At 44.2% G+C, this 124,119-nt stretch overlaps 1 protein-coding gene across 4 annotated transcripts; it reads left to right on the forward strand.

Moving 5' to 3' along the window:
• Positions 1-1,347: 1,347 nt before the first annotated feature.
• Positions 1,348-115,435, forward strand: NIM1K (NIM1 serine/threonine protein kinase). Of its 4 annotated transcripts, XM_068251173.1 has the most exons (6): positions 74,363-74,417; positions 87,651-87,800; positions 91,598-92,530; positions 101,240-101,508; positions 103,798-104,516; positions 115,030-115,435. In XM_068251173.1, the coding sequence occupies exons 3-6, from the start codon at positions 92,230-92,232 to the stop codon at positions 115,043-115,045; spliced, it is 1,305 nt and encodes a 434-aa protein (XP_068107274.1). In that variant the 5' UTR covers positions 74,363-74,417; positions 87,651-87,800; positions 91,598-92,229; the 3' UTR covers positions 115,046-115,435. The 4 variants fall into 4 exon arrangements, with proteins under 4 accessions (XP_068107255.1, XP_068107265.1, XP_068107247.1 ...); XM_068251146.1 differs by lacking the exon at positions 115,030-115,435 and having other exon boundaries at positions 74,360-74,417; positions 103,798-110,461; XM_068251154.1 differs by lacking the exons at positions 74,363-74,417; positions 87,651-87,800; positions 115,030-115,435 and adding an exon at positions 1,348-1,510 and having other exon boundaries at positions 103,798-110,461.
• The last annotated feature ends 8,684 nt before the right edge of the window (positions 115,436-124,119 follow it).

A 124,119-nucleotide genomic window follows, 5' to 3' on the forward strand; every position in this document is an offset into this window, starting at 1 on the left:
GTGGACTTACCTGTACAGAAGAGACTGCTGCACACTGAATATGGACTGTCTACAAATCTTTTCTGCAAAACGTTGTATGATTCCTTATCAGTGGCTGAGCAGATGCAGTCATTAGAATAATTGTGCAGAGAGCAGAAAGTTTTTTTTATCTCTGTGCCCTTAGCTGTCAGTCTCTCAGGAGAGGGAAAAGAGAATTCTGCCCCTGCGGGGCCCCCTGCAGCTTCTGGGTCCCCATGCAGCTGAATGCCCTGCAGGGGCTATTGCTACGCCCTTGTCCTCACAAATGCACAAGAAATGTACATGAAAGTGCGTAAAAAAATGCAAGCACTTTTCCTGACTATAAAATTATGATCTGTTTTCTGGATTGCATGCGTTTTGCAAGTCGCACAGACACTGGTAAACTAAGTTAACTCGCTGTGCTCCAGTTCCACTACTGCGTTTTAGTTTCTGTGCGTTTTTAAAAAAGGCAGCTTGCTGCATTGAGGTGCAATTTGCCTTTGCGCTTCCATTTATCGAAGTGACCATGGAATCTGAAAACGCACTATATAAATGCACGAAATGGCACAGCAAGAAAAAAATTGCGTTTTCTCTTAGTGGCTTGTAGTGGAAAACTACTACTTCTGTCCTCTACTACTCTCTGTCTATCTAGCCCAATAAAGTCTGGTACACAGTCTGTGGACCATAGTCCTGGCTGTTTCCTGTCTGTGAACCTTGTTGCAGTGTGGGAAATAGCTGTTTACAGCTTTTTCCAACTGCCAAAAAAGTAAGCAGCAGCTACTTCCAGTGACATCACCTGCTAGCAGTAAAAAAATGTCACCATGTGATAAATGTCAGAATGTAAATCAGGGAGAGGAAAGATTTTACATTGGGCAAACACTGACTAAATCATTTATACATAATTATTGTAAAAATGGAAGAACTTTTTTTTATTTCATTATTTGCACTGGAGTTCCTCTTTAACACACACACACACACTCCCACACCATACGTAGAAATCAAAGACATAATCTGTACTTTCTGTACTATTCCTTTAGCTGGTTACATAACATAAAACCTCACTGAAGATATATATACATTTAATAGGATTTCAGGAGATCAAACATCAGCAGAACTTAAGGGCTGTATTACTTTTCACCTGAAATAGCAAGCATTACATCTTCTAATTCCCTCTGGTTGCCATAGTAACCAAGCCACACTCTCAGCTCTTCCACCTCCCACCAACACGGCCTCAGGGGGGATGAGGGTCTGCGGTCGGCCACCCTCCTCCTGGCTAACGGCTCCAGTCCCATTCACAGAGCGCCTCCCCCTTTTTTTTCCAGAATGGATGGCTTTGCAAATGGGAAAACAGCTGCCTTGATGCAGAGAATTAGAAGCATCAGCATCAGCAACAATAACATCACACATGAAGGCAATGCTGCGCCTGTAATGATCGTAGAGCGGTGCCTGTTCCAGGCCAGCAAGCAGCGTCACAGCGGAGCAAGGCAAGCCTGAGAGGTGACAACAGCATCAGGTAATCATGGACTACATAAATGCGTTATCATTAGATCACTGGAGAGTGCAGAACCTAGAAGCTCTGGAATTAATTGTCATGCGTAATTAAGGTCTCCTTTTTATCAATTTTGCAAACTGCCTCCAGTTCTGATTTACTCATCTTGAAGTCTGGGAATTGTTTCTATCCTGCACAAGAAAATACAACTGAGCTAGACTCCAATTCACATCTGCAAGCATTATGACCAATGATGGATGGTTGGTTGGTCGGTTTACTGCAATTTGCATGTTGCACCTTGCTTCGTTAATTAAGCTTGAAGCAGGTTAAACTATTACTACTTATGGGTTCTTATGAAGGCGAAGAGCGGTGAGCAAAGTGAGGTAACCTACAGCAGTTATCGATGGTCTTTTTATTGTTCTCGATCCTTAAACTAATGAGAGGTGCAATCTAATTTGTTCCTCCTGAGTTGCTGCATCTTTGCTCTTCGTAATTGAAGGAGCCTGAAGATTTTTAGCCAGATTAGGTTAAGTGATGTCTTTACGGGGACTGTCGGGAGCTGCAGTGAAAGGTTTATTGATTAATCAATGGCAGGGTATCGATCTTTCACAGTAAAGTAGGTGATGACTGAGGGCTGTGCAAACGGGGAGGCTTGTTGCCAGTTTGTCAAACATTCATTGTGATTGACTGACTTTCTACAGAGACTATATGGTAAGGGGTCTTGCTTGTTAAGAATAAGGGCATCTAACAAGATATTGGGTTGTCCACTGACGGTATTTATAAAGGGCACCCCTAAATGTTGCTCAGCATGAAGGCTAGCATAATGAATGAATGTCAAAAGCAGGACCTCTAGGTCCAGACCCTTCACTGCTTCTGTAGAATGAATGCTGCACTGATTGCTCTAACTGAGATCTACCAATGCTGAGGTGAACAACTCTGAGGCCACACAATTTTCTAGCATAGTCCTAGCTCAGAAGATCTGGATGTAATTCACATTGGTGCTCAACTTCCAGAACTTCAAACTTGAGTATTGTTACTTTGGGTTCTGCAGGTTAGTGAGGGTTAGTGTCAGGGCATAGTTTAGGATTAAGGTTAGCATGAGGCACCAGTTTCAAGTTTGGCCTGTGTTACTAACTGAGGGGTTAATGGTTAGTGGTAAGGTTGTGTTTAGGCTCAGGAGAAGGGTGAGGCTTCCTGTCAGACTGAGGATATAGTTAGGAATCAGGTTTGGGTGATGGTAACGTTAGGCTCATGGAGGTGGTCAGGATTTAGGAGTAATTGATTGTTGTTGGGCATAGCTTGGAGAAAAGTTGGTGTTAGGTTTACCATGAGAGGTCAACATTTAGAAGGAAGTAATATTATTGTTGGTCGTAGGTTGGGGAAAGAGTAAACCCTGGTACACACCTCCAACTTTGATTGGTAAATGATTGGCCAATTTTACCACTGCTTCCATGTAGTGTGAGATTTTACCGACACCATCTTTTCTTAGTTTTCAGAATATGTTGGCCGTCATACTACATGGAGGTAGTAAAATTAGCCAGTGATTTGCCAATCAAAATTGAATGTTTGTACCAGGCTTTAGTGTTAAGCATAACATAGGAGATCAGGATGTAGAATAAATTAAGGTTTGGCATAGGTTTAGGGAAGAATTAGTGTTGCACACACTATGTCAGGATCACAAGTGAGGGATTAAAAATGTTGTTGCACAGAGGTAGGGCTAGGCATTAGTGTTGTTGCTTGAATTCGATTTATTGAAATTTGGAAACCTATACTTCCCCATGGCCACACCTCAGCACCAAGAAATGTGGACAGGGCCCGGGGGAGTTTGCTTATTAGTGCTTCACATTGCGCCTAACATCATTTGAAGGGCAAATAAATGAACTCCCTCTGACCCTGTCCACATTTCTGGGCACTGAAGTATGGTGACGGGGTGGATTCGGGTTTCAGAAATTCAATAACCCGAATTGGAACACCAGCACTACGAAGCATACCATAGAAGGTCAGGATTTAGAAGGAAATAAGGTGAGTAGTGGGAAGGTTAATGTTAGGCATGCTGTAGGAGATAAGGGTGATGCTGGGCATGGTGATGAAGGTAATAAAGTGTTATTATTCAATTTCTGAACAATAAGCACACTATGCTCCTAAGCCTGGTGCCCAAATGAATGGATCATTACCTGGGCCGGATTTACCATAAGGCACTGTAGGCATGTGATGTTGGAAAGGCGGCTGAATCCTCTCCCCTAGTGCCTCCCTCCTTCTTTCCCTAAACACAGTACTGAGCAGAGTGTAAATGAGAGGTTACTCACCCAGCTCTCTGCATTTCACTGGCCAGATCTCCCTACCTCTGGCTACCTACCTAATGCTAAGGGTCACCTGTAGCTACCTATGATGGGCAAGGGAAGTAACCACACACAAAGGGAAATACTCACTCCCAAACAGTCCTTTGCTGCTTTATAAAGCCTGCAGGCTGCTTATAAGCCAAGAAGAAGTGCACACACACGTTACACCTAGTCTGCAGTGATTAATCAAGCAGAAGCTGAGCAGGTCAGCCAATCAGTGGAGAGGGCTTCAGTTGCATATAGACAATGGCTATATGACCAGCAGGGGGCACCAGCGTGCAGGATATTCCCTCTCATCTGGCCCCCTTGGGGGGCAAGGGAAGTAAGGGAGAAGTGACAGCTGGGCCAGCCAGCACACTTGTGGTGCGGCGGGGTTTACAGGCTCATGGAGGGGGAAGTTAGGGTGCCAGGACATCTGTGCCTATAGGCTCCTGTGATGTAAATCCAGGCCTGATCATTACATGTCAGTGCTCAGAAGCTGTATAATGATTCAGGCTAGGTTCACAGTGGGACGTTGCATTTAGGGGGCGTTATAGGGCACATAACGTGCCCCTAACGCAACGCCTGGTGCTCTCTGATGTGGACGTCGGAGTGAGCCGCGTTGTGCAGCTCACTCTGGCGTCCGTGATGCCGTGATGCGTACTCTTGTGCGCATGCGGCATCACGTGGTCCCGCCGGCCAATCGCCGCACAGAGCGGCGCTCCAGGAAGTAAACACTGCACGTCACACCGTGCAGTGAATATTAATTAGCCATGTGCCCGGCCGCTCTACCCTCCTCCCCAACATGACTGAGCATGTGCAAACAGTCTAACGCGGCTTAGCCGCCTATAACGCACTGCATGCAGTACTTTCTGTTGACGTGGAGCGTTACAATGTAACGCAACGTGGGCACTGTGAACAGCCCATTGATTTTTCATTACTGTGCGGTGGGGCTGCGTTACAGGCTGCACTAACGTGCGCCTGTAACGTCCCACTGTGAACCTAGCCTCAGCAGTTAATGTGAACTTTCTCAAAATAAACAATTCTCAGAAAAGGGTACCACTGTAGACATAGAGCTTTTCAAGTTATCATTGTTATTTGATATTATTGTTGAATTATAAACAATGAATAGTTCTATGGATGTTCTTCTGGGATGGTTGGTGGCATTCTAGATTAGTATGGACGTTCTTCAGGGATATTTTTGGCTTTCTAGAAGATCATGGGTGTTCTCATGGGATGACTTGTGTTTTGGAGGAATATGGATATTCTTCTGGTATATTTTGTTGCTTTTTTGGAACAGTATGGGTGTTCTGGGATGGTTTTGGCATGACTGACATTCCAGGAAGGTTCCTACTTGTTCCAGAGATGGAGGTTTGACGTACTATTTTTGTAGCGCTGTTACATTTTAGTGCAGGTATCAGTTGAAAGGATCCGCACCGTCTAAAATGTAGGTATTTATTGAAGCTCTTTAAAATGACATGAAAAAAGTCAAAGTGCGCTCTGGATCACCATTGACGCACAGCACCTCCCATTGTTTGATCTGCCTGATGTAAGTTTTGCTGGTTGAGCTGTTCTCCTATGTGTGATATCTCCTTTGTTGACATTTAGGTGTATTTTCATTGGCTCCTGCGGACATGAATATGTATATATGCAAATTGTTGAGACAGGTTGCAGTTTCCCATCAGGTCCTCCACTTGTGTATTTAAGTAACATAGCATGTGTGATTATGACAGTGTATACTGGAACCATTCTGAGGAAGGATTATATCCGAAACGCTGTGCGTCAATGGTGATCCAGAGCGCACTTTGACTTTTTTCATGTCATTTTAAAGAGCTTCAATAAATACCTACATTTTAGACGGTGCGGATCCTTTCAACTGATACATGTGATCCCTGTGACTCCAGGGGTGATCCCGGCACGTCGCTCAAACCATCGGTGCAGATGTAACTATACCACTTGACATTTTAGTGCAGGAACATAAAACATGTTAGGACCACTGTTCTAACATGTTTTATGTTCCTGTACAGTTATTTTACTTTGGTTTTATGGTTAAGGCAAGCTGTAGACCAGCTTTACACCACGTTGCTCTTGGCTAAGATTGCATCAACTGATTGCGTTTAACACCCTAACTCTTAGTATATAATAAACCGATTGTTCCTCCTCCATTTTGAAGTCCTAGCTCTCACTGTGATTCCGAGGGCTCAGTTTTAAAAATGGCTTTGTAACCCTTCCCAGACAGACTTCAACAAGTTTTTTTTCTCATTTCTTCTGATTATAGCCTATCGTTACATAGTTACATAGTTGCTTGGGTTGAAAAAAAAAACATATGTCCATCGAGTTCAACCAGGGAACAAAGTACAACACCAGCCTGCTCCCTCACATATCCCTGTTGATCCAGAGGAAGGCGAAAAACCCCTTACAAGGCATGGTCCAATTAGCCCCAAAAGTGAAAAAATTCCTTCCCGACTCTAGATGGCAATCAGATAAAATCCCTGGATCAACATCACTGGGCATTACCTAGTAATTGTAGCCATGGATGTCTTTCAACGCAAGGAAAGCATCTAAGCCCCCTTTAAATGCAGGTATAGCATTTGCCATAACTACTTCCTGTGGCAATGCATTCCACATCTTAATCGTTCTTGTACAAAGTTTGCTAGACTACATCAGTCTGGTGGTAAGGTTAATTATACTGTATAATGTGATTCAGATTCAATATAGCTGGTTGATATCAAGCATGAGTCAGCACAGGACCAATAAAGAGCTAATACTGTGTTTGTGGCGTGGGCCCCTCTAGCCCAATGGCCTTGATGCGGTCGCTACCTCTGCCAGGGTCGGTTTAAGCAACAATGGGGCCCCAGGGCAAAATAAACCTGGGGGCTCCACAACAGATACCCCGGAACAAAAATTGGTATTAAGGGACCTCTTTTGCAGCTGGTATAGTCAGGGTGTGAAGCCCCAATCGGTCGGAGCTCCACATTCTGGCTATCCCAGCCTGCATGGGGGACAAGGGGTTAAAAAGTTTCAGGAGGGGGGACCCCACATAATTAAAAAAATAAAATTCCCACACCCTAAACATACAAAATTTTTTGGGGGCAAATAGGAAAAAATGCCAGGGATCTTCATGCAGCCATATTGCGGCTGTATAGTGATCCCTGGCCAAAGCGCTGCGGCTGCGTATAGACCCCCTGGAAACCCCGTCAGGAAATTTATTGCGCTTTCGTTTGATGCATGTAAAATTACACTACCGTTAGGTTTGCTACTAAAAGTTACATTTACCGCATTTAAAAGTATACTTTTTTCCTTCAAAACTTTAAAATAAATTTTCTCGAAAACTATAAGGTCTTTTTGAAAAATTGTTTTTTCCTCTTATTCCCAATGATCTCCTTAATATATCCAGCAAATTTAGGGTTTCCAGCATTTAAGGTGGATTTGCTATTAACCGTTAAAGCTGGCAGGTTTTGAAATGTATATTTTTTTTCCTTTGAAACTTTAAAATCGATTTTCTCAAAAACTATAAGGTCTTTTTTTTAAAATGTTTTTTTCCTCTTGTAGCCACTGGTGCCCCCTACAGGCTCTGAGGCCCTGGGGCAATGGCCTCCTTTGCCTCTATGGTAGCGCCGGCCCTGACCTCTGCCACCCCTATTGCTACGCCACTGGGCATGACTATTTTTGAATCATATCAATTCAATGGGTACTTAATTTATTCTATAATGGAACACTATAGTGAAAGGTAAATGGAGGCTGCCGTATTTATGTACTTTTAAACAATCTAAAATGCCTGGCAGTCCTGCTGAACTCTATGGCTAAGGTAATGTCTGGAGCACACACCTGAAACAAGCATGAGGCTATTATCAGGGGGGTCTGTATGGCTGATATTGTGGTGAAACCCCTCCCACAGTGTGATGTCATGACCATGATCCTGAGTTGACAGTTTACTGTGTAACCTCATTGTATTGTGGGAAATAATAATCAACAATCAACTGCCAAGCAAGCAACGTCTCCCTGTGTGCATAGGACTCTCAGTAAACAAACCTTCCGTACTGATCACCTGGCAGAGCTAAAGATCTCACCACCAGTGATACATTTCACAATGTCAATCGGGAAGAGGAAAGATCTTACAATGGGCCAACACTGACTAAATCTATAAATTAATATTTTACCGTAAAAATAAGCAATTGCATCCATTATATTATTTACGCTACAGGTCCTCTTTAATTTATCCGATTGGCAGCAGCCTTTTCTGTCGCTCCATCCTCCCTGTTTGTTACAGCGAGCAGTAAATTCATTCATAACTCCAGCCGGCTGCATCCGTGTTGGAGAATGACTCATAGTATGTGTTAGCTGCACATCCTTTGCTGTCTTAATTTAATATGGCCATATGTTAGTGTAGGAAATGCTGGAGACATCTGTCAGATCGGGTTTCTGCCATAGCTGAATTATCGTTCGGAGGCTGATAGCAATAAATATCCCAGGAGATACGGCACAGGAAGTACAGATGGCTCATGTGTATCATGTGCGGAATTTGATAGTCGCACTCAATGGCATCTTATCCATAGTGGGTAGTCAGCATAGGATGAACAATGTCTCTGCGACAAGGTTACGTTATATAGTCATCTCTCCTGTAGTGCTTACTATCCCTCTCTCTGGGCTGGGGCACACCTAGAGCGCTTCTGAGCGCTTTTCAAAAGGCTAGCGCTTTGAACAGTGCTTGGCTAATGTATTTGAATGGGATGGATCACACCAGAGCGATGCGATTTTTTCTTAAATACAAATGCGGGTCCTGCAGCATTTTAAAGAGAATCTGAAGCCACATTAAAAATGGCTTTTTAGCTTATATTCAGCAGGGGCATGTTTGCCCCTGCTAAAACGCTGCTATCCTGCGGCATAACGAGGGGTCTTTACCCCCCAAATCCCCCCTGCAAAATCCATGACTTTCTTGGTCGTGGATTTTGCTGCCCCTGTGCGCTTCCGTGTGAGGCAGGGCTATGAGCTGCAGCTCTGCCTCACACGCGTCTGTTAGCGGCGGATCTCCGCCTCTCCCCCGCCCCTCTCAGCGAAGGAAGACTTAGAGGGGCGGGGGAGAGGCGGAGATCCGCCGCTGACAGACGCGTGTGAGGCAGGGCTGCGGCTCATAGCCCTGCCTCACACGGAAGAGCTCCCCGGGCAACACGGAGGGGATTTGGGGGGTAAAGACCCCTCGTTATGCCGTAGGATAGCGGCGATTTAGCAGGGAAAAAAAAACATGCCCCTTCTGAATATAAGCTAAACGGCCATTTTTAATCTTGCTTCAGATTCTCTTAAAAGGGTGATTCAGCCTCAATGTTAAGTATAGGGAAGTGAAAAAATCGCTCTAAAAAGCGCTAGAACAGAACGAATTTCCAAGCGTTTTTTTGTTTTTGTTTTTTTTTTACAAAAGCTGTACACTTCCAGCTTTACTGTACAAAAAATAAAAAATTGCTACTCCAAAACGGCAAAAATCGCTAGGTATAGCTAGAAAATCGCTAGGCACATGCCTAGAATCACTTAGAAAAATCACTTCTAAAAATGTTGAGCGTTTGGTTTGCGATTACGCTAACACTTTTAGGTGTGCACCAGCCCATAGTCTGTCTATTTATGTAGATATGAGGAGGAAGTGTCTGCCTTCTGTCTAATTTATACTGTTATGACTTATTGGGTCACCCCCTACCACCTGCCACCCCTATCGTTGGATCACCCCTACCACCCCTGGACCTCCTCCACACAACGAGAATGAGGTCCAGGGCAAACAGGATTACACACAACCCCTCCCACCCTGGCAGTCGCTTCTTCAACCTCCTCCTCCTCACAGACCGCCGCTATAGGTCCATCCCCTCCAGAACCACCAGACGTAGTCACACCTTCTTCCCCAAGGCAGTCGCCCTTCTCAACTCAAGCTGAGCTCTTGCCCATATGTCTACTCTCATTGGTCATACTGTACCATATGTTGCTGTTCCGTGCATGTTCTGCATAGGGAGGGTTGCGTTCTGAAACTTTTGTACTGCTAATGTCAAATTGTTGTTGCTGCTGCTATGTATGTTGTTAAAATTATGCTATGTCATTGTATTTGCACTATGTCAACTGCCATGTGTCCACAAATAATTCTGGGCACCTGTCGCACTTGGCGAATAAATGATTCTGATTCTGATTAACAATTAAAGAGGAACTCCAGTGAAAATAATGTAATAAAAAGTGCTTCATTTTTACAATAATTATGTATAAATGATTTAGTCAGTAGTTTATTGTAAAATCTTTCCACTTCCTGATTTACATTTTGACATTTATCACATGGCGACATTTTTACTGCTGGCAGGTGTTGTCAGTGGAAGGAGATGTTGCTTGCCTTTTTACCAGTTGGAAACAGCTGTTATTTCCCACTATGCAACAAGGCTTCCACAGTGTGATGTCAGAACCATGGTCCTGACATCACACTGTGGGAGGGGTTTCACCACAATATCAGCCATACAGAGGCCCCTGATGATCCGTTTGAGAAAAGGAATAGATTTATCATGGGAAAGGGGGTATTAGCTACTGATTGGGATGAAGTTCAATTCTTGGTCACGGTTTCTCTTTAAGTGAGCAGGGGGAAAAATTAATCAATACTTTGCAAAATGTGAAGATAAAAAATAGAGAGACCAAGAAATGATTGATATTCGCCATGTTATTTGTTCACATTGTTTGATCCACAATCATCCTGCAGGTCATCATCTTAACTACTGGCAGACATGAAAAACTAGACAGCACCAACTGCCATTATCTATAAGCCCACCCCCTAACAAGGAGATAGGCTAAAAGGTTGTTTTATTATAGATATACATATGCACAGAGCAATCTTATGAAGAAAAGGTGCACAGGACCAACCACATCAGGCTTCCCTGGAGTGCTCCAAACTCCAAAATAGTTGCACCAGACCAGTAGATTGAAGAGATGAGAGCGGCTGGGCACATCCAGTAAAAAATGCCTTTTATTTGAACATGTTAAAATCACTAACACAAGCACAGCATCAGTCCACCAGGTTAGAGAGGGACAAACATGTGAAGATGTCAACAGCCGTTTCGCACTCAACTATTGAGCGCTTCCTCAGGACAACAGAGCCCCCCCACAATCACCCCTTAAATAGTGTACTCACTCAAAAATCAAACCATGTGGGAGGACGCCAAGAGCCAGCACACCATGCGAACGCCGCACCAACACTTCCTGTACGCCATCTGCGCTCCAAGAGGCGGAAGCGGCGTCCCCCGGAAGTGGTCACCAAAAGCCTAGGACCAATCAGGACTAAGATACTCAGTATACCCAAAATCGGCCCCCATTAGAGGTGGAGCCCGCCCTACGTTCCACCCGCCCACCCACTACAGATCCCGAGTACCATATGTACTCTATACAGAGATCTGCGCCTATCAACTCCCGGAGTGCACGGGAGGCGTTACAACATGGTTCCGCCCCCTGCACATCACGGAAGTAAAAGGCGTCCACAGTTACTGTTGCTACCAACAGGCTGCCACAGCATACACTGTCTACATACTAACTTTTAAGCAAAACACCGATCATCACCACAATTGGGATACAATAGGTGTCAGGCGAGGGGGGCAGGGTCAGGGAATGTAGGGGATATACAAAAACTATACTTGTAGTAAAGAGACCCAAAACAGCGGTACCTGACCGATCACGTCTTCTGGTGCGCTGACGCTGGCCTCCCCCCATACACAAACGATGATTCCTAAAAATAAAATAAAACACAAAGGGTGAAAAACAGGAATGTAATTAAAGATACAATATCCCAATATTAAAAATATTGATATTAAAAAGCAGCTTATCAAATTACAAAAACACTGAAAGGTCATTCCTCTCATTCAGTCCCAAAGGGCCTACAGCTTCAAAATAAGAAATCCAAAAGCTCTCCCTACGTTGCAATTTTTTAACCCAATCACCTCCCCTGCTATCTCTGGATACTACCTCCAGCCCAAAAAACCTTAGCTTTGAGGAGTCCCCCCCATGCACCAGATTCATGTGGTCCATCACCCTTGGGCAGCCCTTGGCACGGGGGTTTCCCAGAGATCTACAATGTTCCTGGTATCTATCCTGCATCATGCGGGTAGACATACCTACATATATAAACTCACAGGGGCAGATAAGGGCATATATAATTCCCTTAGTCTTACAATTGATAAACTGTCGAAATTTTACTGTTTTTCCAAATCTACTAAATTGTCTACCAGTAACTAAGAAATTACAGCAGGAACAGGAATTACATCTGTAATTTCCTGGAGTCCTACTTCTACCCAGCCAATTGGAAGTATCACTACTCAAGAATTCACTGTGGGACAGCTGGTCCTTGAGATTCGGGACCTTTTTGTAAGAGATGCAATGGGTCTGTCTACATTTTTCCGCAAGGAGTTTGTCCTCCTGTAAAATCCACCAATTATTGTTAATCGATTTTTTAATTTTTTCAAAAAGAGGGGAATAAGTAAAATGCATGAAAAATCTATTCTGATGGCTCCTAACTTTAGGGGTCAACAGTGATCGTTTATCCTTATTGGCAGCTTTTTTGAAGGCATCCTGAATAACCTTCTCCTCATAACCCCTAGCCAGAAGTCTATCCCTCAACTGTTCCGCCTGTTCCAAAAAGTCCTCCATTGTGGTCGCGTTCCTCCTAAGTCGGAGGAACTGGCCAAAAGGGAGAGACCGGATGGCAGAAGGGGGGTGGTAGCTGGAAGAATGTAAAATTGAATTGACCGCTGTACATTTTCTGTACGTCTTGGTAACTAATGCCCCCCTGCTGACATCAATATTCAAATCTAAAAACTCAATGGATTTTTCCCCCCAGGTGTGGGTGAAGGCCAAATTTACCTCGTTGTTATTAATGAAAGTCATAAATTCTTCAAAGGACCCTGCATCTCCATCCCATATTAATAGAATGTCATCTATAAAACGGATCCAGAGTTTGATCCTCCCCAGGAACGCGTTCCCCATCGCATACATATGCACAGAGGGAGATACTGGTTACTTGGCAGTTGGAAACAGCCGTTATTTCCCACAATGCAACAAGGCTCACAGACAGGAAACTCTCAGGACCCAGGTGCTGACATCACACTGTGGGAGAGGTTTCACCACAAAATCACCCATACAGAAACCCCCTGAGGATCTGTTGGAGAAAAGGAATAGATTTCTCATGGGAATGGGAGTTATAAGCTACTGATTGAGGTGAACTTCAATTCTTGGTTACAGTTCCTCTTTCAGGTGGAACTTTTTTTTTTCCATAGCTGTCCAGCCGATTCAATCATTTGATTTAATCTGTTAGAAATTGATGCTGCAAATGATTCCCTATAAATCAATTTTCTGCCGAAATTGATTGATATGTAAATAGTGCCAGATGGAAGATTTCCCTTGATCGGCAGGCGGCAGCAGGTTGGGAGCATGTGGCAAGTGGTGTCTGATTTTGCAATGAGCGACATGCGGTGTAGAGAAACCGTAACCAAGAATTGAACTTCATCCCAATCAGTAGCTGATACCTCCTTTCCCATGAGAAATCTTTTCCTTTTCACAAACGGATCACCAGGGGGCTCTGTATGGCTGATATTGTGGTGGAACCTCTCCCACAGTGTGATGTCAGGACCATGGTTGTGACATCACACTGTGAGAACCTTGTTGCATTGTGGGAAATAGCAGCTGTTTACAGCTGTTTCCAACACTAAAAAAGCAAGCAGCATCTCCTTCCACTGACATCACCTTCCAGCAGTAAAAATGTCACCATGTGATAAATGTCAGAATGTAAATCAGGGAGAGGAAAGATTTTACAATGGGCAAACACTGACGTAAATCATTTATACATAATTATTGTAAAAAAGGAAGAAGTATGTTTTATGACATTATTTCCATTGGAGTTCCTCATTATACTTACACTTGCCTGTCCACCAGCGCGCCTCCTCCCATGGCTTCTCTCCACCCTGCCAGGTGCTCCTATACGTCTGTTCTCTCCTGGAGCACCTGTGTCACATGACAAACGCTAGAGTCCAAACACTAGCGCCCTCTAGTGATCACATAAGGTACATAGCACAGAGGTCTGGCTTCCAGCATTTATCACAAGACACAGGAGAGAAGATAGGTGACGACAGACAGGTGAGTGTAAGCTCAGCTGCCTACCAGCGCTCACTATCCTGTTGGCCAATCAATGACGTGCGCGAAAGCATATTGCTAAAATGCGCTTCTGCCCAGGTGCGACGCGAAAAACCGCGGCAGGTCATTTTAAAACTTGCGTGTCCCCGTAGACTTACGTCTTCCGGTCCACCGCACGTTGCCGCAGGAGCTGCACGGCAACGTAGGCATGCGCTTGCATTAGATATGGCACTTCCAGGGCAGCGCATTGCACCGTGGGTAGTATGAACTACTCCGTAGTCTTTTATTGCCCTGCGGTGTGGTGCCGTAAAAATACCGTGCTGCACTACCCCAGTATGAAAGGGCCCTGAATTGTAAGGGACCTGCAAGAAGAATCCTTGCAGCCAGGGCCAGATTTACCATAAGGCACTGTAGGCTTGTGCCTACAGGCGCCTGATGATGGAAAGATGGCTCACTTCCCTCCCCCTCTAGTGCCTCCCTCCCTCCTTCCTTATGCAGAGTCCTGAGCAGAGCCTAAATGAAAGGTTACTCATGAAAGGTTTGGTGGGAGTTTGTAAAATGAAAGGTTTGGTGGAAGTTTGTAAAATGAAAGGATTGGTAGGAGTTTGTAAAATGAAAGGTGCAGTTTGGGGTTTGTAGGGTCATGGAGGGCGGAGTCTAGGGTGCCAGGACATCTGTGCCTATAGGCTCCTGTGAGGTAAATCCAGGCTTGCTTGCAGCACAGAGTTGATTGATCTGTGTTCCGTGTATGTTTGATGGGAGAATACTGTATCCTTCTGTCACATCTATAAAGGTCGGGATCTGTAATCTAGCATCTCGTACAACAACCGCACATCTTTCTTCACCTCACTTCCTTGAAGGCTCTATAGAAAGCCATTCATAGGTGAGAAGCAGGAAGGAACAAAGAATGCCACTGATTTCATGGAAAGTTTCCCTTCAGTTCAGACTATATATGACTGCAAAGGATTGTGAAACCAGCCTGTCCATGAATAGTTTTTGTTCTCTGCTTCCTAGCAGCAAGTAACAGGTTGTACCTTTACTGCACAGCTGACGCTTCTTCTAGACAAGCCAGCTAATTGTCCATTGTGCTCTCCTTCACATGCAACCTGCTTGTACAGAGAGGAACCCTGACCCAAGGACAGACCTTCTTCTCCCGGTCTCTAATGGGACAGCAGTGTCTCCAATTAACAGTGATCTTCAGTAAACAGTGAAGGGGAACATTACTCTCCAAAAAAAACCAAAAAAACTTCACCACACATTCCTGAACTTACATTACATTTTTCATCAGTGTGTCATGATCTCCCCTCTTGTGTGTCCTGTTTGTTGCTGCCGGAGCACACACATCATCGCATGGAGCGGGCAGGTGATTTATTTACAAAACACAGCACTGCACTAACCCTGTAGGGGAGCACAGGAGGGGGGCTCATGGAGAGGGAGGGAGAAATAATGTTGGCACCCCTCCTAACCTCTGTTATGCGGTCAGGGGCGAACCTACCATGTGGGTGGCACTGTCACCCTTTCCAAGCCTGCACTTCTGGGTCCCTGGCGCCACCCCCAGATAAATGCCGCCTGAAGCAGATGCTTCAGGCCGCGTCATGGTAAAGGGGGCCATACACTAGGCGACCAACCAACCAATCGACCATCCAATTCGATTATTATAATCGAATTGGATGAAAATTGGTGCTGCCAAGTGCATGCCCGACCGATAAAGCGACCAATTTCGGGACAGAAATTGGCCGCACAGTCGATTGCGCATGTTGGAAAATGTCGGGCCAAGATTGGTTGGTCGGGTGAGCGTTGGTACGGCGGCCGAATTGCGAACGAGCGACGAGACGACGAAAGCCCGGCCGCTGCCACCGCAATGTATAAATGTATGTAGCGTGTGCATTTATACATGACCTGTCCGGCGTCAGCCTCCACGCGGTTTCCGTCCATCTCGCCGGGTTCCACATACACGCCGGCGGCACTATGTCTGACGTCACGAAGGCGCATAGCGGCTGACGTCAGAAGCTATGGGCCGCTAGCGTGTATGCGGCTTACCCGGCGAGCTGCTACAGGGCAGGTAATGTATAAATGCACTACATTACATAAATTTATACAGTTAGGGGGCAGCGGCGAGGTGGACGCGGTGGCTCAGCCGATTCCCTGATGATTTCATGCTGAAATGGACGGGAATCGGCCTGTACTGTATGGGCAGATTCGATACAAATTAATCTCTAATCAGATTCGATTAGAGATAACTTTGTCTCTTGGTCGAATCTGCCCATATTCGTTCTAATGTATGGACACATTTAGTCCGCCTATGATTATATCAGTGCTTTATAAACAAAGCGTAATAAGGATAATAATATTTCAATTTTGCTTTCACGCTGCCCATACAGTGCATAGATTGAAATGTATGTGAACATTTCCAGGTCATGGAGGGCTTTAGGGCTGCTGCAGTAAGAGAATTGTTTATCTCCTGTAATAGAATGTGAAGATTCTCTCTGAGTTGAGCTGATGGCTGTGGCACTGTGTCCCCCCTCGTGCTGGTTATGTAACAGCGTCTGCAGTGTACATGTGCTGGCTCCAGGGATAGCTCTCTTGTTACTGCACAGAAAGAGAGGATTAGCAAGTTACATTCCTGATTTGTCATCCTCAGAGCTGTGACTTTGTGATTCCACAGAGCAGCATGTTAATCCGCCCCACTAAATTACGCTTTCAAGCAATTAGTTCATCATCCCCACTAAGACCAATTCAGCTGGCACTCGCTGTGCCTTGAGAATTACACGTAGTAACCCTGGCCATGCTGTGTTCTGTATGAAGGACTTTGATGGGTAAGCTACGAATAGACTTGAATTTGGTAGAACCAAGACCCCTTTAAAACAAAAGGTTTGTTTAAGGAAAGTCTCTGGGTAACAAGGGAAACTGATGCCTGAATGTCAAATGCGAGTCAAAAACATTTCTCCGTGCTTAAAGATCACCTCTAGACACAGAGCAGGATCCTCCACAAGGCAACCTAGGCAGGTGTGTGGGGCCTGCCCACTGTCTAGGGGCCCAGCTGCCAGAAGCAGGAAATGTGGGTGCCCACAGCTAATTTATGATTTGGGCCCATCGGCGTTAATGCAAATATCCGCTATTCTGTGCCGAAAGCAAACATTTCGATGCCTGATAAACATCGTTTTGAAAATTAGAAAGTTATAGTTATTGAAATTTGTATTTAACAAATTTTCTTTTTTGAAAATTAGTGTTTTCAAATTTAATTAGAAAGTTACAGATATTGACATTTTTTTTTTTTTTTTTTTTGTATTTAACAATTTTTTTCTTTTTTTGAGGGTTAGGCATTAGCAAGGGGAGTTAAAGGGTTAGGCATCAGGAAGGGGGGTATTAGGGTTAGGCATCAGAAAGGGGGGTATTAGGGTTAGGCATCAGGAAGGGGGGTATTAGGGTTAGGCATCAGGAAGGGGGGTATTAGGGTTAGGCATCAGAAAGGGGGGTACTAGGGTTAGGCATCAGAAAGGGGGGTATTAGGATTAGGTGTCAGGAAGGGGGGTATTAGGGTTAGGCATCAGAAAGGGGGGGGGGTTAGGCGTCAGGAAGGGGGGTATTAGGGTTAGGCATCAGGAAGGGGGTATTAGGGTTAGGTGTCAGGAAGAGGGGTATTAGGGTTAGGTGTCAGGAAGGGGGTATTAGGGTTAGGTGTCAGGAAGGGGGGTATTAGGGTTAGGCATCAGGAAGGGGGTATTAGGGTTAGGTGTCAGGAAGAGGGGTATTAGGGTTAGGAGTCAGGAAGGGGCGTTTAGGGTTTGGCGTCAGGAAGGCGGGTTTTAGGATTAGGCGTCAGGAAGGGGGGTATTAGGGTTATGCGTCAGGAAGGGGGGTATTAGGGTTAGGCGTCAGGGGGGATTCTGTGTGAGAAAAGAGTTAGGTTTAGTTATAGTAAAATATTGGTAAAATGCACTAATGTTTTTCTATCGTCATTGCCACTGCAAAGATTTTTTCACTTTCATCTGGCGCCCAATTCACAATAGTATTTTTTGTTTAGACTCATATTGGCTTCACCTGGTGCCCATTTTTCCTCACGCCACACGCCAGCTGTCACCTTCTTTAAAAAAAATTGCTGAATTGATGTGGTTTTGCATGATAGAGAGCTGAGTGTAGCGCTGGGCACCTCTGTCATCAGTGGTCTTGTATGCTGGGAATCTGCTATGTTTTTCAGGGCTATAAAATATATTAAGCATTACAAGACTGGTATCAAAAATGCCCTATTAAGTTAGAGCAGCTGAGCAGAGCAGCTTGTCACTACATCTACCCCCAAGTCCTGTTGGAAAATTACTGTTCTGGGACAAGGTCCTCCAGCACCCAAGGCTGAAACACCAGAGTGCGCCCCACCATCCCTCCCACCCCAGCCGTCACACACTGATCGCTATTAGAGTCTGCCAAGGACCCCCCCCCCCAACACCTTAATCTCTAGTTATCCGGCTTGCAGTCACTGCCATGTATCCCCTTTTCTTATTTCTCTCTGCTTCAAATACAGCAGAGGAATGATAGCTGAGTGAGCTGTGCGCCCCCTCCTACACTGCGCCCTGAGGCTGGAGCCTCTCTTGCCTCTGCCTAGGCCTGGCCCTGGTTCTGCTGCACACATAGTATATCATGAAAAACTCATATTGAGGACCAACAGACTTGGAGATGCTGGGGATAGGATAAATGCCCGTTGTGGCCGAGTGGTAAGTACTTTACACTTGCAGCTCTGAAGTGATTGGTTTCATCTTTGGCAAGAACACACCCACCATACTGTTTGCATTTCCTGTCCATGTTTACCTGGGCTTTCTTTGTTTTTTTCATGAATCCTTAAAACATAGCAGTAGTTCATTTTCACCCCAAATTGGCCCTAGGATCCGATCCGAGTCCTTAAAACGAGAGAGAGAGAAATGAGGGATTTGGTGCCAAAAGTGGGACGATCCCTCTGAAAAAGGGACAATATGGAGCTATGTGAGTAGGAGAAGTTAACAGAATCTACATGCTGAAACATGCACTGTGTTGGGAGAGGGTGAGGGGGCGTCAGCAAGGAAGGGGTGTATGTTTCTAGGGTTGGAGGGTAGGATTTAGTGCTCAGTTTCTGTGCATAGGAGCGGTCTGGAACTGGCTGTGAGAAAGCAGTGTGGCCACCACTGCCTTTGACAACTTTCATTTTAGTATATAGAGAACCTGAAAAAGCGTGATTGTGCTGCTTCTAGGCAACAGGTGCCCTTTGAATAAGTGCTAATCCTTATTGTGCAGTAAATTGATTATTACAGTACAGAGTTATTTTCTACAGCATTATGTAAGAAGCACTCTCCAGTGTGAACGCTTTCGCTAGTTCAGACTGTTCATTGTAGAATCATAGATTTGCTGCCAACTTAAACAGCACACAGGTGGTAAGTAACAATAAGCTACACAATACAACTGGATAAATACCATATACGCTGCACAAAGGCCCATAGCTTTGGCATTTGCTGCATGAAGTTTTGTATTTTATTTATTTTTTATTAACTCCTTTGTCTGCAAGAGCTTAAAGTGCTAGCATAGTTGTACTTAAAGAGAAACTCAGACCAAGAATTGAACTTTATCCCAATCAGTAGCTGATACCCCCTTTTGCATGAGAAATCTATTCCTTTTCACAAACAGACCATCAGGGGGCTCTGTATAGCTGATATTGTGGTGAAACCCCTCCCACAAGAAGCTCTGAGGACCATGGTACTCCTGGCAGTTTCCTGTCTGTGAACTTTGCTGCATTGTGGGAAATAGCTGTTTACAGCTGTTTCCAACTGCCAAAAAAGCAAGCAGAAGCTACATCACCTGCCAGCAGTAAAAATGTCACCATGTAATAAATGTCAGAATGTATATAGGGGATTTAAAAGATTTTACAATGGGCAAACACTGACTAAATCATTTATACATAATTATTGTAAAAATAAAGCACTTTTTTTTTCTTTACAGTATTTTCACTGGAGTTCCTCTTTAAAGAGGAACTTTACCTAAAGATAGTAGTAGGGAAAAAAAATCAAAACATTACCAATCGAGAAGTTACAAAATAGAAGGTAAATCAAGAAATGATTGATACTAGCCGTGTAATTTGTTCATTTTTTTTATACAGTGAGCCTGCAGGTCATTATCTTTACTGCTGGCACACTTTAAAAAAAAAAAAAAACAGAACGGCACAAACTGCCATTATGTATAAACACACCCACTAACAATGTGATAGGCTAAAAGGTTGTATATGAAGAGAGGGAGATACAGCTTGCTTGGCAGTTCAATAAAAGGTTGATTTTATATACTAGATATATATATATATAGAGAGAGAGAGACATACTGCTTGCTTGGCAGCTGTAAACAGTCGTTTCGAAGACAGGAAACTGTCAGGACCATGGCCCTTACATCACACCATGGGAGGGGCTTCACTACAATATCAGCTATACAACCCCCCTGATGTGATGATCTATTCAAGAAAAGGCAAAGATTTCTTGTCTAACGGGGATATTGGCTACTGACTAGGATGAATTTCAGTTCTGGGTTAATGGCCCCTACTGCCATGCAGTTAGTATTTTGGGCTATATTTGAACCTGGGACTCTAGAGCTGAAAGGCTAAAACGCCTGCAGGTTGGCTCCAGTGCCCAGGTTACAGGGGAAAACCCAGGATTTTCAGGGGGGATTTCTGAAAGATCTCCCTCAGCCACGCACTATACAGTATAATAATATGGTAGGACATCGTGCTGGGTACACATAACGCAATTTCCTGTCCGACTGACAGGATCTGACAATTATTTCCTAAATGTCCGATCTGCACCTGATTGAAAACGGGATAGATCAGGAGCAGTTTGGATACAGATAATAATGAGGACAGCCGACATAGGTAATGAAGGGGAAAGTGAAGCATGCACACAGCAGGGCACAGGGCTGTGATCATACATGACTCTGTTACGTTCCCCAGAGCTGCTCCATGCTCTGTACACACACTGCTGCTACATCCAAGGTCAACTGAAAAGAAAGGGGGCAGTGCTGTGAGCTGCAGGATGCCTGCAGATTTTCTGGTGTCTCACCTTGTGCCTGTCCCCAGACACTGCACGGGCCCTGGTCTGAGGGGGGATTCTGGGCAGCTGTAATCACCCCCTGCGTTTGCCTATGCAGGATTCTAGGATAGGAAATAACAGAGAGGCGAGAGCTGCAAAAAAAAAAAAAAAAGAAAAGAAAAGAAAAAGAAAATACATGTGAGAAGACGTGAAACTTTGAATGCATTTTATACATTTTTCTAAAAATAAATGTATAGTGTGAATGGTCCTAAATGAACGATATGAGCAGGTGTCTGCAAAGAAGCACAGCACTGGCCTAGCCGATAAAGTTTATTTGCTAAACAGAATGCTGTGTATACAGCAACACGAGGTAGATATCACATAGTGGTGTCGTTCTGAACAACCTGATAATGGTGCCTATAAAAAGGCATGACATTTCACTGTTGAGTCAACAAGGCGAGCACTTGTCTGCCTTACTGGAAGTATTTTCCTGTCCAAACTCCAATCACATGGGCTTCTTGTCCTATCGCAAATGTTGTGGTCTCACAACTCTGTTTTCTAAATGTTCTCTGTTGGCATCATGGAAAGTTCCAGTTTTGTTGGAGAAAAACTCAGTGGTTTCTGTTTGGCTCTATTTATCACAAGGCTTAAAAGCAGGGCCGGTTCTAGACTTCTTGCTGCCTGAGGCAAACTTGTGAGGATGCGCCCCCTCCTCAGTCAGGACAGCAGTGCCACCCCTCCCTTCTGCTGTGCAAGTCCAATGAAACACTGCTGTTCCCCTGCCTCCCCCCTCCTCACTCACTGGCAGACTCCTCACACAGCACAACAAGCTGCATTTCCCCAATGATGACCTCTTCACCTCGCTTTCTCTTGCTTCTACTCCTACTCTGACTACATGCGGTTACAAAAATGCTGCCCCTGTAACCTCTGCGCCTGATGCAAATGTTTCACCTTGCTTCATGAGAGAACTGACCCTGGCTTAAAGGATACCCGAAGTGACGTGTGACATGATGAGATGGACATGTGTATGTACAGTGCCTAGCACACAAATAACTATGCTGTGTTCCTTTTTTTCTTTCTCTGCCTGAAAGAGTTAAATATCAGGTATGTAAGGGTCACTCTGTAGTCACTTCCTGTCTGAGTCAGGACTGAGTCAGCCACTTACATACCTGATATTTAACTCTTTCAGGCAGAGAAAAAAAAAGCAACACAGCATAGTTATTTGTGTGCTAGGCACTGTACATACACATGTCTATCTCATCATGTCACACGTCACTTCGGGTATCTTTTTAAGAGAATCCAAGGTGAAGTAAAATGTTTTAAAAATGTGATACTTGCCTAAGAAGAGGGAAGCCTCTGGACTCTCCAGACTTAGAGGCCTCCCTGGAGCAGTGGCGTACCTACCATAAGGCTGCAGGTGCTCACAGTACCGGGTGTAGCCATGGCTAGGGGTGCTGCTGTGGTGCTCAGTCACTGTGTTCTTCCACCTGGGACCTGTTTTCATAGTTTGGGCAGCATTTGGCAAAATAGCAGCAGGCAGTGCAGGGAGCTGTACTACTTCCTGCACTAGATGTAATACCCCTGCCCCTTCCTGTCCTGTGGGCAATGTGTTTCCTTGCTCGCTACACACAGCCTGCAGTGAGTGAATGTGCAGAGCAGCAGGGTGAGTAGAGAGAATGATTGCTGTGCTGCAGCTGGGGCATTAGCAGGGAGAGGTGGCGGGATGCAGTTAGTGCTTAAGAAGTTGCCTGTCATTAGTAGTCATGTGTACTGGCTTCTTTAATACCAGAGTGTCCTGGACTATTGATTATTTATCCTGATCAGAGTAATTAATCAATAATTTAGGGCGGTCTGCTGTTGCAGAAGGCAGTGATGCAAGTGCTGACAGCTAACTTCTGTAGTGAGCAGAGAAGCAAGCTACAGGCAATTGAGATTAGTTTAATTGCAGGTAATCTTATTTCTTTTCCCAGATCCCCCTCCCACGCTGTTGTCTTCCCCATGACCCTTTCCTCTTTTTAGATTTCAGTGGCTCCTTTTAACAGCATGTCCCTGTCGAACAGCACTGGTGATGTCTGCAGTCCTGATGAGAGTCCTTCCTGCCATTTCTCCTCTCCTACCAGGCTCTCTGTCCTCAGAGGGGCTCACAATCTAATTGTACCACAGTCATGGTCTAATGTCCTACCATATTATTATTGTGTATTTATATAGCACTGACATCTTCTGCAGCACTGTAAAGAGTACAGACTTTCGTAAAAGTTAGCTCAATCCACATCCTGATGACTCCTTTTCCACAAAAATCCGCCCAAATTTGCAGCAACACGCTCAGCGCCCCAATCCGCCAATCCTCCAATTTAAAAAAAATTGGTTGTTTTGGGCAGGGGTTGTCTGTAAATAATCAGCACCGGGTGTCAAATTCCCTAGGTATGGCACTGATTAATACTGTATATCAGTTTAGGCATGTTGTGGCTCTGGGACATAACTGGAGCCACCTAAATGGCAGCAGGCATGTTGCAGCGAATATCCTGTTAACAAGTCAGCAGAGAGGTCTCATTGTATTAAGTGGTGTCCATAGGGAGTAGTGCAACACATGGAACAGAGAAAGAGTCTGCTTCATGGGTAAAGAGGAAATGTACGGCCGAACTGTAATGCTTAGGAGACATCCCTGAAACTGGAGTCAGGGGACACAATGGGATAAAAGTCTATTGCCTGCGCACTGCCTGCACTGCGTCCCCCGGGTGTTTGTCACGTGATACACAGTTCCCAGGGGGTAAAGAGACAGGGAGAAGCCCCAGCTAGGCTCATTTGGATTCCGTGGAATAGAAATTTCCGTATTCCGATCGGAAAACGGATTTCCCGCAACTGTGATTTTAGCCCAATCCCAGAACTCAGAAGCATTGGACCAATCAGAGAATGCAGAATTTTTAGACCAATCACAACTTGTAAACTCCTGAGTATTCCTGAGCCTTGTTTTGGACTAAAATGTCCATGGTATTTTGATATGCTGGGTTGCCCTTTTTTGCTTCTCTACTTTCTCCTCAGACTTAAAGAGGAACTCCAGTAAAAATAATGTAATAAAAAAAGTGCTTCGTTTTTACAATAATGATGTGTATACATGATTTAGTCAGTATTTGCCCATTGTAAAATCTTTCCTCTCTTTTTCCTCTCTCTTTCCTCTCCCTGATTTGACATTTATCACATGGTGATATTTTTACTGCTGGCAGGTGATGTCACTGGAAGTAGCTGCCGCTTGCTTTTTTGGCAGTTGGAAATAGCTGTAAACCGTTATTTCCCACAATGCAATGAGGTTCACAGACAGAAAACTGCCAGGACCATGGTCCTCACAGTTTCCTGTGGGAGGGGATTCACCACAATATCAGCCCTCTGATGATCTGTTTGTGAAAAGAATCATGTAAAAGGGGGCATCAGCTACTGATTGTGATGAAGTTCAATTCTTGGTCACTGTTTCTCTTCAACTAATGCAGCCTGATTGGCTGAAGCCTCTTTCCCTTCTGTTTTCCCCTCCCACACCTCTGTTTTTCTCTGATTGGCCAATATTTCTCATGCTGAAACAATGCATTTTCTATAGCGAAGGGAGGGCAAAACATACACAATCAGGCAGAGAAGAGTAAGGGAGGAAATGACATCAGGATTGGCTTCAAAATAGCCACAGTTAAAATGGAAAATGCTAAGAAGGCTTTTCTCTTTATTTATTTTTTTACTGTAGAAAAATCACTAAAATCAAAACGTGGACAGTGCAATACATATCTATGTTATGTAAGTAGAGCAAGTATTTATCTACTTATATATGTGTTTTTGTTCCCTGAGATAGTATGGCTGACAGCTTCTCTTTAATGAGTGAATATAACCGTTCCAAAATAACTTTTTTCCCTTTTGGCAGACGTGTCTAATCGCCCCACCTGCATGCTGGCCTGCTATGCAGCTTTCAATTGTAAATCCTATTCTGTATTAATTATGTATGCTTAATCCCCAGTCCCAGAGCATAAAGTCTTGTTATTACCCTCAGCTGTCTCATTAGGGATGTGCGAGTACCATGTCTGGATCAGCTCCTCTCCTTAGAGAATCATTGTTTCTCTGCAGTTGGCATGTAAACGAATAAATACCTGCCACAGTCAGAAAAGGATTAAGATGGAATGGGCGAAGCAGGTGATTTCAGCACAGCTGCGAAACTAGGCACCACTATAGCAGTAATGCCGGTCCCCGAATTGCATCTCCCTCCGAGCCGCTACGACTCAGAGGGGGAATGGTATTTGAGTAATGGCAATAGGGATTTGAGTGGCAGCAGGGTGAGCCATCAGCCGTCTCACTGTTACATAGTGGCAATTAGTGATGAGTAGAAATTACGCCTATGCATTACACATCGTAATTTGCAATTACGCATGATAATCATAATGCGAAATTTCGGGCAGAATCGCTATTAAAATTGCATGTAATTGTAATCATTTGCAATTTTGCACAATTTTTTGTGCCAACTTTAGGACTTAATAGCAAAGTCCCATACATTCTATTGCTACATATGTTAAGGAGAATAGTGGGTACAAAGAATTTTTCAAAAAGACCTTATCATTTTTGAGAAAATCGATCTGAGGCCTCTATTTTATTCTAACTGCATTTTAATGGTAATAATAAGAAAAAAATTGATAGAAAATCTTTATTTCTCAGTTTTCGGCGTCCATCACTAATTACATGCCCATAATTAAAAAAATAACAGCAATATACCCTCTTGACATACATATTAACAAAAAGTTCAGTTCTTAACCCTCTGGGCGATAATCCCGAGCTGAGCTCGGGGTAAACCGCCGTAGAGGATTTCTCAGGCCCTGGTGGGCCGATTTGCATAATTTTTTGTTGCACGCAGCTAGCACTTTGCTAGCTGCGTGTATATACCACTGAACAGGATTTCCTGTTTGCTCTGATCGCCGGAGGCGAACGGAGGGGGTTGGGGGATGCCGCTGCACAGCGGCTATCATGTAGCTAGCGCTAGGCTAGCTACATGATTGAAAAAACATTTTTTTTAAAGTGCTGCGCCACCCCCTGGTGATATTATTGTATTGCCCAGGAGGTTAAGGTGACAATTTTTTTTCCATTATCAGTTTGTTTGTTTTTTTAAATGCAAAAAAATTACTTGGATACTATGGGAGAGTGTGGGAGGAAAGGAGTTAATTTTAAAGGTAAGTGTGGTTATTTTTATTAAAATAAATGCATTCAGGGTAATTTTACTATTTGGCCACAAGATGTCCTCCCGCATTATTTCCTGTTAGCATACTATAAGTACGTGAATAGGAAGTAATGCGGGGACGTGTTACTCCGGAAGATACAATAACGCAGGCATCTCATTGATGCTGGCGATCATTGACACGGGGACTTAGATTAATGAATGGTAACTGCATTCCCATTTATTCATCAGCGGCGAGAACAAGCGTGGGAGTGTGCGGTGGCAAGGGACGAGTTAAAGTGGTGTTTTGCAGGGACGTAGACACTTAGCCAGGGGAGGTAAAGTGGTTAAAAATGCAAAGAAAAATGATTTTTAAACTGTTATGGTAAAATGTTTTTTTTTTGTAAAGAACTCTGAAGAATGGCAGTTCAAAAGCCATTTTTCTTTTGCATTTTTCAATTTTCTCAAAAACTACAGTCTTTTTGAAAAATGTGGTTTTTTTTACTTGTACCTACTATTCTTCTTGACATTTGTAGCAATTTTGGTGACAATAGCATGTATGGGGTCTTTGCTATTCACCACCAAAGTCAGCATGAAATTATGCGTAAATTAATGCAAAATTACGAATATTTATACAAAATCAATTGAATTAACAGTTTTTTATTAGGCGTAATTGTAATTTGCTAATTACGATCATCACCAGCGGCAATAAACAGTAACAGCAGGCACCCAGCGTCAGGTTAGGCACGGGGGGGGGGGGGGGGGGGGGGAGTGGTTGGCTAAGGTAAGGCAGTGGGGTGGAGTGATTTGGGTTTAAGCACCAGGTGGGGTCTTAGGGTTAGGCATAGGTAGAAGGGAGAGTATGAGTTCAGTGTGAGAGTAGGCAGGGGCGTAACTACACAATACCTGCTCTAGGCGATTGCGCCTCCTTCTACCATCCCCCTGCAGACGCTCTGTGGCTGCGCCGTCCTGGAATGATCCTCCGTTCCCCCAGAGTGACTTGATTTCGATTCCGACGACAGAGTCAGTCGCCAGCCACTGCGCCTGCACAGCCCTGGCTGCACGTGTCCTCGATCACGTTCCAGCCACCAGGAGCGTCCTGTGCATGCGCAATAGAAGAAAATCTTACAGGGCAGCACAGCACAGTGCGGCTGCAGGTGGCTGGTAGAAGCCCCAGGTAAGCCAAATTCTTTTTTTTTCCCATTTACTTTAGGTTCCAAAAAAACGTATGATATAATGAATTGTATGTGTAGTACGGATAATAAATAGAACATTAGTAGCAAAGAAAAGAGTCCCATATTTTTATTTTTGCATCATTCTGTCTTATCTGCAGTTTTACAAGCGCACTCTGTTATTTTCTTTTAAACTTTAAAACAAAGCAGAAATAATAACCCATTGAACTCTCCAACGGTAAAACCTTATCTCAAGCTGTCTCTCGCTGTTTCTTGGTTGTTTAAGTTCTTCAGAAAACAGTACTTTATTTGACCCATAGGGTCGAAAAGCTCAGAGACGCTATTTTGCATCGATAACTGAAGTTTAACTCTTCCTGTACCGTAAAACAATATGATACTTTTCTTTGCTACTAATTCTATTTCTTAAATACACATACAATTCATTATCTCATAAGTTTATATTCGCTACAGGTTTTTTTTTATTTGTTAGATGTTAAGCCATTATTTTTCTTATCCTTTAATCCCCTTCCTAGATGTTGTCATCTTCATGCGTTCCATTTTATGTTTTTTGCCCAGTACAGATGATAATCTTTTTTTTTGTTGTACTTTCATATCACATCTGTGGTGTAGAGTGTGTTCTGGGTTTATAATAGAATATACAGGAACATGTTATCTTCGTGGTTGTTTGACTAGCTGTTCCTCTCCTACTCCTAGCATAGCTTAGCTGTGATTTTCCATACCCAAATTAGACGAAATAATAAACTCCCACGGAGTGCTATTGACGTTGGTTACATTCATTATTTTTCTCTTGTTTTACATTCTTGAGAATGAAAAAAGTAAACTCAGAACTTCAGGCTGAAGTAAAGGGAGACTGGTTACTCTCAATGCCTGGGAATATATGTTATGGAGCAGGAATGCGTGCAAGAGATAGAGGAGCAAGGAAAAATGGGCGTGGGGTGAAGCCGATATAAGTCTAAATAATAAATACCAATGTGAATTGGGTGCCAAATGCAAAAAAAAAATTCACAGTGGTAATGACGATAGTCAAACATAGGTAAAAAATGTTACCAATATTTTACTACAGCTAAACCTAACCCTACTCTCCCACAGAACCCTCCCCCCTCTGACGCCTAACCTTAACCCCCGCCCCCCTTCCTGATCCTGACGATGCCTAAAACCCCCCTAAAACCCCCTAAAACCCAACTTCCTGACGCCTAACTTTAACCCCCCTCCCCCAGTCCCTACCTTTGCTGTAAATAACGTAAATATTTTTGGTGTCCAGTAGCCGATATTTGCATCAACACTTATGGTTATCCGGAAAGTCGTGCGCTTTTGCGCAACCCCCGCTGCGCTCCTGTGCCCACTCCCAGCTGCAAGGTCCTGCGAGCCACGCATGCCCAGAAAAGTGCGGCCGGATTACCAGGGGGATTTACTAGAGAACGGAATGGCCGGAGAGGACAGCAAAGGACTCCAAACACCTCATGGGGTTGGAGGAAGCCCCAGGTAAGTATAAATAACTCCACAACGCCCATCTCAGGCTTACTTTAAAGGAATACTGTAGGGGGTCGGGGGAAAATGAGTTGAACTTACCCGGGGCTTCTAATGGTCCCCCGCAGACACCCTGTGCCGGTGCAGCCACTCACCGATGCTCCAGCCCTGCCTCCGGTTCACTTCTGGAATTTCAGACTTTAAAGTCTGAAAACCACTGCGCCTGCGTAGCCAAGCCATTGCTCTCGCTGATGTCACCAGGAGCATACTGCGCAGGCCCAGTATGGTCTTTACCTGCGCAGTACGCTCCAGGTGACATCAGCGAGAGCAATGGCTTGGCTACGCAGGCGCAGTGGTTTTCAGACTTTAAAGTCTGAAATTCCAGAAGTAACCTGGAGGCGGGGCCGGAGCATCGGTGAGTGGCTGCGTGGACACAGGATGTCTGCGGGGAACCATTAGAAGCCCCGGGTAAGTACAACTCATTTTCCACTGACCCCCCTTTAACCACTTGCCGACCGCCCACAGCCCATGGGCGGCGGCAAAGTGGACGCCTAAAGGACCGCAATACGCCTTCAGGCGGCGCGTCCTTTAGGCATGCCGGGGGAGCGATCGCGTCATTGATGACGCGCGCTTCCCCCGGCAACTGGCTCCGCCCACCCGCCGTAACATCCCGCCGGCCATACGGAAGCGCCGGCGGGATGTTAACCCTGCGATCGCCGCTACAAAGTGTATAATACACTTTGTAATGTATACAAAGTGTATTATACAGGCTGCCTCCTGCCCTGGTGGTCCCAGTGTCCGAGGGACCACCAGGGCAGGCTGCAGCCACCCTAGTCTGCACCCAAACACACTGATCTGCCCCCCCCCGCCCACTGATCGCCCACAGCACCCCTCAGACCCCCCCTGCCCACCCCCCAGACCCCTGTTTGCACCCAATCACCCCCCTAATAACCCATCAATCACTCCCTGTCACTATCTGTCAACGCTATTTTTTTTTTTATCCCCCCCCCTGCCCCCTGCCCCCTCCTGATCACCCCCCCACCCCTCAGATTCTCCCCAGACCCCCCCCAGACCCCCCCCCCCCTGTGTACTGTATGCATCTATCTTCCCTGATAACCTGTCAATCACCCGTCAATCACCCATCAATCACCCATCAATCACCCATCAATCACCCCCTGTCACTGCCACCCAACAATCAGCCCCTAACCTGCCCCTTGCGGGCAATCTGATCACCCACCCACACCAATAGATCGCCCGCAGATCCGACATCAGATCACCTCCCAAATCCATTGTTTACATCTATTCTCTCCTCTAAACACCCACTAATTACCCATCAATCACCCATCAATCACCCCCTATCACCACCTGTCACTTTTACCTATCAGATCAGACCCTAATCTGCCCCTTGCGGGCACCCAATCACCCGCCAACACGCTCAGATTGCCCTCTGACCCCCCCTTATCAATTCGCCAGTGCATTAATTTCATCTGTTCTTCCCTGTAATAACCCACTGATCACCTGTCAATCACCTGCCAATCACCTATCACCCATCAATCACCCCCTGTCACTGCCACCCATCAATCAGCCCCTAACCTGCCCCTTGCGGGCAATCTGATCACCCACCCACACCATTAGATCGCCCGCAAACCCGCCGTCAGATTACCTCCCAAATGTATTGTTTACATCTGTTATCTTCTCTAAACACCCACTAATTACCCATCAATCACCCATCAATCACCCCCTATCACCACCTGTCACTGTTACCTATCAGATCAGACCCTAAGCTGCCCCTTGCGGGCACCCAATCACCCGCCAACACGCTCAGATTGCCCTCTGACCCCCCCTTATCAATTCGCCAGTGCATTAATTACATCTGTTCTTCCCTGTAATAACCCACTGATCACCTGTCAATCACCTGCCAATCACCTATCACCCATCAATCACCCCCTGTCACTGCCACCCATCAATCAGCCCCTAACCTGCCCCTTGCGGGCAATCTGATCACCCACCCACACCATTAGATCGCCCGCAGATCCGACATCAGATCACCACCCAAGCGCAGTGTTTCCATCTATTCTCTCCTCTAAACACTCACTAATTACCCATCAATCACCCCCTATCACCACCTGTCACTGTTACCCATCAGATCAGACCCTAATCTGCCCCTTGCGGGCACCCAATCACCCGCCTACACGCTCAGATTGCCCTCAGACCCCCCCTTATCAATTCGCCAGGGCATTATTTACATCTGTCCTTCCCTGTAATAACCCACTGATCACCTGTCAATCACCTGTCAATCACCCATCAATCACCCCCTGTCACTGCCACCCATCAATCACCCCTGTCACTGCCACCCATCAATCAGCCCCTAACCTGCCCCTTGCGGGCAAACTGATCACCCACCCACACCAATAGATCGCCCGCAGATCCGACATCAGATCACCACCCAAGCGCAGTGTTTCCATCTATTCTCTCCTCTAAACACCCACTAATTACCCATCAATCACCCCCTATCACCACCTGTCACTGTTACCCATCAGATCAGACCCTAATCTGCCCCTTGCAGGCACCCAATCACCCGCCTACACGCTCAGATTGCCCTCAGACCCCCCCTTATCAATTCGCCAGGGCATTATTTACATCTGTCCTTCCCTGTAATAACCCACTGATCACCTGTCAATCACCTATCAATCACCCATCAATCACCCCCTGTCACTGCCACCCATCAATCACCCGCTGTCACTGCCACCCATCAATCAGCCCCTAACCTGCCCCTTGCGGGCAATCTGATCACCCACCCACACCAATAGATCGCCCGCAGATCCGACGTCCGATCACCTCCCAAGTGCAGTGTTCACATCTGTTCTCTACCCTAAACACCCACTAATTACCCATCAATCACCCCCTGTCACTGCTACCTATCAGATTAGACCCCTATCTGCCCCTAGGGCACTCAATCACCCGCCCACACCCTCAGAATGCCCTCAGACCCCAGCCCTGATCACCTCGCCAGTGCATTGCTTGCATCTATTCCCCCCTCTAATCACACCTTGAGACACCCATCAATCACCTCCTGTCACCCCCTAGCACACCTACCCATCAGATCAGGCCCTAATTTGCCCCGTGTGGGCTCCTGATCACTCGGCCAAACCCTCAGATCCCCCTCAGACCCCCTTCCGATCACCTCCCCAGTGCATTGATTGCATCTATTTTCCCCTCTAACCACCCCCTGAGACACCCATCAATCACCTCCTGTCACCCCCCTAGCACTCCTATCCATCAGATCAGGCCCAATACAACCTGTCATCTAAAAGGCCACCCTGCTTATGACCGGTTCCACAAAATTTGCCCCCTCATAGACCACCTGTCATCAAAATTTGCAGATGCTTATACCCCTGAACAGTCATTTTGAGACATTTGGTTTCCAGACTACTCACGGTTTTGGGCCCGTAAAATGCCAGGGCGGTATAGGAACCCCACAAGTGACCCCATTTTAGAAAAAAAGACACCCCAAGGTATTCTGTTAGGTGTATGACGAGTTCATAGAAGATTTTATTTTTTGTCAAAAGTTAGCGGAAATTGATTTTTATTGGGTTTTTTTCACAAAGTGTCATTTTTCACTAACTTGTGACAAAAAATAAAATCTTCTATGAACTCGCCATACACCTAACGGAATACCTTGGGGTGTCTTCTTTCTAAAATGGGGTCACTTGTGGGGTTCCTATACTGCCCTGGCATTTTAGGGGCCCTAAACCGCGAGGAGTAGTCTAGAAAACAAATGCCTCAAAATGACCCGTGAATAGGACGTTGGGCCCCTTAGCGCACCTAGGCTGCAAAAAAGTGTCACACATGTGGTACCGCCGTACTCAGGAAAAGTAGTATAATGTGTTTTGGGGTGTATTTTTACACATACCCATGCTGGGTGGGAGAAATTTCTATGTAAATGGTCAATTGTGTGTAAAACAAATCAAACAATTGTCATTTACAGAGATATTTCTCCCACTTAGCATGGGTATGTGTAAAAATACACCCCAAAACACATTATACTACTTCTCCTGAGTACGGCGGTACCACATGTGTGGCACTTTTTTACACCCTAAGTACACTAAGGGGCCCAAAGTCCAATGAGTACCTTTAGGATTTCACAGGTCATTTTGCGACATTTGGTTTCAAGACTACTCCTCACGGTTTAGGGCCCCTAAAATGCCAGGGCAGTATAGTAACCTCACAAATGACCCCATTCTAGAAAGAAGACACCCAAAGGTATTCCGTTAGGAGTATGGTGAGTTCATAGAAGATTTTATTTTTTGTCAAAAGTTAGCGGAAAATTGATTTTTATTGTTTTTTTCACAAAGTGTCATTTTCCACTAACTTGTGACAAAAAATAAAATCTTCTATGAACTCACCATACTCCTAACGGAATACCTTGGGGTGTCTTCTTTCTAAAATGGGGTCATTTGTGGGGTTCCTATACTGAACTGGCATTTTAGGGGCCCTAAACCGTGAGGATTAGTCTGGAAATAAAATTTCGCAAAATGACCTGTGAAATCCTAAAGGTACTTATTGGACTTTGGGCCCTTTAGCGCATTTAGGGTGCAAAAAAGTGCCACACATGTGGTATTGCCATACTCGGGAGAAGTAGTACAATGTGTTTTGGGGTGTATTTTTACACATACCCATGCTGGGTGGGAGAAATACCTCTGTAAATGACAATCTTTTGATTTTTTTACACACAATTGTCCATTTACAGAGTTATTTCTCCCACCCAGCATGGGTATGTGTAAAAATACACCCCAAAACACATTGTACTACTTCTCCCGAGTACGGCGATACCACATGTGTGGCACTTTTTTGCACCCTAACTGCGCTAAAGGGCCCAAAGTCCAATGAGTACCTTTAGGATTTCACAGGTCATTTTGCGGAATTTGATTTCCAGACTACTCCTCACGGTTTAGGGCCCCTAAAATGCCAAGGCAGTATAGGAACCCCACAAATGACCCCATTTTAGAAAGAAGACACCTCAAGGTATTCCGTTAGGAGTATGGTGAGTTCATAGAAGATTTTATTTTTTGTCACAAGTTAGTGGAAAATAACACTTTGTGAAAAAAACAATAAAAATCAATTTTCCGCTAACTTTTGACAAAAAATAAAATCTTCTATGAACTCACCATACTCCTAACGGAATACCTTGGGGTGTCTTCTTTCTAAAATGGGGTCATTTGTGGGGTTCCTATACTGCCCTGGCATTTTAGGGGCCCTAAACCGTGAGGAGTAGTCTGGAAATCAAATTCCGCAAAATGACTTGTGAAATCCTAAAGGTACTCATTGGACTTTGGGCCCTTTAGCGCAGTTAGGGTGCAAAAAAGTGCCACACATGTGGTATCGCCGTACTCGGGAGAAGTAGTACAATGTGTTTTGGGGTGTATTTTTACACATACCCATGCTGGGTGGGAGAAATAACTCTGTAAATGGACAATTGTGTGTAAAAAAAATGAAAAAATTGTCATTTACAGAGATATTTCTCCCACCCAGCATGGGTATGTGTAAAAATACACCCCAAAACACATTCTACTACTTCTCTTGAGTACGGCAATACCACATGTGTGGCACTTTTTTGCAGCCTAACTGCGCTAAGGGGCCCAAAGTCCAATGAGCACCTTTAGGCTTTACAGGGGTGCTTACAAATTAGCACCCCCCAAAATGCGAGGACAGTAAACACACCCCACAAATGACCCCATTTTGGAAAGTAGACACTTCAAGGTATTCAGAGAGGGGCATGGTGAGTCCGTGGCAGATTTCATTTTTTTTTGTCGCAAGTTAGAAGAAATGGATTCTTTTTGTTTTTCTTTTTTTTTGTCACAAAGTGTCATTTTCCGCTTACTTGTGACAAAAAATAATATTTTCTATGAACTCACTATGCCTCTCAGTGAATACTTTGGGATGTCTTCTTTCCAAAATGGGGTCATTTGGGGGGTATTTATACTATCCTGGAATTCTAGCCCCTCATGAAACATGACAGGGGGTCAGAAAAGTCATAGATGCTCGAAAATGGCAAAATTCACTTTTTGCACCATAGTTTGTAAACGCTATAACTTTTACCCAAACCAATAAATATACACTGAATGGTTTTTTTTTTATCAAAAACATGTTTGTCCACATTTTTCGTGCTGCATGTATACAGAAATTTTACTTTATTTGAAAATTGTCAGCACAGAAAGTTAAAAAAATCATTTTTTTGCCAAAATTCATGTCTTTTTTGATGAATATAATAAAAAGTAAAAATCGCAGGAGCAATCAAATAGCACCAAAAGAAAGCTTTATTAGTGACAAGAAAAGGAGCCAAAATTCATTTAGGTGGTAGGTTGTATGAGCGAGCAATAAACCGTGAAAGCTGCAGTGGTCTGAATGGAAAAAAAGTGGCCGGTCCTTAAGGGGTAGAAAGACTGTGGTCCTCAAGTGGTTAAGAAATATGAAAATAGCTTATGCAGATTCTGATTGCATTTTTTTCTGCAGAGTCAAATACTTTGGTATTTCCGCAGACAACAGATGCACAGCCATGCCCAGCACACATCACCTCGGTTTGCCAGAGCCTATTATGTTTAAATAAAAAGACCATTGCTGGAAATGACTTAAATTTAGGAAATAAAATAATTTATATTTTATGACTCATGTCCACATAAAGTTGTAGAAATGTAAGGTTTTAAAATTAAAAATCTCCGTTATCTGGAACTTAGGCAACCAGAAGTCTAAACTAATCGGCATGCCTGAGGGGATAATGGGGACTATAGTTTTGAAGCTTTTGGAGGCATTTTAAATACTTACCGAGCCTCCAGCGATGTCTGGCAGCCTCCCCGGACCTCCTCACGGCTTTCTGGCGCACTGCACGGAAGGCAAAGTGTCCCCTAACCCAATGCGGGTCATGTGACAGGAAGCAATAGCTGGCGGCATCTATCCCCTTAATCAATGGTGGCTTGGAGGGGTAATAGTCAGGGCTGGATTTATACTCTTTACCGCCCAAGACCACTGTCATCAGCCGCCCCCCTTCAGTATAAATAGCCAGATGACCCCTCCCCCAGTATAGATAGTCAATGACTCCTCCCCCCTTTCCCTTCAGTATAGGTAGCCAGATGACTCCCTTAATCCCTCCTTTTCCCACTCCCCCTCTCAGTACAGGTAGCCAGCTCGCCTTCACATCGCAGCAACCAGTGTCACTCATTTCTCTGCTCGTCTCCAGTGCAGAAGCTTCCTCATTCTTTCCGTCTCCAATGCTTCCCAAGTCCATAGCCGCCCTCCACTTAGCAAACGTGCATGGAGAGCAAGGTGGTCGCTGTACAGGCCGCTGGCAGCAGAGTACCGCGGTTAGGCGCTCGCCTGATCTCCCTGCATTGCAGCATTTGCAAGCTTGCAAATGCTGCACCAGTTTAGCCTGCTGCTTTGGTGCCCTTGCTCCCGTGGTGCCCTAGGCCATGGCCTAGGTTGCCTTGGACTAAACGGTAATAGTCAGGGGCGTAACTAGAAATCACTGGGCCCCCTTGCAAAAATTTGGATGGGGCCCCCCTTTGCTTTCTGCACAGGTAAACTGAGACCCAATGTTATTCAATTGGTGGCTAGTGCACATTTAAATGTGTTTTCCCCATGGGGATAAAAACAGACAGCAGTGAAGCACTGCAGGCATTTCCTCAGAAAACGCATACAGAAAACAGACAGACGAGTGTTCTCCAAGCCTCAGCTTATTACACTCACTCTGTCCATCTCTGATAGTCTAGAGCAGAACTGGCTCTGCAGAGTCCTCCAGCATCACTACAACGCACAGCACTTGGGAAGGGGGTTAAGAAGTTGGGGGCAGGGCATTGTACACAACATCCTGCTGCACACTGAATAGGGACTGTTTACAAATCTCTGTCTACAAAACTTTGTATGATTCCTTATCAGTGGCTGAGCAGATGCAGTCATTAGAACAATTGTGCAGAGAGCAGAAAGTTTTTTTCTCTCTGAGCCCTTTGTTGTCAGTCTCTCAGGACAGGGAATGTGGAAAACTGTATACTTACCTACGGTAGTTTTCCTTTCCTGGTGTTTCTCCATGTCAGCATACTATTGGGCAAAAGCCCCGCCTCCTTTTGCCCGGTAGGACGTCTTAAGATGTTAAATAGTCTAGATTCACCCCATGCTAGTATTCTATGTAATTTAGTACGAGCCGACAGCATAGGGTGGGCCTGTATGCTGACATGGAGAAACACCAGGAAAGGAAAACTACCGTAGGTAAGTATACAGTTTTCCACATTCCCTGGTGTTTTCCATGTCAGCATACTATTGGGCAATAACTAGACAACAAGGGATGGGTATGCTGAACAAATTTAATAAAAGAAAAAAATATTAAACAGAAATATGGTCACAAGGCAGTAGAAACTGTAGAAGAAATAACTTTTTTGCCAAATTCTACAGCAGACAATGAGGCCGGATCTACACAGTAATGCCTTAAAAACGTATGACCTGAGGCCCAGTTGGCCGCTCTACATACAGTTGAGAGAGAGACTTTTCCTAAAGCTGCCCAAGAAGAAGCTAGACTTCTCGTGGAATGGGCATTTATGTCCTGCGGAGGCTGTAGATCATTTGATTTATAAGCCTCTTGGATAAGGGACACTATCCAGTTGGCCAAGGTTCTTGTAGAGGCCATTTTGCCTTTTCTATAACCCTTAGGCAAGACAAATAAACGTTCAGAGTCTCTGATATGTTTTGTTGCCTCAATGTACGTTTTAACTGTGGAAGGAACATCTAAAGGGTGCAACTTAGAAGGGTCTTCCTTGAATTTGAAACTTGGCAAGGTCCATTCTTGGTTGAGATGGAAGGAAGTAGTGACTTTTGGAAGGAAAGAATGAATTGGATGTAATACCAGTCTGTCTTCAAAGAAAACTAAGAACGGTTCTTTGTAAGAAAGTGCTTGCAATTCCGATATTCTTCTTCCTGAAGTTATAGCAATGAGAAATGCTGTCTTTTTTGATAAATTTTGTAGGGAAGCTGAATCATTCTGCCAAAGACTGGATTCTGTATAGAAATTCAGAACTAAGGGTAAGTCCCATTTTGGAAATTTAGGTTTTATTGGAGGTTTTAGCTTTATCGCTGCCTTGAAGAATTGCTTGATCAAAGGATCTGATGACCAAGAAACTCCTGAAATTGATGAGATTGCAGAAACGTGCCGTCTTAGGCCCCGTTCACACTTGCGGTTGTCTGCCAAACGGACCGGATGACCTGACCGGATCCGGACCGGATCCGGATCGGAACCGTACGGTTCTGATCCGGATCCGATCCGGATCCGGTCAGGTTGCATCAGGTGTTCATCAGGATGCGATCCGGATCCGTTTGGCAAAAGTTACGTAAAAAACAAAAAAAATGTTGGGGTCTGGGAGGTCAGCAGAAGGGGGACCTGTGGAATCAGGCCCTCCGCTGTTTAGCACTCACCTTCACCTCCAACATGCTGCCAACATCTCCAGCTCGTGCTGCTCCACTCCAAAATGCTTGCCCATGTGTCCCCGATCCAATATCGCCGCAACAATCCTCATAGGAAGTGGGGTAGAACATCCGGATTTTTAGCCAGTGTGTTGTGCGCTATCCGGTTCTCATTGATTTGTATTGGCCGGATGGTGCAGTCCGGCTCCGCCCCGGATACGGCTGCCGGAGGAGCCGGACCAAAAAATAGCGCATGTTGGAACGGACGCCGGAGTCCGGATCCGGTCCGGCTCCGGTGCGGACGAAACGGACGCATGTGAACGGTGGCATAGACTTACATTGCTATGCCGTGCGTCCGTTTCGTCCGTTCCGCATGCGGTGCGGCTCCGGCACGGCGATTCCGGATAGCCACCGCTAATGTGAACCGGGCCTAAGTAGAGTATGATAACTTCATCTCTAAACCTCTCTGTAGGAACGTTAACAAATTCCCAACATTCATGGTTGTCACTTGAAACCCGGAAACAGAAGCAAACTCACTGAAAGTTTTCCAAACTCTATTATAGGAGGATGAAGTAGAAGGTTTTTTTGACTTTAATAATGTATTCACAACATTGGAAGGGCAACCTGAAGCTAATAGCCTAGCCCTTTCAAATGCCAACCCATCAGGTTGAGTCTCTGAGGATTTTGATGGATGAATGATCCCTGTGACAACAGATCTGGTATGGTCGGTAACGGAATTGGATCCTCCACCTTCAGTTGCCAAAGAAGGGGAAACCAGGGTCTCCCCGGCCAAAAAGGAAGTACTGCAAGGACTGTGATTCTGTGGACTCTCAATTTCAGAAGAAATCTGTGAATGAGTGGCACTGGTGGAAATGCGTTTGCCCTCTTGAACCACCAAACCTGTGTTAGAGCGTCCGCCGCTACTGATTTCTGGTCTGTGAATCTCGAGTAGTAGAGAGGGAGTTTGTGATTTTTTGATGATGCGAAGAGATCCACTTGAGGCGTACCCCATTTCTGTATTATTAGAAGAAATGCAGATGGATGAAGAGACCACTCCGTGTTGTCCAGTCTGTGCCTCGAGAGATAATCTGCTTGAGTGTTCTGTGCTCCGGGTAAGTAGACTGCTGTTAGATCCATTAGATTGGATTGGGCTAGAGACATGATTGGTCTCAGTTCGTGCATGAGATCTGGACAGTGTGTACCTCCCTGCTTTCTGATGTATGACACAGCAGGTATATTGTCGATTCTGAACAGGACTGCCGAACCCCTCAGAAGATGGATGAAGTGCAGAAGAGCTTGATATACGGCTCTCATCTCCAGAATATTGGAAATCAAATTTCTCTCTTGGCTCCTCCACGACCCCTGGGCTACATGAGTATCGTATATTGCTCCCAAGCCCAGACCACTGGCATCTGTGGTCACTATCTTCCATGCAGGCTGGAATAGATAACGTGATCTGGTCAAATTTTTGCTGTTCATCCACCAAACAAGAGAACTCTTCACAAGAGGAGTTATTAGAACTCCTTGATCTAAAGTCTGTTTGTCCCATTGGGAAAGGAAATTCAGTTGGAATGGTTTTAGATGCCAATGCGCCCAAGGTACCATTTGAATCGTAGAAGACATGAGGCCTACAACCCTCAGACATATCCTGGCTGGAATATAGTCTGTGCTGATCAGTGGTTGTAGCGATTCCCAAATGACTTCCATTTTGGCCTGTGGTAGTGAGATTGAATCTTGAACTGTATCCAGTATTGCTCCTAAAAAGATCATTCTCTGTTGCGGGATTAGTTGACTTTTTTTGAAATTTATGATCCATCCAAAGTTCTGTAAGGTTTGGATCAGAATTCCCTGATGTTGAAGAAGAAGCTGCTCTGATGAAGCCAGAATGATGTCGTCCAGATAATGTAGGACGCGTATTCCCTGAACCCTCACGAACGAAATAACGGCAAGCAGAACTTTTGAAAACGTTCGAGGAGAGGTAGCGAGGCCGAAAGGAAGACACCAAAATTGCAGGTGAAGATGGCCTACTGCGAAACGCAAAAAACGTTGAAAATTGTGGTGAATTGGAACATGGAAATACGCGTCCTTGAGATCTATGGACGACATCCAATCTCCTGGCTGCATCGACATCATAATTGAACTGAGGGTTTCCATTTTGAATTTTGGAATGAGTATGAACTTGTTTAGACTCTTCAAATCTAAGACAGGCCTGAGGTCTCCAGACTTTTTCTTTACTAGAAAGATCTTTGAATAGAAGCCTGTATTTCTCTCTAAATGAGGTACTACAGTAACAGCGTTTTGTAGTATTAGATTTGAAACATACTCTTCGAGAAGTTTCCACTTTCGCTCTGACTTTGGAATCTCTGTGGAGGCAAAACTGGCTTTTGGGATTCTGTTTTTGAATGTCCACATATGGCCTTGTGAAATGGTCTTTTGAACCCAAGTATTTTTTATCTTTCCCGCCCAGACATCGCCAAAGTGAAGAAGTCTTGCTCCTACAGGCATGTCCTGGACGGGCCCCATCTCAAAAAGACTTTTTGGCTTCACCTGTCTGTTGAGAGACCCTAGACTTTATGGACCTTTGGAAAGGCTGAGATTTCCAATTCCTCTTGAACTCCCTTCCTGGTCTATAGGATTTGGCTTCAGTAAATCTATTATATTGCTGTTTCTTAAACTGAGGATACCTTGTCTTTCTAAACTTCCTGTCTTGTGGGATTAAACCGGATTTACCTCCAGTAACTCTTGATATTGTAGTGTCCATTTTGGATTCAAAAAGATTTTTACCATCAAATGGTATTTTAGCCCATGACTGCTTGGATGTGGGGTCAGCCAACCATGGCTTAAGCCAGAGAGCCCTTCTCGACATAACATTGTAAAGCATTGTTCTACTAGCGCTTCTGACTGTATCAACGGCAGCCGTACCGATAAAGTCCGAGACCAGACTAAGCTCCTCCAGAGCAAAAGTAATATCCTCAACTGATGAATTGGACATCACCGCCTTCTGAACATCCTCAATCCACACTTTTAATGCTCTTGCCACTGAAGTTAATGATATCCCAATTCTAGTAACTTCACCAGAGGATAAGAAGGCTCTCTTTAAATCCTGGTCTATCTGACGATCCATAAGGTCACTGAAAGAAACCGAATCTTCCAGAGGCAAAGTTACATTTTTAACGATTTTCATTAATGAAGCATCAACCAGGGGATTAGTGGATATAAGTGCCTCATCATCTTCTGCTAAAGGATACAACTTTTGCAGTTTATTCTTTAATGAAGGTTTTTTAACAGTCTTTTCCCACTCTTCTGTAATTAATTCTTTAATTTCTTCTAATAACGGAAAGGACACTTTTACTTTATCTAGCTGCTTATAATATCTTTTCTTTCTGGGAGAAGAAACTTCATCTTCCCACTGGATTGCTTCTTTGACTCTTGAAATAAAAGGAGGAATTAGAGAAAAATCGAAACCGACAGTTTCATGCTCAGAATCATCATCTGAAGAATATCTGTCTGCAGAGAATGAATGTGATGGCCCAGGTCTAGGAGGGGATTGTCTCGTATTTAATTCTGAAACGGTATCTTTCACCACTTGCTTGATTAATGTGGATACCTCTCTATCCTCCCTTGCGATATCCAAGTGGCATAAGTCACAGACTTTTTTATTGGGTAACGCCAATCTACCACAAATCCAGCACGATTCTTTAACTGGAAAAGCAGGTTTTGACGTAATTGGGTTAAAGTATGGCTCATAATCTTCTATGGAGCTAGCAGAAGAGGATAATTTTTTATGTGTTCGCTCTCTATCCTCCCTTGCATAGGGCTGAGATTTTGAATCCACCACAGTCACCACTGACTTTGTGGTGTGCGATTTTTCTTTAACAGGATTCTTTGTGCTGTATTCCTCCCGGGCATCTTGCTTGTAATTTAATTCCGACTGTTGTCTGCAAATAAATATGCAGCAATTAGTACTAATCTTCTGGCTCATTTAAAAAAAAATTTTTTACCCATCACTTACCAACCTTACCTATTTGATTTAGATTTCGACTTCGATTTAGAATTCGAACCCGAAATTTGGTGTTCTCCTTTTCTCTTCCCCATATTTAAGCAGCTAAAATCAAGAAAGATATTGGATTTACCAATCTTTCTAATATACATATAAACAAAAGCAAAAAAGCATCTAAGGACAATTCAGATACCACCATTATAATATATGTGCATTGAACCTAAATGCAAACAAACCTGTATAACACAACCTGCAAACCCCCTATAGGGGATATACAATCATATGCAGGAACAAAAACATACATATTTAAATAACACACATATTTAAACCTAATTCAGGAGCAGAAGCGGACTAAAGATAGTTTGGCATCCAGATGAACACAATACCTAAGGAGTAAAAGAATAATAGACACTTACAGCGCAGAGCAGGAGCGAGGGATCAGACTGCACTCGTGGGAGCCAGAGACGCTACTGACAGCCGCGCTTAAAAGCCCCGGCGGAAGTGCGACATAAGAAAGGGCACCATGCCCAAAACAAAGATGGCCGCCGTCCTACTTCCTGTTTTCGGAAGTAAAGCCAGCCTCTGCCCGCGCGCGCACGCCTATACACAGCAGAGAGCTGCGGAAGCGTACTGAGACAGGCTGCAGAGGCATGGCCGGGAACAGAATATAGGGAAACATAGTGAAGGCGGCATAACATGACAAACAGGTAATGTACATGTACACCATGATGGCTGCAAGCTTAAAACATTACAGTGACATGTAGCAAAAAAAATGCTGCAGGGGAGCCCAATGTCAGTTTAGACATTCAGTGAGCACGCAGGATTTTAAAATATGCCCCAGAGAACACCAGAGGGGACTCCATACCTTATAAGAGCGTTTAGCTGCAGAAGATATGGACCACAACAGCTGAGCCAAACTGTTGGTACCCGCCAGCGGCGGAGGTAAGGTTTCAAAGAGATCCTGCTGGAGGCGAGGACATCAAAAAGAATACTAGCATGGGGTGAATCTAGACTATTTAACATCTTAAGACGTCCTACCGGGCAAAAGGAGGCGGGGCTTTTGCCCAATAGTATGCTGACATGGAAAACACCAGGGAAAATAAATTTCTCCCCCCATGGGCTGAGGCTTTTGGGCCCCCTTGAAGCTGTATCCCTTGCAGGGTCTATTGTTACATCCCTGGTAATAGTAATTAACGCCACTGGGACTTTTGCAGAAGCAGGATGAGCCATTTTTTTGGCTTCACTCTGCGCCAAAATTTCCCAGTGCTGTTTTTGGATGTCAGGCTTATTGTGTAGGCGCGGCCGTGCTAGTGCAGGTACAGTATAGCCGCTTGTGTGCTTAAAGAGGAACACCTGTTATTCCCCTCTGCACTGTATGGTTGAATCTATCCCATGTATGATTCTGTAGGCTGGTGCATTACCATGAGCAGGCCTAGCACAGTGGAAATAATGACAGTATTACTCAGAGTAGAATGTGAAAAGTGTTGTATTATCAGCCTTAACGCCCTATATAAGCAGGATGTGGCAAGTGAGATAAACAGTGCATAACATAACTAATGGAAGACTGCTTTTATTGGATCATACGTGACATTATGGGGGCTTTGTGGGACTGATTACTGAGCCTTACAGCTACATTCCCTAGCATTAAGAATATTGCATGTGTGACAGCAGAACTGTGTTCTGATGGGTGGAATGTCTCCCAGCACCAGAAGTTTTATATTTGGAGAGAGATGAAAATGTTCTTTAGTCTCTTAAAGTGTAGCTATGGTTAGTGGTGTAGCTATAGACTGGTGGTAACAGTAACACCCTCACCTAACGCTAACCCTCCCTACTAATGCCTATTACCTAACACTAACTCTACTCATAATGCCTAACCCTAGAGCTGGAGTCAGGAACCTTTTTGGCTGAGAAAGCCATAAACTCCACATATTTTAAAATGTAATTCAATGAGAGCCTTACAATATGTTTCAAACTGGGACAGTGCGCATGCACAGCAGAGAGCTCACGTCCCTGTTACCATGGTGATGTGTAATACAGTTGATCCGCCAGGCAGCGGAAATGTCAGACACGTCTTCAGCTTCTCTTGGGTTTTAGCAACATCAGCAATTACCCCGAGAGCCAGACAGGAGAAATACCGACTAACAGCTTGTACAATTAACTAGCTGATTGGGTGTTAATTCACTTTGTATTACGAGATCTCCGCACTTTGACTGGCCGAATATCACTTGACAGGCATTATTGACCTTTTTTTAATCTCGTTCCTGCTCTCAGAAGCCATTTACTGACAGGAAAGTGTTTTATGGCTGTAATTACTTATCAGTGAGAGTTATGTTATAGTCTGACCCAGTCCGATCCGGTCCCTACCCAGACAGAAACTGTCATTTGCATACCTGATAACTGTTTAACTGTTTCAGGCAGAGAAAGAAAAAAACAAACACAGCATAGTTATTTGTGTGCTTGGCACTGTACATAAACATATCTATCTCATCATGTCACATGTCACCTCCTTTGTCCTTTAAGGGGGCATAGGGGGCAAAGGCGGAAAAACTGTGAGAATGTGTTTGTTCACTTTAATGCTGGCATATTAGGCAGTGCCCAGTATACACAGCTATTCACATCCCTCCTAGTCTCAGAGGAACTCGCTATCTAATCTTCCTACTACAGTCATGCACAGACATAATCTACAGCCAGTTGCTCTACAGTAAAAACAATTGTTTTGCTGGGAAATGTTGAAACCGAGTTGGTTCTAGCTTACATCATACATGGTGAAGAATAGCCCATACTAGGAAAATAACGCTCACTGGTTGATAGAATGCTTCCCATTTATGGATAGTAATCCACAGACAGAGTATACAACTAACTGTCTTGTATAAGTTGCTCTGCGGAGATAAACTACATGTGCTAGCATGCAATCTTACATGGAGATACCTGAACTCAGAACTTCCTCTCTGCTCTAAAAAATAAGCAACAGAATAATAATCTTTACAGAAAAACTTTCTTTGTTACAGCTGATACAAATCCTGCAATAAATCTGCAGTGTGTCTACTTCCTGCTTTCATGGAAGCAGACATATGGTTAAATCCCGTGTTTACAAATCAGCTGTTTCTGCTGAGGCAGCCAGCTGACACAGCTGAGAGTTCAAATTGCACTTGTGATTAGTCACAGATGAGGGGGACTTAGACAGGTTAACCACTTAAGTACCAGCGGTCTCTGCCCCTTAAGGACCAGAGACCGCTGGTACAATAACAACGGAATACCGACGAATCGGTGCACATACCCGCCGCAATCGCAATCACCGCCGCACACCGGGATCCTCAGGACATCCACTGTGCCGTCTCTATGATGGCAGGGTCATGTGAGCCGGTCAGGAGCTACTTTAATTGGCTCCTGGCCGTGTCTATCAATGTAAGCCTATGGGAGTTGCTTACATTGATAGGCACGGCCAGGAGCCAATGAGATCGACTCCTGACCCGCTCACAGGGCTCTGCCGTCATAAAGACAGACAGAGCAAGTGAGCTGCGACGGTACCTGGCGGAGGCGAGATCGGCGAATGCGCGCTGCAGCAGTGATTGAATTTTATGCCCTGCCAGCCAGGTAACCACCAAAACAGGGCGTAGATTTCAATCACCTTGGTTCTTAACCTTCTTGGCGGTAACCCCGAACGTAGTTCGGGGTAAGCCGCCGGAGGGTGCCGCTCAGGCCCTGCTGGGCCGATTTGTTTAATTTTTTTTTTGCTGGACGCAGCTAGCACTTTGCTAGCTGCGCCAGCACCCTGATCGCCGCCGCCGCGCGCCCGATCGCCGCTATACGGTGCGGCGCGCGGCCCCCCCCCCCCCAGACCCCGTGCGCTGCCTGGCCAATCAGTGCCAGGCAGCGCCGAGGGTGGCCCGGGACTCCCAATGACGACCCGACGTCAGTGACGTCGGTGACGTCATTCCGCCCCGTCGCCATGGCGACGGGGGAAGCCCTCCAGGAAATCCCGTTCTTTGAACGGGATTTCCTGATCGGAGAACGCCGAAGGCGATCGAAGAGGGCGGGGGGATGCCGCTGAGCAGCGGCTATCATGTAGCGAGCCCTGGGCTCGCTACATGATATAGAAAAAAAAAATTAAAAAAAAACTGCCGCGCTGCCTCCTGGCGTATTTTTTTATACCGCCAGGAGGGTTAAAGAGGAACTGTCGCGAAAATCTTAAAATTTAAAACATATACTAATAAGAAGTACATTTCTCCCAGAGTAAAATGAGCCATAAATTACTTTTCTCCTATGTTACTGTCACTTACAGTAGGTATTAGAAATCTGACATCACCGACAGGTTTTGGGCTAGTAAAAAAACGGTGCTTAAATCCCTTTAAAGGAGTTATCAGCCAAATTATAAGAAACTAGCCGACCCGCGGCGTAGCATACGCCGCATAAGAGGGTAGAGGGCAGGAAGGGGGTATTGGGCACAGCGGTGGGGAGGGGGGTTGGACCCCCCCCTCGGCTGGGTCCCCCATGTGTGCTCTACCTCCAGCTTAAGCTCAGCAGTAAACACCCCCCCCCCCCCCTCACCTTGGTCCCCCATGTGCACTCCCCCTCTTGCTTAAGCACAGTAGAAGCCGCCACTATTAGTAAGAGGCAGCGGGCAGGGATGACTCACCTCTACCGTATTCCATCGTGCGTTCCACTGTCGTCACTTCCTGCAATGTCGCACAATGTATTGGTGTAATTTGCCTTTTTAAAACAGAAGGAAATCTGCAATAATTCAGCTATAACTGATCATTTGTGGTTACCCACAATGCACTGCTACTAAATATGCAAATGACCTCTTTTCCCCCTTGGTAAGCTAAGCAAGCATCCAGAACTGCTGGTGTATAGCAAGCATAGAGCTTTAAATTTTACACAGTCATATCAAACCCACATGTAGACAGCCTGTTTCAGACTTTTGGTCCTCGTCAGTACAGGGCAGGGATTGATACGGATGTATGAGATAGGGCTTGGACCAGTACAACAGAGTAACCAAGCAGCTCAGGGTGACCCAAACCACTCGGAATGTATAGGGGGATAAAAGGGACCAAAAAGACCTCCTACTAAAAAAAGCAAAGCTTGGTGTAATTTGCCTTCCTAAAACAGAAGGAAATATGCAATAATTCAGCTATAAGTGAACATTTGTGGTTACCCACAATGCACTGCTACTAAATATGCAAATAATTCCTTTTTCCCCTTAGTAAGCCAAGCAAGCTTCCAGAACCACTGGTGTATAGCAAGCTTATAGCTTTAAATTTTACACAGCCATATCAAACCCACATGTGACAGCCTGTTTCAGACTTTTGTTCCTCATCAGTACATGGCAGAGATTGATACAGCTGTATGAGATAGGGCTTGAACCAGTACAACAGAGTAACCAAGCAGCTCAGGGTGACCCAAACCACTCGGAATGTATAGGTGGATAAAAGGGATCAAAAAGACCTCCTACTAAAAAAATCAAAGCTTTGTGTAATTTGCCTTCTTAAAGGACTTCCGAGGCCAAAATCTGCCCCCAAAACGTAAAAAAGTTAACTACCTGCATGACTTTGTAAGGCAAGGAGGATGCCGTCCGCGCCCTCCATGCCGTTCTGCCTGGTCTCCTCTGCTCAATAGCCCCCCGGAAGGCTGTGACCCCACGGTCCGGGTCGGTATCTGCAGCCTGCATAAAGATGGCTTCCGGAGCTGGCCACGGCTGCGCAGTCCGCATAGCCGCTACTGCGGCTGCGCAGCTCTAGGGCCAACCCCCGATCCACGTAACAGGCAGCGTGGATCGGAGGGTTGACCCTACAGCTGCGCAGCCGCAGTAGTGGCTATGCGGACTGCGCCGCCGTGGCCAGCTCCGGCGGCCATCTTTATGCAGGCTGCAGATACCGACCCGGACCGTGGGGTCGCAGTCTTTCAGGGGGCTATTGAGCAGAGGAGACCAGGCAGAGCGTCCTCCGTGCCTTACAAAGTCATGCAGGTAGTTAACTTTTTTTTACGTTTTGGGGGCAGATTTTGGCCTTGGAAGTCCTTTAAAACAGAAGAAAATCTGCAATAATTCAGTTATAAATGAACATTTGTGATTACCCACAATGCACCATTACTAAATATGCAAATTATTCCTTTTCACCCTCAGTAAGCCAAGCAAGTTTATAGCTTTAAGTTTTACACAGTCATATCAAACCCTCATGTGACAGCCTATTTCAGACATTTGGTCCTCATCTGTACATGGCAGGGATTGATAAGGCTGTATGAGATAGGGCTTGGACCAGTACAACAGAGTAACCAAGCAGCTCAGGGTGACCCAAACTACTAAGAATGTATAGGAGGATAAAAGAGACCAAAAATCCCTCCTACTAAAAAAAGCAAAGCTTGGTGTAATTTTCCTTCTTAAAACAGAAGCAAATCTGCAATAATTCCGCTATAAGTGAACATTTGTGGTTACCCACAATGCACTGCTTCTGAATATGCAAATGATCCCTCTTTGCCATTGGTTTGATATGACACTGCGTCTTCTTCTTGCTTGGACCAGCCCCTTCTTCTTGCTTGGACCGGCCCTGGGGGCAGGGCGCTACTTCTTCTTCTTGCTTGAAGGTTGAGGCACTTACTCTATTATATATATAGATTAGCTTTACTCACCTGGTGCTTTCTCCAGCCCCTTGCAGCCGACTGTCCCACGCTGACCGATCCGCTCTTCGCCGCCGTCCCGGTCTCCGTGCACGGTGCGGAGGCTGACCTTGAGGTCGTCCACACTGTGCCTGCACGAACCACCGCTGTCAATCAAGCCCACGTTGTATGCAGCTTAGTGCACAGGCGCAGTAGTTCTGCGCCTGCACAGTAATTTGATTGACATCGGTGGTTCGCGCAGGCGCAGTGACCTCGGGGTCGGCCTCCGCATCGTGAATGGAGACCGGGACGGCGGTGCAGAGCGGAGCGGTCGGCTGCAAGGGCCTGGAGAAAGCCCCAGGTGAGTAAAGCCATGTTCCTCCTTCCACTTCTAGCTGCCCTTATTTATAAAGAGGGAAGGTGTGAAGATAGCATCTGTCACTTCTGTAAACTCTTTGAAGCAGTTGTCCTAATTACCCACCACCCCTGTGTTGATGAAAAGTAGTGTTTACTCTTGCTAATGTGGGCAATAAAACAATTACAATAGTCCTTAGCTGCCTGATATGTCTGCATTTCTGCGGTTGGTCACGCAGGCCATGGAAGTAGGCTAATAAAACCTCTGCTAAACTTTTAAATGTAAAAAAATAAAGGTGAAATTAAGGTTTCTTTTTTTTTAAATAATGAGACACATTGTTGACATGCAAATTTATGTGCTATTGAGATGCCCAAGCTGCTAAAAATGGTGTTCACTTTAAATTCTTCTTCCACATGGAGTGAGCCAAGCTTTTTTACTCCCTTGCTCTGCCTACTCCCAACATTCATCCGCCGTCCCTCTTGCCTGGCAACCGGTATTGTTTAACCTCTTGAGGACTGCAGTATTGAACCCCCTAAAGACCAGGCCATTTTTTGAGAAAATGGCCACTGCAGCTTTAAGGCCAAGGTGTAGGGCCACAGGACACAGCACACAAGTGGTCCCCCCCCCCTTTCTCCCCACCAACAGAGCTCTCTGTTGGTGGGGTCTGATTGCCCCCCCCCAGATGTTTATTTATTTGTTTGTTTGTTTGTTTGTTTATTTGTGGGTATTTTTTAATAAGAAAGTGTGTGTTTTTTTTAACCAATGTATTCCCCCCTCCCCCCCTCCCCCCGCCAGCCAGCCAGCCAGCCAGCCAATCCCCGTGATCAGCTGTCATACGTTTCAGCCTATGACAGCCGATCACCCCTGTGCCTCTGGAGGGGACAGCCGTGTCCAGAACAGCGCTGCTGCTGATCGCAACGCTGTACCACCAAGCTCCGCTCCGCCCACCAAGCAGGAGATGCGCGCGATCTCCTGCAAAGCAGAGCCCCAGGACTTTACGCGTTAGGCGGTCCTGGGGCTGCCGCTGTGGCCACGCCCATCGGCGTGACACGGTCGGCTACAGGTTAAAAGGAAATAAATATGGCAGCCTCCATATCCCTCTCACATCAGGTGTCCTTTAAGGGTCATGTGTACGGGGATCAAAAATCTTTGTAAACAAATGATAATAGGGATGATGTGGTTTTGAAAAATATGGACACAAACGTCCTCTAAAATGAACGATCCACAATGATGTCAGTAGCAGCAAGTACAGAGTTATTAACAATTATTAAAGGATGTGTCCGTGAAGTCTATGGCATCTCACCATTGTATCACGATCCAATTGTTTCCCACATCGTCCGTCAGGCTTTTAAAAACACATGGCATTGTTTGCATCATGTCGTGCGAATATCTTGAACTATGTATCATGGAACGACCGTTCTTACGATCTATCTTTCAGTGTGTATGTAGCTTAAAGTGGACCTGAACTCTTGCACAGGACAGAAGGAAAACATTGAGAAATGCACCCTGTATGTATTTAGAAAGTTAAACCTGTCTAATTCCCCCTCATCTGTGACTAATAACCATCATAATTTAATCTCTCAGCTGTGTCAGCTCAGGAGTCTCCTCTATTAAGGCAGGGCAGCTAATTTGTCAACACAGGATGTTCACAATATGTCTGCTTCCTTGAAAGCAGGAAGTAGACACACTGCAGATTTATTGCAGGATTTGTATTAGCTGTAACAAAGAAATGCTTTTCTTTAAGACCTCGTTCACATCTAAAATCGTAATCGCAAGCATTTTGTGATTTTCTGCAGCGTTTTTTCCCCCTACCAGGGCTCCGCTGCGCGCTGCGTTTTTGGTAGAAGCGCTCCCTGACGCAAGTCAGGAAGTGAACTCTTTGACCCGGAAAAGAATACATACAATGTATTTATTCTAAAAGACGCGAACGCATTTGCTGCATAACACGGTTTTGTGAGCGTTTAGCGCTCTTCCTATACCTTCCATTATAGCAAAAACGCCCCAAAAATGGTACAAGCACCACTTTGCGGACCGCAAAGCGGACACAACATGCTGGTAAGCACCTTCTCATAGAGATTCATTGCACAAGCGTTTTGCGGCCGATTTTGAAAATCACCTCCGCTGGAAAAAAAAGGGCAAAAACGCCCTTAGTGTGAACAAGCCCTAAAGGTTATTATGCTGTTGCGTATGATTTAGAGCAGACAGGAAGTTCTGAGTTCAGGTCCCTTTTAAGATTGTCAGCTCTTCTGTACACAGGAAAAGATGTGAATGACTCATGTATACTGTAAACACTGCATACTATGCCAGGCCTCTATAAATACTGGGAATAAATAATGCAGGCCTGAACCACATTCTTATTTGTGTGTTGTGTGACCGCACTGGCTGTCAGCTGTGCTATTCCAGGCGAGGTTGCGCTGTAGGAAGGGAGCATGCCAATTATCCAGCACAGCAGTGCATTGTGTAAAGCGGGCAGCAGGAACAGCACAGGAAGATAGAGAGAGTCAGACTGGCTGGCTTATCCAAGGAAACTGCACAAACACTCAGCCAGGCACACATGTCCTGCGATCACAACACTCGTGGCGTTCCAGGCAGGAGGAGGCGGATTACCAGCAATGGTCCACTTTCCTGATTGTCTGCTGTGTACAGAACCTTCTAACAGGCTTTCAGAGCTGGGCTGAGCATTGACAGACCACAGCATCAGCTCTCTGCATCTGTTTATCCAGTAAGGTAAGCTGGTTTCATATTCTCTCTGCATAGTGATGTAGCTAAGGAGCTGTGGTCCCCAGTGCAAGTTTTACACTGGGCCCCCCCCAAGCAATCTATACATAACCACTGATGCGGCACACCAAAATCTGCCAATGGCAACCGCAGTGTCAGAGGTGTAAGAAGGGAATGGGGAGCAGTTTGTTAATTATTACACTATTCAAAGCATCTACAGAAGTGATTATTACAACAAGCACAGGACCAAATAAAGAGCTAATACTGCAGTTCAGCGATGCAGTCGCAACCTCTGCACCCCCCCTCCCCCATTGCATACACCACAGGGGGAGCAGGCTGTGAGGGTCACCAGGGGGTGTGAACATTCCCCCAATGTTCAAATCAAAGGGGCCCCCCATGATTTGCTGGGGCCCCCATGATTTATAGTTATGTAACTGCTCCCTATTCTATATTAAATTGGGGGGAGGGGTTGATAGGAAGTGAAGAGAAGTCGAAGCTCATCTATTTTTAGGGGACGTTTCAATGTTTTGAGAATGTAAGTATGTTGGAGAGCTTCGTCCATCATATGTGTCCCTTTAAGGCAGGGAACACACTTGCTGGAAAAACGCACACGGCTGCACTGGCCATTAGATAAAGACAAGACAAATAACATTTATATTGCGCTTTTCTCCTGGCCGACTCAAAGCGCCAGAGCTGCAGCCAGTAGAACGCGCTCTATAGGCAGTAGCAGTGTTAGGGAGACTTGCCTAAGGTCTCCTACTGAATAGGTGCTGGCTTACTGAACAGGCAGAGCCTGTTTATGAAACGCACGTGGAAGCGTTCGCTCACATTTTGCGCTCGTGTTTTTCCTCTCATTTTTAAACCGCACAGCTTTTTGATATTTTTTAGCATAAAGCATGTGCTTGCAATACAATGCATTTTGCCGCTACGAGAATATCGCAGAACGATCACAAAAAATGATGCATGGAAAAAGCGATTGCAAAAGTGAACGCACTACAGCGGAGACCCGGTGATTGCGGGGAAAAACTCCCCTGTAAGTGTGTTCCTTGCCTAAGAGCATGTATTTTATATCTCCGTAGCAACAAGACATGCGACTATACAGGAAAAAGGAGGATGCATATTTGATCTGAGACTTTATAAAACACATGTGTCTTTTTCACATTGAAAATGGGAACATTCAGATTAGCCATGCGGACCATTGATGTCAGTCCTGATTCCTGTGCAATTCACATGTGGTTAAATCCGTATGTGAATATCTGCAGCAAGCTATCCACTTTTTCGTGCATCGGAGCAGACTTCAAAAAACGTATTCAGTGGAAACGACTCCATTGACATTGCATTACTGTCAGTACTGATGTGAATTCCCAGCTCAGTGCAAATGAGCCCTTAGAGTACGTTCACAAGGGTATATTCACAAGGGTATGTTCACACTAAGGGATTGATTCACTAAGCCGTGATAACTCAAATATCACACCTTACCAACGATATCACACCTTATCAAAGTTAACAAGCCTTATCAGAGTAGCATAGCGAGCGTTACGAACCCGCAGGGGCTCAGGGCAGGACGAGTGCCATTGCCAATTAGCAGGCATAAGTTCGTAGCGCTCGCTATGCTACTCTGATAAGGCGTGTTAACTTTGCTAAGGTGTGATATCTTTGATAATAAGGTGTGATATTTGAGTTATCACGGTTTAGTGAATCAAGCCCTATGTGAGTTGCGGTGAGTTATAACGCAAGTTAGAATGGCAATGCAATTCAATGGTCCTGCAGTGGACGCATTCTCATGTGTGCCTTGCCGGATTCTATTGCAAGAACACGAGCTGAGCTGTGTGCGCAACTGAACATTGTGTATGTGTTACAAACGAATTCCGACCAGGTGTCATGCGCATACCGGAAGGAACTATTTTTGAATTTCAGTGTGAACTTAGCCTTAGGGCTCTTTTCCACTACCATCAGTTTGCGATTCTGATGCTAGGTACAGCTAAACTAAACTACAGCTAAAACTGTAGCAACCGTTTCCATTAGTGCAATGTGTTTGCGGCGCTATTTCTTCACTAGCATCGTCCTGCTGCGTTTCTGTGCAATTCATCTCCTATTTTTTGTATTGGAGTGTAGGAAAATCGCATAGCAATTGTACCGCTCGCTTTTTTAGTCCCATCGCAAACGCAGAACGCACCAAAATCACGTCTTACACCAGATGGATCGCACCCGAATTGTGCCGGAATCGCGGTAGTGTAAATCAGGAAAGAAACGCGATCCCATCACAGTGTGATTGCAATTGCGATCGTGTTTCTAAATGGAAAAGAGCCCTCGGGGTCCCATTTTTAAAACAGTGGAAACCAATCAAGATCACCGTTTTTTGTTCACCGTGTTTTAAAATCTGATAACCACTTTTATAAAAACTAAATTTATAAAAGTACAATCAGATTTGTTACAGTGGTGATCAGTGCTTTGATTGAAGTATTGTTAATACCTGAATTGGCAATGTAAAGCTGAATTTACTTGAATAGAGTAACTGATTTCCAGCTGTGACAGTTACTTCTGGCCAGACAAAGCAGCAGTGCGCAGCCTGTGACTTGCATTGAGATCAGGTACTGCTACAAGTGATTTGTGGGAAGCACTGTTGTTGTTTTGTTATTATCTTCTAAAGTGAAGAATGGTATTCAACAATCTACGACGTGACAATCATGCTGAGCGTCACTTTAAAAATATGGCAGATTTTGATGTGTCTATCCAATTTGGGTGCCCAGTAGTGTCGATAGTAAAATATTAAATATCGATATGTTACTATGGCCAAACCTAACCCTACTCTTACACAGAACCCTCCTTTCTGACACCTAACCCTTAAACCTCCCCCCGAACACACACTACCTGCCTATAATACCTAAACCTAACCCCTCCTCACAAACTACCTGCCTAATACCTAAACCTAACCCCTCCTCACAAACTACCTGCCTAATACCTAAATCTAACCCCCGCACACACTACCTGCCTAATACGTAAACCTAACCCCCGCACACACTACCTGCCTAATACCTAAACATAACCCCCACACAAACTACCTGCCTAATACGCAAACCTAACTCCCCGCACACACTACCTGCCTAATACCTAAACCTAACTCCCCGCACACACTACATGCCTAATACCTAATCCTAACCCCCGCACACACTACCTGCCTAATACGTAAACCAACCCCCCCCCCCCCACACACACACACACACAATACCTGCCTGATGCTTAACCCTTAACTCCCCCACACAAACTACCTGCCTGACGCCTAACACAAAACACCCCCCCACACACACAAACTACCTACCTAACCCCTAAATCCCCCCCTGCACAAACTACCTACCTAACGCCTAACCGTAAACCCCCCCCCCCCCCGTACACACTACATACCTAACTCCTACCCCTTAACACCCCCTCCCCCCGCAACAAACTACCTACCTAACGCCTAACCCTTAACCCCCCGCACAAACTACCTACCTAACGCCTAACCCTTAACCCCCCCCCCACACACACACACACAGTACCTGCCTAACGTATAAACCCTTAACACCCCCCCCCCACAAACTGCCCACCTGACCCCTAACCCCCCCCCCCCCACTAACTACCTAAGGGCCCAGCTCTACTAGCCACGTTGTGATACGATGATCGCATCGCATCTGCAGTAAAAAAACAAACAAAAAGCGCTATGGGCGCCTCAAAATAATGGCATTTGAGCGCCCGTGGTGCCCAATATATACCTATTTACCGGGGCGCCCAAATTTACGCTACGGAGCCCAATTACTAATATTTTGCATTGGTGCCTATGATGTGCCCAATTCGTCCACTTTCCGCATGCGCACTTTTTTACTGCTTCGAATTTTGATTGTAGGTTTCTGCTGAACTCGATGATCAAAAAAAAAACAAAAAACGTGTTGATCTGTTTACATTTTTATATGTGAAAGAGCAATTATTCTGCAGAAATAAATGCATTTCTTTGGCAATCTCGCTGATCGCCATGTTTATAAATTATTATTATTATTGATTTATATAGCGCCAGCATCTTCCGTGGCTCTGTACAACAGCATACAGGGTATAACAATACAAAGTATACAGTACAACAGTTTATCCAAGACAAGAGGGTATAACAGCTAATGCAGTGAACAAATTAACTACATACTTTACACGGGGTGAGGTATGTACACCCATTACACAGCATTGTGAGACAAAAGGGGAAGAGAGCCCTGACTAAAAGGCCTTACAGTCTAAATGTAAGGTATAGGACAGGGGGTCGGCAACCCGCGGCTCCGGAGCCGCATGCGGCTCTTTTTCTCCTTCGCCGCGGCTCCTAGGCGGCTCCGGTGTCAGTGGCTGACTGGCTGCGGGGCGCATGTGACGTGTGCTGTAGTTGCTGGCCGGCAGCCTATCAGAGAGGCCGCCGGACCAGTGCCGTGCAGGGCTTCGGGCGGCCATTTTCCCGTAGCCCTGCAGGCAGGACGTGACGTAGGTAGAGCATCGTGGGAGTTGCGCGCCACTAGGTCGGGACCGGAGGTCGGGACAGGAGGAGATCATGACAGGAGGTTTTCTGACGAGGTGAGTAAATGGGTTTTTTTTTTCAGATCTGCTTGGATTGTGCATATGGGGGTCATATCTGCGAACTATCTGTGCATATGGGGGTCATATCTGCGAACTATCTGTGCATATGGGGGTCATATCTGCTAACTATCTGTGCATATGGGGGTCATATCTGCTAACGATCAGTGCATATGGGGGTCATATCTGCTAACTATCTGTGCATATGGGGGTCATATCTGCTAACTATCTGTGCATATGGGGGTCATATCTGCTAACGATCAGTGCATATGGGGGTCATATCTGCTAACTATCTGTGCATATGGGGGTCATATCTGCTAACGATTTGTGCATATGGGGGTCATATCTGCGAACTATCTGTGCATATGGGGGTCATATCTGCGAACTATCTGTGCATATGGGGGTCATATCTGCGAACTATCTGTGCATATGGGGGTCATATCTGCTAACGATCAGTGCATATGGGGGTCATATCTGCTAACTATCTGTGCATATGGGGGTCATATCTGCTAACGATCAGTGCATATGGGGGTCATATCTGCTAACGATCAGTGCATATGGGGGTCATATCTGCTAACTATCTGTGCATATGGGGGTCATATCTGCTAACTATCTGTGCATATGGGGGTCATATCTGCTAACGATCAGTGCATATGGGGGTCATATCTGCTAACTATCTGTGCATATGGGGGTCATATCTGCTAACGATTTGTGCATATGGGGGTCATATCTGCTAACGATTTGTGCATATGGGGGTCATATCTGCTGAAGGATTGTGCATATGGGGGTCATATCTGCTGAAGGACTGTGCATATGGGGGTCATATCTGCTAACGATTTGTGCATATGGGGGTCATATCTGCTAACGATCAGTGCATATGGGGGTCATATCTGCTAACTATCTGTGCATATGGGGGTCATATCAGCTAACGATTTGTGCATATGGGGGTCATATCTGCTAATGATTTGTGCATATGGGGGTCATATCTGCTAACGATTTGTGCATATGGGGGTCATATCTGCTGAAGGACTGTGCATATGGGGGTCATATCTGCTAACGATTTGTGCATATGGGGGTCATATCTGCTAACGATTTGTGCATATGGGGGTCATATCTGCTAACGATTTGTGCATATGGGGGTCATAGCTGCTAACGATTTGTGCATATGGGGGTCATATCTGCTAAAGATTTGTGCATATGGGGGTCATATCTGCTAACGATTTGTGCATATGGGGGTCATATCAGCTAACGATTTGTGTATATGAGGGTCATATCTGCTAATGATTTGTGCATATGGGGGTCATATCTGCTAACGATTTGTGCATTTGGGGGTCATATCTGCTAACGATTTGTGCATATGGGGGTCATATCTGCTAACGATTTGTTTTATAATGGTTTTGCGGCTCCCAGTTTTTTTCTCTTTTCGGAAATGGGTCCAAGTGGCTCTTTATGTCTTAAAGGTTGCAGACCCCTGGTATAGGAGGACAGTAGGTAAAGGAAAGCTGTGTAGGGAGTGGTAGAAATGGTGGTTAGCGGGCAGGGTCCTAGGCAAGAGAATATGCTTGCCTGAAGAGGTGAGTTTTCAGATTATGCCTAAAAATAGTAAGTATAAATAAGACCCTACACAAACGCTGCTTATTCAGACAATAAGTTCTCCATGCGCATCGTATTCCGGTGCCTCTGGACTCCTAAGGGCTATTCATGTATATAGCAGCTTTGTGTTGACATTACACATTCTGTTCAGAATAAAGCAGCTTTTTCCATTCACACTCCTTTCCAGTGGTTGACCAGGCTACACAGAGCTGAGGAGGACAGTCAGGATTTGTACTGGATGTGAGGGGACTCCATGTTTAAAGAGGAACTGCAGTGAAAGTAACGTAATGAAAAAAGTGCTTAATTTTTACAATAATTATGTATAAATGATTTAGTCAGTGTTTGCACATTGTAAAATCTTTCCTCTCCCTGATTTACATTCTGACATTTACCACATGGGGACATTTTAACTGCTAGCAGGTGATGTCAGTGGAAGGAGATGCTGCATTTTTGGCAGTTGGAAACAACTGTTATTTCCCACAATGCAACAAAGCTCCAACAGTGTGATGTTAGTAGCTAGGTGCTGACATCACACTGTGGGAGGGGTTTCACCACAATATCAGCCATAGAGAGCCCCCTGGTGATCAGTTTGAGAAAAGGTTGGTGGGAAAGGGGGTATTAGCTACTGATTGGGATGAAGTTCAATCCTTGGTTACGGTTTCTCTTTAAATGCTGCACCAGATCTCCTGGGAGCTTCAGCTCTGATTTTCTTCACACATTACTGTCCTCTGGGCTTTGTAATTTTCAAGTAATCCTGTGAGGCTTGCAAACAGAAAAAGCAGATGCATACCTCGGGAGAGGGAAGCCTCCGGATCCTCCAGGGCTTCCCCTGTACTCCTCTGCCAGCCCGTTCCAGCGAGGGATCGAGGTCCAGTTCCTACAGGCGACAGCAAATTGTGCCATTCTATTGTGTTAGCGCCGCGTGTGTCAAAAAAGGGCGCCTGGAAATTTGGGCATCAGTAATCCCGATAGTAGACTATCTGTAACTTTCCCAATATTTGACTATTAGGCCTGAAACACACCAGAGGAGTTTTTCTGAGCGTTTTGAGTTTTTAAATCTGCTGCTAATGTTATCCTATGTGTCTGTGCACACTGGAGCAACGAGGTTTTGTAAAAAACCCCATAGCATTACATTGGGAAGAGGTTTTGAAACCTCTAAAAGCTCTTCCCAATGTAATGCTATGGGGTTTTTTACAAAACCTCATTGCTCCAGTGTGCACAGACACATAGGATAACATTAGCAGCAGATTTAAAAACTCAAAACGCTCAGAAAAACTCCTCTGGTGTGTTTCAGGCCTTAAAGTGTAAAAAATGATAGTGAAATATCTGTATTAAATACCGATGTTTTACTACAGCTAGACCTAAGTCTATTCTCACACTGAACCCTCCCATTACTGATGCCCAAGCCTAACCACACCCCCATCCCCGTTACCGCAAAAAACAAACCCATGTCTAACCTTAACCCTTTCTACCCCCACACCTAACCTTATCCACCCCCCCCCCCCCCCCCCACCCATGCCTAACCTTAACCCTTCCACCCCCACGCCTTCTTTTCCCACTACTGGTATAAAAATAAAATAAAAAGGCAAAAATGTAAAGGAGGAGAAATTTGGGTGCCCGCTGCGCCCAATTAATATCCAGAGTTGGGGATGTGGGCACAACAGGCATCCAAATTTCCCTTCCTTGACGATAATTACAATGGGCCCCTATAGCAACGCCCAGTGGCGTAGCTAAGGAGCTATGGGCCCAGCTGCAAGTTTTACATTGGGCCCCCCAAGCACTCTATACACTGGGCGCAGCAAAACCTGCCAAAGACAGAGTGGTGTCAGAGGGGCAAGAAGAGGATGGGGAGCAGTTTATTAATGATTACTTCTATTTAAAATATCTATTGAGGTTATCATTACCAGCACAGGACCAATAGAGAGATAATACTGCGGATGAGGGAGGGCCCCTCTGACCCAAAGGCCCCGGTGTGGTCGCAACCTCTGCACCCCCTATTGCTACGCCACTACTGGTGCCCAAACTTCCCCTGCTAGCAGGCACCCAAATTTCCTGCTTCTGTTAGTCGTCCAACAAGGATAACAAACCAGGTGGGTGGTTGAAATCCCTGTAAGATAACATTATGGAACTGTTTTAGCCTTCCATTAATAAATATTATTTTCATTTCTTTCTACATATAACATTAGCATCCCCAGTCGCTGGAGACTTTTTAGCTGCTACACTTCTCTCTGTGGGACAGTGGTAGAGGAAAGTCTTATCTTATATTTCAGTTTCCATGTACCCCTTTATAAAAGAGAATGTCTACCTAGTACCCCCAATTTTGGGCAAAATAATCTGCAGTACCCCTTCAGGCTTTGGGGCCCTGGGCAATTGCCCAGTTTGCCCTTCTGGAAGCGCTTGCACTGCCCATACTCACTGTTACTACATGTAAGCTTGAATTATTATTATTACTTAATTATTATTATTATGTCTACAAATTAAAAAATAAATTGCATTACTGGCTGGGTTTGGAAGGAACAGCACATGCTATTAAATCGCAACGTTGTTAAATCTCGACTGAAACAGCTTATCCAACCTCCAAATAAGGAAATGTACGTTAGGAGAATTAAAACATAACATCTAATATACATCATAAAATAGACACTAAGGGGCTAGATACAAAATATATATTGACGTTGAGTGAAAAGCACGTAATAAAGTAGCGGTATGAGATAAATTATATAAAATCTCATTACGGGGGTTCTTTTAGCTGGTTGCTACTTCCTTCTCTGCATTGCTCCCTCCAAGTCATCAATGGTGCACATAGAAGCCTAAAAACCCATCATGTTTCGCCTCCCCCCTTCTCTTCCTTTGGTAGCTTTGTCAGGGGTGCTCAAGAAAGCGCCCACGCAAGTCCTTTAACAACACTAAAAACAGCAATCTCAGTGTAAGTCACATCAAGCAAGTATCATAGCCTCAAGGGACGCAAAACATGTTTTTACTATCTATTTTATGACGTATAATAAAAGTTCAGTTTTAACTTTCCACATTTCCTTATTTGGAGATTGGCTCTTTCAGTCGGGATTTAGCAATGTGGGTTTACAAAAACACATTTTCAGAGTTAAAAGCAATATTTTTTTTTGCGCAAAAGCAATATTTTATGTAAAGATTTTATATCTACACATTGTACATTTGCTGTTTATCATGTTTAGTACTAAAAGATAAGTTTCTATTTTTTTATTTTTTATTTTTTTTTACATTTTAGAGAGGTATGTGAACTATTTGAAATACTGTACATTTTTTTCACAGCTCCACCTGCTGGCTGGCCTGGATTTTGTTTTACCTTACAGTTTTAATCCTCTAAGGCTGGGTTCACACATAAAAAGGTGACCAGTCCTGTCCTGTCAGTTTTTGACAGTTATTAGCATCAGCTTTGGATGTGTTTATATGGCTTGGTGCACACATAAATCTGTACATTTCCAGATCAGTCCAGTCTTGTCAGTTTGGATCAGTTTTGCATGTGTTTCTGTGGCTGTATTCACACATAAAATGTGTACATTTCCGGTCCGGTAAGGTAAAACTGATAGAAAACTGATATAAACCTGACAGGACAGTACTGGACTGGGCCGGAAATGTGCAGATTTATGTGTGATTCAAGCCTAAGTAAATAGGGTTCTAACCTGTAGAGTTTGTTAAAGCTTTGTGCATTGCATAACTTGCATTATAATGCTCTGCATGCAAAAAGATGCATGCTATAGCATGTGTGGGATTTTGCAAAGATTGTATGCTGGGATAGCAATATCCATTACAATGCAGCGATGAGAACATGACCAGACAGTTGTATGGGTGGTGCATTCACAGGCAGCGATGCAGCACAATGCGCGTAGTGTAAAAGCAACCAAAAGCTGCCAAATCCTCCTAAATTTGAATTAAATCCAATTCTTACCTATAGAATTATTATTTAGTATTTATATAGCGCCAACATCTTCCGCAGCGGTGTACAGAGTATAGTGTCTTGCCACTTAACTGTCCTTCAGAGGGGCTCACAATGTAATCCCTACAATAGTCACACGTCTATGTATGTATTGTGTAGTGTATTGTATGTCCAAATTCAGAGTCCAAAAGTAAATAATTTATCCACATTCCCCTATGTAGAACTCAACTTACAAACAAATTCGACTTACAAACATCTTTCCGAAACGGAACCTGTTAGTAAGTAGGGGACCTCCTGTGTGTATTTACAGTGCTGGATTTAGCTACAGAGCCTTTTACTCCTCCAAATTTCAGAGCTCTGTATAGTAGACCTTTTTTATTGCAGCCAAAAATAGCGAAGTTCCAGTCACTTTGTCTGCCGTGGCGTATGAAGCCGGCACAAGCGGTGATCTCACAATTTGGCTTGGAAAGGCAGCAAGCTCCAAACTTTGGCTCCAGGGAATTCCTGAACGTGCAACTTAAAACTGGAAGAAGTGAAGGGAAGTTAAGGGGTTCAGGTGGCCATACATCTGTCAACTTGGTGGCCGATCGACCATCTGCTTCGATCATTCTTATTGAATCAGATGAAAATCGGTGCAACAAATTTTGGGCCGAAATTGGTTGCATGTGCCGATCGGATGTCAGCCGCCGTGGTCGATCAGGTGCACAGTGGTAATGGCAAATGTTATCGGCACAAACATGACGAAAACCCCCAGTGCTGCCCCCCCAGATGTGCCCCCCCACCAGTGCCCGGGGCAGTATACTTTACCTGTCCGTGTCTGCCGATGGCTCTGGGCTCTGTCTTCAATCTGCATGCATGTGCCCCACATGCTGGAGTAACGTGGGTGCATGTGTGTCATCACACACACGTGTTCACGTATCACCAGCAACCACGTGGGGCGCATGCATGTAGATTGAAGACAGAGCCCGGAGCCATCGGCAGACACGGACAGGTAAAGTATACTGCCCCGGGCAGTGGGGGCAGGGCACATTTTACATTGTGGGGTACATCGCAAGGGGCGGCGAGGCGGCAGGTGTGGCATCATAAGGCGAATTCCCGAGAGATTTCATGCTGAAACCGACCAGGAATAGGCCTGCGGTGTATGGGCAGGTGACGGGTCTCTCTCTAATCAGATTTCATCAGAGACAGATTTGTCTCTAGGTCGATCTGCCCGTGCATCGTCTGATGTATGGGAACCTTTAAGGGTCCGTTTCCACTAGAGCGGATCTGTTTGCGTTTTCTGCTTGCAGATTCGTATAGCCAATAATAGTCAATGGGCCTGTTACCAACCACTTGTCAGGAAAACTGAGCGTTTTACTTTGCAGGAAAAATCTGCATAGCAGAACCATCAGAATTCGCACACCGTAAGGCTAGTGTGCGATTCACCTGTAATGTAATTAATATCATGCAAATTCGCATACGTTTCCGTGTAAAATCAATGTAATAGCACACCGGCACTGATATGGTTAAAATCACATACCTACAAAGATACACGAAAACGCATGGAAATTTGCATACAAGCGCATGTGAATTCGTTTATGCGTTTTCCGCAAGGAAATCGCACCGCAGTAGTGGAAACGGGCCCTTAGGGCCCTTTTCCACCAGCGCGTTTGCGCTGGCTGAATCGCAAAAGTGCAAACCGCTAGCGATTTTACAATTGCTACGGTTTGCTTTTTAACATAGGAATCACGGTAGGTCATTTCCACTACCGCGATTCGTTTTTGCCGGGAACGCGAACGCGCGGCGGAGCGATATTTGCCGCGATTTTGCTATGCAGCGCATAGCATAGCAAAATCGCGGCCCGCGAACGGCGGGGAATCGCCGGTGATTGCGATTCAGCAATGCTGAACGCTAGCGATTGCTAGTGGAAAAGGGCCCTTAATGTAATAACAGAATATAATTGGATGACTGATTATGCCCTGATTGTAAGAAAATGGTATACCTGATGCCCGCGTAGGTAGGACTGATGACCAATCAACTCCACTCCACTACTCCCGGCTCCATCCCAACTCTCGCTCTATTCTCCCAGGCTGCCAGTGTAGGTAAAAATCGCTTCACTTTAAAGGGCAACTGATGCGAGAGGAATATGGAGGCTGCCATATTTATTTCCTTTTAAGCAATACCTTTTAAGAAATGCATTTTTACAGGTGTGCTAGAGGGATCTCTTCTGAGGGAGCTGTTTGGCGCTATCCACCCCTTGGCTACAGCCAACCAATATGCCTGTACAGCCCTTATGCTGCACAGTGTCAACCTAACAATTAAGCCAGATCCATGTGGTTGACATGGATTGTTCTTGTGTGCAGACTCCATAAAGCGTAAGAAGAAATGTGAGTGCCTGTGGCAAATGTACTATTTGGGGGCCCCATAGATGCTAATGCAAAATATCAGCTATTGGGTGCCAAAAACAGAAATTTGGGTGCCCGATATATAGAGAGCACTGGGCTCGTCCAAACAAAATTCTTTTCATTTTGAGAATTATCAGTTTGAAAATTATCATTTTAAAATTTGTTTTGAGAATTATAAGTTTGTAAATTATCATTTCGAAATGTATTGTTTTAGAAATCCATCATTTTTGAAGGTATTTGTGGCAGAGGAAGGGAGTTTTAAAGGTTAGGCATCAGGGCGTACGTTAAAAAAGGGCGTCGGGAAAAAAGGGCGCAGGGTTTTAAACGATAAGCATGAATAACCTTTAAAAAAAATTGTGCTATATTTCGTTTAAAAATAATGTTTTATAAAGTTATAAATCATTAAATAATGTGTATGAAATCGGCAATTGTAAAAACGTTAATCTTTCCTGTTTAAAAAGTGAAATGTATAATAACGTTTAATAAAAGATTAATAAGAATTTTACTAAAGCTATACCTAAGCCTACTCTCATACAGAACCTTCCCTGTACCTACCCCTAACCCCTAGACCCCCCCTGGTGGTGCCTAAACCTAAGACCCCCCTGGTGGTGCCTAAACCTAAGACCCCCCTGGTGGTGCCTAAACCTAAGACCCCCCTGGTGGTGCCTAAACCTAAGACCCCCCCTGGTGGTGCCTAACCTTAAGACCCCCCTGGTGGTGCCTAAACCTAAGACCCCCCCTGGTGGTGCCTAAACCTAAGACCCCCCCTGGTGGTGCCTAACCTTAAGACCCCCCTGGTGGGGACTAAACCTAAGACCCCCTGGTGGTGCCTAAACATAAGACCCCCCTGTGATAAGCATTAACCATCTTAGCGGTATGGACGAGCTCAGCTCGTCCATCACCGCCGATGGCTGCCGCTCAGGCCCTGCTGGGCCGATTTTGTTCAAATAAAGAGCAGCACACGCAGCCGGCACTTTGCCAGCCGCGTGTGCTGCCTGATCGCCGCCGCTCTGCGGCGATCCGCCGCGAGCAGCGGCGAAAGAGGGTCCCCCCAGCCGCCTGAGCCCAGCGTAGCCGGAACAAAAAGTTCCGGCCAGCGCTAAGGGCTGGATCGGAGGCGGCTGACGTCAGGACGTCGGCTGACGTCCATGACGTCACTCCGCTCGTCGCTATGGCGACGATCTAAACAAAACAAGGAAGGCCGCTCATTGCGGCCTTCCTTGTTTATTCTGGGCGCCGGAGGCGATCGGAAGAACACCTCCGGAGCGCCCTCTAGTGGGCTTTCATGCAGCCAACTTTCAGTTGGCTGCATGAAATAGTTTTTTTTTAATTTAAAAAAAACCCTCCCGCAGCCGCCCTGGCGATCTTAATAGAACGCCAGGGTGGTTAATAACGTTTGGAAAAAATATTGTGCTGTTTTTCGTTTAAAAATAATGTTTAAAAAATATTGTACTGTTTTTCAACAGTTTCCATGCTATACCACCTATGGGCGTTAGGCGGTCGTTAAGTGGCTAAAAAATATTGTACTGTTTTTCGTTTAAAACGAATGTTTAAAAAATTATAAATCATTAAATAATGTGTAATCATGAGAAGCATTAAAAGTCTCCGGGCGCCGCTTGTAAAACGTTATTTTTCTCCGGCGCCCTTTTTTCCTGTTGGGCGCCCATTAAACGATATTTATTATGGGAGTGAATGGCGGCGCCCTTTTTGTCCACCTGCCTCAGGTGCGGTGCCCGAATTTACTGTTTCCGGCATCAGAAAGGTAGGTCTTAGGGTTAAGCATCAGGAAGGGGGTTTTAGGGTTAGGCATCAGAGGGGGAGGGTTCTGTGTGAGAGTAGGGTTAGGTTTAGTTGTAGTATAATATTGGTATAATACTGGTACTATATACCAGTGTTTTACTATCATAATTTTACTACTGTAATTATTTTTCTGTGTTCATTTGGCGCACAATATACAACCGTATTTATCATTTACACTTATTTCAGCGTCACCCTTCGCCCTTTCAATACCTTTATTTTAACATATTTATTAGTCTAACAGAGATATTCATGAGAAAACATTGTTATTGACGATATGTTTTTCCTTGCTTCCTTATTTAATGTATGTGATTTTGAGGGCCATGACAGATAATCGGCTCTGCAGCAATCAATAATAACGAGCCACTACTGTTTCCCTGTCATTGGTTCTCTCTTTATTTTAATTCTTGGCACTTTGTGTATTATTTTTTTCAAAGGAAGCACCGCCTCTGCCGTTGTGACAGTCGCCATTCTCACTCCTACATTGTCACGCTTAATCCATTATACTGCAGTTCTCTCTGACTGAGGCAATGTTTACACTGTACTATGTGAGCATTTTACGTGGGCTTATTCAAGGAAGGAATAGCTTTTACTGGAATACATAGAGAGGTTTCAGGAGCTCAAGTCTAAAAATAGCTGCTACAAAGCTGTGCTGGTGACAGCAAAATAACAAAGTCACAGAGCAACAACGCAAGTCTTCACACTATAAAAACAACATAAACATCACTGCACTGCATTCCCCATCCTCCAGGGGGCGATGCAGGAAAGCTTGGAGATATTTTGGGTGGCCATTGCTGAAGATGCTTTTATGGTATTTCTTTTTGTTACTAACACAGAATACAGTAGATAAGAACAGCACCAGTATTATTATTAGAGTATTATTGATTTACGGTATAAAGCGCCAGCATATCCCATGGTGTTGTAAGAGTAAGAAACAAACATGGGGGATATAATAATACAGGCAATGGTATGCACAGAATATCGACATTGCTACATAATACAGAATTGGTAACATAGTAATTACAGTGACAAATGTAACATGATGAATAAAATGTATAATAAAGTGGAACAAGTGGTGGGGTAGTGTACAATATGTATTAGCCTAGAGGCAGTGTATTTTTTGTTTATATTTAATAGGGAGTAAAACGTGGCTAGAGGTTGGAAGGGAAAGGCCCAGGTTAGAGCATCATCTTTCCTCGCCCTGATTTACATTCTGAAATTTATCACAGGTGGAGGTGGTGACATCTATAGTTTTACTAGGTGATCTGTACAGAATGTCTCTTTATTGAGAGTTCTATGCACAGAGTGAGGTGTTACTTACTTGGCATTTGGAAAAGCCGTTATTTCCCACAGTGCAGCTAGGTTCACAGACAGGAAACTGTCAGGACCATGGTCATGACATCACACTGTGGGAGGGGTTTTTACCACAATATCAGCCATACAGACCCCCCTGATGATCCATTTGAGAAAAGGTAAAGATTTCTCATGGGAAAGGGGGTATTGGCTACTGTTTGGAATGATGTTCAAAGCTTGGTTAAACTTTTGGGGACGGACGTAGGTTGAATCTACGTCCAGCAGGTGGTGCTGCTGACCTGACTGGACGTTGATTCAACATCCGCGCTAACGAACCGTCCCGACGCGATTGCGCGCAACGGAGAGGAGAGATTAAGCTGTCATATGACAGCTAACATCTCCCCTCAGTGATCAGCAGCCATCGCGTATGGCTGCTGATCACGTGATCACTACGATCGCTGGCGGATCGTAGTGATCACCAGTAACAGCTGCGGCGGTAGGGGGGAAAGAAGAGGATCCACTCATCCCCTGCTGTTCCCGCGACGATCAGTGATCCCCACCGCTCTGGCCGGCATCTCTGCTCCTTCTGACGCCAGCGCCAGGTCTCGGCTTGATGACGTCATCAAGCCGCGACCCGGAACTCAGCGGCATTAAGAGCAGAGATGCCGGCTGGAGCAGAGGGGTTCGCTGCGGCTCGTCGCTGGAGCCTGGAAGGTGAGTGATGGCTGCTGCTGAACGGGGGACACCTGGCCACACAGGGGAACACAGCCCAGCGAGATCCTGCAGGGATCCAGCTGCCCTAACCCCCCAAACGCACTCCCCCCTCCTTTCAGCAAAAACACCTGGTCTTTAAGGGGGGTTAGGCGGCCGGTCCCAAAAGGGTTAAAGTGCCTCTTTATTGGGCATCTTTAGATGTGACCCCCCCATGAGGGGATGGACTTTTCCATGCCTGTGCTGTCCAGCCAGAGAGATGGATCTTATGTTGTTGCTGCTGATGCTACTCTCATTTTTGCATATTAGTGTGGATAATAGTCTTTGATGAAAAAAAAAAATCAGGTTCAAAGCCTCTTATCCAGTCTTGGTCGGTTCTAGCATAATAAGAAAGATCTGGAACACTTTAGCACAGTTCATGAATATGCTATCTGAATACATGCATCCAATAGCTGCGACACAGTCACTGTTATGAACTACAGCTGGTCTTTGATGTGTTGATATCATTGCTTGTTACCGACCACAAATAACTTTATATCTGCATAAGGCAGCTGTAGAAGGGTAGTAAATCATCAAGGCTATTGGCTTTAAACGCAGCATTTCTCCTTTGCTCCATTACATTCTTTATAGCATTAAAGGTACTACCAGAAAAAAACCCCCGCTGGTAGCAGAACAGCATTCAAACAGTTAAACACAGTACTTTCTTTTTCAGTGGGATGCTTAGCGCTAATGCCGAAGTTGAGGAAGTGATTACATTATCTTGCTTGTTTCCTTAGCAGCTACTATTTTAAACATTGCTAGCAATGTTTCAGCTGAATACAAGCAGAAAGTATACACAGAAGAAGACACATTCTCACTGGATACATTGCAATATATAAATACAGCAGCTATGCAATAAATAAAATGGCAGCTTTTAGAGCGGATAAACCGTACTTTGTAAACAGACAATATTACTTGTGCACAAAAGCAAATACGATAGCTGTATGGGTAATAAAAAGTACAGGCTGGCATAGCAATGTCACTCAAAAGGGATCAGGTGCTGACCCCCAACGGCCGACATCAGTTGTTAGGTATGTATGCACCTTAACCACTTATGGACCGTAGGCTTACACCCCCCTAGTGACCAGGCTATTTTTTATACTTCAGGCCACTGCAGTGGTAGTACAACTCAGCACACAAGTGATTCCCCCCCCCCCTTTTTTTCTGCCCACTAATAGAGCTTTCTGTTGGTGGGCTCAGATCGCTGCCGCAGGTTTTTTTTTAATACATGTATTTCTTGTTTCTTTTTTTCAATAAATAATACCATTTTTTTTGTACTTATACTCTTCCCTCCCCCGGCAGCCAATCCTAGCGATCGGCTCTTATAGACATCAGCCTATAAGCCTCCCAGGGGGACAGCTGAGTGACACAGCTGTCCCCAATACAGCACTGCAGTAGATCGCTGCTCTGTTCAATGTAAATAGATGTCAGTTTCGCTATTGACGTTAGGAGACTGGTGAGACTGCAAAACACGCCCCCAAGACTTCACACCAATTGGCGTTGAGTGGTCCTGGGGCTGCCGCCGCGTTCACGCACATTGGTGTGGATCGGTCGGCAAGTGGTTAAAGGTAACCTGAAGTGAGAGGGATATGGAGGCGGCCATATTTATTTAGTTTTAAACAATACCAGTTGCCTGGCAGCCCTGCTGATCTATTTGGCTACAGTGGTGTCTGAATCACACCAGAAACAAGCATGCAATGGATCCAGCCAGATCTGACAATTATGTCAGAAACATCTGATCTGCTCCATGCTTGTTCAGCGGCTATAGCTAGAAGTATGAGAGGCAGAGGATCAGCTGGTCTGCCAGGCAACTGGTATTGCGTAAAATGTAATGAATATGGCAGCCTCCATATCCCTCTGAAGTTGGGAGAGTTCTGTTCGCCCCGCAGCTGTATTAGATAAATGGTGATATCCAGTGCTGAGCACAGCTCCTCCTGCGGCTGATGCAGCACGCCTGGCCTGGCCTAGTCAGCATTAAGCTTTGCCCTGTGCTCTGGAACAGTGTGTGCTGGCACCTGTCCCTGGCATGCTTCCAAATGCCAGACTAGTTTATGGATTTGCATAAGATGTAGGTTTCTCACCTGTGCGCCGTTAAGAGCTTTACGCGTAATCCTGTCTAGCCCGTGAGACTTGATGGTCAGCATTATATGGTATAATAGGATTCATAATGAGACAGGGCTGATATAAGACATAAGTGATACCACAGCAAAGATGGCCACTGAGCACTTTGTAAGCTGTGATAATGCTATACATTATTAGTCTGTACGTTTCCTTCAGATTGGCCGTTTTCTTGTTGTAGTTTAGAATAATACTGAGCTGTCACTAATGTAGGATCATGACTGGGAATGATTTGATAAGTGTCTCAAGAGGCACTGTAGTGACACCTAGTATAGGGTGGTGCATGAAAGACCGGCCCTGCTGCCTGCCACGAGCGTGAGTATACAGGCAGGCCTATGGGTAACACTCTCGTATGACAGCAAATGCCGGCAGCACAGACTTTATTGAAGCCAGGAAGGACACACACGCCTACCACTAAAACCCCCCTTCCTGACGCCTGACCCTAAAACCCCCCTTCCTGACACTAAAACCCCCCTTCCTGACACCTAACCCTAAAGCCCCCCTTCCTGACAAATAACCCTAAAGCCCTCCTTCCTGACACCTAACCCTAAAGCCCCCCTTCCTGACAAATAACCCTAAAGCCCCCCTTCCTGACAAATAACCCTAAAACCCCCCTTCCTGATTCCTCACCCTAAAACCCCCCTTCCTGGCACCTCACCCTAAAACCCTTCTTTCTAATGCCTACCACTAAATCCCCCCTTCCTTGCGCCTAACCCTAAAACCACCCTTACTGTTGCCTAATCCTAAAACCCTCCTTCCTGACGCCTGACCCTAAACCCCTCCCTTCCTGACGCCTAACCCTTAAGCCCTCCTTCCTGACACCTAACTAGTGTTGCTCGGATACCCCCCAATCACGGATCCGCATGCGGCCGTGATTATTGGAGCCGCATCCGTATCAACCCGTGATTGTGTCCCGTATTTTTTTCCGCAACCGGCTCGGCCCGTCTTTACCCGTGATCAGTATTGTAAAATCCGCAAAGTCGTGTCGTGGTCAGTCGGAACCCATAATGTTTAATGCGTATCGCCATGCCGCCATGCGTAGAAATGTACGGGTTAAAAAACTGAGATTGCGCATGCGCATGCAAAGCAATAGGCCATGCGACTCACTAACTGCGCATGCGCATCTGTATCAGTAAGCCATGCGGATATAAAATCCGCATGTATGTATGTGTCGTATTGATCAATGCGTAACAGTGGGTACCCGTTCTCACTAACTGCGCATGCGTATCAGTAGGCCATGCGGACATAAAAATCCGCATGTAGCCTCCCTTCTATCACGGCCGCATCAAGGCCGTGATTACGGGTCGTGACCCGTCTTTTTGTACGCATGCCGTGATCCGGATTTGACGCGATGTCGTGATCCATGCCGATCACGGCATCCGGGTCACGGCCTTCGTGATGCGGAAAAATGGCCGTGAATCACGCGTACCCGTGATCACGACCATTCGTGAGAGCACCACTGCACCTAACCCTAAAGCCCCCCCTTCTTGACGCCTAACCCTAAAACCCTCCTTCCTTGCACCTCACCCTAAAACCCCCATCCTGACACCTAACCCTAAAGCCCCCCTTCCTGATGCCTTACTCTAAACCCCCCTTTCCTGATGCCTAACCGTAAAACCCCCCTTTATGACACCTCACCCTAAAATCCCCCTTCCTGACGTCTAACCCTGAAACTCCCCTTACTGATGCCTCACCCTTAAAACCCCCTTCCTAGTGCCTAACCCTAAAACCTCCTTTCCTGACGCCTAACCCTAAAACCTCTTTTTCTGATGCCTAACCCTAAAACCCTCTCTCCTAACGCCTCACTCTAAAACCCCCCTTTCTGACACCTCACTCTAAAACCCCCCTTCCTGATGCCTAACCCTAAAACCCCGCTCCTGATACCTAACCCTAAAACTCCCCTACCTGTTGCCTAATCCTAACCCCCCCCCCCCCCTTCCTGATCCCTAACCACACATGGTTTAAACCATAGCGATAATCTGTCACTTTTACCAAGGAGAGCGACCACACCCAGGTCCGGCTGGACCACCCCGAGTGGAGTCGGGTTTGCTGTCTCCACCTGCTTCTTGTGGTCAGTTGCCCCTCTGCAACCCGCATTTGTGAGTAGTACAATTACCTTACTTGTTGATATCCCGTATATGAAAACATATTGCGCTATTGGGCTCCCGTTTTTTTTTTTTGTGTCCTTTGTCTTTTTCTCTAGGGTGCTGAGACACCCCTACTACTCTAAATGCTTGGAGTTGTCAGAATTTGTGGGTTTTTTTGCCCCACCCACCACTTGAGGACTTACCACTCTTTCTCAATTGGATTACGGCCAGGGGAGTTTCTTGGCCATGGATCCAAAATGCCAATATTTTCTTCCCTTAGCCACTTAGTTATCACTTTGGCCTTATGGTACGGTGCTCAATAATGCTGGAAAAGGCATTGTTCACCTGTTACGTAGTTACATCGTTATTTGGGTTGAAAAAAGACATACTGTACTTCCATCGAGTTCAACCAGAGAACAAAGTACAACACCAGCCTGCTCCCTCACATATCCTTGTTGATCCAGAGGAAGGCGAAAAACCCTTACAAGGCATGGTCCAATTAGCCTTAAAAGGGAAAAAAATTCCTTCCAGACTCTAGATGGCAATCAGATAAGATCTCTGGATCAACATCATTAGGCATTACCTAATAATTGTAGCCATGGATGTCTTTCAACGCAACGAAAGCATCTAAGCCCCCTTTAAATGCAGGTATAGAATTTGCCATAGCTACTTCCTGTGACAATGCATTCCACATCTTAATCACTCTTACTGTAAAGAACCCTTTCCTAAATAAATGGCTAAAATGTTTTTCCTCCATGCGCAGATGATGTCCTCTAGTCCTTTGAGAAGGCCTAGGGACAAAAAGCTCATCCGCCAAGCTTTTATACTGCCCTCTGATGTATTTATACATGTCAATTAGATCCCCTCTAAGGCGTCTTTTCTCTAGACTAAATAAACCCAGTTTATCTAACCTTTCTTGGTAAGTGAGACCTTCCATCCCACGTATCAATTTTGATTCTCATCTCTGCACCTGCTCTAAAACTTCAATATCTTTCCTGTAATGTGGTGCCCAGAACTGAATTCCATATTCCAGATGTGGCCTTACTAGAGAGTTAAACAGGGGCAATATTATGCTAGCATCTCGAGTTTTTATTTCCCTTTTAATGCATCCCAAAATGTTATTAGCTTTAGCTGCAGCGGCTTGGCATTGAGTACGATTATTTAACTTGTTGTCGATGAGTACTCCTAAGTCCTTCTCCAAGTTTTATGTCCCCAACTGTATCCCATTTATTTTGTATGGTGCTAGACCATTAGTACGACCAAAATGCATGACTTTACATTTTTCAACATTGAATTTCATCTGCCATGTATGTGCCCATATAGCCATCCTATCCAGATCCTGTTGCAATATGATACTATCTTCCTGAGAGTTGATGATTCTGCACAATTTTGTATCATCTGCAAAAATAGCAACATTGCTATCTACTGCATCTACTAGGTCAATAATAAATACATTGAAGTACACTGGACCCAGTACAGACCCCTGTGGGACACCACTGCTAACAGTCACCCATTTTGAGTATGATCCATTGACCATAACTCTTTGTTTTCTGTCCATTAGCCATGTTCTTGGATGGTTGGAATAAGTTGTATTTGGAAGATTTTTTGGTAACGTTCTTTACTCATGGCTGTGTTCAAACATATACAAATAAGAAGTACGTTTTTTCCAGAGTAAAATGAGCCATATATTACTTTTCTCCTATATTGCTGTCACTTACAGTAGGTAGTAGCAATCTGACAGAAGCGACAGGTTTTGGGCTAGTCCATCTCTTCATAGGGGATTCTAAGCAAGGCTTTTATTCTTTATATAGTTATTTCCTAAAAAGGATTTAAACCATGATGCTGACCAGCTTCCCTACTCGCTACAGTTTTTTGGCAGTTGGACAGAGCAACTGCTATTCACTAAGTGCTTTTGAAAATAAATAAATCCCTGAGAATCCCTTATGAAGAGATGAACTAGTCCAAAACCTGTTGCTTCTGTCAGATTTCTACTACCTACTGTAAGTTATTTAAATTTGGCTCCACCCATGACTACGCACACATTTTTGTGCATGGCCACACCCACTTTCTGGCGGAATGCCCGAAAGTGCCCCGGATCTTGTCAGATCCTTGCAACGCCCCTTGAGGTGTTCATTACCAGCATAGCACCAATGAAAAGCTAATAAGATGGATGAAGGAGTGCCCCCTAATGGGCCCCTCTGGTTCAGGGTCCCCGGTGCAGTCACTACCTCTGCACCCTCTATTGCTATGCCACTGATAACTTCCCGCATTGCATTATCCAGTGGGGATGCGTATGCAAGACTGCTAATGCAGCTTCTCAGCTCTAAGGTCAGGTTCTCTTTAAGAAGCTGACGACATACTGGGGAGATGAGAGGAGGAGGAGGATTACTGATGTCCTCTGTTTTGCCTCTAGGAGAGAAGAAACAGGCTGGCGTTGGGAAATCGCATCTCTTTGTAATTCTGCTGTTACATAACCTTCCTCCAGCAGAAGCAGCAGCTGCAGCCTGTGGACATTACGCTGTGTCCTCGCAGTCTGATGGCACGTTGTCTGTCAGCTCCTGCTAAGCAGCGATGCTTTATCCCCACACAGTCCAACCTTCACTAGTGCGCACATTTTGCATTTGTTTTAGACCTGTGAGCATTTAACCTCTTCACAGCCAGCCTTCATAAGATTCTACAAAGTGTTTGGCTACAATGTTGCAGTGGCATAGTAATAAAGGATGCAGGGGCTGTGATCGCATGAGGGCCCCTGGAACTGAGGGGCGCACAAAGGGTGCCCTCCTCCAAGGAGCGTAAATACAAAAGCAAAACTTTTTGGGTGGGTGCAGTGTTAAATTTACGCAGGGGCCCGTGTATCCAGTGCCTCTCCTGTGCATTAGTGTTGTCTGGATCATGAACGATTCGGATCTTTGATCCGAATCTCTTTTGTGAATCGAATCATCCGGATCATCAAAATGAACGATTCGGTACACAAAGGGGGTGGAGCCAGGAGCAGCACGCCCCCCTCTCAGCGGGCAGCGGGGTCCTGGTCTGGAAGCAGAGCGGAGATGGATCGCTCTGTTGGAGGGGAGCCAGCCTTGCAGGGACAGGTAGATCAGAGAGAGGGGACATCGGTGCCACTGCCAGATGTGTAGAGCACACATACTGGCTATAATGTGCTGCTTATTTTAGGCTGTCTGTTCCGTAGTTGTGCACAGTGAACAAATGGGAAAGTTTTGGCTCAGAAGCACAGCTCAGTAACTTTGCAGACAAGCGTGCTGGGCTAGAATGACAGGGCAGGCACTGGGATTGCAGTGCAATATGATCCTCCTGCACTCTGCTCTAAACAGCTGCACTTCTCCCTACATTTATGATGAGTGTTCGAGGTGAGAAAAAGACACATTGGGGAATGCTTTCTTTCACTGTGAGGTTTGCATTCAAAGTATACAGATGAACATATAGGTGAAGTATATTTAAAGCATATGATTGCAACATGTGGGTAGTGTGTGCAAAAAAAACAAAACATTTCTGCTCTCTGCTCACCCCTCTTTGTCCACCTCCTCCCTTCTCTGTCCACTCCCTGCCCTTCTCTGTCCATCTTCTCCCCTTCTCTGTCTGTCCACCCACCTCCCCTTCTCTGTCCACTGCAGGGAAAGTCCTGTCCTGCTCGTCATTTCACCCCGGAATGATTGCTTCCCTAGTAAAATGATTCGAGATTCGGATCAAAGATCTGGATCTTTTCAATGATCCGAATCAAATCATCCGAATCATTGAAAAGATCCGGACTTCCCATCTCTACTGTGCATTGTTGGGTATAATTTCTGCTTGCTCTATTGACTTGTGGTTGGGTGAGGGAAGGGGAAAGGGAAAGTGGGTGGACTCTTGCGCAGCACAGGGAGGAGATGGGAGGAGTCAGATCTTTACCTTCTAGCTCCTCCCTGACTACATCTGATTTTTGAAAGGCCCACAGACTTGTTTGCAATTGACATTGACACAGTAGTAAGACAGCTCTAGCATCCGTGCATCTGTCAGCAGCCGTTTTCATTGGCTCCTGACCTCCTGATCACTGTGAGCCAATCACAGTGACCAGGAAGTGAAAACAAGCCTTCGGTCCTTAAAGGGACCGGAGGCATTGGTCTGAAATGAGTTAAAAAAACAAAACAAAGAAAACAAAAGCCTATAGGCACACTAATATTGCTTTGAAGGGAAAGGGATTAGCACAACAGCCAAGATGCTAGAATTTAAAAACATGGAACAACACCTGAAGCATGCTGAATCTTAAAAAAAAACTTGGTGGTCCAGAGCACTTGCTTGCGTTACTTTTCCTGCTGCTCGATATCTTCGGGGTCCCTCTCATTTCTCGTTCCCCCTAACTTTTTATTCACAATGTCCCAAAAGTTCATTGGTCAGTGAAAAAGTGATTCTGAACGGGGAATGTGCGAGTTCTGAAGCGCGCAGGCCCAGTGACAGGAATCGCTCATGCACATCTCCTTTCTTTTCTGCACGTGTACTTCCTTTTACTGGTCATACATGATTTGGAACTCGCGCATGATCAGTTCAAAAGGGTTCATGCACAGGCACTTCCTGGAAAATATTGGAATGATGGGCCAATCATATACTAAAAGAGGGAGTGGGGCAGCAGAAACAATGTCAGGTGTAAGTCATAAGCCACCATGGGCTTTATTGAAAACTAGTAAAAAGGCACGCCCATTGAAAAAATGGGCGCTAGGCCATGACTGCTACCCTCTCCCCGCAACACACGCACAGAAGTGTCCTGCTCGCCCGTCCCCCACCACTGTCTGAAGTATATGCACACAGGGAGATACTGGTTGCTTGGCAGTTCGAAAAAGCTGTTATTTCCCACAATGCAATGTTCACAGACAGCAAACTGTCAGGTCTTGAAGCTCGGACACGGACACAGGAGGACACAGGGACACAGGAGGACGCAGGGACACAGGAGGACACTGGGACACAGGAGGACATATTTTCTGGCTTCAGGGACACATCCATTTTACAGACAGGGCTCTGATTCTCCAGCACTGCTTTTGTCAGCTGATCAGTCACATGACTGTACAGGATGTGTCAGCTAATCAAAGTCACGAGCCCTGCTCGGCTTCGCTCCATGCCTGTCCAGCAAGGACAGAATTATAGTTTCTCCGTCTCCAAGGCCAACTTTCTTGTGGCTCCGCTTCTGTTTGTAACAGCCGCCTGACCATAACATGCAGAGCCCCCTCTTCCATTTGTAGCAATCAGTGCTGCTCATCCAGATTCCGGATATCCAGGTAACCCAGGTATCCGACCTTTTTTCAGCTATCCGATTCGGATTCAGATACTGGTTTTCTCTGGAAATCCGGATAGCTATCTGCGGATAGTTGGCTGGCAATGCGGATATCCGCGGATATCCGCAGAAATCCGGCTATTGAGATACTGTAACTAAGTAGATGATGTCCAGGACGTCATTGAGCCAATCAGAGGGCTCCCAGCAGAAGCCCTAGCAACCAATCATAGAGGGGAACCCTGGCCAGCCCCACCTGACCTCACTGAGCCAATCAGAGGGCTCCCAGCCTAAGCCCTGACACCCAATCACAGAAAGGAACTCTGGCCAGCCCCCCTCCCCCCACCCCCCGTATAATAAGGAGGGCTGCCATGATGAGAGATATCGTCCTTGCTTGTTTGAATGCTCACTGAGAGACATTCTCCAGTGCTGCTGGCCTAGCAAGTGCTGTACACAGTGATAAACCTAAAGCTGTTCAGTGATTAACCCCTTCACTATCACTACACTATTGTTGTATTGTTAATTAGCTTGATTTCATTGTGTGACGGTCAAAGTGTGTGCTGCAGGCTGCTGCTATGTGTCTGTGTGTGCTGTGTACAGACCAGGCCAGCTGCTGCCTGCTGGCCAGCTATTAGCCTTAGCTAGCTACAGTATAGGTTAGGTTAGGGAATAGGATTACTGTGTTATTGTGTAGTTAGTACTGTAGTACTGCAGTCAGTGCTAGTAGTTGTTAGAGTAGTAGTACTATTGTGTTAGCTTACTACAGAACTGCTGTGCTGCTGAGCAGTGCCAGTGTGACAGTTAGTGTCTTCTCCTCTGCTGTCTGTCACTCAGCATGTGGCACGTGGCACTTGCAGGTGGCACAAGGCACGTGCAAAGTGGCAAGTGCAAAGTGCCACGTGCCAAGTGCAAAGTGCCACGTGCCAAGTGCCATGTGCCAAGGGCCAAGTGCCACATGCCAAGTGCCACATCCGGCATGCTCCTGGCAGACGTTACACCTGCTGCTGCTGCATTGCCCTGCTCCTGCTGCCTTTGCTGCTCCCACCACCAGGGTGCCACAGGCCACTGCTGCTGTGCTGATACCACGTATATTTAACCCAATACACAATTGCTGCATAATTTTTTGGAGGTGTCTGGGCTGAAAACTGCCATGTCCCAGTTGTGCGGTTCGACTTTGGACACAATGTGGGCTGCACTACCACTGTCTGGAACCTAGTCCTGATGTTAATTGACAGCCATTTTTTTTGGGGGGGGGGGGATTTTAAGTCCCCACATCATCAATTAGTGTTTCCCTTTAAAAAAAATAATGATGCTACATGCCTCATTTACCCTAAAAAACATTTTTAAAGCAATTTAAAGGCCACTTCCGGTTTTTCTATCCAGATATCCGAATCCGCCGGGTACTGAGGTTGGATATCCGGTTCGGATTCGGATCAGAAAATTTTGAACTCGGATATCCGACCCGGATCGGATATCTGGGTATCCGGATCCAAATCCAATCCGGAGTTTGAAAAGGGGTATCCGAGCAGCACTGGTAGCATTAATGTAATGCATCCTTTCTCTTTTATGTACAGCTCCGTTGGGCAGAAACTCCCTTCTTCCATGTGCTGTTCCCCATTGCAGCCTCCCTTTTCCATTTATAGTCTCCTATTTCATATGAAGCCACCCCACTTCCATGCCCTGCCGCCCCTTGGCCAGCAGCCACCCAAGGCCTCGGCCTTTGAGGCCTTACCAGCAATCTGACCCTGCTGTCCAGGTGGTGGTTGATGTGTCCCAGTGTGTCTCATACTATACAGAATTGTGTACAGTCTATTGTGGTGCATTGTGGTTCGGTTGCCATGGATGTAATATTCAATGCAGCAATTATGAATGTCTGTGATGTCGGCTTTTTCATGTTGCCTTAATTAGGATCAGAAGTAAGTTAATTAATGGATTTCACAACAAAAGAACATGGAACAGCAGTTGTTTTGTGTTTTAAAATTACCATTTTCTGTCGCCCTTTATTCTAGTGAATATTCTGGATGTTATGTTAATACCCTGCTGTGCTTTTGTTCCCTAGGCATAGGATGCATATTTTATTTTATTTTAAAGAAGAACTCTGGGCAGGAAATGCTTATATATTATTGTAGAAGTGATACCTAACTTCTCTAAAATGATCAAGAATATGAAAGAAAAGTTATAAGTAACATAACAACCAAGATAGTGTTTATCACTACTGTTAGGAATGGTCCAAAGCTAACATTTACTATCCTGTTCTTAAAGAGGAACTGTCACGAAAATGTAAAACGCATACAAATGAGAAGTACATTTCTCCCAGAGTAAAATGAGCTATAAATTACTTTTCTCCTATGTTACTGTCACTTACAGTAAGTATTAGAAATCTGACATTACCGACAGATTTTGGACTAGCCCATCTTCTTATAGGGGGGTTCTCAGGGTTTTCTTTATTTTTAAAAGCACTTAGTGAATGGCAGTTGCTCCGTCCAACTGTCAAAATAGTGTGCAGCGAGCAGGGTGGCTGGCCAGTATCTTTGTATTAATCATTTTCAGGGAATGTCTTTATAAAGAATAAAGGCCATGCTGAGAATCCCACATGAAGAGATGGACTAGCCCAAAACCTGTCGGTAATGTCCGATTTCTACTACCTACTACTGTAGTAGCAGCAATATAGGAGAAAAGTAATTTATGGCCCATTTTACTGTGGGAGAAATGTACTTCTCATTTGTATGTGTTTTAAATTTTAAGATTTTCGCGACAGTTCTGCTTTAAGAAGGATTTCTACTTTCTTTATTAAATTGCCATGAGCACAGTAAGGTTTTCTTTTGCAGTTTGTTATGACTGGCCAATCACTGACTAATTTTACCACTTCCATGTAGTATGAAGGTTTACCTACACCATCTGCTCCTAGTATTTCATATCTGTTAACCCTCATGCTACATGGGAGCTAAAATTGGTCAGTGATTGGCCAATCATAATTGAAAATGTGTACTAGGATTTAAGGATGCGACATATGCTCCCACACATCATATACACAGTACAAAAAGCCATGTTGATGCTTACCAATGTTACAGCTGTCGGGGGGAGGGGGAAGGGTGACTCTGGATTTAAAGCAGCAGGGACAGCCATACTATCCCAGGAAAAAAAAAACACATATATAAGTAGATAACTACTTGTTCTTCTTACATGAGATATGTATTGTACTGTCCATGTTGTGATTTCAGTGAATTTTATATAGTAAATAAAGATCATTCTTTTCCTGGGATTTTCCATCTTGCTTCCCTCTGACTGAAGCCAATCCTTATGTCATTTCCTCCTTTATTTTATTTTTTTTCCCTCCTAGAAACTGCACTGTCATAGCTAGCGTGTTTTGTAAACAAGTGAGCTCAGCAGCTCACTGAACTGCCCTCAGCCAATCAATGAGGAGCAGGAATGTGGGAAGGTGATGACAAGATTCCTTTTAACGTAGAGTAGAGGAATCGCTGCAACCACCGACACACAACCCAAAGGAGCAGGGATCAAGGGTCTCAAATGTTCAGGCAAAAGAAAAAATCCCGCTGCACCATGGGTGGGTAAAAAGCTTTCTTCAATTTTATTAGCACATCAGTAGAAAAGGCTGACGCGTATCGGAGCTCAAGGCTCCTTAATCATAGCCAGCATTAACATAATCATCACAAGTATAAGTAGTCAAGTGCTGGCCCACAATGGGCATGGCCTTGGCTCTTAAAGAAACACATACAATATGTATATAAAATGGCATAGCCAATATACAAACATGAATTTTTTTTAAAAAAACCAAGGATGACATGGTTAAACATCAGGATGGGTATATATTTGAAGGACAAAAACGATATATAAATAAACCTCTACCTCAAGGGGGAGGCACAAAGACAAGGTTAAGAGAGAGCAAATGAAAATCAGAGAAGCATAAAGTTAGGCCCTTATGTCATAAGTAAGACTGACATCCATTCTAGAGTTCAAGCCTGTTGGTATACGTGTACCCAAACGCCATATCCATAGGGCCTCACGTTTCAGTAAGGTTCTATGCAGATCTCCTCCTCTAGGGGGGCAAGCCACCCTGTCAACACCCTGGAAGGTGAAACTGCCCATATTACCCTGATGTACCCTCAGGAAATGCTTGGATACACTAGATACCTGAGAGATATATGCTTCATTTTTCATACATCTAGCCGGACCATTGAAATGCTCTGAGATACGTTGCCTTAAAGGGCGGGTAGTACACCCCACATACTGCAGTCCACAAGTAACACAGGTGATGAGATAAACTACATTGCTAGAATTGCAATTTATGTATTGTTTCAACTCAAATCTCTCACCTTTAGAGATGGAAATAATCTCACGTGTTTGGTTGTGGACGCAGCAGTACCTGCAGGTGCTATACCCGCACCTGAAGGAACCTTTGTGGGCCAACCATGTTGGAACAGGTCTGGGGGAGGTGGAGAAGAGTCTCGGGGAGAGACGGGTCCCCAAAGTAGGGGCACGGCGTGCGGAGAAAGTGCAACCTTCCTCCAAGATCTTACGGAGTTTGGGATCCGAGTGCAGGACCGGCAAGTATTTCTTTATTATATTAATCACCTTATTGTACTCCACTGGAGTACAATAAGGTGATTAATATAATAAAGAAATACTTGCACACCTGAAGGAACGCCTGAAGGAACCTTTGTGGGCCAACCATGTTGGAACAGGTCTGGGGGAGGTGGAGAAGAGACTCGGGGAGAGACGGGTCCCCAAAGTAGGGGCACGGCGTGCGGAGAAAGTGCAACCTTCCTCCAAGATCTTACGGAGTTTGGGATCCGAGTGCAGGACCGGCAAGTATTTCTTTATTATATTAATCACCTTATTGTACTCCACTGGAGTACAATAAGGTGATTAATATAATAAAGAAATACTTGCACACCTGAAGGAACGCCTGAAGGAACCTTTGTGGGCCAACCATGTTGGAACAGGTCTGGGGGAGGTGGAGAAGAGACTCGGGGAGAGACGGGTCCCCAAAGTAGGGGCACGGCGTGCGGAGAAAGTGCAACCTTCCTCCAAGATCTTACGGAGTTTGGGATCCGAGTGCAGGACCGGCAAGTATTTCTTTATTATATTAATCACCTTATTGTACTCCACTGGAGTACAATAAGGTGATTAATATAATAAAGAAATACTTGCACACCTGAAGGAACGCCTGAAGGAACCTTTGTGGGCCAACCATGTTGGAACAGGTCTGGGGGAGGTGGAGAAGAGACTCGGGGAGAGACGGGTCCCCAAAGTAGGGGCACGGCGTGCGGAGAAAGTGCAACCTTCCTCCAAGATCTTACGGAGTTTGGGATCCGAGTGCAGGACCGGCAAGTATTTCTTTATTATATTAATCACCTTATTGTACTCCACTGGAGTACAATAAGGTGATTAATATAATAAAGAAATACTTGCACACCTGAAGGAACGCCTGAAGGAACCTTTGTGGGCCAACCATGTTGGAACAGGTCTGGGGGAGGTGGAGAAGAGACTCGGGGAGAGACGGGTCCCCAAAGTAGGGGCACGGCGTGCGGAGAAAGTGCAACCTTCCTCCAAGATCTTACGGAGTTTGGGATCCGAGTGCAGGACCGGCAAGTATTTCTTTATTATATTAATCACCTTATTGTACTCCACTGGAGTACAATAAGGTGATTAATATAATAAAGAAATACTTGCACACCTGAAGGAACGCCTGAAGGAACCTTTGTGGGCCAACCATGTTGGAACAGGTCTGGGGGAGGTGGAGAAGAGACTCGGGGAGAGACGGGTCCCCAAAGTAGGGGCACGGCGTGCGGAGAAAGTGCAACCTTCCTCCAAGATCTTACGGAGTTTGGGATCCGAGTGCAGGACCGGCAAGTATTTCTTTATTATATTAATCACCTTATTGTACTCCACTGGAGTACAATAAGGTGATTAATATAATAAAGAAATACTTGCACACCTGAAGGAACGCCTGAAGGAACCTTTGTGGGCCAACCATGTTGGAACAGGTCTGGGGGAGGTGGAGAAGAGACTCGGGGAGAGACGGGTCCCCAAAGTAGGGGCACGGCGTGCGGAGAAAGTGCAACCTTCCTCCAAGATCTTACGGAGTTTGGGATCCGAGTGCAGGACCGGCAAGTATTTCTTTATTATATTAATCACCTTATTGTACTCCACTGGAGTACAATAAGGTGATTAATATAATAAAGAAATACTTGCACACCTGAAGGAACGCCTGAAGGAACCTTTGTGGGCCAACCATGTTGGAACAGGTCTGGGGGAGGTGGAGAAGAGACTCGGGGAGAGACGGGTCCCCAAAGTAGGGGCACGGCGTGCGGAGAAAGTGCAACCTTCCTCCAAGATCTTACGGAGTTTGGGATCCGAGTGCAGGACCGGCAAGTATTTCTTTATTATATTAATCACCTTATTGTACTCCACTGGAGTACAATAAGGTGATTAATATAATAAAGAAATACTTGCACACCTGAAGGAACGCCTGAAGGAACCTTTGTGGGCCAACCATGTTGGAACAGGTCTGGGGGAGGTGGAGAAGAGACTCGGGGAGAGACGGGTCCCCAAAGTAGGGGCACGGCGTGCGGAGAAAGTGCAACCTTCCTCCAAGATCTTACGGAGTTTGGGATCCGAGTGCAGGACCGGCAAGTATTTCTTTATTATATTAATCACCTTATTGTACTCCACTGGAGTACAATAAGGTGATTAATATAATAAAGAAATACTTGCACACCTGAAGGAACGCCTGAAGGAACCTTTGTGGGCCAACCATGTTGGAACAGGTCTGGGGGAGGTGGAGAAGAGACTCGGGGAGAGACGGGTCCCCAAAGTAGGGGCACGGCGTGCGGAGAAAGTGCAACCTTCCTCCAAGATCTTACGGAGTTTGGGATCCGAGTGCAGGACCGGCAAGTATTTCTTTATTATATTAATCACCTTATTGTACTCCACTGGAGTACAATAAGGTGATTAATATAATAAAGAAATACTTGCCGGTCCTGCACTCGGATCCCAAACTCCGTAAGATCTTGGAGGAAGGTTGCACTTTCTCCGCACGCCGTGCCCCTACTTTGGGGACCCGTCTCTCCCCGAGACTCTTCTCCACCTCCCCCAGACCTGTTCCAACATGGTTGGCCCACAAAGGTTCCTTCAGGTGCGGGTATAGCACCTGCAGGTACTGCTGCGTCCACAACCAAACACGTGAGATTATTTCCATCTCTAAAGGTGAGAGATTTGAGTTGAAACAATACATAAATTGCAATTCTAGCAATGTAGTTTATCTCATCACCTGTGTTACTTGTGGACTGCAGTATGTGGGGTGTACTACCCGCCCTTTAAGGCAACGTATCTCAGAGCATTTCAATGGTCCGGCTAGTTGTATGAAAAATGAAGCATATATCTCTCAGGTATCTAGTGTATCCAAGCATTTCCTGAGGGTACATCAGGGTAATATGGGCAGTTTCACCTTCCAGGGTGTTGACAGGGTGGCTTGCCCACCTAGAGGAGGAGATCTGCATAGAACCTTACTGAAACGTGAGGCCCTATGGATATGGCGTTTGGGTACACGTATACCAACAGGCTTGAACTCTAGAATGGATGTCAGTCTTACTTATGATATAAGGGCCTAACTTTATGCTTCTCTGATTTTCATTTGCTCTCTCTTAACCTTGTCTTTGTGCCTCCCCCTTGAGGTAGAGGTTTATTTATATATCGTTTTTGTCCTTCAAATATATACCCATCCTGATGTTTAACCATGTCATCCTTGGTTTTTTTTAAAAAATTTCATGTTTGTATATTGGCTATGCCATTTTATATACATATTGTATGTATATCAGATATCCAGGAGCACCACTGTAGGCTTCAAAAAAGTAATAGGTGTGCCAAGGTCCTCACCCCGGTACCCAGGGGGTCACAATATGCACTTCTCCAAAAGGACCGGCACCACGCTGTGTATTTATAGCTCTTAAGGTTTATTAATCATGAAAGCAACAACAGACCGCTGTTTCGGCCCTTCCTTAGGCCTTTGTCAAGTTGCAAGGATCCTTGCAACTTGACAAAGGCCTAAGGAAGGGCCCAAACAGCGGTCTGTTGTTGCTTTCATGATTAATAAACCTTAAGAGCTATAAATACACAGCGTGGTGCCGGTCCTTTTGGAGAAGTGCATATACATATTGTATGTGTTTCTTTAAGAGCCAAGGCCATGCCCATTGTGGGCCGGCACTTGACTACTTATACTTGTGATGATTATGTTAATGCTGGCTATGATTAAGGAGCCTTGAGCTCCGATACGCGTCAGCCTTTTCTACTGATGTGCTAATAAAATTGAAGAAAGCTTTTTACCCACCCATGGTGCAGCGGGATTTTTTCTTTTGCCTGAAGATTCCTTTTAATTGACAATGGCAAAAATATAGCCAGGCTGACTGAGATAAGATTTATTACAGCAGAAACATTTCTGAATAGATTGGAGTGCTTGCAACGCAGGGTAAAGTCTCAGTTATAACTGAAAGGACAACTGATTTTCAAAGTAACGTCCATGTTTTCCTTAAGCTCAGTTCACACTCACAATGCACTGCTATGGAAAAAACATCAGTTTTTCAGACTGTAACAGAGGCCTTACCCTTTAACATTCATAACACTGACAAAACACTGCGCTAAAAGCTATTTGTGACTAAATAACAAAATATTTGTTATGTGGTTGTCTTCCATCATTATGAAATGTAATATTCAAGGAGTTCTGGTGTAAAAAAAAACCAAAACATTACTATTTGTATTGCCTCTGTTTTTGTAGAGGTGTTGGACTCTGTTTAGGCCTTCTCTATGGCAACGTTGGTGGGATGCTGGGAATGGCAGCTGCCTGCACTGACATCTCCATACTAATGAATGGCTCACAGATTCTGAGGCTCCCAGCAGCCTCGGCTCTTTAGTTCTTGCGTTGTACTTGTCATCAGTGAAGCATCTGTCACTGGTAACACTGCTCTGAATAGTTCACCTTCTCGCTTTGATGTCCGCAAGCAGCCAGGCCCAGGAATAACCTTTCCTCTGTATGCCATCTAGAAATTCTCACATGGATATGTAGATTCTCTGTGTCAATAGTCTGGTCTCACCATGCTGTGTGGAACTTCAAAGGGGGTACATTTAGCTGCTGCTAGTGGCGTGCAATAGGGGATACAGAGGTTGTGACTGTAGCTGGGCCCTTGGGCCAGAGGTGCCCCCTCCCTCAACTGCAATATTATAACGTCAGTGGTGATATGCCAGTAATAATGATCTCTTCCCTGTGTGAGGAATGTGGTGACTGGGATCCCGCGAAAGTGTTGTTGCATGGAACGCCAGTCTCCATTAATAGATATAGGAGATCGCTTGCTCCTCAACTAATGATAGCTGTTAAAAGTTTGATTCCTGTTAAATGGAGATGCCAGGGTTCTCCTACTCTCAAAGAATGGATTGGTAGAGTGAATACGGTAAAGCATATGGAGAATCAGATTGCTCTACAGCAAGATAGGTTGAAGGTCTTATTAAATATTAAATGGGAAAAATGGACTGTGCTTCAGGATACTGTGAAATATGGGAGCATGGTGGAGATGTAGGGGAGGAGTCTCTTGTTGAAGAAGTAGAAAGTATTTGATGTAATTAGTGGGATGAGAGTTCTTTTGTATGTTATGTTATGGGTTGGATATGGTGAGGATTCAAATTTGTGGATTGGGAGGAGGAGGAGGGAGGGGATTGTTTTGGGGGTTGATTTTATTTTCTATTGTGTTTAGTGGGTACATTATAAAGAAATGGGGAAGAGAGTATTGTTCTTGTTGGAGTTGGCTTTTGTTTATGGAAGTGTTCTCTTTTCTTCAACAAATTATATATATATTTATATAAAAAAAAATAATGATCTCTTCCAAATATGCTTTGAGTAGTGGTAATCATTAACAAACCAATGAACCTGTCAAAATTGTTTGTTTACACAAAGATTTCTATTATGTAGGTGGCTGGCTGCCTTTGGAAAGGAAACCAGAAGGATTATGTTTATGGAGTTGACCAGCCTAACTCAAACAAAAAAGAGAGAAAAAGACATTAAAAAGAGGATCTGATTGGAGAACCAAAGGAGCAGTTGTAGAATCCAGTGAACTCCAGAGTAAGACTTTAAAGAACCATTATGGCAAAAATTTTAAAATGTAAAATACATGTAAACACATACAAATAAGAAGTACAGTACAGTACATTTCTATCAAAGTCAAATGAGCCATAAATTACTTTTTCCTATCTTTCTGTCACGTTGAGCATTTAGTAGAATTCTGACAGAACTGACATGTTTTGGACTAGCCCATCTCCTCATGGGGGCATTCTCAGAGTTTTCTTTATTTTCAAAAGCACTTAGCGAATGGCAGTTGCTCCGTCCAACTGCTAAAAAAGTGTGCGGTGAGCAGGGAGGCTGGCTAGCATCTTTGTATAAATCTTTTTTTCAGGGAGTATCTTTATAAAGAATGAAGGCCATGTTAAGAATCCCCCATGAAGAGATGGACTAGACCTACTACCTACCGTAAGCGACAGTAACATGAGAAAAAAAGCAATTTCTGGCTCATTTTAATCTGGAAGAAACATACTTATTCTTATTTAGGGCTCGTTCACACTAGAGGCGTTTTCGGCCTTCTTTCAAGCGCAGGTGATTTTTAAAATCTCTATGAGAAGGTTCATATGAGGACAGTTGGTGCGCTGTGCGTGCAGCAAAGCGGTGCCTGTACCATTTTTGGGGTGATTTCGCCTCAATGAAAGGTATAGGAAAAACGCAAAACATTAAAAAAATTGCTTTGTGCAGCGATTGCGTTCGCGGTTTTAGGAATAAATACATTGTATTTATCCTTTTCCGGGTCAAAGAGTTCACTTCCTGACTTGCGTCAGGGAGTGAATTACAAAAAAAACGCTCTGGAAAAGCGCTTAGAAAAAAAAACGCAGAGTGCAGTGGAGCGCCGGAAGGTGGGAAAAAGCGCACAAAAAAGCAAAACGCTTGCGTTTTTGTTTTTAGGTGTGAATGGGGCCTTACAGTATATGTGTTTACATGTATTTTAAATTTTACATTTTTCGCAATAAGGGTAGATTCACACTAGCGTTACAGCTGTGCGGGACGTAGTATCTAGTGATCAGAAAGAACAGTTTTGTTAGATGTAAAACTGTCTCAGCATGTATGGGAGGGCACAGGCTGCAGTACAGAGGACATACTTACACATGTTGCCATCTCTCACCCCTGCAATGTACGCCATCTTCCATCATTCCATCCATCCTTCTAGAACTTAGAAAGATGGAGCGCAGCATGCTATGCAGTGGCGAGAGGCAGCTCTATGGGTAAGAAAACCCTCTCTGCCACGATCTGCGTCCCCTGAACACTCCAGAAACTGGCGTACGAGAGAGAACGGCGCCGGAGACTTGGGCGCAGGACACAGCCAGTATATGGCTGATCCTGCTGCCGCACAAGTCCGGGCCGTGTTAATTACTATTCCCCCTCCAGGCCGACATGGATAGTGGGGGAATGAAATAATTTGGCTTCCAGCAATTGCTGGAAGCCGAATTATTGTTTTAAAAGCAACTTCAGATCCGTCTTCTGACGGCGCTGAAGTTACTCCCTGTGCCTGCGATAGCCGTAGTTCCTATTACGGCCTATGGTGGCGCCGGCTGCGCCCAAGTCTCCTGCGCTGCTGCGCCCAAGTGTCCAGTGCTGGATTTACCGTGTTCGAGAAACTGTCCTTGCTCATTCCTGGTTGTATTGTAGTGCAGTGCAGTGGTGGTGCAGTGTCTGTTTACCATGGTAAACGTTCTGATTATATCAGCACACCATTTTTCAAATAATCACGCTCTTTATTGAGCCATGTAGTCCACAAAGAAAATCTGACAATTGTTTCAGGGGTCTCGCAGGGTCCCCCATTATCAAGGCGTGTGGTTACCACACGCCTTGATAAAGGGGGACCCTGAGAGGCCCCCAAAACAATTGTCAGATTTTCTTTGTGGACTACATGGCTCAATAAAGCGTGATTATTTGAAAAACGGTGTGCTGATATATTCAGAACTTTGACTTTGCTGGTGGCCCTGCCTATGCCACGATATCAAGCACCCGACACTGACACCATATACTTGTATTTACCATGGTAACCTTCTAGAAGAAAACTACCATGTGATGCCTGTGAGATGGCCAAAACATGCTGCCTGCGGATCTACTAACAGGCCATAGGGAAATGTAGTGCATAATGCTCCTAGTGGCACCTGTATACACCCCGCTTTGCAGCCTGAAAGTGAACCCGAGGTAAAAATAAACTGATTTGATAGACAATTGTATCTATCCTACTCCTAAAAATGACTTTTTTTTTAGATATCCCATGGTTTTATTTTATATTTCAACATTTACAAAGTAGATTGAATGTTTTGTTGTCTCTGCTCAGTGGCAGCCTATTAATTGTCCCTAAATGAAAATACATACACAATTGACCTTTTTCTATCTCTCCCCTGCCCTCAGAAGTTGTATTCTGCCAGGAATACGTTTATGGCTGTACTTTTCTTATCAGTGTTGTTTAATATATATTCCCGACAAGGTACTGACAAGGCAGAAGCTGTCACTTCCATGCCTAGAAATTAACTCTTTCAGGCAGCAAAATAAAACAAGTCAAACAGTCTTTTTATTAATATGTTTTGCACTGTGCATACACGTTTATCTCATCATGTCAGATATCGCCTCGGGTATCTTTGAAGCCATGGCCTCTATTTCTAAGGAGAGTTACAGCGCCAGGTTCTTGCATAGGCCAAGGGCGAGTAAAATCTATATGATGTTACAATACCTCAACTTGGACCCTTTGAGGTGTTCTTGCTGGAACTCTCCTTTGATACTTTTAGGACAGGTTTTCAGGGCCACTCAGGTTCTCCAGTCCTGCCTTTGTGAAGACTCTTCGCAACCACAAATCAGGCTCAGTCTATTGCTATGAGTAGGGGTGTCTGAATGCAGGACCATCATTGTGGCACGCTGGCTGATGAGCAATTAAAGTCTGCAATCCATCATATTTCTTGCAGGGCTTAAGAGGGTGTGACACCAGTTTTCCTGTAGGTGCTGGAGGCCACGTAGGCTTGGACTTCCTCGGGGATACAAACAACTTAAACTGGAACTAAACTCAGAACTTCCTCTCTGCTCTAAAAAGATTAGCCACAGCTAATTTTTTGGAAACAAAATCCTAAAAAAAAACCTGAAGTCCACCTTGGTTTCATTTTTGCAGGGAGCACTGAAAGGATTAAAGCTCTGTGTTTACTGGATGAGAGCTCTCCTGCAGTCTATTCACAACTGCAGATAAGAATTAATAAGACAGTTGATCCATCTAAACCATACATGTCAAACTGCGGTCTGTGGGCCAAATTTGGCCCTCAGAGCCATTTGACCCTCAGGTGGTTTCCCCACTTTGCATAATGTATGGCCCACTTTAGACCACCAGGGAAGCTATATTGGAGGTGAAGCCCTAGAACACCAGGGAAGCCATGTGGGGGAGGTAGGAGGAAAGCACTAACCACTAGGGAACTGTATAGAGGAGGGAGGGCGCCACTAGATACCATGGAACTGTATAGGGGAGGGAGGACCACTAGACACCAGAGAACTTTATAAGGGAGGATGGTGGCCAGTAGACACCTGCGACTAGGTCCTAGTGTACAATTTCGGCCCACTTTGTATTTGAGTTTGACACCCCTGATCTAAACAATCACAGAACACAGAGTAGTGAATTTCTTCAGCAACTATATGTGGAATAAATACTTTTTATTGTGTGCTATGCAAGCATTCGGGTCTGCTTTAATGCCTTTTGGTGAGGTGTAACGAGTAATAAATAACCAACATTGTGTAAACTAAAAAAAAACTTGTATGATCTCCATCATTTTTTATTTATGTTATTTATTGTTCTTTTTCTGCAGGTACAAGATCAGAGAAAGTTACCACACGATAAGCCCAATTCCCATGTTCTGCTTAGAAAGAAAGTGGGTTACATAAGTCTTAATTACAATCAGTTTTGTGTGTTCTTCTCAGTGGAACGAGACGTCTAGCTAACTTTTGAGAAGGCTCAGGCGGCTAATGCAGGCTTGTCTGTGCTAAGGAGGCTAATGTGACATTGCAGCTGATTAATCCTGCTCTGTCATGTCATGTGACCCACAAAGCAACTTTATTTCCTTGGAGATCCAGCCCGCTGCTGCAGATCTGCGAATCTTCAAGAAGTCTTGAGCAGAAGTAGACACCACACAGGAGGTGGTGGAAAAGAAAAGAGATCACTGCCTCAGGAGAGAATGAAACTGGGCGAGGACACAGGAACTCCTGTAGTGGTACATACAACAAGGGGACCTGCGCTGTCTCCTACGTAAGGAAGCTTTGAGAAGAAACTGGTCACATCTATCAACTGTACCTTCAAGGTTTTTCTACAAAGAGTTTGACGGTATTCTCTTCCGTTGACGTACCTGAACACAACAGCTTTGGAATATTTTAGAACGTTATGCTGCGGTGACTGTTACATCTTAATTCTGCTTAAGTAGGACAGTTTACCCCAGACGCCCAAATGTTGACCATGACAGCAATGTACATGAATGGAGGGGGTCCAGGCAACCAGAGGTACTCCCGGTGGAACCGGCAGGACAGTCTGGAGGACTACACCCGTTCAGAGGGCTCTGAGCAGGATGGTGAGGGAAAGCAACGCAAGATGACACCCTTTGAGAAATTAACTCATGACATGTCTCACGATGAGAAGACGGTCAAGGAAATGACTCTGGGGAAAAGGATTGGTTTTTATCGACTACGTGGGGAGATTGGAAGTGGAAATTTCTCACAAGTTAAACTTGGCATTCATGTGCTTACCAAAGGTAATTTGTTTGGCTAATTTTTGACATTAGGTAAAAAATGTTCTTTATCTCTCTCTTTCTGTTTCTGTCTGTCTATCGATCTACAGTAGAGTCTTGGTTATCCAGAACTCAACTAACCAGAAGTCTCAACCAGCCAGCACAAATCGCCAGCAGTACTCACACTGGTGAAGGCCAACTTCTTAGGCTGTTTGTTGGCTCTGCTGTTCTTAAAGACTGGGTTACACGGCTCCCCCAAGGTTAATATACTTCCACTTACTGTACTTTAACATTTAATACAGAGTTCATGGTATGTATCCAGAGTGGGGTATAGCATTGTATTAGCTAGGCCTATTTTTAACATCGAGTCTCAAGCAACCAGAAAGTACACTTACCCAAAATCAGCCAATGCCCATCAATGCCGGATAACCAAGACTCTACTCTATCTATCTATATATCTCCTGCAGAATGTGATGGTCTTTTTGGCCAAAAATCATCGATTGTGCTCATTTCCGTTACCTTATACAGCTGCCCCATACCTCTGCATCCTGGTTGATGGTGATCAGACATGCTAAAAAAAACATGTCTGGCTACTGTATAATTTTCTGCTGTTGCTTTCTGTTGTTCAGCAATATTATAGATATTCACAGCTTCCTTCTCCATAGGGCAGAACAGACTGCATTGAAGTCTGCATGGCAGACAATGGAGCACCATGTTTATACTCAAATCTGTCACCTAAAAAGATCACAAGAAATTATTTAGGATGACCAAAGTAGTGGTAAAAAAACCCTCAAAATTACATTTTGGCATGAACACATTAAACACAGCAAAACATTTACCGTATGTAATGTTGATATAATGTCAATTGGAGGCATATTTAAACTTCACCAAAGCTAATTGATAACATAGCTGGTTTTCAGGACAATTTATCAGATTGTCTTGTAATTAACTGATTGCTGAGCAAAGAAAGCAGAGCAACTTCTCCTCCCAGGAGAAGCTTTTCTTCATTGTTTACACAGCTCAGTACACTTCAATGCAATCTGATCAATTATTCTAATCTTCTCAATTAGCTTCAACGTGAAGTGAAAGTTTGAATTATTAACCCTTCAAGAAACCTTAGAACTAGTAATATGCCTTTTCTCATTAGCTTTATGAAGTGTTTAATGCTTTTAGACCATAGATGGAATCTGAATTTCATTTCACCTTGTTGTTTTAAGCTGTGCACTGCTCCTTATCTTAGACCTTTTGTTTTTTTCTCTACCTCATACTAGCAGTCAGGGCCAGCCTTAGGTTTCACAGCGCCCTGAGCGAAAACTGATTTTTGTGCCCCCCCCCCCCCCCCCTTTCATTCTCTTCCCACGTGCATATACACACACGCACGCACGTATACACACACACACAGGCCCATATGCAATTCCTTTTTTTTCCTGAGATATCTCTTAGAACAGTGGTTCCCAACCTTTTTGACGTTGTGACACATCACAACACCAAATGCTCAGATCTCTGTGACACGTCACGTATGTATAATAGGAAAAATACTATTAAAAAAAATATACTATTAATACTATTAATAACCATGAATGCATGGAAAGAGTGCACTATCCTGAATACACTTAAAAATTAATAAAAACAATCAGTGGGACAGTTAGCCGCCTCCCCCCCCCCCCCATTTAGAATGATAGCACAGCACTGACAATTTGCACCACACGTTATAGCCGCAGTGCGCCCCCCCCCCCCCCACCCAAAACGCCCTCAGACTCAGTATAGGTAGGTAGCCAGGTATAGGTGCCCCCAGTATAGGATCTCATGTGTAGGTGCCCTCAATATAGGTTGCCAAGCATAGGTGCCCCCAGTATAGGAAGTCAGTTGAAGGTCTCCATCCCCCCCATAGGTAGCCAGGCGTAGGTGCCTCCAGTATATGTAGCCAGGTGTTGGAGCACTCAGTAAAGGTAGCCAGCTATAGGTGCCCTCAGTATAGGAAATCAGGTGTAGGTGCCCTCAGTATAGGCAACCAGCTATAGGCGCCCCCTTGGAAGCTGGCGCCCTGAGCAACCGCTCCAGTCGCTCATATCAAAGGCCGGCTATGCTAGCAGTCCTGCCCCTCCAGCCAGGGTCTACATCAGCCGACACAAGTTTACCCTGTAGCAGACATGGTGGTGCACCAAGTGTTTTCTCTCCTTCAGTTTCTACTATTTCTGTGTTTTTAAAGGACACCTGAGGGATAAGGAGGCTGCCATATTTATTTCCTTTTAAACAAAACCATATTGCCTGGCTGTCCTGCTGATCCTCTGCCTCTGATACTTTTAGTTTTAGAACCTGAACAAGCATGCAGATCAGATATTTGATTGCATTTTGCCGTATGCTTATTTCAGGTGTGTGATTCAGACATGATTGATGCATGACAGGTGTGCAGGATTTCAGGTAACTGGTATTGTTTAAAAGGAAATAAATATAGCAGCCTGCATACCCCTATCAAGTCAGCTGTCCTTTACACATAAAGAATGAATACAGTCATTGCTATTTCAGCATAAATGCTTTGATACTCTGAACAAGAATATACCTGGTGTGCTATGCCTATCATACCATTGAAATGTGCAGAGCTTTATAACAATATTTAGTACAACAGTTAAAGGACACCTCAAGTAAAAGGGATATGAAGGCTGCCATATTTATTTCCTTTTAAACCATGCACATTGCCTGGTTGCCCCTGCTGAACCTCTGATTCTAATACTCGTTAGCACAGACCCTGAACAAGCATGCAGCAGATCAGTTGTTTGGCTGAAGTTTGACAAGATTAGCTGCATGCTTGTTTCAAGTATGTGATTCAGACACTACTGATGCATGAAAGATCAGCAGGATGCCAGGCAACTGTTTTTTGTTTAAAAATAAATAAATATGGCTGCCCCCATATCCCTCTCACTTCAGGTGTCAAAGGACTACTATAACAAAAAAAAATTTAAACTTCATACATATAAGATGTACATTTGTCCCATTGTAAAATGTAATATATTTTTTTCCTATGTCCTTGTCACTTACAATAGGTAGTAAAGATCTGACAGGTTTTGGACTAGTCCATCTCCTCATGGGAGATTATCAGTGTTTTCTTTCCTTTCAAAAGCAGCTACTGAACAGCAGTTGCTCAGTTCAACTCCCAAAATAGTGTGCAAACGATTATGGAGCTCACTTGTATTTATAGACCCTTGTACTGTGGTACTATGATTCATGTATATGCGGTTGCTGGTGACTTTTTTGCAGCTGGGCAATCTATACTGGTTTGTTCTTCCTTTTTGTTTTCTGAGTAAGGAGGTCAACTAGGTTCTTTGCAAAGATCATTTCCGTGGAGTGCTGTTGTAAAAATTAAAGAGAATTCTCCATATACAGCAATATACAGTCCACTGTCTTCAACAGTGATGGTGAACCTTTTAGCAGAGATGGCTTAAAGGATACCCGAACTGACATGGGACATGATGAGATAGACATGTGTATGTACAGTGCCTAGCACACACATAACTATGCTGTGTTCCTTTTTTTCTTCTCTGCCTGAAAGTTAAATATCAGGTATGTAAGTGACTGACTCAGTCCTGACTCAGACAGGAAGTGACTACAGTGTGACCCTCACTGATAAGAAATTCCAACTATAAAACACTTTCCTAGCAGAAAATGGCTTCTGAGAGCAAGAAAGAAGTAAATAGGGGAATTTCTTATCAGCGAGGGTCACACTGTAGTCACTTCCTGTCTGAGTCAGGACTGAGTCAGCCACTTACATACCTGATATTTAACTCTTTCAGGCAGAGAAAGAAAAAAAAGGAACACAGCCTAGTTATTTGTGTGCTAGGCACTGTACAAACACATTTCTATCTCATCATGTCACATGTCACTTCGGGTATCCTTTAAGAGTTAATGGGGCCCTAGGCAAGGTAGTAGATTTGGGACCCACTTGTGGTCTTTTTGGTAAGCTGAAGTGGAGAGAGGTTAGTGAAGGTGGCAGGGGGGGCCCTTGACAACCACTAGGCCCCAAGCACCTGCCTAGGTTGCCTGGTGGATGACTCTGCTCTGCCTTTTAGAGACAGAGTGCCCAAATTACAACGCAAAATCCACTTATTCATTGCACAGTGCCAACACAGCAATTTAAGTTGGATACTGATGTATGGGTAGCTGTGGTTACTGCCAGTATTAGATAGACCCAATATATGTAGCCAGAAGTACCCCCAGTATATGTAGCCAAAGGTACCCCCAGTATAAGGAAACACTAGTATTGGATAGCTCCCAGTATAGGTAGCTAAATGTCCCCCCCAGTGTAGGTAGCATGAAGTAGACCCAGTAGAGGTAGCAAGAGGGTCTCTCTTTACAGGTAGCCGCCAGTAAAGGTAGCCCGGTCAGCCTTCCAGTATAGGTAAAAAGAAATGTCCCTGTTATAGGTAGCTCGAAGTAGCCATGGATGCCCTTATTGCCAGATCCCTACGCCATCAACTGGAGCGATGGTGTGAGTGCCTAAAGAGAGTACGCCGTCTGGCATGCATGCATTGTTTCCCAACCACTGGTCTAAACTACAAGTGTAACAATATTTCAGACCCAAATATCCCATAGCCAGAGCCAGAGCCTGGCGGATAACCCCCCCCCCCCACACACACACACACACAAACACACACACACACACTTTGCTGCTTACACGTTTCTTACACTGCAGCTGTCCTTGGCAGGTTTTAGTGCTCATATTCATTGTTATGCATAGAGGGGGCCCAATGTAAAGCTGGCAAAAGGGCCCAGAGCTCCTAAGCTACGCTACTGCCCATAGTGCTGCCTGTTGTTATCAATACATACAGGTCAGTCTCATGTTTGTCATATTTATTACTCTACACTCTTCATCATACATTTTCAGGTTTATCATAATCCTCCAGTCTCAGTACATACAGTTCAGTCTCAGCACTATAATAATCCTCCAGTCTCAGTACATACAGTTCAGTCTCAGCACTATAATAATCCTCCAGTCTCAGTACAGTTCAGTCTCAGCTCGATATTAATACTTAGTACATTCAGTTCAGTCTCGTGTCTATAATCCCATTGGATTATAGACTAGACAGAACTGTATGCTCTAGATTGTGGAGTATTATTATGGTTTGAGAATTGTGGCCGGCATATGTACTGTGCCTATTGCCCTCTACCTGTTCTTGACCAATCAAATGTTTAAACATGTTTATGTCATCTCTGTGTTCCTAAAATAAATACGTAGCAGTGTCTGTGTTAGTACATTCGCCATGGCTGGGTTGCCAATGCAATGCATGCCACTAACGGGAAAAATTGTGAAATGTATATGTAAAAATTGTTCATCTGAGCCAGCATAAAATGCACTATAATTTTTTTTCCTATGTTGCTGTTACTTATAGTAGGTTTATAGTAGGTTTATAGTAGGTTTATAGTAGGTTTTGGACTAGTCCATCTCCTCATATGAGAATCTCAGGTTTTTTTTTTTTTTTCAAAACCAATGGCACTTGCTCAAACCAACTGCAAAAATAGTGTACAATTGAGTAGGGAGGCTGAGTGTGATATTTGTATAGATCCTTTAGGGAGTACATTTATAGTAGAAATCCTGAAAATCCCGCATGAGGAGAAGGACTAGTCCAAAATCTGTCAGATCTGTCAATTTTGTACTGCTTACTGTATGCAACAGCAACATTTGAAAAATGTCATTTAAGTGCATTTTACTCAGGGAGAAATGTACAACTTATATGTATGTGTTTACATTTTCGTGATACAGTACTGTATAATTTCGTTATAATAAAACTCCAATGGACCAGGAAAAGTGGTTTACTATAAGAGAAGTTTACTGAATCAGAAATTATCCTAGAAATTGCCCAGCATGCCCTGGTACACCCTCTGCTGCAAAGGAGCAACTCTGTCCTCCCATTGCAGGTACAGTACAAGCACTTGCCCATTTGCACATTTGGCGTACTACAAGGTTAAGTATACCTTAGATCTGCATAGCCAGGCTGGCCAAATTGTTAGTACAGTATCCAGGGCTCCTTAAAAATTGCAGCAGCTGTCACTGAATGCAGGCAGCCACTCACTTCCTGTGATTGGCGCCGATACCTCTGTGGGTGGAACTTGCAGCACAAGTCCTGAAAAACTTTCTGCTCACACTTGAGCCAGTTATGAAGCCTCTCTTCAAAATGCAGCCAATCATAATAAGCCATCCTCATCTGTAATGCGATTGACCCCGATACCTCCGTGCTCCACACGTTACCAAGCGTCATGGCTAATAAGGAAAGAGATACCTTGAAGGTGTGTACAATCCTGTGGGAGGATGTGTGTTGATACTTTTATCGGTGATTGCAAATTGGAAGAAGTAACTCTGCATCCTCTTGTTTACATTCACATTATTCCTCATTTTCCCCAGGCTGCTTAATTGTACAGTACTGTATATCCAGCACTTGTGCCATTCTTGTCTTACAAATGCATCAACTCACTTACAACCAGCCTGAAGAGAGCAGCCGATGAGAGCCGACCGCTCTCCTGTGTCCCTTCAAATATTTACAAAATAAACAAACATTGGGGGGGGGGGGGGGGTGGAATCAGACCCCACCAACAGGAAGCTCTGTTGGTGGGGACAAAAGGGGGGGGGAGGAATCGCTTGTGTGCTGAGTTGTGCAGCCCTGCAGCTAGGCCTTGAAGCGGAGCTGAACTTTTGTACAGGACTGAAGAAATGCATAGAGAATTGCATCCTGTATGTATTTTGAGAGTTTAGCCTGTTTATTTCTCCAGAGATGGCAGATAAGCCCATTTGAAAGCACTGGAGGTTAACAATATGTCTGCTTCCATGAATCAGGAAGTAGAAACACTATAGATTTATTTCAGGATTTGTATCAGCTGTAACAAAGAAATGTTTTTTGTTTAAAGGTTATTATGCTGTTGTGTATCTTTTAGAGCAGAGAGAAAGTTCTGAGTTCAAGTCCGCTTTAAAGCTGCAGTGGCCAATTAAGCAAAAAATGACCTGGTCTTTAGGGGGGTTTAACACTGCGGTCCTCAAGTGGTTAAGCAAATAAAAATGTATAAGAGAAAAGAGGATCAGCGTAAGAGCCAGGCAAATAGGATTTGTAAAAGAAAGCCGGCATTGCCACTTTCCATTCTCCTATAACTGAGACAATTGTTTTTTTAAAGCACGCCTGAACCCTGGGCTCACAATCCCTGACTCTGCATGCAGTCTGGCGGTGATCACAGACCTCTATCCGCTCTGCAATGTAGATCACCTTGGACAGCAGGTCCACAGCTGGGCTGCACAGGACACAAGCAGGTGTCATTGTCGGCTATTGACCTGCCTGTGGCAGCTCTGGAAATGAGGCCACATCACTGCCATCAATCATACAGGCTTACTGGCTCAGTGTCACAAAGTCTGACATTGGTAGACGGCAAGAGGCTAACTACAAATATATGTCAGCCTGTGAATGGATTTCACAAAAGCAGCATCACTGTCCTTGTATATTACAGTATTGACAATTCTTCATAAAGAATGTACAGGGCATGGTTATAATCACATTTTGTCTTAAAGGACAATTGTAATAAGAGGAATATGGAGGCTGCCATATTTATTGCCTTTTAAACAGTACCAGTTGCCTGGCTATCCTGCTGATCCTCAGTGGCATAGCTAAGGAGCTGTGGGCCCTGATGCAAGTTTTACAATGGGGACCCCCAAGCACTCTATACATAACAATTGATACGGCGCACCAAAACCTGCCAATGGCAACTACAGTGTCAGAGGAGCAAGAAGGGGATGGGGAACAGTTTGTTGATGATTACCACTATTCAAAGCATCTATAGAAGTGATTATTATGAGCACAGGACAAATAGAGAGCTAATAGTGCAGTTGAGGGAGGGCCCTTCGGGGCCCCTCTGGCCCAAGGGCCCCATTGCGGTCGCAACCTCTGCAACCCCTATTGCTACACCCCTGCCTCTAACACTTTTAGCCATAGACCCTGAACAAGCATGCAGAAGATCAGGTGTTTCTTACATTTTTGTCCGATCTGACAACATTAGCTGCATGCTTGTTCCTGACACTACTGCAGCCAAATAAACCAGCAGGGCTGCCAGGCAACTGATGTTGTTTTAAGTAATGTTAAGGAAATCAATATGGCAGCCTCCGTTTCTGCTTACTTTAGTTGTTCTTTAAAGATAAACTTTACTGAATATAACGTAATAAAATATATATACCGGTATATACAGTATATTTTTTACAATATTACTTTATGCATTATTTAGTCAATGTTTGCCCATAGTAAATTCTTGTTTCGTCCTGATTTACAGTAAATTCTGTAATTTATCACAGGTGGTGACTTCTCTCTTGCTGGTAGCTGCATCACTGTGGAATACGTGTTTACTGTATGTACCAAAGCCAACAGAAATAACACCTGAGACCTCACTTTTTCTCCTAGGAGATCATTTTTCATCTTCTGTTTAAAATAACTTTTTAAACTTTTTAGCATTATGCAATTGAAAAAGAATCAAAAAGTAAGAGAAAAAGTACTGTCAAAATTATTCTGAGTATTTTCATGCTGGCTGGTGGCTTAAAAACATTTATTGACAAGTTGTGAAAATATCACTTCAGGTGTTTTAATGGCAGACTGACCAACAGGGAAACCAGAAACTGTAGTTCCACTTTTATGGTGGTCTCTCAGCTGTATAGAGAAGACAGGTCATCCTTACACAGTGTCCATTAAACATTCTCTGATTTCTTTACTACAGAAAGAGTTGCAATAAAAATTCTGGACAAGACCAAACTGGACCAAAAGACCCAACGCCTCTTGTCGCGAGAAATCTCCAGCATGGAAAAGCTGCATCACCCCAACATCATCAGACTGTACGAGGTGGTGGAGACTCTGTCCAAACTGCACCTGGTGATGGAATATGCCAGCGGAGGGGAACTTTTTGCCAAAATCAACACGGAAGGAAAATTATCGGAGACGGAAACCAAAATGATCTTCTCACAGATCGTGTCTGCTGTGAAACACATGGTAAGGCAGCTTCGTCACTTCTGAGAATATATTTCATAAGCAAAAATGAATGTGCTTATAGAGATTGTATAGCGCTTAAATATTTTAAAAATATTTTATGCCTTACATATGTAGGTATTTTTTTATGTTATTTATTATGCTGCGGACTTCTAAAAATAACAGATTTCAGTATTTTTGTCCTAACAGTGTAAATGTGAAATATTGCTTGTTAATATTTTAAATTTACTACTTTTGTCCAGCAAGTGGCGCTGTGAGCAACCCTGTAACTTTTTAGAGCCTTGATTTTTTTTTTACAGCTGATTTGCATTAGGATTACATCCCTGCCTGGCTCTCCTATCCAAAATCACCATACAAGACTCGCTCCGGTACACTTCGGTGTTACAGTGGGAGGCCTTCTGACTTGTAGGCTGTGCTGGGAAAACCCAGCATAAAGTGCAAACTGTGTCATGGCTGCACCTTTTATTAAAATTTTATTTATAAAAGAAGTTTTGACACAAATAATATGAAAAAAATGTTATATGTTTGCAAGCCTCCGCAGGCGTCTCTCTGCCGGGAATCTCTTGAGTTGCCAGCATCCTATTCCCATCCCTTGGAGTTTCTGCGATCCAGTTATGGGCTGCACTAACCCAGTGTTCATTGCACGCAAGTATGGTGTCTATGCACCCCACATCAACCAATTTCAAAGTAGAATTGTACCATCGTCAGCAGCCCGCCTGACAACTTACTCACTGAAAGTAGATGAACTGTTAATATAGATTTTGCTGCTGATGTTGCTAACACACATGGAACTTTTAGCTTCAATGCTTTATGGCAATCTGAGAACAGCCTTTCCACCTTTATGATTGCTGCACCTTTCGGGTAAAAATCTAAAGTGGTTGCTGCCAGAAATTCAGATCTTTTTGGATCTTTTGTGATGTGTACCGTATTTTTCAGACTAGAAGACTCACCTAGGTTTAGACGGCAAAATTCAGGGGAAAAAATATACTAAACCTGGTGCGTCCATGGTCCAGGAGCATCTTGTAGATGTTCTCCACCAATTATTGTGTCCTCCTCCTGTCCCCCTTGGTGTCCTCCTCCTCTCCCCCTCAGTGTCCTCCTCTGTAACCCCCTTTGTATCCTCTTCCGTTTCCCCCTTTGGGTCCATCTTTGTGTCCCCCTCCATATCACGGTGTCCTGCTCTGCTACCCGTGTGTGTGGGAAGTAGCAGCAGCCACGTTTATCACTCACCTGACTCGAGGGTGCTGGCGGCAATCAGCTGTTTCTCCTCTCTCACTCCTTCCCCTAGTGCCAGTCGCGTGCGTAATGATGTGACCAGGAAGTGCCGGCACTTGGGGGAAGGTGTGAGTAAGAGAAGAAAAGCAGCTGATTGCTGCAGGCACACTTGGGTCAGGTGCATGATACACGTGGCTGCTGCTGCTTACAGCAAACACAGGGAGCAGAGTCCTATGCAGGGAGTCCTTGACATTGCAGTAAGTCGGCGGTTCGTATTGGCGGGCGATCGTAAAACAGGGACTCCCTGCATTTGGCGTATAAGACGCAGTGACTTTTTCACCCCACTTTTGAGGGAGAAAAATGTGTCCTATAGTCCGAAAAATACAGTAAGCAGGGAAGGCCAAATCCTAAGGCTCAGTTTACATGGATGTTGGTTAAAATGCCTGTATGCATTTATACAGGCATGTTTTTAAGCATTTACACAAGGCATTTGGACATTGGGGGGTTGATTCTCAAAACTTATCTAATAAATTATCTTGCCTTATCTGTTTATCTCAAGAAGTATCTCTCCTTGAGCTGATTCACTAACGTTTACTTTGCGCTGTTTTCTTAAAACCCAAAGATTTTTTTTCCACCAGATTGCTGAGTATGTGGCTTGCATTAGAGACATCAGAATAATCATTTGAAATTTTTTTGACCCCTGGATTTGTAGATTTTATAGGCTACCCAATGTAGGCCTGATGCACTAACTGTCGGCAAGTTTGCCATAACGCCAGGAGAGTAGCACGCATTATGCAATTAGCGCAACTTGCGGTACCTGGGTAACTTGTGGTTTGCTATGGTACAGTGATACACAGTGCGCCACTTATGTAAGTAGCATAAGGCACAGTAACATGGCAATCTACATATTACCTCGGGTAACGTGACTTGAGCTAATTGGGCAATGAGCGCTACTCTCCTGACGCTACCGCAAATTTACTGACAGTTAGTGCAACAGGCCCATTATAATGTAAAGTAGAGCTACATCATGATCTTGAACAAAAGTTTAACCCCTTGCTTTTCTTCTCTTTCACTCAGCATGACAATAACATCATACACAGAGACCTAAAAGCAGAAAATGTCTTCTACACCAGTAACACCTGTGTAAAAGTTGGAGACTTCGGCTTTAGCACAATCAGTAAAAAGGATGAAACTCTGAACACTTTTTGCGGTTCTCCGCCCTATGCTGCTCCAGAACTCTTCCGAGACGAGAATTATGTTGGTGTTTTTGTGGACATCTGGGCTTTGGGCATACTTTTATACTTTATGGTGACGGGTAGTATGCCGTTCCGCGCAGACACTGTGGCCAAATTAAAAAAGTGCATTTTAGATGGAACATATTCTATCCCACCGTATGTGTCAGAGCCTTGCCAGAGGCTAATTAAAGGGATGCTTCAACCTACACCTTCTGAGAGGTGCAGTGTGGACTATATCATAAACAGTGAATGGATGGAAGGAGTACAGTATCCAAAGCCCCTGGAACCCTTCAACCTCGACCCAAAACACCTCTTGGACACCAGTTCCCTTAAAGACGATGAAACAGAAGTGAAGAGCACTTTGGATAACTTGGGTATAACAGAGGATCATATCCTTAACAACCGGGGAAAGGACTCTCGAAGCACCATAACTGGAGTGTATAGGATTATCCTACACAGAGTTCAGAAGAAGAGAGCAATGGAGAATGTCCCAATCATGACCACTCCTGACCCAAAGGAGAAGTACTTAAGGAGGCCTCACAGAACCCGTCGAGAAATAAGGCATACATCTAAATTTTGTTCCATTTTATAAAATATTTGTAGGCTGAACTGCAGTGAGCGTGCCCATGAGATGCTTGAGGAAGTTTGTATCTCTTGATTTTTTTTTTTTACTCAGTGATGCCTTGAAGACTTAGAAGACCTTTCTGCAAATAAGTCATTTCCAGATGACATGTTTATATGTTATTTGCTAAAAGGGATTTAAGAGTGCCAATGCTTCCATTGTTCAGCAAACTCAACAAAAATTAGAGCAGTCATTTACATGCAGTTTTGTTAGGAGTGAGCCAATATGGAGTCGGCATGGCAGGCCATATGTCAAATGATATGTTTACAAGTTGAATAGCCCCATACACTTTGGGAAGAGAGTGAAATCAAATTTTATTTCATATTGTTTAGAATAGACACGTCAGATGACATTTTTTGTTTCTTTTTAAGTTTTGGTTTAAGTTTTAGTTGCTGGTAGACTAAATTGACCATAGATTGTTTATATCTCTTGAGTGCTCTGTGGTCAACTTCCCATCCATGGTCATCACCACACCACATGCATCAGGAGGGGTGCAGCATGTCTCATGGCCTTACGATAGCTGAAATGAATGGAAAGTGGTTGGGGAAGTCTTAACACTGGAGTTCTCAAGTGATATAAGTTGGGTTACTGAAGCCGTGTCAGTGCACTTGTAGCACCAAAAGAAAAGGTTGAATCCTGTATCTGATATTTGTTATTTGCACTATAATTGATTTTGAGAAGTAAAAGCTAACTGAACACTCCCCCCCCCCCCCCCCAAAATTACCTCAACGTCATCTGAAACGTATCCCACCACTGCCACCGATGTGCTGCCACCCCCCAATCCTGAAATTTCCATAACAATAACTCCCTGTAAAAATGTTTTTGGATCCCATGAAGAGTTAAGCTTAGGCTTCAAGTAATAACTCTTAGCACTAATGCGATCATTATCACATACAGCATTCAACTTTTCTTTTCTTGCAAGAAATATAAGAAACCAATGAATGATTCAACCCCTTCGAAACCCACCCATAACTGTTCTGGTTTTGGATTCTGATAAGCTTTAAGAAGGAAAAAATTATTTCAGCAATCACAAAGCTGAATCCATCTTCCAGCTCTAGCATGAGGGGGGATTTCTGAAATTGTGCCACAGATTGCCTTTGTTTATACTTTTTTTTTACTCATGGGCAATATACGTATGCCTATATAAATTTAACAAGCAATACGGTAATTGGCTTATCTACAGCAAAATCCACCTGTGGTCATCATTAGGGGACATTCATGAGACAAGATATGCTTAGAGCTGAGTGGACTAATCTAGCAACAGGGATAGAAGGAGAACTGGACCAAAAATGGAGTAGTGGCCTAGAGCAACCAATCAGAATGCTTGCTTCACTTCACTGATGAATCTAATTGGTTACTGTAAACAGCTGCCCCACTTTTGGTTGTCTTTCTTTTTGCCTGTCTTGACAAATCGTCCTCACTCGCTGGCCATTCATCTGACCCCAATGGTGGTCTTGCCTACAAAACTGCATCTTTTTTGCCTGTAAAATTAACGGTCTGGTTTATGACTTGCACAAAAACACACAAGTAATTTATTTATTTTATTTTTGTAACATTTATTCATATTTAGGTAGTACAGCTGCTTTATTGTTTGTTTGTTTTTTTCCTGTGAGTTTATACGAGACACTTTGATGTAGATAATGATCTCCTACGGTGTGCCATTAAGATGTGATGTAGCCAGATTATGATGTGATACCCAGATCACCTCTACACAGAAGAGCAGTCTCCCTTCTCTACTTGGAGTATATTTTCACTGTGTAAACAGTCTAGAGGCGATCCTTCTCTGAGAATATCTACCACAGGAGAATGCATGGAGAAGCATGTTATCAGTTTGATAATGTGAATGAACTGCACTGCTCTGATTGAGTGATCTTCACATGATCACAATCAGCCAATGAGGAAGTCGTGTGATTTCCCGTGAATTCTCCAGTGGTATAAATTTGAGTAAAGTTTTTACTTAAAGGGCATGTCAACCTTAAACTGATTTTTTGCTAGATGTCACCTTCTGATACCTCCCAAACATTACAAAGCTGAAAAAGGGTCTCATTCTCTTTGTAGAATATATACAAAGGGAAAGGTTTGCCCTCAGAGACCCCAAAAGATGTAAGAATTTGGTGAGCTAATGACTGACCAATGTACAACCAATACGTAAAAATCCTGTTTTGCATGGACGTACCCTTTCAGTCCTTGTACAGTAGTTGCTCCAAATGCCAAAGGAAGGTGCTGCAAATTTCATGTTAGCATTTAATTTCAATTAAAGCCAACTCTGGGAAAAGTTTTTTGATTTCTGTTTTAGATAGTATGGTAAGACATTAGAAGGCTGAAACATCTTCTAGGCTCTTACTGCACTCTGTGTACCCAGAAAGGATTTCCAACCCTCACATTCTGTCACCTGGACCTCCATAGCTTTCATAGGAACCCTGGTCGTCTTGAGAAATGGAAATGAGGACTGACAATAAGAATGTGACAAGGGTTTAAACTCCTCCACATTATGTAAAAAATAGGTTTCTTATGGTTTCTGTCCATGCTGGAGAGGTTGAACACAGGAAGTGAAGGAAATGGACCAAGGCAGCAATAAAAAACAGTTACACACAATCAAAAACTAAAACATTTGGAGGCGTTAGTCTACTTTAGGGGACCCAGCAGAAAACCTCATAGGAAAATTCATCTAACATGGTTGGGTCGATGGCAACCTCTTGAAGTGCCAGGTTTCCAGTAGGTTGCAGTAAAGTACGCCTACTACACTATTTGGCCAATCACCACGCTTTGTGCTGTATGATTTGGAGAACTGTTCCCCATGAGGTTTCCCCATGAGTCCACTAAAGTACACTACAGTAGCTCCCATTTTGAAGTGTTTTCTCCAGAGCTCTTCTTTCTCCATAGTATGTGGTAGAGTACAGCTGGTGCCTACTGCATTCTAACCACTGTGATCATGGCAATGTCTCAAGTGTAACCTAACACAGGAAGTATGACAGGTGTTGGTCAGGTTCGTTAAGCAGATAAACTAGCTTCAGTACCAGTGGCTGCAGCTCATTGGTGTGAACAACCGCCCATCAAATCAAACTGAATAATTTTTTCTCATGCAATTTTTCCGCTTTTGAAATCAGTCACCTGTAGAGTAAGGCGTTTATTATGAGGAATTCCTAAATTATGTATCTGTTTTGTGACAAACGCAGACAGCCAGCCATACTCGCCCATGGCAAGGGATTATATCTCTGCTTTCTAGGACATACGCATCAGCATCTGGGTTAGGTCAATGGATAAGACGGTGGAATTAGGGACCAGTATTCCCCTATAATTGACAAGGTGCTGAATACGTGTCGTCCTACACTGAGGGATAAGATTGATAGGCTGCTTAGTAAAAATGGCAGCTAAGATCAGCATAATCCGCTATGCTCTTTTGGCCTCCTTAACGTTCTGCACAGCACACGTGGAACATTTAATTCCCTAATTAAAATATGACATCTGGCAATTAATTTATTCATTAGCTGGAAAATAGATTTTGCAGTGTGTGCCTGAGCGTTAACTCTACAGATGCAATTCTCGTGTGCGTCGAGGATCATCGACCTCCGTCAGAGCAAGATCATCCACCAGGCAACCTAAGCAGGTGCTTGGGGCCTAGTGGGTGTCAAGGGGGCAGACCTGACTCCTTCTGTCACATGGAGTCACGTCTGAGCACGGCCGTAGCTACACTCAGACTTGACACAGGGCGGCGGTTCTTTGCTGCTCAGTAACCGAACCGCATGTCAAGCGCTGATTTGCGTGGGGTTGCAAACACTGCTGTTTCGCTACGTTACATCGCAGCCATCATTTGTCCTGCTCCTCAATACTCAGGGAGTGCTGAAGTGCAGATAAGCTCAGCAGAGGGATGATAAGTAGTAGAGGGAAAGAAGTATGCAGAGAACGAAAAACAGTACTGGAAAACAGTTTAAAGGCTCAAATTTCAAGTTGAGATCAGTATACGCTGCTGCTATGTTACTATCAGTATATTCTTAGAGCAACAGTTTATACTGGATATGCTAGAGGTGCCAACATTATAAACTGGGGATAAAATCAGTTCTACAAGTATAATATGTCCCCATTTTAACTTCAACACACGTTATTTTACATTTCCTCCTCTCACTTTTAATGGGTAGTCTATGAATTACTAATAAGAGCCAGTTATAAACCTGCAGTGGCTTTGTTTTGTGGCTTAAAATCAGCTTGTTCTACCTCTTCTTGTTTCTTCCTTATTTTCACTGATTCCCAATCCTGTGTTAATATCCAGGCATTCGCTGTTGAGCATATATACTGTACATAAGATGTGTTTCATTGCACTTGCTTTGTGGGGCATTTGAGCAATTGTAAATGTGTAGAAAAAAAAATCAAATACAGGTGAAACTCGAAAAATGTGAATATTGTGCAAAAGTCCATTTATTTTAGTTATTCAACTTAAATTGGATCCGAGGTGAACTTTTACTCATTGCACAATTGTGTTCCTTTCCTATTGTTTATAGGGCGTTCCTCAAGCCAAATACTTTTTGTTTTAATACTCTAATTCCCTATAAACTAAATAAACCACGCCCACAGGTTTTCAGAGAGCCTTGGCAGTAGCAAGGGCTCATGGGAGCTCAGTCTGGGCAGGAGGAGGAGGAGGTGTTAGTAGCCATTGGTTTCAGAGGGAGGAGGGGGGATTAGGTTTTTTTCACAGGCGGAGTGCTCAAGATACAGATAAGCCTGCCTCTGTGCAATGTTTACAAACAACATGGCTGCTGTCACTGTATCACAGGAAGAAATAATAATTTTCTATTGAAGCTGTTTGCAGCTAGATTTGCTGTGTAAACTATCTAAACTTTAGATAAGATCTATAGACAAGTTACTGGTTATAGTTAGTTTTTCATCTCGGATCCGCTTTAAAAGGTGAAACTAATGTATGAAATTGAAACCCTTTGCAGGTGTTTTGGATGAATTAGCTGATTAGAATCTGACACTTTGAGCCGAGAACCTTTTCACTATATTCTAGTAGTCTGAGATTTTGATTTCGGGGTTCTCATAAGCTGTAAGCCATAATCATCAAAATTATAACAAATAAAGAAGGCTTGAATGTAATGAGTCTATTTCATATATTAGTTTCACCTTTTAAGTTGAATTACTGAGATAAATGGACTTTTGCACGATATTCGAATTTTTCGAGTTTCACCTGTACAACAGAAACAAGAAATAGTACAAAGGAGCGTTTGCCCATTCAGGTTCAGTCTCTAAAGCAAAAAGCTGTAGAATCCAGTAGCATTTTAATTCTACGAATGAATTCATAAATATGGTGCCTTAGACAGAGCTGGAAAACGCAGGATCATATAGACTGCAGGGTAAGCCTAAATTCTATGTTTGTCAAGAAGGCATGAACTTTAATGTCCCGGGGCAGTCACAGTGTTTGTAAGGGCAGTTAATGGAACATTATTTCAGCTAAATTATGCTAAAAGTTTTATAAAATAGATTTTTTTGAAAAAAAAAAAAATACATGCTGCACCAATATATACAGCACCACGAAAGATGCTGCCGTTATATGAATCCAAAATAATAATTATATATGGATTATTCACTTCAGGGACCTATCGCAGCCTGCTAAGTCTGGAACATGCCCCCCTTTAGTCACATGGGAATGCAGGGGGAGGGGAAAGTAATAGTTCTGTCGACTGAACCCACACCTCTATGGCTTCAGTTTAATTGGATGGCGGGCAGTAAGCAGCCAATTTTACCAATTTTTATTTTGTAATTTTTTTTATTTTTTTTTAACACAAAACTTTTCTTATGCATAACTGGTTTTAAGGGTAAATAAAACGTAAATATTTTTCAGTATATTTGTTTTATTCTATTATGTTTAGTACTAAAAAATGTTTATTTCTTTTTCTTCCTCTGTCCTTCTTTAGATAAGAACATATGAAATATTGAAAATTTGTTTTTTTTCTAGTTTTAGCTGTTGGTCCTTTTTTTTTTTTTTTTTTTGCAGCTCCCCCTGCAGGGCAAATTTTAATATTTAATGCAACACCACAGTTCTCAGTACACTTATCAGTACACATCAGTAAAACAAATGTTTACTAGGTCAAACCAGTAGGTGGAGCTCCAAAAATGACAAATTTATTTAATAATTAATAATAATAAATATTGATTTATTTTTTTTAAAGACAATTTTTAGTACTGAACCTAATGAATAATTGAAACAAAATTTGAAAAAATGCCCATATGTGCCCTTTATTAGTGGCTAAGTACCGTATATAATTTTTAATGGTTGGAAAATGTGGGGCAAACCTGTTAATCGTGAACTGCACTGAAATGAATTCCTTATCTATTTAAACACATTTCTGAATAAGTCATTGTTGCCGATTAAACTTACTATAAAATAGCAGATTTTTAATCACTGTTTTTATCACTTTATGTATTGGGTTTCTTGTTTTTTTTGTGCTTAAAAACAGCAAACGTAGTCATATCACCAGGTAGTTGCTGACATGCACGAAAATATATATAATTAGTGTCTGCCATGTGACATAAACAGTACTTAAAGGAGATAATAATTAGAATGGTTGGCTCTGTAGGAAGTGCAGACATGTCTGTCTTTCTGAAAAGAACGTTTAACAGGATGCTGTTGATTACTTTTGCTACAGTGTCTTTTTCTGGATCAAGTAATTGAAATCCTTGTTGCCATTAACAGCATTAAGCTGATTGGCTGCTCTAGGCAAATTCCCAACTTTTGCTCCAGGTTACTTGATAAATAATCCTCAGTGTGCTGTACAGTAAGTCTGTATGTTCTGTTAATGGGGCTTCTGCTCAGAAATTATAGGGCCCCCCAGCAAAACTTTGATTGGGCCACATCAGCATTCACACCAGTTCCCCCTGATAGGCATGACCCCATGAGTAGGATGCCAAACTGCCAGGGGTTAAACAGGTGTGACCATCATAAATCTACTTCTCCCCCCTTCCCCGCCTCACAACAAAGGATGGCCCCTGTATCAGAAGGTGGGACCCCAGAATGCCAGGCCCCCACAGAGACACATGATAGACCTAATTTAATAAATTTATCCCGAGCTTGAGAATAGAAGTAATCCTACAAACATAGACTTTTATGACAAATGGTCTTCTTTGAAGCAATCTACATTGAGACAAGATGTGGTCCAAATCCATCCAGAAATAGCCTGAAATGATTCTTATATGTAAGGCAATTGGGGACCACAGGATAAGCTCCACAGTAGCTTAGACACACAATTATCTGCACGGATTTACATGACACCCAGATGCACAGGTCATTGTTAGACCTCTGCTACGGTGAAATTCAGCAGTAAGCTTCAGCTGTGTCACATGAAGTGAGCGGTTTGGGCATTTGCTGGTTGTGCTGAAAAATTGTGTGACTGAAAACTGTCAGTAAACACAGCTTAAAAGACAACTGAGGGATATGGAGGCTGCCATATTTATTTCCTTTTAAACGATACCAGCTGCCTGGCTATCCTGCTGATCCTCTGCCTCTGATGCTGGATACACACGGTGCGTTCCCACACTCGATTTCCAGCTCGATTCCCGTTGATTCGTTTATTTCCAACATGTCCGATTTGCATTTCGATGGATCGTTAGGTCGATTTGGCATACTTTACATGCAAATCAACCTAACGATCCATCGAAATGCAAATCGGACATGTTGGAAATAAACGAATCGACGGGAATCGAGCGGGAAATCGAGTGCGGGAACGCACCGTGTGTATCCAGCATAATACTTTCAGCCATAGAACCTGAACAAGCATGTAGGAGATCAGGGCAATATGCAATTAATGTTTTCTCCTGAATAAAATGCCTTTCAAGCCAACAGAATGCAAGAAAATACTCAAAATAATTTTGATAGTACCTTGTCACCCACTTGTTGGTACTTTTTGAGTTGAAAAGTCCTGGAAAGTTATTTTAAATCAAAGATAAAAAATTATCTCCTAGGACAAAACTCATTTGAAAAAGTGAATTGCATATGGCCCAATGTGTGTTTCTGACATTATTGTCAGATCTGACAAGATTGGCTGAATGCTTGTTTCTGGTGTTGTTCAGACACTGCTGCAAATAGCCAAATAGATCAACAGGGCTGCCAGGTAACTGGTATTGTCTATAGGAAATAGATATGGCAGCCTCCATATTCTTCTCACTTCAGTTGTCCTTTGAAGATGCCATCATGCAAAACCTTGGATGTCTTTAAATCTGCGATATTCCCTTTCACTGCCTTACGTATGGTAGTAATTATTCTTAGTGTTATATTATACTGGGTCTTCAGCCACATGCAGCTCATTCTGTAAGTATCAAATTAGGGATCGCTTTCTTTAGACTGGGTTAGATTTATATGTTTTGCCACCCCCTGGCCCTTTGACCAGATACCTTGTGCCACTCCTCCTTTCATATACATTAGTCCCTTTCTTCCCTCTGCATCCACCTCATGTACAGCAGGCCTCCCTATGTAGGTCTCATGGTTAACACTATTCCCCTTATGACATGTGCAGCCCCCATTGGCAATAGGTCGCATCTTGCATGTGTTTCCCACCCTCCCTCTGCTCAGCATTCCTATAGAACCTACAGTAGTTTGAGTGGACTTTGCAAAAATCTAACCCTGTCTTTACATATTTTGCTGCTGCATTTTTAGTGTAGTTCACCAAACCATACCTTAGACCTCTACATTCAAAATAGTGTGAAATCCTTTCTTACCATTTGCCAAACCAGCGTTAGGACGGTGCACAGCCTATGATAGTTATGGTATGAGCTTTTTTTGGTAACTGGAGACCAAGCACAGCTCATAGCGTGCCATGAATGAAGAGGATGGTTGTATGTGCGCATCTGTGGTGGACTCTTTGCATCACTCAGCTGTAGTATCTTGCAATGCATTGAATGAAATGTTCTGCACTGAATAGACAATGAAAGGAAGCCTGTGCTGAAGGGATGACATTGACTGCCATTGCTGGTTCCTTCTGAAGCCATGCTGCTTGTCTAGAAGTCATGCTGATTTTCTGAAGTTGGCCAGTTCCGAGTTAAGGACCTGGAATTAGCATGTAGCTGTTGAAGTCAGAACCTCCGTTCTACATGCTTGTCTGGATCAGGCAGGGTACTGAGACTTTACGAGGTTGGTCATGGCAGCCTAAATATTTCTTTCAGCACAGGCTCTCTTTAATGCTTCTCCCGGAGTTACTTATCATTATTAGAAGTAGTCCATAGACTGTAGAGGCATCTAGAGCAGTGGTTCTCATGGCGTGGTCCACAAGTGAGCACTGGTGTTGGCCACAGGACTTCCTTACCTACGCAGTGCTGTAACCAATGATGTCATTGCTATCGGTAAGTGACAGTAAAGTGGAGACAGTTGCCTGCAGAGGGTTCTCCTGGGTACGGCCATTTAGATGAAGCTGGGAAGGAAGGCGGAGATTCATACCAGTTCCACTGACTGTTCTCCTATTGGGAAAATACTATCAGGTCTTGGGGTTGGGTGGAACTTATAAAGGGGTCTTTGGCATCTCTGACCAGTTCACAGTTTCAGCTGAGAGCTGTTTTCTATCCCATGGTGAAATCTGTGGATAAACAAAAAGTTACCCACTGTAATGGCCAGTGGCAGACCTGATACCGGAAGGTGGTGGGTACTCCCTGGGGTTGGTAATGATTCCAAAGTGCAGATAATACCCCCCATCAGATTAGATTGCTCATAGAACTTACTGCCTGCTAACTAATACGCCTATGGGCAGAGTGTGAAAATCCACTTCCGCAAATGCAACAGTTCATTTGTGTTGGAAAATGCCCAATCAGTGAAACCAGATGACCTTTGGCTGTAATGGGAAAGATCTAGGATTAGTTGGAGGCCAGTTTTAATTGTTGGTGTGGCTAGATGGGCAAGCGGCAAAATGGAAAGATTCTATATGGAGAAGCAAAGCAGTGAAGTCTAAAAAGGGAAACTGGGGTAGTAAAGCAACACAAGTATAACAAACATTGTAGGTTAGTGGAGAAAAAGATGTATAAAGTAAATGTAGCGATGTAGGAGAGAGCAAGGCAGCCATATACACTGTAGATGCTGATTAGCTTAGATTTATTGTCACTAGGTAAGAAGTGTAAATTGCAATACCAAAACCACCTACTCTATGATTGATTGATCAGGTGACTGATTTGTGCTTCTGTTATTGGTTTTTACAGCCTACACAGGAAGTAGGATCATTACCCACCAATCAGAAAGGTACAAACCAGTCATGTGATCAGTTGATCATGTGATTCTTCATAACCTTCTCTTGTGGGAGAAATTCTCCCAGGAGAACCTGTCATCTGTGTCCATGACATGGTGGAAGCTGCTCTGTGGACCTTGTAACTTGTTGAACCACTGATCTAGAGTAGTCGTTTTCAGTGCAGAAACTGGCTTGCCGATATTCTTATGCGCTGATCCCAACCTGGTATTAATCATTTATGCTTTGCAATGCATTGCAGGTACATACTGTACTGAAGAGCACAGAAGTCCCCGTGTGGATGTGGACATGATAGGAGAGATCCTGGATCCATGCATGCAGCCCTTCCATTCATGTGGGCTAAGACTACCGCGGATGGCAGAGAATTCACTGCAATATTTTGATTTGCTCTAAATCTCATACATTTCCGATTTGCCGAAACGCCACAGACAGACAGACAAAGATTAAACGATGAATGATGTTTTCTGAGAACTCAGAGGCCAGAAGTGGCGCAGACCAGATACCACTTACTGCAATAAATGAGCGCTAGCACTGCTGTGTATAGATTGCACTACAGTCAGACTATTTTAAAGTGTGATGTACACACTAATCACTGTATATTCTATCACATGATTATGTATTTATAATAAACTGTGACATAAATGTCAGCACTGCATTTTTTTCTACTATTGTTCATTAGCAGAAGCATAAGTCTATCATCATAGGGGCCCCCAGCACTAGGCGCCCTTAAGTAATGCCATCCTTCCCCGCTCCTGCCCCCATCAGGGGCAAACCCAGGATTTTCAAGGGGAGGATTCCTGAAAGGTCTCCCTCAGCCGTGCACATTACAGTATAATGATACGGTAACACATCATGCTGGGAACACATGCAACTTCCCGTCCGACTGACAGGATCTGACGATTATTTCCTAAATGTCCAATTTGCTACCGATCAACAACGGGATAGATTAGGAGCAGTTTGGATACAGATAATAATGAGGACAGCCGACATTGGTAATGAAGGGGAAAGTGAAGCATGTACACAGCAGGGCACAGGCTGTGCTCATACCTGGCTCAGTGCTCTGTTTAGTTCCTGTACATATGCTGCTGCTGCTGCTACATCCAAAGTCAACTGTAGCCGGGAAAGAAAGGTGGCGGCATATAGTGCAGGAAGCAGCATTGTGCTCTAGGCTGCAGGACACCTGCAGATAGTTTGGTGTCTCAACTTGTGCCTGTCCCCAGACACTGCACCGGTCCTGGTCTGAGGTGGGATTCCGGACAGCTGTAATCCCCCCTGCGTTTCCCTATGCCAATGGCTACGGTGTGCATGGAAGGGAAGCAGAGCCTGCAGGGAAGCTATGTTGGACATAGTGCAGCTCTACACATTGCAAAGAGTAAATCAATCCTGAAATGAAAATAAACTTATAAGATAAGTAATGGTCTCTAGAGAGCTAATTCTACATGGAAAGTTTCTGAAGTCCTATATTCTTATTTTGGGTTTAAAGGATACCCGAAGTGACATGTGACATGATGAGATAGACATGGGTATGTACAGTGCCTAGCACACAAGTAACTATGCTGTGTTCCTTTTTTTCTTTCTCTGTCTGAAAGAGTTAAATATGAGGTATGTAAGTGGCTGACTCAGTCCTGACTCAGACAGGAAGTAACAACAGTGTGACCCTCGCTGATAAGAAATTCCAACTATAAAACACTTTCCTAGCAGAAAATGGCTTCTGAGAGCAAGAAAGAGATAAAAAGGGGAATTTCTTATCAGTGAGGGTCACACTGTAGTTACTGCTTGTCTGAGTCAGGATTGAGTCAGCCACTTACATACCTGATATTTAACTCTTTCAGGCAGAGAAAGAAAAAAAGCAACACAGCATAGTTATTAGTGTGCTAGGCACTGTACATACCCATGTCTATCTCATCATGTCACATGTCACTTCGGGTATCCTTTATGGGCTGAAAATCTCACACAGAGAAGTCAGAGCTGTATCACACTCACATCCCTGCTGTTCATTCAGACCCCACAGAAAGAAATAATGACCTATTGAACTTCTAAAGTGGTATTAAACTCTTATAATGAAAATCTAAAAAAAAAACAAAAAACACTGTATTGTGTTAATAAAAGCAATAGCAATAAGAACCTGCCTTACAATCACTTTTCTTTAATTGTTCAACTGTAAAAAACATTTCACACTGGTTATTTCTTGCCTGTGCTGAAGATGCTGATATAATCACCCTGCGTATCTGTGATGTTTTCAAAACTACAAATCAGGGCCATGCCTGCCGAATCCTGGAAATATGTAATCAGGGTGGCCCTGCTTGACACTCCTTCGCCCATGCAGCGATTGTAATTGTATATGATCAGCAGCACAATTAAAGCCTGATACACACCGTGCAATTTCCCGTCAGATAGATGGGTTGAATAGATAATTTCCAACAGGTCCGATCTGATTCCCGATCATTTTTCTGATCGATTTAAATAGAAAACCGTAAATCTGATCGGATCTGTCAGAAATTATCTATTGACCCATCTATCTAATGGAAAATCGCATGGTGTGTACCAGGCTCAAGATAACAGCCTCTTCCTCTGTTGCCAGCAAAGGCAAAAAATAACAAGTGTAAAATGTGCAGTGTAAAATGTTTAACCTACTTTTTAACAAAAATTAAAATGATTGAAAGGCAGATATTACTTTAACATTGTACAGTGTTTTTTTTAAGATATTCATTCTGTAGCATGTAATACCACTTTAATCACTGCCTTACTATGAGGTGTGTTTGCACAGTGGCACAAATATTTTATGACCTCATTACTTTCAGGAGAGCTCCGCAGTCCCACTGCTCTGCACAGATAAAACACTGGTTTATTAATCCTCTCAATTAAAGAATAAAAGGTAATCACAGAGAAGTTCTAAGTAGTACTATATGTTACAATTTTTATCTCACCATACCACAGGTTATTTCAAGTTCCTTTTAAAGCCAGATGTTATCTTGAGCACTCAGTCTCCCAGCTCCTCCAGCATGATCCTAACACAGTCTCTCAACATGGGAGTGGCTTGCTGCTGCCAGTCACTAAATTTGTGCATGTGTGAAAAATAATTACCAAAACCTCCTGCTTTGTGCAGCTCATTGCAGATGTAGGGAGAGTGAACACTTGGGTGAATAATTACCAAAACCTCCTGCTTTGTGCAGCTTATTGCAGATGTAGGGAGAGTGAACACTTGGGTGAATAATTACCAAAACCTCCTGCTTTGTGCCGCTCATTACAGATGTAGTGAGAGTGAACACTTGGGTGTATAATTACCAAAACCTCCTGCTTTGTGCCGCTCATTACAGATGTAGGGAGAGTGAACACTTGGGTGAATAATTACCAAAACTTCCTGCTTTGTGCTTTGTGCAGCTCATTACATATGTAGTGAGAGTGAACACTTGGGTGAAACAGACACAGAGTATGAAAAGCAGGGCTGTGGAGTCTGAGTCGTGGAGTCGGAGTCGTGGAGTCGGGCAATTTTGGTTGCATGGAGTCGGAGTCGGGAAAAAATGCACCGACTTCGACTCCTAATGAATTTGTAACTGTAATTAAAATAGAAAATATGATAAAATGTTCTATTTCTCAGATAATAGTCATTAAAAATAATGTATATATACAATTATATATACAGTAATAGCTGTGCTTAGTCCACAAAAATGAAATAAACCAATCAAAATTAGTTACTTGTGCTGCTTCAATAAAGCAGTCCCCGTATTTTTAAGGTCAGATATACATATCTGATTGTGACTGTATATATGATGTGTACACAGGAATCTCTTATATATACTAAATAACATCTATGCTGTAAGAATAAAGCCTGATGTGTAGCTGTGTCACTAATAGAGATGGTCAACGAGATGGAAATAATTCTGCATTGATGCTGATTTATGCAAATGTATGCACTCCCTTTGCTGATGAAATCAAATAATTTGATATGTTAAAATTTGGTTTGGCGACTACAAATTAAAGGGTAACTGAGACGGATGAAAAGTAAAGTTTTATACATACCTGGGGCTTATTCCAGCCCCCTTCAGGCTAATCAGTCCCTCGCTGTCCTCCACCACCCGGATCTTCTGTTATGAGTCCTGGTAATTCAACCAGTCAGCGCTGTCCGGCCGCATGCCGCTCCCACAGCCAGGAACATTCTGCACCTGCGCAATAGTGCTGCACAGGTGTAGTATGCTCCTGGCGGCGGAGTGTGTGCATGCGCACTACGCCTGACTGGCTCAAGTACCTGGACTCATAGCAGAAGATCCAGGTGGTGGAGGAGGACAACGAGGGACTGATTATCCTGAAGGCGCCTGGAGGAAGCCCCAGGTATGTATAAAACTTTAATTTCATCTGTCTCAGGTTTACTTTGTTACACAGTAGTACTATACTCTACATATGCACTCCCCACAGAGCTGCAGGGAATCCACTGAGAATGCTGTGCACATTGAACACAGAGGTATAGTCTGTTTACAATCTCCTCATTCCCCTGCAGAGTACCTGCACATCATTCTTACATGTACTCACACTTACATTGCCTAGGGCCTGATAGATGTTCTTTGTTCCGGTTTCTACCTTTTACAAGTACTCTTACCAAGGACTAGTTTTAGTCTAAAGGGAATAAATATAGTAGTCTACATATCCTTCTCACTTCAGTTGTCTTGTAAAATTCCTAAGCGTTGGCAGTTAAGAGACGAATTTCATGTTACATACTTTTAATCAACAAAATTGTAATATGCAAATTAGAGGAGTCGGAGTCGTGGAGTCGGAGTCGGAGTCGGTGGAATCCTAAACTGAGGAGTCGGAGTCGGTGGATTTTTGGACCGACTCCACAGCCCTGATGAAAAGTGATGTTTCTTCTTACAGAAAACTTTTGAACTTGGTAGCTGGCTGCAAATTGAGATACAAAGGTTATTTTTAACAACATTAAGTTTCAAAAACACCTGTGCAGGGCATACGTATTACACGGCTATTGGTGAGTTGGGCCGTCGGGAGAGCTGACTGATGGCTCACTCTGCTGACGCAAATCTCCCTGGTGACGTTAAATACTATTCTCCCTATGAGTTGTCGCAACTCGGAGGGAGATGTAATTCAGGGTCTGGCAAGTGCTGGAGCCCCAAATTACCCTTATGCGCCCTGCGCAGCATTACATTGCTGCTATGGGGTGCCTGGTTTCGGTGCCAGCAGTGAGCTCCGTTCGCCACAACCACCTGTTTCGTGTGCAGGTTCAATACTTGTTCATAGCAGTTTTTAGGGAGTTGTACTTTAAGGTTTAGCTGAACTCAGAAACTCTGCTGCAAAGATACGCCCAAGTAACTAAAGATTTTTCCCTACTTTTCTCCAATTTACTTGATAAATAATCCTCAGTGTGCTGTAGTTCTGTACGATCTGTTACAGGAGATTCTGCTCCCAAATCATGGCTGGGGCCCCCAGCAGAACTTTAATGGGGCCCCCTCAACATTTACACCACTTACCCCTGTTGGCATGACCCCGTGAGCAGGAGGCCAATCTGCCTGGGCAGGGGCGTAACTAGAAATCACTGGGCCCCCTGCTGCAAAGATACGCCCAAGTAACTGAAGATTTTTCCATGCGCAAAGTGTGTCATGGCCAATATGGTGACTGGCAATATGCAGCCAATTCAATTGTATGTATTATTATTTATTGTATTTATAAAGCGCCAACATATTACGCAGCACTACACAATAGATAAATGGGTAACATACAAGGTAGGACCAGTGCTGGTCGTAATGGAAAAATGTACGCTTACGGATCATTAAGCGTAATTTTGCGATATTACGCAATTACGGTTATGGCGTAGGAAATTATCTATGCTTCATCATTGTAATTACGCGTTAACTTACATGAGCTGACTCAGTTTGCTGTGTGATAACGCATTTCAACACCTTGCGTCTTCCTCAAGTCAGGTGCCCTGAGGAATACGTAAGGTGTCGAAACCGGTTGTCACACGGCAAATGGAGCTAGCTCATAGAAGGACGTGTCACTCCGCAAGGCGTTCAGGGCGCAGACCCCCTCTGGCCACGGAGACATTCAGAGTTTGGAGGATCACCCCTGCAGATGACATAAGCTTTCACCTTTGTACATCTTGTACGGTATTTTGTATTGCACACATTGCTCTACAATAAAGTAGTTAACACACCATTAGGGATGCTCATTTGGATTCCGCAGAATTAAAATTTTCGCATTTCTGTTCGGAAATGGGCTCACCACAGCGGAAATCGGAAATTGATCTTCGAGATTGGATTTCTGTGGAAATGCCGCATTACCTCGGTACAACTCAGTAATTTTAGCCCAATCACAGAACTGGAAAGCATTGGACCAATCAGAGAATGCCGTCTTTTCCATGAAAATTGGATTACCGCGGTAATTGTAGACCAGGCTTTCTCAACCAGGTTTCACTGGAACCTCGGGGTTCCTTGAGTACTCTGCAGAGGATCTTTGGCATTTTGCCCCATGGTGTGGGAAGTATAATAAAGCACACTATAATAGGGGGTACTGTGACAGGAAGCACTAAATTGGGGGGATCAGGAGACAGTATAATGAGTGGCAGTGTAATAAGGGGTAGTGAAATAAACAGCCACACCTACTTTTAAAGACCACGCCTCCTGCAAAATAAATGCCGGGTTCCTTGAGATCAAAAAATTGTTTGCAGGGTTCCTCCAAGGGTAAAAAGGTTGAGAAAGGCTGTTGTAGACCAATCACAAGAACAGGATACTACCGAGTATTCTGAGTCTTGTGATTGGCCTAAAAATTTTTTACGTGGTATTCTGATTACCGTGGTAAAATTCTGCATTCTCCGATTGGTCCAATACTCAGAAGTGTTATAATTAACATTATTAACAAAATGACAAAATAGACTTTCCACGGAAATTGGAAATCCACGGAATTGATCATCTGCATTTTTGGTAACTGGAATTTCTGCAAAATTGGAATCGGCATTTCCGACCATCCCAACGCACCATAGGAGCCCGCCCCTTCTTTTGTCTTTCAGCATAAGCCATGTGTCAGCTCACCACACATTCCTGGTTCCACGCATGGAATTCCTTCACCTATATGCAGATTACGATAGGCAGGGGTCACACTTGTTGAAATCGTTGAGTTTGGCTGCACTGCGAAATCATGGGCAAAAACGCAAGTAGTACTTTCCTAGGGGGCCACTGTGTTTTCAGGAGCCATTTGCAATTCTGTATGGGGTTTGAAGTAGTGATGGTCAAGTAGATGCAAATAACTTCGAGTTGATGCAAATGTATGCAAATTTTTATGCAGCTTGAAAATGAACCAATCAAATCCTGCTGAGGTAAAATTTGATTGGTTCATTTTCAAGCTGGATAGATGTGCATGCAAATTTGCATAAATTTCATCAACTCGAAGTTATTTGCACCTACTTGACCATCACTAGTTTAAAGAAAGACACAACCTGCACTGCTTTTCCACACAACACATTAGGATTCCTCACTGAAAATCACTGGCTACTGAAATAAAAAAAATGCCTACGTTCAATCGCAGACAAAACGCACATATCTATCGGAAAACCGCTTCTGAGTAAAACATACCATAGACTGCATTGGAACGCAGGCAGTAGCCAGGTAAATCAACCCCCCCCCCCTCACCTCCTGCACACTGCAGGATGTTTTCACTTTTTACGAGAGTATTCTTGTTCACTCGCACTGCAACGGTCCCAAGAGCTTGCACCGCACGTTAACGATGCAATACAGCCATACAGTGAGGTATACAGTACTATTTAAGTATGCCTCGTTTCCCGTTACGCATTGAACTGCTAATGCACTGCATAACTGCGTTGGTACTCACTGTGCTGCACAGCAATGTGATAGCCACATAGGGCTATCATTGCTGCTGCATTGTAATGCAGCGATTTTGTGCGGCACGACGCAACAGCGGAAATGTGAAAGCGGCCTAAGTGTCCTTTTACACCACTAGCTGTGGTGTAACTACAATTCATGGGGTCCCCCAGAAAAACTTTGATGTTCCCCCCCTTCTAATGTTCACACCCTTCCCTTGCCTCCCTTTGGTGCCCTTCACGGCCTGTGGGCCCATCTCACAAGAGTCATAACACAAGTAGAGATGAGCCGAAATTTTCGAAATTTCGAACTGCTTTTATTACGAATGCGAAATTTAACTTACGACCCAAATTCGTAATTTCGTAATTAATTTTCAAATCGTAATTTACAATTTCGTAATCGAAATTTCACTCCCGTAATTACGAATTTCGTTTCTCTAACCGAAATTTTACTTTTTCAGGTTTGTAAGGGTTTCTATCCCTCTAGATGCCTAAGAATATGCATAGCCAGCCAGCCCCTCGCCTCCTCCGCCTCCTCCTCCTCCTTCCTCCTCCTCCTCCTCCTCCTCCTCCTCCTCCTCCTCCTCCCTCCGCCCTCCTCCTCCTCTCCTCCTCCTCCTCCTCCTCCTCCTCCTCCTCCTCCCTCTCTCTCTCTCTCTCTCTCTCTCTCTCTCTCTCTCTCTCTCTCTCTCTCTCTCTCTCTCTCTCTCTCTCTCTCTCCTCTCTCTCTCTCTCTCTCTCTCTCTCTCTCTCTCTCTTCTCTCTCTCTCTCTCTCTCTCTCTCTCTCCTCTCTCTCTCTCTCTCTCTCTCTCTCTCTCTCTCTCTCTCTCTCTCTCTCTCTCTCTCTCTCTCTCTCTCTCTCTCTCTCTCTCTCTCTCTCTCTCTCTCTCGAGATTTGTAGTATTTCAAAACCATACTCACATTCATGACATGTCCAGGGATCAAACCCAGGACAACCACATGGAAGACAGCTATGCTCACCACCATACCACCAAACACACACTAAATAGACTGCTAACCTAAATCTTACTTGTAGACAGTCATATGAGACACATGCTGGGTGCAGGGCTTTGTGATTGGACCATGCGATAGAGTGAGGTGCAAAAATGAAATCATGCCTAGCAGAGGATGGTTTCACAGTGCTAAATGCTAGGCCTGGCTGTGTGCAATTGGTTAGTGTGTCTGGCTGGTAACAGCAAGGTTACAGGTTCGATTCCATCCAGGCATGTCTTTTCCTTTTGCGTTCAACAGTTGTCCAAACAGAGCCAACAGAGCCCCAGATAGCCATGTAGAGTTAGGTCACAGCTAGCCTGGCTGTGGTGCAATTGGTTAGTGTGTCTGGCTGGTAACAGCAAGGTTACAGGTTCGATTCCATCCAGGCATTGTCTTTTCCTTTTGCGTTCAACAGTTGTCCAACAGAGCCAACAGAGCCCAGATAGCCTGTAGAGTTAGGTCACAGCTAGCTGGCTGTGTGCTATTGGTTAGTGTGTCTGGCTGGTAACAGCAAGGTTACA

The sequence above is a fragment of the Hyperolius riggenbachi genome, chromosome 1 (genome assembly GCF_040937935.1).
Source record: "Hyperolius riggenbachi isolate aHypRig1 chromosome 1, aHypRig1.pri, whole genome shotgun sequence".
NCBI lineage: Eukaryota > Metazoa > Chordata > Amphibia > Anura > Hyperoliidae > Hyperolius > Hyperolius riggenbachi.

Bases quoted from the DNA above. Each gene is read 5' to 3' on its own strand.
- NIM1K (XM_068251154.1), top strand. From the start codon at position 92,230: ATGTTGACCATGACAGCAATGTACATGAATGGAGGGGGTCCAGGCAAC. The intron at 92,531-101,239 runs GTAATTTGTTTG...TCTTTACTACAG, and splicing joins CATTCATGTGCTTACCAAAG to AAAGAGTTGCAATAAAAATT. The intron at 101,509-103,797 runs GTAAGGCAGCTT...TCTTTCACTCAG, and splicing joins TGTCTGCTGTGAAACACATG to CATGACAATAACATCATACA.